The 137,617-nt window shown below is 42.5% G+C and overlaps 4 protein-coding genes across 4 annotated transcripts; 2 read left to right on the top strand and 2 right to left on the bottom strand.

Annotated features, from left to right (window-relative positions):
• The first annotated feature begins 5,399 nt into the window (after positions 1 to 5,399).
• myl7 (myosin, light chain 7, regulatory) lies at positions 5,400 to 15,217 on the top strand. Its single transcript, XM_052040805.1, has 6 exons — positions 5,400 to 5,498; positions 7,613 to 7,688; positions 7,922 to 8,026; positions 8,667 to 8,745; positions 14,309 to 14,357; positions 15,113 to 15,217. Exons 1-6 carry the CDS (start codon positions 5,463 to 5,465, stop codon positions 15,215 to 15,217), a joined length of 450 nt encoding a protein of 149 aa, XP_051896765.1. The 5' UTR covers positions 5,400 to 5,462.
• Positions 15,218 to 28,835: 13,618 nt separating this feature from the next.
• pold2 (polymerase (DNA directed), delta 2, regulatory subunit) lies at positions 28,836 to 43,185 on the top strand. Its single transcript, XM_052040843.1, has 10 exons — positions 28,836 to 29,318; positions 31,685 to 31,806; positions 36,053 to 36,176; positions 38,256 to 38,370; positions 39,043 to 39,241; positions 39,849 to 39,929; positions 40,134 to 40,291; positions 40,498 to 40,625; positions 40,902 to 41,003; positions 42,182 to 43,185. The coding sequence occupies exons 1-10, from the start codon at positions 29,093 to 29,095 to the stop codon at positions 42,337 to 42,339; spliced, it is 1,413 nt and encodes a 470-aa protein (XP_051896803.1). The 5' UTR covers positions 28,836 to 29,092; the 3' UTR covers positions 42,340 to 43,185.
• A 979-nt stretch (positions 43,186 to 44,164) lies between these two features.
• On the bottom strand, positions 44,165 to 98,262 carry aebp1b (AE binding protein 1b). Its single transcript, XM_052040757.1, has 19 exons — positions 98,256 to 98,262; positions 97,086 to 97,169; positions 94,326 to 94,436; positions 93,495 to 93,563; positions 91,381 to 91,461; positions 90,264 to 90,338; positions 84,691 to 84,762; positions 75,389 to 75,498; positions 63,662 to 63,813; positions 61,479 to 61,563; positions 60,409 to 60,553; positions 59,560 to 59,639; positions 58,539 to 58,662; positions 57,852 to 58,048; positions 57,112 to 57,285; positions 50,758 to 51,109; positions 49,197 to 49,336; positions 47,092 to 47,191; positions 44,165 to 46,254 (listed from the first exon to the last, which is right to left on the bottom strand). The coding sequence occupies exons 1-19, from the start codon at positions 98,260 to 98,262 to the stop codon at positions 45,953 to 45,955; spliced, it is 2,460 nt and encodes an 819-aa protein (XP_051896717.1). The 3' UTR covers positions 44,165 to 45,952.
• LOC127584175 (balbiani ring protein 1-like) lies at positions 98,259 to 118,625 on the bottom strand. The gene is made up of 5 exons (XM_052040756.1): positions 118,618 to 118,625; positions 118,376 to 118,522; positions 115,208 to 115,602; positions 101,345 to 101,404; positions 98,259 to 98,362 (listed from the first exon to the last, which is right to left on the bottom strand). Exons 1-5 carry the CDS (start codon positions 118,623 to 118,625, stop codon positions 98,259 to 98,261), a joined length of 714 nt encoding a protein of 237 aa, XP_051896716.1.
• Positions 118,626 to 137,617: the final 18,992 nt, after the last annotated feature.

Genomic DNA, 137,617 nt, shown 5'->3' with positions numbered 1-137,617 from the left:
GTTCTCTGGCAGACTAATTGACAGTGAATAATTCCCATTAACTGTCAACTCCATGATCATTTTATCATGAAAATTACAAAGGTAAACTAGGTGGATATTACTCGGTCCTTTATGTCATCAGTTCTTGTCTCTCTAATCAGTGCTCAGTGTTTTACAGCACTAATTAAGGATATTAATCCTATAGGATTGAATTGGTTCTTCCTGATTATTTCACTGTTCCTTTCACAAATCTATGAAAACATGCAATGCTAGTTGTGGTACATCAGCATATCGGGCTAGAGGGATTCAAAAGTATAGCAGTGTAAAGAAATACTTTACAATAAATGTTTTTAAGGACAAATCTTACCACAAATATGCTATTGTGAATTTGACTTTTCAAAGTAACTTTTAAGTTATTTATATAAACAAGAGGGTAGAATTACAGGTTTACAAAACAATGGCACAGTATCTTTAATATAAACCTTAACAAACAACACCTTTATCTTGTGTTTTTATTGTAGCAAAATGTCCCAAGTAGTTCCATGGCAAAATTTGACACTGAGGCATGTAAATAGGTAATACGGTCATGAACAAAAAACTTGATCGTGTTTAGGTAGCAATTCCAGTGCTTAGAGTCTTGACAGTGAATGTTCAGTGGTGGGACAATTAAGAGAAAGAGTGCAACTATCTCAGGAATTGTAGTGCTGAATGATATGGAAAGATTTTAAAATCAAGATGTTGCTTAACAGGGAGCCAGTATGGTCAGCAAACCAAGAAGGGAAGGCTGAATGGGACTTGCTGCAAGAGCAGTAGAGTTTTGGATGACTTCAAATGTATGGATCAATGGAGAATAATCAAATCGAGAACTAACAAAGGCATAGATGGGGGTTTCAGCACTAGATACACCGAGGCAGGACACATCAGATTTCAGCATGTTGAAATAGGTAGTGCTTGTAATTCTGCAAGTATGTGGTCCGAAACTCTTCTCAACGAAATGTGACAACAGGGTTCAGACAGTCTCATTCTCTTCCACACAGATTCCTGGAAGAGAAATGGATTTGGGAGTTAGAGAAAGGAGTCTGTGTTAGGGACTTCTGTAGTCTTCTGTCGTCCCTATATTTGATGAAATAAATTCTGCTAATCTAGTATTGAATGTCAAAGGAGCCAAACTGTTTTGAGACAGTGGAGGAGTTGGTGTTGAGGTGGAGCCAGTTGTCACCAGCCTACTTAGAGAAATAGATGCTGTATTTTTAGATGATGTTGCCCTTTGCCCAGTCTGTAGAGAAGTGGAGAACATTGGGTTGTTTGGAGGAGGAAAGAAGAGAAGCAAATACAAGTGATTCACCCTGGCTACAACTGGATGTGTAAAAGTGGAACCCAATGAGTGTGTTCCCACTCGGCTGTGGTAGAAAGATGGTGTAGTCAAAGGTGTTAAATGCTACAGTCAGTTTAAGGATGATAGAGAGGGATTACTTTTGTCACATTCACATTGGAAGAATGGCATTTGTGATTCTGGTGAATTATTTTGGTATGTGGCAGACCTGGGATCCAGATTGGAGGAATTAAAGATTTAGGATGCAATATTTCACTTGAGGATCCTGGAAAGGAAAAGGAGATGGAAGGACCTGTAGTTTGAAAAGAAGATTTAGCATCTTATCAGAAAAGTAATATATTTAATGAGGCAGCACTGCGCCATCTAAATAATATTCTTAAAACCTGAAGCAGAGCTTGATCTCACAAAACTTGTGAACTAGAAGGAGCTGGATCAAAACTGGAGGCAGTCTGAAGCAGCAACTACATTGTACAATGCTAATTCATCAACATGAAAGATGTCGAATACAGCTCAGATATACCAGTGGTACAGACAACTGGTTTTTCGGTGGTTTAACTTGGATGCCAATGAAATGAGATCCCAGTAAATCAAGTCATCCATGTAAATAGTACACTAAGTTGATAATGTTGACTTAAAGGTTTAATGTTACTCTGGAATGTCCAGCCCTCTTTACACTATCTGAACTGTAGAGGAGGAATTTGTTTTATCACAGTCCTGTGACAGTCAGATACTGGGTTGTGTATTTCCTTGTAAGGTCTCTGTCCATCAGTGTGTGTCCATTTTTAGGAACAAAGAGATAAAGAGTACTATATAGGACAAATATGATCTGGCACAAGCACTTGTATTCAACATCAGCTACGTAAAATGGTAAGTGATAAAATATTTTGTCTGCTCCGTATCTCCTTTAATCCATAGCGTTCTTGCTTTATTGCAAATGGTCAAGCTCAAACATGGTTAAAACATTTGCAAGAGATGCCTTAATACCATGTATTTTTGCTTTCCTTGATAATTTATTCCACTTTTTGCATCAAATACTTACACAACTGTGCAACTCTCAGTCTTTAACAGATTAAATGATCTTCACTGAAGCAAGGTAAAATATTAATCAAAATTTAGAACCCTTGATGAAATCTGTTTGTATTTTTTTACTCTGAAATACTGGATTATTCCATACTTTCTTAAAGAATATCGAAGGTATGAAGGAATCACTATTTATTAGTCTGGGTGGTATGAAAAATTGCAAGGAAAATTAAAAAAGTTGGATGAACAATGGTATTGAATCATGCAAGAAGATTTTAAAATAAAAAGACATATTACTTAGAACATGTTTTTTTAACGACCCTAAGACAGACTACCAGTACCTGCTCTATTGTTCTTTTTATTATACATTTGCAGGATGTGAATGACTAATATTTTTGGTTAGCTCTAATATGTAACAATTTTTACATTGAAAGATTAGAAAATTTGAAGTCAGTACTGCAAATACATTTATAAATACTTAAGAGTAAATAACAGGAAAAGGTAATGGACTTTCTCTCATATTTACATTTTAGTAGACAAAAAGTATCTTTTAAATGGTGAAAGATTGGAAGGCGTTGGTGTTCAGAGGGACCTGGATGCCCTTGTTCACAAATCCCTGAAAATGAAAAGATGGCTTTATTGGAAGAGGAATTGAGTACAAGAGCAGAGCATTTTTCTCCATGTTTATGGAGGCTTGTATCTGGAATATTTGTATATCAGTCTGGTCTCTCTACCTAAGGAAGGATATATTTGCGATAGAGGTAGTGCAGACAAGATTCACTGATTCGTTCCTGGGATGGCATTTGTCATACAAGAAATGATAAAGTAAGTTAGGTCTGTAACTCCCTGAGTTTAGAAGAAGAAAAGGTAATCTCATTAAAATGTACAAAATTCTTACAATGCTTGACGGTAGATGCAATGTTGAAATTTCCCTGGGCTGGGGTGTCTAGAAACAGAGTTAATAGTCTCAAGATAAGGTTGGCCATTAGAGACACAGATGAAAAGAAATTTTAGCCATCTTTGGCATTCACTACACAAGGAGGCTCGGTAGTTCAGTACATTCAAAATAGAAATCAATTGATTGCTAAGGGAATAACATATTGAGTTAGTGCTAGAAAGTGACACTCAAGTAAAAGATCAGACATAACCTCATTGAATGGCAAAGTTAACAAGAGGGGGGCAAATGGTCTTCTCCTGGTTCCTTCTCTTATTACAGTGAATTTTCTTTCATACTGGGCTCATTTGTACATGGAAATGATAAAAATCTCTTTCATTAATCATTATTAATTATGCTTAGCAGCAGTTCCTTCAAGTCTGCAAGAAAATGTGCAGTTACTGTGTCCTGTTAGTGACAGCTTTCCTCTATACATGGAAAACATTCCATTAATATAATTCATGTTATTAAACTTGCTCTGTTATTTAATCGCTTTGTGGTTTAATTATTTATCCATTTGATGGCGTTGCTCCAATCTAAGTTTTATACCACCTGGAACCCTATTTCTGAAACTCTGATCTCCTCAAATCTTGACCTCTTGTACACACCAAATTTTAGTTGCTCCATCATTAGTTAGAACATACAACAGTACAGCACAGTATGAGCCTTTCAGCCCACGATGTTTTGTTGACCAATCTAAACCTTATCCACATTCTATCTATGCCCCTCTCCACTTCACCTGCCATAACCTCTATTTTCCTTTCATCAATGTGCCATGTCTTGTCATGCCTTAAGTTTCCTGGGCTTTAAATCCCTTCCTAGTCTCTCTACCTTTCTCTCTCCTCAAAGAGGCTGCTTGAAACTTATTTGTTAATGAAGTTCCATGGCTCAATGATGAATTTTCTTTGATAACTCTCCTTTGATAATTTTGGCATGTTTTACAATGTCAAGAGTACTGGAAAAATACAAGTTGTTGTTGAAAGCTGGATTATCATACAGTAGAGTGCTATATATTTACCTTAAAAGTTTAAAAATTATTACTTATAAGCATTTTTCACATTAGAGTTCTGAACTTACTTGGTAGTTTTAAGATATTGCAATATATGTCCTACTCTTTCAACTGGCTTTCATGCAATGTTAAGAGCATTTTTCCACTCAGATGAATAGAATGTGAGAAACAGATGGAAAGTACTTTTTTTTTTAGAAACTCCAATGGAGATAAATTTTCCAAAAAAATGCTAGAATATTAAATAGCTGTTTGTCCCAGGGTATTGGTTGAAATTGGACTTGAGAGCATCATCAATCTCCAGTGCTGCTAAAGCTGTGTGTAATCTTATTAAATAGAGAACCAGCTGCAATTTACAGAAAAGACAAGAACAAGCTGGCACTGAGTTGTATGACAGTGAGTTGCAGATATTGACAATGTTGTACAGCAGTTTGTTGACAACAAAACTAAATTGGAATTGATATGATAGATTTTAATGTAGTTCTTATGCAACATACAATGGAAAAAAAAGCAGATTTATACACAATGAAGAGGAATCTATCAGCTAAAGAAATTAGATTATCAATCTTTTATTGAAAGTAATCAATAAATGTGAATTGGGTAACAACAAAGTTCATCAAACACAAAATATATTGTGAAAGATTTTGAATAAAGGTTGAAAAACATTTATTCTCTCATCATGTCACAGCTGAGGACATTATATATATTAGAATAAGAACATGATGGTTCTAGAACTGCTATGGAAGTGTTGGGTGTGGGAATGCTGGCGATGTTGTCTACAGAAGATAGCAGACCAAAGTCTTATAGAATGGTGGAGAAAGGTGGACTCTGTGATCCTGCAGACTGTGTTTTAGAACTTGGATGAGCCAGGTGGCAGTTTCTTGTTCCAAGTTTTCTTTAAAATGAATCAATGATAGATTAACAAGATGGAACTGATTTTAATCTTTTATCAACAATCTTATTTTTAAAAATAATTTATTCCTTTTTTTCTTTACATAAAGCAGTGAGATTCACAATAATTTATATTATTTTTGACTTACAAAGTGAGTGCTGCGATGAAGGTGTAACAGAAGTTATGGTTTGATATTCTGTCCCATTGCCCTGCCTCTTTCTATTGGTAGGCAAGCAGGAAAGCAGCTAGGAAAGGTTCAACCAAACATACCCAACGGAATTCATCCAACGTCTTCTCCATGTTTGAACAATCTCAAATTCAGGAGTTTAAAGAGGTGAGAAGTCCACATACTGAATCAGATCTTACAGTTCCCCTTACCCAATTTCCTTCTCCCTTTTTGATTGTTCTTGTGCCTCCTTGATATCTGTTTTGATACCTATCTGCATATTTTCTTTAATTTTCACTCATACGATCAGAAAATGGTAAGCATGCACAGTAAACTGCTTGGAATAATTTTGGCTTTAGACAACAGTACAAAACACATAATATTGATCTAACCATCTCTTAGTACTTGTCTTCATTGAAATAAAATCAGGAGAGTTATTTAATGGGTATCTAGAAATGTGGCTTTCTTCAGAACAGAGACTGAGATAGGATTTAATTATGATGTCTACAAGAGGCCCAGGTGAAGTGAATAGGAAGGAGGAAGTAGATTTAAAACAAATGCCAGCAGAATTTTTGTTTGTGCATTCATGTGATCTGGTCAACGCTGGCCAGACTTGCATTTACTGTCAATCCCCAATTGCCCTAAAGGGGATAATGGTACGCTGCTGTTTTGAACCGGTAGAGTCATGGAGTCATATAGCATAAGAACAGGCCCTTTAGCCCTACTGGTCCATGCCAACCAAGATGCTCATCTAAGCTAGTCCCATTTGCCCACATTTGGCCCATACTCCTCTAAACCTTTCCTATCCATGTACCTGTCCGAGTGTCTTTTAAATGTTCTTAACGTACCTGCCTCAACCATGAGCAGCTTGTTCCATATACGGAACATCCTGAGCGTGAAAAAGTTGCCCCTCAATTTCCCATTAATTCCCACCCCTCTCACTTTAAACCTGTGCCCTCTAAGTTCTTGATTCCCCAAACCTGGGAAAAAGACTGTCTGCATTCACACATAAAGCCCTAGCCTGCTCAACCTCTCTCTAATTCAGACCTTCAAGTTCTGGCAAAATCCTCATAAATCTTTTCTGCACTCTTTCTAGCTTAATGGCATCTTTTCTATAGCAGGGTGCCCAAAACTGAACACAATATTCCAAATGCACCAACGTTTTGTACAACAGCAACATAACATCTCAACTTCTATACTCAATGCCCTGACTGATGAAGGCCAGCATGCCAAAAGCTTCTTCACCACTGTACCTATCTCTGACACCACTTTTAGGGAACTATGTACTTGTACTCCTAGGTCCTTCTGTTCTACAACACTCCCCAGGGCCCTACCTTTTACTGTGAAAGTCCTACCCTGATTTGTCTTCCCAAAATGCAACACCTCGCACTTATCCCAATTAAACTCCATTTGCCTTCTGGTGTTTTTAGGTAGGTAGCTTCAGGATTTAGACCCAGCAATGATGAAGCAGTGATGATATGTTTCCAAGTCAGAATGATGCACAGTTAGCAGGGTTCCCATGTAATTGCTGCCTTTGTCTTTCTTGGTAGTAGAGGTTGGGAACCCTTTATTTAAATATGTTAATGACAATCTGAATACCTTAGATTTTACCCCTCTTCCACTTCCCCTTGTGGATGGCTTGGTTTCCTGAGGGGTTAGCTGCTAGTTGGAATAAGAAACTGTGTACTGCTTGTGGGTCAGGAAGGGCAGGTGGGCTTTTCTCTCATCTGCAAGGCCATTAACCATCCACTGTTGAAATAACAATGATCCATTTTCCTAACAATGTCCTCTGTGGGACAAAGAGTGCTTTCATCTTCTCCCTCATATTCTCCCCATCAATTCAATGGATCACAGCTTTGTGATCTTTTTGCACACCCCTCCAACTCATCCACAAGTGATCATTCCTCGTCCCCAATTTATCAGGCCTCTCCTATCAAATACCTTAGCCCAGCCTCTGCCTCCCATTCTCCCTTCTTCTCTCGCTGCCTCTGGTCTGCTCCCTGACAGACAAACACCCTCCCAATATGGCTGGCTGCACCCATGAAATGCATTCAGTAAATGAAAATCATATTCCCATTCTTCCTGGTAACCTGGTTCCCTGTTCCTTTCCCATGCTGGGACCATTCTTTCAGTAAGCATTGGGTAATATGGAACAGTTTCTCTAAGGAGAATTGGTTTCAGAGGCTGTATTAAGAAATATTCACCATGAGTGACCAGTAACATCAAACTTCACAGACAATACCAATGAAGTCATTGATTACATCTCTTTCATAAATTAACAGGCATTTGGCTGCATTGATCAGAACCGTGATGGGATCATTAGTAAACAGGATCTGAAAGAGACCTTCATGCAGTTGGGTAAGTGAGTACATCAGTGATTTCTCCACTGACTGGCTATCCAGTAGTTTCAGAATCACAGCATTTACATGTCAGATTTCTCCTGGAAATGGAAAGATTGGTTTTAGATTGTACCATGTAACTGACACTGTTATTTGCTCTCTACAAAGCAGTTTCATAAAGGAGAAACATTCATTTAAAAATATTTAAATATGCAAATGATATAATATTAACATGAATGGATATATTTGTAGGTAAGGTAAATATAACGGATGAAGAACTGGATAATATGTTGAAGGAGGGAAAAGGGCCAATGAACTTCACAGTGTTTCTCAGTCTCTTTGGAGAAAAACTGAATGGTAAGGCAACATTTGACCATCCATCAGCATCATTTACACCCATAATAGATCATAATTATAAGAGCCACCTTGTCATAATACTTGGAAGGATTTCTTACTGCTTGTTTTGTTACTGCTTGCATAGCCTTGTTAGTGATGGAGGCCTTGCTGTCCTCAGTTGATAGCACTCTTGCCTCTGAGTCAGAAAGCTGCCAATTAAGTCCCATACAAGAGGCTTAAGTGCAAACCCTGGGTAGGCTCTCCTATGCAATACTGAATGAGTGAGGCAAAGATCTTCAGATCTCAAGTGAATGCAAAGGACCCTATATTGTTATTGTGAAGAACAGCAGGCAAGTTCTAACCTGTACCGTGACCGATATTTGTCTCTTAAGCAACATCACCAAAATAGACTGTGGGTACCATCACAGTCTATTCATGGGAGCCTATTGTGTGTAAATTGACTGCTATATTTGCCAGATTACAGCAGTGTGACTGCACTTCAAAAATATTTTAATTGGCTGCAAGTGCATGGAATGTCCAAAGAGCCATAAATAGAAGTCTATTTTTTTGGCAAGCAGTGTCTTACAGTGACTCCATCTGTTCTAACCCAAGCACTGTGCTTACAAGTGCAATCAATTAAATGCTCACTTTATTCCTACAGGCACTGACCCAGAAGAAACCATTTTGAATGCTTTCAAACTATTCGACCCTCAAGGTACAGGGAATGTCAACAAGGACGAGTGAGTACTAGTCATCAAGACCATGAGCTAAAATAAAAGTCACCCAAAAGCTTTGCCTGAGGAACTGACTTCAGTGTTTTAACTTTTTCCTGTGGCACTTGAGAACTGACAATCAGAATTTTTTTTACACAGGATATTTATCCCTAAATTTGTCACTGCAGTTGCTTATTTTTTGTTGGCTATGTTCCTAGCGATATTTTTGAAGGCTTTCTCTCAGCTTTCCTCTCAGATTCATGCAGAAGCATTATCCTAGTTGGGTCTCCAGCCCTCCAAGAATAATTGACAGTCTGTCACATCTGAGAGAAGCTACAATCAGGGGATGGTGGTACAGAGATGGGTACTTGCAAATTGGGGGAATGGGGACTTAGCAAACAGAGGGAATATGAGTTTAGGAAAACTGGGAAATAAGGGATCAGGGGCTTGGAAAAATGAGGAACTTATTTGGTTAAAAAGTGAAATATTTACCAGTGGTTGGCAAATGGGAAACTAAGGATCCAATGCAAAGGATTCTCACTAGAACTAAATTTGTATAAGGCAGCACAAGGTCTTCAAGCCACATTATTGAAGTACAGACTAATAGCTGGAACTTTGATTAGGGAAATTGCAATTGCATCATTTTTTTAGGCTTAATGGTATGGAATTTTGGGCACATTTTGCAGTATTTGCACACAATTCCTGGTGAAATCTCGCTCAATGGGAAATCATACAAGGTACCTGTGGAGTAATTCACCCTAAAGCCAATGTCATTTCCCTGTTCTGTTCTGTGCACATAGTAATATTATCAATGTGCACAGTGCATTTCATTTGCTTAAGGGCAAATATTGGATCGAAGAGTTAAGATTTCTGATGTATTATTAGCTCATAGTACAGAAAAAGAGTACATAGAGTCATAGAGCCATAGAGTTATACAGCACGGAAACAGGCCCTTCAGCCCAACTCATTGCCTCTCAGTCCCCTTTTAAATCTTTCACCTTATATCTATGCCCTTTAATTTTTAGTTCCCTTTCCCTGGGAAAAAGGCTCCCTGTGTTCACCCTAACTATGCCTCTCATGATTTTATACACCACTGTAAGGTCACCTCTCAGTCTCCTATGCTCCAAGGAATGAAGTCCTAGCCTGACTAACCTCTCCCTATAATTCAGGCCCTTGAGTCCTGGCAGCATCCTCATAAATCTTCTCTGCACTCTTTCCAGTTTAATGATGTCTTTCCTATAACAGGGTGACCAAAACTGTACACAGTTCTACCAAATGCAGTCTCACCAATATCTTGTACAACTGCAACATAACATCCCAATTCCTATACTCAGTGCCCTGACTGATGAAGACCAGTGTGCCAAACACCTTCTTCACCACCATGTTTACCTGTGACGCCGCTTTCAGCGAACTATGTACTTCTACTCCTAGGTCCCTCAGTTCCATAACGCTCCCCAGGGCCCTGCCTTTCACTGTATAAATCCTATCTTGGTTTGACTTCCCAAAATGGAACACTTCACACTTATCCGAGTTGAAAGCCATTTGCCATTCCTCAGCCCACATAACTAGCTGATCAAGATCCCCCTGTAATTTTTGATAACCTTTTCACTGTCTATAATATCACCTATTTTCTTATCTTTCACAAACTTACTAACTATGCCTCGTACATTCTCATCCAAATCATTTACATAAATAATGAACAACAAAGGTCCCAGCACTGACCCCCAAGGCACACCACTAGTCACAGGCCTCCAGTCCAAGAAACAACCTTCAACCATCACTTTCTGCTTCCTATTGTCGAGCCGATTATGAATCCAATTAGCCATCACTTCCTGTATTCCATGTGATCTAACTTCCCTGACTAGCCTGCCATATGGGACCTTGTCAAAGGCCTTGCTGAAGTCCATAAAGACAACGTCCACTGCCCCACCCTCATCTAGCCTCTTGGTTTTACCTCTTTGAAAAACTCTAATAGATTCGTCAGACACAATTTCCCACACCGTGCTCACTATTCCTAATTAGACCTTGTCTATCCAAACGTTGATAGATCCTGTCCCTCAGAATTCCCTCCAGTAACTTACCCACCACTGATGTCACACTCACCAGCCTGTATTTCCTCAGCTTGTCTTTGCTGATCTTCCTAAGCAATGGTAAAACATTAGCCATCCTTCAGTAGCCACCTTCCAGAATTTCACCTGTGGCTAAAGATGAACCAAGTATCTCTGCAAGGGCTTCTGCAATTTCTTCCCTAGCTTCCCACAAGGTCCGAGGATGCACTCGATCAGGCCCTGGGGATTTATCCACCTTAATGCGCTTTAAGGCTGCCAATACCTCCTCCGTGGTAATTCGTATGTGGTCCAAGCCATTTCCCTCATTTCTTTAGCATCATTTTCTCCACAGTCAAAAATGATGAGAAATATTCATTAAAAATCTCACCCATCTCCTGTGACTCCACACATAGACAGTGCTACGTACCAGCAACAAAAGAAACACACTGAGTCATGTATAAGTGTTAGAAACTATTTTATTAATAACTACTTATGATAATAAGAAAAATAAAAGTAAAAATGTTAGAATGTTAGAAGTAAAAATGTTCGATCTTAAACATTAACCCCAAAAACTAAACTCGAAGTGTGTGTGTGGCAAATTCCCAAACTCCAAGTCCAAGAATAGTTCTCAAAGTTCAGTCCAGCAAGCCGTAAGGTGAAACGTGAGCAAAGGCTTTTGAAAAACCACTGTTGACTGAAGAGAAAATGCAGAGAGAAAATAGAGACATTACGAAATCCAAATGTTCCACAACAAAACTCATACAACAGCTCAGTGTCTACTCAGCAGTGACTACTCCACTGCTTTGTTCCGAAGTATCTGCCACACCAAAAAGCATTCGAGACGTGGCTGTCCACACAAATACCTGTTTCCCACTACAGGTTAACGACAAAGTGGACTCCACTAGGTTATTCCAAAAATCCATACGTGGATTGTAGTGACAGACACAGTTATTGTGTTTCATCCATCAATACAGAGACCAGCAGGCAGTGTCTCTCTTTCTCCTCTCTCTCCTTTCTGACTCTGACAAAACCAAAACGTCAGCATGTTGTTATCTCCTGTTGTTGTCGTAATAATGCCACACACACACACACACACACACACACACACACTACTGAACTATGTCTTAAAGGGACATTCACCAAATAGTAACCTAATCCGTAACACCAGCCATGCTGATCTTTAAGAGGACCTATTCTCTCCCTAGCCATCCTTTTATTCTTAATATGCCTGTAGAATCTCTTGGGATTTTCCTTTACCCTGCCTGTCAGATCAATCTCATACTCTCTCTTTGCCGTCCTAATTTCCCTTAAGTGTACTCCTACTCTTCTTATAGTCATCAAGGGTTTTGCTTGTTCTCGATTGCCTAAACCCAATGTATGCCTCCTTCTTTTTCCTGGCCAGAGCCTCAATATCTCTTGTAAACCAGGGTTCCCTAAACCTGCCAGCCATGCCCTTCACCCAAGCAGGAGCATGCTGCCTCTGGACTCTTGATATCACACTTTTAAAAGCCTCTTACTTGGCAATCATTCCTTTAACAGCAATCCGTCTCACCTAATTGACCTCTGCAAGATCCAATCTAATGTCTCCAAACAATTGTCCTTGCCCCAGTTTAGGACCTTAACCTGTGGACCCATCCTGTCTTCCTCCATAACTATTTTAAAACCAATAGAACCAAAGTGCTCCCTGACTAACACTTCAGTTACTTGGAGACACAAGAGACTGCAGATGCTGGAATCTGAAGCAGCAAACGATCTGCTCGAAGAACTCAGCGGTTCAAACAGCATCTGTGGGAGTAAAGGAAATGTTGACATTTTGGGTCGAAACCTGCATCAGGACCTGTCAGATGCTGCTTGACCTGCTGAGTTCTTCCTGCAGGTTGTTTGTTACTTCAGTCACTTGCCCAACCTCATTCCCTTAAAGGAGGTCCAGTATTGCACCCTGTCTAGTAGGGCCCTCTATATATTGATTAAGGAAACTTTCTTGGACACATTTAACAAATTCCACTCTGTCCAAGTCCTTTGCACTATGGGTGGCCCAGTCAATATTAGGGAAGTTAAAATCTCCCACTAATTCTACTCTATTATTCTTAAAACTATCTGAAATCTCTCTACATATCTGCTCCTCTAATTCCACTGACTGTTGGGGGGGGCCTATAATAGTCTCTTCAAAGTGATCATCCCCTTCTTGTTTCTAAGACAAGACCTTTTCCCAAGACATCTCACTGAAAAGAATGCAAAACAATGTGAAATTAAAGGATGTCCTAAGACATAGTTTTATATTTGATGAAACAGTGACAATTTCAACTGAATTTTATTTTAATTAAAATATTATCTACTTGTGGCGTGGGGTGATATCATGGCCCAGGTCACCCCTGGTTTTTTCATCCCCTCCAGGCTCATCCTCAGCCCTATTGCAGCTCCTGGCTCATCCCCAGATCAACCGCAAACCCCATCTCATTGCACCACTGTCCCCCAACCCACCATCACTATTTGATCACTGCACCCAGCGAATTCCCTGGTCCACCTGACTGATCATGACACTTGGCTCAGCTGAGGATTTCCCCCTCCCCTCACCGAGCTGCTCATGGGGCAACATGCAATGCAATTGCTACTGCAATCCTAGCAAGAAGCAGCCTGTATAAAATGTATTTTAGAGGTGTCTATTTTAACCTTAAACCAAGGATCTTTTAACTTTGTCATTTTTTTGGTGAATTCAGGTTTGGCTTTGGAGCTAATCTTTAGCATGCATTTAGCACACTATGTTTGCGCAATCTAATTTTGCGCACAAGACTTCTGAAAAGCAATGGGCTAAATATTTTATCATATGATCAGGCAACGTCCTATCATAAGTTATAGAGTCATGCAGCACAGAAACAGGCCCTTCGCTTGAACTGGTCCATGACGACCAAGATGCCCATCCAAGCTGGTCCCATAGCATCAGTACCTTGCATAGGACTCCATTTGGGCTTAGCAGGAGCCCCCACCATTGACCTGGAAGCGGAAGCTCCAGACCTAGGGAGATTCTGCTCTGTCCATCCAGCAGAGGTTGGCCGTGGAAAAGAATGGTGTTAAAATCAATAGTTCAAACTTTTGCATGATATGTTAAACTGATGCCTGCCTGCATTTTCAGCAAATTCCCTTGTAATAATTTTTTTAAAAAGAACAAGGGAATTCTGGTATCCTGATCAACAACAGTTACATCAACTCAATTACCTAAAACATCATTGATTGATCTTGTTGGTTATTTGTGAATTATTGCAGTGCACAAGATGTCTTGCACAGTGAAAATTGCCACAACCAGCAATTACTATTTGCTTCATTGGCTTCACATCTGAGATCATGAAATGCACTCTTGAAATAAAAATTGTTTAATCACTGATAAAGAACAAGGATAAGCTGACCAGATCTATTTCAGTTGATCTAATTATGGGGTTTACCGAAAATAAGTTCAAACTGTCAAGTTAACTCCATTAACGATCCAATCTGGCAAGGACATTAAAACTGCACTAAAACCATTTGTATCTTTTTGTTTGCTTTCACAGATTTAAGAGACTGCTGATGACACAAGCCGATAAGTTCAGTGAAGAAGAGGTGGGGTTTCACCACTGAATTATACATCAAGGTTGAATGCTGGGAGTTTCAGACAAGCTTTGTCAGTTACAGTTTGGTTGAGTTAGAATGAAGCCATGGGAGAAATAAACCCTTCAGGGAATAGGGTTGTGTCCCATGAATATTAACATTACAGGGTGTAGGTACCAATGGAGTTGTGTATAAGCTGAAGGACCTTTTAATCAGTGAAACTCATTTCAGGATATGTGGATGGAGATTTACAAACTCTTTGCTTGGGTGACTGGCCCTTCACTGTGTGGTGTGATGGTTGACTTTTCACCTAGTGGACAATGTTTAGGGATAATGTATAATCTCCATCCAGTGAGGAAAATTCTTTAGTGGATGGGTCTCTCAGTGAAAACTGATATTTCAATCTGTGATTCCCTAGGCAGCACCAACACTAACCACTGAAAACCATTTCTTCAATGGGTAATTCTCTAACAAGTTGAAATTGATCTTTCAGTAGACAGTTCTTTAAAAAGTAGGTGCTGACATTGGGGATATTGGTGATCTTGAAATGTTGGGAACTGTGAGATTATTAACATAAAAAGAGATAATGAGATATATTGGAAAGCATGAGGCTTCTGAATCCTGAATTTTTGTTTTATTCTTTCTATATCATTAGAAGCTGAAAAAGAAAGTTTCAGTCCTTAAAGCTTGTCATTTGAGTGTGTCCCTCCCTCTGACCGTTTCTTCTCACTATAATATCTTGTTGTTCCTGCCCCTTTCTCCCACAGGTTCAGCAGATGTTTGCTGTGTCTCCTATCGATGTTGCAGGAAACATTGATTACAAGTCACTCTGTTACATCATCACACATGGAGATGAGAAGGAAGAAGCATAAATCGAAAATAATTTGTGTCTTGCAGGGGACCTGCTGCCATCAATGAAAACATTTAAATATAAAAATATAAGAAATAAAAGCAGTAGTTGACCATTTGGTCCTTTGAGTTGGTTCAACATTCAATAAGATTCTTGTTTTTCTACACCTTTCTGCATTATCCCATTTCTGTTATTATCTAAAAATCAATCTCTATGGCTTATACTCAATGAATGAGCACCCACAAAGGCACAGAATTCCACAGATTCACAACTTTTGAAGAACTTTCTCCTCACTTTGGTCGTAAGTGGCCAACTATTATTCTGAGATTCTGATCACCTTGTTTTAGACACATCAATCAGGGGAAACAGCATCCCAGATGCTGAGAATTTTATGACCTCTTGTTTTTATTACCACAGAATGTAGGCTGAGTCAACTTAATTTTTTCTCATAGTACAATTCTTTTATTCTAGAAAGCAGTCTAGCAAACCTTTGCGGCACTCCTTCTAAAGCAACTAATGTGACCAAACCTCCAATCGGTGCTCCAGATGTGCTCTTACTATGGGCCTGTATAATTATTTTATAAAGGTCTTTCTGTGTATCACGTACAAGGTCCCAAATACATTCTATCAAAAACATTTTCCAATCTGAAACCTTAAAAAAAATTCTTCTTTTCTATTTTCTTAATAGATTACATTCTCCCATATTATTTCATCTGTCATTTAAACTTCTGCAACCTCTTTGCAACTCCCTCATACTTGGCCACCTAACGTTATGTCATTAACAAAGTTAGATATGACGTAGCAATTGCTTCAGGTGGAAGAACCTTTGTCAGATGAAGGATCTTTGTACTGAAGCATTAATTCTGTTCCTCTTTCCACAGATGCTGACATCTGTGTCCTAATACAACAGGCCATGCAATCTCAGAGATGCCTGCTAAGTGTACACAGCATTTCAGATTTTCAGCATCTGCAGTTTTTTCTTGAATTTCATTAGATTCAGTTGCCTTATCTAAATCATTCATTATAAACAGTAGAGCTTTGCAGTAATATACTAGTTATAGCCTTCCAATTTAAGATAATAACTCCAAAGATGGTGACAATAATTCAGCTCTAAATTCTGTGTCTCAATGCAATTTATCCTCCGATGTCCAGCTAAGCACAGTTCCTTGCAACAGAATACCAGGCTGTTCACTGGACTATAAACAACACTAACCAAGTATTTTTCTTGGCACTTTGTCACTTTTCCATTTATCCTAAAGGTGATGATTGCTATTGATTTACATCTTTATAGAACTAGTTTCTCTCTGGTACTTTGCCTAAGTATCCATGATTCCTGAGTCAACCTAGAATGTGAGTGTGAACCAGATTTTCAGTTGCTGGGGGATGAATCTGGCCATTTACACTTGATGGTGATAAAGAGCAGCAACCTGGCTTATTTTCCTATTCATAACTCCATCCCACTACTATTCCTCAGCCCTATTGATGCTGGGGTCTTCCTGTTCCATATGGCACAATAAGCTTACTGAATAAACACTCTGCATCACTGGCCAAGCAGTAATAATTTACACTCAGTAGTTGTTTGAATTACTAATGGGAAAAATGGAAAACACTTTAAGGTCATTTAATAAAAACAATGATGTCACTGTAACTCCACTAGAAATTCAGGAATAAATCAATTCGTCGCAACATTATCTGTCTGATTGTCATTGTAGGTGCAATGTTTTGGCTTGTGTTGGTTGCCTGTGTCCCCCTGTAATCACAATATCAGTGTACTGCTCAATGACACACTCATTACCTAGAAGTATAGCAGAGAAACACACTGTTTGGCATAACTGGTGTTTAGACTGCATTCAAGTAGACATCTTCTGAGGCAGTCACTCGGATCGAGTATGATCAATTTTGTTCGGTCTGAGACAACTAATGAGACCAACGTCGCAAGTGCAGACTCTTCCACAGACGGGGCAAGAGATGCCTTACAGGATTGCAGGTAAGTAGTTGTTAGGTGGTGCACACCTTTCACTGGTAATGCTGGGCTTCTTTGTGTTCTTCATGCAGGGATTTGAGGTTCTCACTACTATCCTGAATGCTCCTCCTTCACTTTGAGTAAGCGTGGGCCAGGGATTCCCAAGAGTCTGTGAGATGCTGCATTTTTTCAAAGAGCTTTGAGCACATCTTTTCCCAAGGACATCTCTTCCTGTGACAGAGTGATTTTTGTTTAGATAGATTTTTGTTGGGCATGCAAATGACAGGACCCGGCCAACAGAGCCAACTCAGTGTAATGAGAACCCCAGTTCTGGGGATGTTGATGTGGAAGAGGGCAGTGGATCACTGATCCTTCCAGTGGATTTGACGCATTTTGTGAAGACAGCCTTGGTGTTGTCCTTCTCATATTTTCAGGTGCCTTTTCTGGGTAGTCCATGTCTCAGAAGCATGAAGGATGGCAGTGATCACTGTTGCCCAGTTGACTATAGGTTTCGCTGCCTGGTTGACAGTGAATGACTTTATCTCAACTAAAAAAACAATCAGGATCGGGAACAGACTGTATCCCTGAGGTTTTAAAAGTCAGTGGTGAAGAGCTTCAGTTAAATATCTACAGTCACACTGTCCACATCTGAGAAGAGGACACACTATGCGATGTCAGAGATGCTGTAATTATGACCATCTTAGAGAAAGAAGAAAAATTTGACTATGGTAACAACAGAAGGGTCTTCTTGCCACAAGGATAGTTATCATTAGGGTGGACCTCAACCAGCTCCTTCCAGGTTCTGAAAGCTACTCTCTGAATTGTGGTGTGGATTCTGACCACCTAGAGGCACTATGAAAAAAACAATTGAGAGCAAGAGAAATGCAGCCAGAAACAATGATTACTCTCCACAAGTTTATCTGCCCACAGAAATTTGTCTCCATCTTACACTTCATGATGGCATGCAAGCCATGATCCTAACCAATGGGTCTACAACAGAGCCAACCTCAAGTGAAAACTGGTGAAATATAAGGCTGTGTCACTGCCCGGACAATTTTTTCTACCTTTCTCACCCTGATGCTGCATCTCACCTCCAACAACCCCCCCCCCCCCCCCCCCCCCCATATAAGTGCAGTTAATCTTCAGAACTGGTTGAAACTATTCAACTTATGGCAACTACACTCAGGAATCACAGTATTCAGCTTTATGCAGGCAAAGCTTGTGCTTGGATGTTGAGCTGCAAGCCAACATCAACTCGTTCACTGAAGCATATGAGAGAATTGCATAAACACTCAAAATCCACCCCCTCCTGAGACAATAAAGGTTCACAACAAGACCCTTGAAATATGAAAATATGGACCACTTCTCATATCTTGGGAGTTACGTCTTAGCAAAAGCAGACAGTGATGAAATTCACCTTTGCCTTCAATGCACCAGCCTTTGGTCGATTGAGGGAAGGGGTGTTTGAAGATCAAGTTCTCAAACCAGGCAAGACCAAGCAATGGTCCAGGTCCCACATTCCCACCATATTCTAATTTCTCTTTATCGCTGTCTCCTACACAGCTTGCCTACCCTATCATTCACACAGTCTCTCAACAATCACCAAGTCTTGCATTCTGCAATTATCCAATTGCTACATAAAAAAGTTCTTCTGTTCTGCCCAACCCCTAATATATTTAATAGTATATTCATCAGCTTACTCCAAACCCCTCAATCTGTTTCTATTCTGTGGCATAATTTTAAACACCTCCACCAAATTAGCCTCTAATCCTCTGTTTTTAAACTTTTTTCTTCATCTTTGTTCATACCAGGCAGCATCCTACCAAATTTGCACATTGCTTTCTTTATTGCCTCTATTTTGTTTCCTAAAACTGTACTGCATTCTCTATCAGCTGTGGTCTAATAGAGTTTCAGTGCTACATTTTAACATTATGTTGGAGAGCCTTTCCCACTAAACTTAATATTCCATTAGTGTCTTTTATATAGGCATTCAGTTGTACAGCACAGAAATGGGCCCTTCTGCCCATGCTGACCTTTTTTGCCCATATACTCTAATCCCATTTGCCTGCATTGTCTGTATCCTTCTGTGCTTTGTCTATTCAAGTGCCTGTTTAAATGTCACTTAAATGCAATGATGGTATCCGATTCCACCACCTCTTCTAGCAGCAAGTTGCAGATGTCAACCACTCTCTGTGTAAAAAAACTTTCCTCTCAAATCCCTCTAAAACTCCATGCTCTCACCTTAAACCTCTAGTTTTTTGATACCCCTACAAGGTAAAAAGATTCTGACAATCTACCCTATCTATGTCTCTTAGAATATTATACTCTTCTATCAGGTAACCTCTCAGCCTCCTTCATCTCAGGGAAAGCAAGCCCAGCCTGTCTAATTTCTCCCCATAACTAAAGCCCTCCAATCCAGGCAACATCCTTGGTGAATCTCCTCTGCACTCTTTCCAGTGCAAGCACATCCTTCCTATACTGGCAACCAGAACTGCACACAGTTCTCCAAATGCAGTCTAACTAGTGTTTTGTAAATTTGCAACAGAATGTCCCAACTTTTACATTCAATGCCCCATCTTATGAAGGCAAGCATGCCATACACCTTCTTCACCACTCTACCTGTATTACCACTTTCAGGGAACTATGGACTTAAACCCCAATGTCTCTCTGTTCATCAACATTGCTTTGCACCCTAGAATTTACTGTACATGTCCTATGCCTATTTGATTTCCTACAATGAATCACTTTGCACTTGTTGGGATTAAATTCCATTTGCCAACAGTCTGCCCAATTTTCCACTTGATCTATATCCTGCTGTAACCTTTCACAAACTTCCTTGATAAACTTTAAAACATTAATCCCCTTTAAATGCTGCTCTTCAACATCTTGTAAATCTAAACTTGAATCCCTCCACATCACCCAGTCCTTCCCATTCAATGTTTAATCTCCACATTGTGTTTGATCAAATTGTATCAGATCTTGTGTGCTGTGGAAGAAGCAGATCGTTGAATTTTTTTCCCATTTTGTGATTTTTTTGCCAAGTTATAAAATGAACACTGGTACTTTTATTTTCCCTTTTACAAGTACCTATGAATAATATACATTAAAAATTGATATCATTCATGATAGATTAATCGAATAAGTTTTGTAGGAAGCTGGGATTTTGTATGGCTCTGGAGGTAGATTGCAGATACTGACGTGTGCTGGTTGCTATTTTCAATTGCCGATGGGTTTTGGTTGTATTATGTGGGTTCCATTGAAAATAAACTCAACATGGAAGATTACTATCCAGATCTGGTTAGGAAGGTTCATCATTGATTGCCAATTAGGAGCTTGAGAGTTCACCAGACCTTTTAACCCAGTCCTACTCCTAACCAAATCTGGTTGCTAATCTACCTGATTGAGATATACTTCATGCTTAACATCATTAACAAAATAGTAGAGATTATAGCTTCTGTTTAACATATCTAGAAACTTGTCTATAGCAGAGAACGGCTCCATTTTCCATCACTAGCGAATCTGGCAGTGTTCAAAAGAGATTATATTAATGCAGTGCATTCACAGCTATAATCACGTAAGAATGGGACCCAGCAGGCAGTGGTGAACTGGGGAAATTGATAGCAAGGGGAAAGGAAATAAACAGCGTAACCATAGGGGAAAAGATTACAATAATGAAGATGAGAGGAAAGATGCAGAAGCCATTATTGTTTTTTTTGTGGGGGAGGTATCAGGGTGAGAGATGGAGATGAATGGCAGCAGAGTACATAGATCATAGAACAGTACAGCACAGGAAAAGCCCTTCAGCCCACAATGTCTGTGCCAACCACTGATGCCAATTTAAACTGCACACCTGCCTATACATGGTCTACATTCCTCCATTTCCTGCCTGTTCACATGCCTGTCTAAATGCATCTTAAATGTTGCTATCATATCTGCTTCCACCACCTCCCCTGGCAGTGTTTTACCACTTTCTGCGTAAAAAAACTTGCTTTGTAAATCTCATTTAAACTTTCTCCCTCACACCTTAAAGTTTTGTCCTCTGGCATTTTACATTCCTATCCTGGGTAAAAGACTCTGATTATCTACCCTACATATGCCTCTTAACTTTTACATACTATATTATTTTACTTCAATAAGGTCACTCCTCAGCCTCTGAACCTTCAGAGAAAATAATCCAGGTTTGTCCGATCTCTCCTTATTGCTCATACTCTCTAATCCAGGCAGTATCCTGATGAACCTCTTCTTCATCCTCTCACATCCTTCCTGTAATGCAGTGACCAGAACTGCACACAATACTCCAAATGTAGCCTAAACAAGTTTTATACGGCTGCAACATGACTTCCCTACTTTTACTCTCAATGCCCCGCTGATGAAGCCAAGTATGCCGTATGCCTTCTTTACTAGGGTTGCCACTTTCAGGAAAGTATGTTCTTGCAGCCCAAGATCCCTCTGCACATCAATGCTGTGAAGGGTCCTGCCATTCACTGTGTACTTTCCTCTTACATTTGATCTTCCAAAGTGCAACATCTCACACTTGTCCAGATTAAATTCCATCTGCCATTTCTCCACCCATATTTCCAACCGGTCTATATTCTGCTATATCCTTTTGACAACTTTCTTTACTATCCACAACTCCACCAATTTTTGTGTCATCTGCAAACTTACTAATCAGCCCACCTACATTTTTGTCCAAATTATTTATATATATATATATATATATATATATATATATATATATACACATACACACACATACACACAGAGGCCTCAGAGGCCTCAGCGCTGATCCCTGTGGAACACCAATGGTCACAGGCCTCCAGTCAGAATGACACGCTTCCACCACTTATCCTCTGTCCCTTACGGTTAAGCCAATTTTGAATCCAATCTACAAAGTCATCGCGCATACTATGTGCCTTAATCTTTTGGATCAATCTACCATGAGGGACCTTGTCGAATGCTTTCCTAAAGTCCACATATAAAACATCAACTGCCCTACTCTTATCAATTATCTTCGTCACCTCCTCAAAAAAATTAAGTTTGTAAGACATGACTTCCCCCGCACAAAACCTTGCTGACTGTTCCTAATAAGTCCATGTTTTTCCAGATGTGAGTAGATCCTATACCTAAGAATCTTCCCCAATAATTTTCCTACCATAGATGTAAGGCCTACCAGCCTATAATTTCCTGGTTGGTCCCTATTGCCCCTCTTAAACAAAGGAACAACACTGACTATTCTCCAGTTCTCTGGGATCTCATCTATGGCTAAAGGTGATACAAAGATCACTGTCAAAGCCCCAGCAATCTCTAAACCATGAGACCCTAGGGACTTATCCACCTCGATGTTCTTCAAGAGACTTAACATCTCCTCCTTCTTGATATCAATATGCCCTAGAATACAGGCATACACCATGCTGTACTTTTTGGTGAATACCGATGCAAAGACGGAGAATGAACTGGGAAGTGAAAGCGGATGACCAATTTTGCTGGGGAAATGTGTCATAGAGTCATAAAGTTCTACAACATGGAAACAGGCCCTTCAACCCAACTCATTCATGCCAACCAAGTTGCCTACCTGAGCTAGTCCCATTTGCCTACGTTTGGCCAAGATCCCTCTAAACCTTTGCCATCCATATACCTATGTAAATGTCTTATAAATGTTGTAATTGTACCTGCCTCTACCACTTCCTCTGGCAGCTCATTACATATACCCACCACCCTCTGTGTAAAAAACTTGCCCCTCGGGTCCCCTTTAAGTTTATCCCCTCTCATCTTAAACCTATGCGCTCTAGTTCTAGATTCCCCTACCCTGAGAAAACAAACCGACCACTCACCTTATCTATGCCCCTCATGATTTTATATACCCCTATAAGGTCACCCCTTAACTTCCTACACTCTAGGAAAAAAAGCCCCAACCTATCCAGTCTCTCCTTATAACTCGAGCCCTCCAGTCCCAATAACATCTGAGTTCCAGTTTAAATTGATAGGTGACAAAGCACCAGCTTGAACTTGAAGTTGTCTTTGTGAATGGATATGATGGTTCTATGTGCTTTGTAATCTGAGTTTAAAAGGAATGGTGTGCCTAGGGTGCTGGGGACTTAAACTGGAGAGAATACTCTTTTCAGGAAGATGATGCTCTATTTATGTCCTCATAATTTACTAATCTCTTTTTTATTTTCCTTTACTATTGTTTTTCTTCCAAGTGAATGCATGCCTTATACTAGTTACAAAAAGCCTTGGTCATATCTCAGGTCTCCTCTTGAACCATACAGCACAAAACAGGCCCTTCAGCCCACCATGTTGTGCCATCCATCAACCCACCCTCACACTATCTAACCCTTTCCTCCCGCATATCCCTCTATCTCACATTCCTCCATGTGCCTATCCAACAAGCTCTTGAACCTGTCCAATGTATCTGCCTCCACCACCACCCCAGGTAGTGCATTCCATGCACCAACCACTCTCTGGGTGAAAAACCTCCCCCTGACATCTCCCATGAACTTCCCACCCATAACCTTAAAGCCATGCCCTTTCGTCTTGAGCATTGGTGCCCCGGGAAGGAGGCGCTGACTGTCTACTCTATCTATTCCTCTCAATATTTTATATACCTCTATCATGTCTCCTCTCATCCTCCTCCTTTCCAGTGAATAAAGCCCTAGCACCTTAAGCCTCTCCTCATATTCCATACGCTCTAATCCAGGCAGCATCTTGGTAAATCTCCACTGCACCCTCTCCAACGCCTCCACATCCTTCCTATAATGCGGCGGCCAAAACTGAACACAGTACTCTAAGCGTGGGCTAACTAGAGTTTTGTAAAGCTGCATCATCACTTCGCGGCTCTTAAACTCAATCCCACGATTTATGAAAGCTAACATCCCATAGGCCTTCTTAACTGCTCTATCCACCTGTGAGGCAACTTTCAGTGAACTGTGAATATGAACCCCCAGATCCCTCTGCTCCTCCACACTGCCAAGTACCTTGCCATTTACCTTGTACTCTGCCCTGAAGTTTGTCCTTCCAAAGTGTACCACCTCACACTTCTCCGGATTGAACTCCATCTGCCACTTGTCAGCCCAGCTCTGCATCCTATCAATATCCCTCTGTAAGTTTCAACAGCCCTCCACACTATCCAGAACACCGCTGATCTTAGTGTCGTCCGCAAACTTACTAACCCAGCCTTCCACCCCCTCATCTAAGTCATCTATAAATATCACAAAAAGTAGAGGTCCCAGAACCGATCCCTGCGGGACACCACTAGTCACTGCCCTCCAATCCGAGGGCACTCCTTCCACCACAACCCTCTGCTTTCTACAGGCAAGCCAATTCTTAATCCACACAGCCAAGCTTCCCTGGATCCCCTGGCCTCTGACCTTCTGAAGAAGCCAACCATGAGGTACCTTATCAAATGCCTTACTAAAATCCATATAGACCAGATCCACTGCACTACCCCCATCAATCTTCCTGGTCACCTCCTCAAAGAACTCTATCAGGCTTGTAAGGCAAGATCTTCCCTTCACAAATCCATGCTGGCTGTCCCTAATCAGTCCATTATTCTCCAGCTGTTCATAGATCCTATCCCTTAGAATCTTTTCTAACAGCTTACCCACCACAGACGTAAGGCTCACCGGTCTGTAATTCCCTGGACTATCCCTACTACCTTTTTTGAACAAGGGGACAACATTCGCCACCCTCCAATCCTCCAGCACCATCCCCGTGGACAACGAGGACTCAAAGATCCTTACCAGCGGTTCAGCAATCTCCTCCTCGCCTCTCGAAGCAGCCTGGGGAAAATCCCCTCAGGCCCTGGAGATTTATCTGTCTTGATATTATTTAACAACTTCAACACATCCTCTCTCTTGATATCTATAATCTCAAGAACATTACCCTTACCAGCACTCCCTTCCACGTCATCAAGACCCCTCTCCTTGGTGAATACCGAAGAGAAGTATTCATTGAGAACTTCTCCCACTTCCACCGCCTCCAGGCACATTCTCCCACCTTTGTCTTTAATCGGACCTACCTTTACCTTAGCCATCCTCCTACCCTTCACGTACGTGAAAAAGGCCTTGGGATTTTCCTTAACCCTACTAGCCAATGCCTTTTCATGTCCCCTTCTAGCTCTCCTCAGCCCTTTCTTAAGATCCTTCCTCGCTATTCTATATTCCTCACGGGCCCTGTCTGAACCTTGCTGCTTATACCTTATGTATGCTACCTTCTTCTCCCTAACTAGTCGTTCAACCTCTCTTGTCACCCACGGCTCCTTCACTCTGCCATTCCTTCTCTGCCTCACCGGGACATATTTATCCCTAACATCCCGCATAAGATCCCTGAACATCAACCACATCTCCATGGTACATTTCCCTTCAAAAAGGACATCCCAATTTACACTCCCAGGTTCTCTCCTTATAGCCTCATAGTTCGTCCTTCCCCAATTAAATATCTTCTTGTCCTCTCTGCACCTGTCCCTGTCCATGACAATTTTAAAGGTTATGGAGCAATGGTCACTGTCCCCCAAATGCTCACCCACCAATAGATCCTTCACCTGTCCTGGTTCATTTCCTAAAACTAGATCTAGCATGGCATTCCCTCTAGTCGGCCTGTCAACATACTGCGTCAGGAATCCCTCCTGGACACATTTAACAAATTCTGTCCCATCTAAACCTTTGGGACTAAGCAGGTTCCAGTCTATATTTGGGAAGCTGAAGTCTCCCATTATAACAACCCTGTTATTTTTGCTTCTCTCCAAACACTGCCTGCCAATCTGCTCCTCTATATCTCTACTGCTACCGGGGGGCCTATAGAATACTCCTAGTAGAGTAACTGCTCCTTTCTTGTTCCTTACTTCCACCCATACAGACTCTAGAGATGATCCTTCTACAACATCCATCCTTTCCACAGCCGTAACAGTGTCCCTGACCAGTATCGCCACACCTCCTCCTCTTCTCCCCCCTTCCCTATCCCTCTTAAAACACCGAAAACCAGGAATATTCAATATCCACTCCTGCCCTGATGCCAGCCACGTCTCAGTAATAGCCACAATATCATAGTCCCCCATACTTATCCAAGCCCTCAGTTCATCTCCCTTAATCCTGACACTTCTTGCATTTAAGTAAACACACTTCAGTCCATCTACTTTACTACTTTTATAGCCTGTATTCTGCTTCTCCTTCCCCAAAGCCTCTCTACCTGTTTGATCTAACTTTTCCCCATCCCCTTCTTCCTCTGACCTACTCCTCCGGTTCCCTTCCCCCTCACAAACTAGTTTAAACCCTCCTGAACCACCCCAGCAAACCTAGCCGCAAGGATATTGGCCCCCTTCTGGTTCGGGTGTAACCCGTCCTCTCTGTACAGGTCCCACCTTCCCAAGAGATCCCAATGATCCAGAAATCTAAAACCCTCCCTCCTGCACCAACTTCTCAGCCACGCATTCATCTGCCACCTCCTCCTGTTCCTGCCTTCACTATCGTGTGTCACCGGCAGCAATCCCGAGATTGCTACCCTTGAGGTCCTATTCCTCAGTCTTCTGCCTAGCTCCCTGAACTCGCTCTTCAGGACCTCATCCCCCTTCCTACCTATGTCGTTGGTGCCAACATGGACCACAACTTCTGGCTGCTCTCCCTCCTGCTCAAGAATCCTGTGGACCCGATCAGTGACATCCTGGACCCTGGCACCTGGGAGGCAACATACCATCCGGGATTCATGCTCACTGCCACAGAACCTCCTATCTGTTTCCCTGACTATCGAGTCCTCTATCACAACCACATGTCTCTTTCCCACCCTTCCTTTCTGAGCAGCAGTACCAGTCCCAGTGCCAGAGGCCTGGTTACTGCAGCTAGGCCCCTGCAGGTCATCCCCCTCAACAGCCTCCAAGGTGGAAAACCTGTTACTGAGGAGAACAGCCTCCAGGGTTCCCTGCTCTGTCTGCCTGCCTGACTTCTTCTTCTTCCTCTTCCCTCCCCTGACAGTCACCATTCTATCTGCATCCTGAACCTCAGATGTACTTGCTCTAAGGGGGGTGACTGCCTCCTGATGGACCATGTCTACATAACTCTCTCCCTCCCTTATGCTGCGCAGTGTTTGTAGCTGTGACCCCAGCTCATCAACTCTGAGCCGAAGTTCATCCAGCCTCAAGCACTTACTGCAGATGTGGCCATCGTGGACCACAGCAAGGTCCACGAGTTCCCACATCAAACAGCTGCAGCATGTGACCATGTCCTCCATCTGACTACCTTGTTTTTTTCCCCTAGTTAATCCCACCTACAAATCAATAATAGACAACAGATAAACCTTACCTTTACCTACTTACCAGCTACTCACCCTCCTTGCCCCTTCACGCCGAAGCCCCTTGAGCCAAAGCCCGACAACTCTGCTCCCTCTCACTCAGCTGCCCGCTCTATAGGCTGTTTGCTTTTTTAAGCTGCCCACGCCACGCCTGCGCAGTCCAGCCCCCACTCGACTAGTTAGAAAAAACTTTTAAAATACTTACTAAAGAAAGTTATAAAAATCTAACCCTTACACTTAAAACCCTAACAAAAACTAACCCTTACACTTAAAACCCTAATAAAAGTTTCGGTATTTTAGGGTGTGTGTCAGTCTTCAGTCAGTTTTGCTTTGGGTTTTGCAGTTACAGTCAGATAAAGTGTGATCTGGATGCTTGAACTATCAGACAGCAGTTTGGTGGGACAAGAATGGACAGCATACCTCAGTCTCAAGTACCACCTGTTTTTTTTCCTTAGAGTCACTGTATCTCAGTTCACATTTACTTGGTGAGACCCAAATCCTCTCACCACTATCACAGACTTGAAAATAAATCCAAAGTGTGTAGCTTTTTTGCCATGGTAAAATAGAAAATCCAAAAAATTATAGGTGTTGTAAATCTAAAAACGGAAAATGCTGAGAGACAAAAAGATACAATGTGGAATTTGTTGCCTGTAAGAATGGTGGAAACAGTCAACCAGGGCTTTCAAAAGGGAATTGGAATGGCCTGTGAGGAAAAATATTCTTAAAACTGTGCAGTGAGAGGGACCTGTTGAGTCCATTGCTCCTCAATGGACGATGGTCTCAATATTCTGTTGCTACAAATAATCTGCGAGAGGAACTCAGTGGGTTAGGACCAGAAACCTGTACAATGCAGGGTTTCGACCCAAAACATCTACAATGCCTTTCCCCCCACAGATGCTGGTCGACCCTATGTTCCTTCAGCAGATTGTTTGTTGCTCCAGGTTGCAGCATCTGCAGTCTCCTGTGCATCCTTCTGTGCTTTACCACTTCTAACATCACTCCAGAGACTTAAGCACAAAACTCTACGTTGACCCTCCCAGTCCAGTACTGAGGGTGTATTGAATTCTCCAAAGTGCCCTTTTCAGATACCCTGTAAGAATGAAATGCCACCAAAAGATCCCACCGCACTATTTTAACCAAACAAAAACAAAGAAGATTTGAAAGGAATTACTCCTGCTGCTCTTCTTTATGCTGATCCCTGAATCACATTATAAAGAGATTACCTGATCTCCACCACATTGTTCTTTGTGCACTATCTAGCTGCCGTCTTTCACACAACCAAGGTGACTGGCAGTATAACCTGCCCGACATCGAAATTTGCCCCTCACAAACATGGCGGATCCCCGGTCCCTTTCGCCTCGCAACGAATGACGGCCGTTCGTCCCACCCCCCCATCCCCGAGGGCAAACACGGCCGTTGGTCACGCACGCGCATCGGTTGGCGGGAACCTGCCGGCGGAGCGCGCGCCTGTTGGCGGGAACCTGCCGGCGGAGCGCGAGCGGAAGTCAGCGCTGTTCGCGAGAGGTTCGTCAACAGAGCCCGAGTGAGCGGGGCTGTGCCGGCTGTCCCCGCGGGAACCGGGCGCCACGGTCGGCTGGAGTGATTCCTGAGGGGACTCGGTGTCCGACAGGCTTCTCCTGCCCTCACGGCCGCACCATGTTTTCCGACCACGCCGCCCGCAGAGACCAGACGCTGCTGTCGGCCCCGGAGCCGGCGCAGCATGGCCCCACGTTTGAGCGGCTGCCTACCTCCTCCTACAGGAACTGCTCGGGATGCTTCACCCTGGGCGAGCGCAGCTTCAACCGGCAGTACGCCAACATCTACGCCACCCGTCTCGAACAGATGCGACCCGCGCTGGCCGACAGGGCCAAGAAGAGATGGGGTGAGAGTGTGTGGGGGCCGCGGGGCAACTGGCGGCGATGGGGTGGGTGGCACATTGGGGGCAGGAATGGGTGGGGAGGATGGGGTAGGACAGACCGGGGTGGTCGGCAGGTTTGGGGTGGAGGAAACACGAGGCTGTTTATGGGGTCGGGGAAGGGATGATGGGGTTCGGGGGGGGGTGCAGTTTGTGGGTACGGGGGGTGTGGACGGGGCGTGGGTGAGGCTGTTGTTGGGCACCGACGCGGCTGTTTGAGTGGATGAAGCAGAGGTGGGTTAGATTGGGGTCTGGAGCTTACTGTGGGAGTTGAAGTTGAGACATAGACCTTTGGCCCAACTCATGCATGCTGACCCAAGTTTCCTGTCTGTGCTGGTCCCATTTGCCTGTGCTTGGTCGATATCCCCCTCAACCTTTCCTATCCATGTACATGTTCAAATGTCTGCTAATGGAACAGTTTATTAGGCTATTTGCTAGGTTGTGTGACATGGGAGGGAATGTTATCCACTAGTTGCTAAGCGAGATGTGCAGAGGGTGGGCTGCAGGCATGTAGTAGCGGTACAATCAGGATATTGTCTGGTATTCTATTTGTAGACTTGTAAATTGTTTGAGCCAGTTACTTTTGTAGTCATCAAGGGCCACAGGGAAGAGGTATGATGGAAGAAGTGTCAGTTATTGGAAGCTCAAAACAGATGGGATTGTCATAAAGATGCCTCCTGAGAGATTTTTTCTCCTTAACCATGGTTTCCACTCAACCATAGTTAACAGTGCCCTTGACCATGTCTCATCTATTTCCTGCATCTATGCTCTCAGCCAATCATTTCCCAACCAGAGCAAGGACAGAGTTCCCTGGTCTCTACATTCCACCGCACCAACCCCTTCATTCAAGGTTGCCCTTCACAAAGTCTGCCAATCTCAGTGAGATGCCATCATCATACACCTCTTCCCTTCCTCTCCCCTTTCAGCATTCCAAAGGAACCGTTCCTTCCCTGGTTTGCCCTTCTATTTCCTCCAACCACTCCTCACAGTAATTTCCCATGCAACTGCCGAAGGTGCAACATTTGTTTTACCTCATCTCTTGCCACCATCCAGAGTCCCAAATAGTCCATCCAGGTGAAGCAGTGATTTACTTGCACTTCCAGGGGAAAAAAATGCAAATTGAATGACCTCTTTACAGAGTACCATCATTCAGTCTGCAAGGGTAGCCCTGAGCTTTCCGTTGCCAGTCACTTTAGCTCTCAATCCCACTTTCACTCTGATCTATCTGTTTGCAGCCTCCTGTACTGTTCCAATGAGGCCCAATGTAAGCTTGAGGAACTGCACACCCTCATGATGCAGCCTCTGAGACTGAATGTAACAATTTCAGTGAACTTGATTTCACTGCTTATGTCAGAACTGGTTAGTTCTGTAATAAACTTTCCATCTGTAATCTAAATTTGGATTTTCTCTCTCCACAGACACCAGGAGAGCAATCCCATTACTGTCTTACCCATCTCTTTATTTTCCTGTACTCCTACAATTTATTCTGTCTCATTCATGCCCATTGATTTCCCTCCCCATCCCCCCCCATCCTTTTTTACATTATCCTATACTAAGGGTAATTTACAGTAGCAAGTTAACCTACCACCATGTTTCTGGGTTGTAGGAGGAAACAACCTGGGTTGTAGGAGAAAAATGAATGTGCGATCTGTGAATTAAACTAGACCAAAGTATCTTATTGGATATTACTATAAAAGTTGATAATTATCCAGTGAATAATAATCCACAAGTGTGGAGTCCACCAATTCAGACTAATTGCCAGACTAATTCAACTGGGCAGTATGTCCAAGGCGCGATGGACACTGTTCTATTCTAAAATTACATATAAGACGATAAGATATAGGAGCAGAATTAGGCCATTCAATCATGGCTGCTTTTTTTTCTCAATCCCATTCTCCTGCCTTCTCTCTGTAGACCTTAACCCCCTTACCAATCAAGAACCTTTCAATCTCTGCCTTAAATACACCCAATGACTTGTCCTCCACAGCCCTTCATGGCAACAGATTCACCCCCCTCTGGCTGAAGAAATTCCTCTTCATCTCAGTTCTAAAGGGGTGTCCTTGTACTGTTCTTGGATCCTAGACTCTCCTACTGATGGAAACATCCTCTCCATGCCCACTCAATCCAGGCCTTTCGGTATACATTTCCTTGAAAGCAAATGTTTAATTGTGAGTTTGCTGGTGATAGTTTCAATATTGATATCCATTTTAAAATGAATGAAAACATTTTAAATTGAGTTCTGTAATGTATAATAAGACCTTTAAAGTAGTACAACCTGAATTTGAAAATGTTGTCAGAGCTGGTGCTGATTGATGCTGTGCTATGTTTTCCAGGAGCTGATGTGGCAGTGAAGAAGTTGTGTGAAATACAGGTCAAGGAGAAATGTTGTGTGATTGGGACTCTCTTCAAAAATATGGAGTTGAAACCTTCCATCTTGCGTGAAATCAGTGAAGAGGTAGGCAGGGGTCAGGATGCAGAGATTATATTAAGTGTTTGACTAATTTTCTTATTGACCATGTGCCTGAAACTTTCCTTATACCCTAGTTGACGGTCATTTGGGGACCTGATTTCCTTGCTCTTCTCCCATTTAAAGGGAGCGTCAAACTGCCTCACACAAAACGTCTGAATTGGAATATGTGGAATCTGTGTCCTATCATTGCTGTGTTCATTAATGATGATCAGTTATACAAATTACTTGAAACTTGGTCCTGTTAACTGTGGTTTCAGAATTTATTCATGATATTTGGTTATTACAAATTTAGATTTGACTTATCTAGGGCAGCATGGTGGCACAGCAAGTGGTGCCTCTGCCTGATCAGTGCCAGACATCCAGGTTCAATCCCAGTTTTGGGAATATGTGGATTTTGCACATTCTCACTGTGACTGTATGGGTTTCCTCCAGGAGCTCCAGTTTCCTCCTGTGTCCCAAGACATGCAGCTTGGTAAGTTATTTGGCCACTAAATTGTCCCTAGTGTGCAGTTGAGTATAGAATCTGGGGTAGTTGATGAGAATGTGGAGGGAAAAAAATGGGATTAAGATAGGGGTAGGGTAAATGGGTGAAAATAAAAAAAAGCATAAAATGCCAGAAGTACTCCACAGGCTGCATCTGTGGGAAGAGAAGTAGCCAATTTTTCAGGTCGAAGACCCTTCAAACTCAGAAGGATTCAAAAGAAGCTTAAGAAGTTGCAGGGATGAGGGGAGGAGGGATATCTTTGATAGAGTAAAACTGGGGTGACCATGGTGATAAACTGTAAAGAAGATTATCTGGTCAATGAGTGAATGGGAGCAGAGTGAGAACACAGACAAAATTTTAAGTGGATAGTTGAAGGTTGGTGCACCCTCAGTGGGCTGAAAGGCCTGTGTATGTGCTGTACCTCTCTCTGACTCTATGAATGCAGAGTTTATTTTTCTTCCTCCAATGAGTTCTGTCTTTTTCTGAGAAATAGCAGATTCAATGTTACTCAACTTTGCCAAATAATAATTTGGCTTAGAACATGAAATAAAAGCAGGATAAGCCATTGGCCCCTCATTCAATAAGTTGACAGCTAATCTTTCATCTCATTGCCTCTTTCCTGCACTAATCCAGCATTCCTTGAATCTCCTAATGTACAAAAATCAATCCCATCTCTGGATTGAATATACTTACTGACTGAGTATCCACAGCCTTCCTGGGGAAAGAATTCAAAACTCACTACCCTCGGGATGAAGAATTTCTTCTCATCTGTTCTGATTGACTGATCCCTTATTTTGAGACTGTGACCCCTGGCTCTGAGGGAGTGAATAAATGAAGTGAGGCCTAGGATCAGCAGTACCTGTGAGATTGACAGCGAATGAGCAGTATAAATAAGAGGCAGGTAACGTGGTGGACAGCCATGCCACAGGTATAGAAAGAAAAGAGGTGGGTTACCACCAGAAAAGACAGTTCGGCAGGACTCCCCTGTGATCATTCCCATTTCTCACAGGTATACTATTTTGGATACTGCTGGGGGGGTGGGGGTGGCCTCTCAGAAGTAAGCAGCATCCGAGTTTGTAGAATGAAGATTGACTTGTGCAGCAGGGGAGGGAAAAGCCAAGGTGAGTAGTAGTAGTGGGGGATGTGTTAGTAAGGGAACAAAACGGGTGCATTTGTGGCTGAGGGTGAGATTCTAGAGTAATACATTGCCTCCCTGATGCCAGGGTCATTGATTTCTCCATTCTGAAGGACAGTGAAAGCCGCAGTAAATCATAGCGCACGTTGGTACTAACGACGTAATGTAGAAAGAGGAATGAGTTTCTGTAAATGAGTTCAGGAAGTTGGGCAGAAAGTTAAAAAGCAGGATCCCTGTGCTAGTGAGGGTAGAAATAGGAGGATGAGACAGATAATTGTGTGACTAAAGAGCTAGTGCAGGATGGAGGGCTTTAAGTATTTGAATCATTGGGATCGCTTCTCAGGTGGGTGGGACCTGTACAAGAAGGAAGATTGCACTTAAACTAGAGGGAGACCAACCCTCTAGGGAGCAAAAAAAAGTTGGAGGCCAAAGGATAGTTGACATTTCAGGTCGAGACCCTGCATCAGCACTGAGTGTAAAGGGGTGTTAGAGGTGAGGGACAGGGGTGAGGGAGGAGCTGGCAAGTGAGAGGTGGGTCCAGGTGAGGAGGGCTTGATGGGCAGATGGAGCCAGGTGGGGGAGGGAAGGGTGGCGATAGTGACAAAGGCTGGGCGGTTTTGAGCAGACAACAAAGGGTTGTAGATTATGGAATCTGATAAGAAAGGAAGGTGATGTGGAACCAGGTAAGGGAGGGATGATGCGCAGATGGGAACAGTATGGGGAAGGGACAGGGGACCCAGTGGGTTGAGTGTGTGGGTGATAGGCAGGTAGGGAAAGGGAAAAACTGGCTAACAGGGAGCTAGTGGATAGAAGGGAATGTGGGAGAGGAACTGGGTAGATCAGAAGGAGAGAGAGAAAGGAACAGAGAGGGTGCAAACTGCCTGAAATTGAAGAATTCAATGTTCATGCTGTTAGGTTATAGACTACCCAGGCGGAATGAGGTGCTGTTCCTCAAGTTTGTGTTTAGCCTCACCTTGGTAGTGGAGGAGGCCAAGGACGGACAGGTCAGTGTGGGAATGGGGAAGGGAGTTAAAATGACTTGAAACTAGGAGCTCCAAATGGCAGTTTAGCTCCTGGTTGCAAGCCTTGTCCATTTAAGTATTTGTCTAAATGCTTCTCAAACATAGTAATTGTACCTGATTCCACCACCACCACTGGCAGCACGTTCTAGATATCAACAACTCTGTATATAAAAACAATTTGCCACTCAGATCCCCTTTAACCTGGTTTTATTTCCTAAGGTAAGGTCAAGTGCACCCCCTTTGCTGGTTGGACTATTTCTGAAAGAACTATATTGGACACACTTAATGAATTCCACCCCACCTAAGCCCCTGACACTAAGGCAATCCCAGACAGTATTGGGAAAGTTAAGATCTCCCATTACCATATCCCTCACAAAATGCTGGAGGAACTTAGCAGGTCAGGCAGCATCTATGGAGGGAAATAAACAGTCGATGTGCTGCCTGACCACCTGTTCCTTCAGTATTTTGTGTGCGTTGCTCCAGATTCCAGCATCTGCAGAATCTCTTGTGACTACGATATCCCTGTTGCTTTTAAACCTTTTTGCAATTTGCTTACATATCTATTCTTATACCTGTTGACTATTTGGACACACATAGTATAAACCCAGCAAAACGATTGCCCCTATCTTAAGTTCCACCCATTTGGCCTTTTTGGGCGATCCCTCTAGGATATCCTCTCTACATACTGCTGTGATGTTATCCCTAATCAGAAGTGTGACTTCCCATCTTTTGCATCCCTCTCTATCACATCTGAAACTTCTATACCTGGAAGATTAAGCTGCCAGTCTTGTCCTTGACTCAACCATGCTTCCATGATTGCACTAATATTGTAATTATATGTGCGGATGGATGCAGCTCATTTGACTTATCTGTGAGGGTCTTTGCATTAAAAATACAGTTGAGTCTACCAGTGCCTCATGCTCCCTAACCTGTCTCTCTCTGCTCTACCCACTGGGCTTGCTTGATTTATCCTCTACATTCGTGTCAATCTCTCCACCTGCCACAATGCTCCTGTTTCCTACCCCCCAGACAAATGAGCTTAAACCCTCCGAAGCAGCATGAGCAAACCTTTGCAAGGATATTGGTTCCCTTCTAATGTGTGTAACCTGTCCGCCTTGTGCAGGTCCCACCTTCCCCAGAAGCGATCGTAATGATCCTACTACCTAAAACTCTCCCTCCTACACTAATCGTTAGCCACACTCATCTGTTCTACCCTCCTATTCTTTTAACACTCACTCACAAGTGGCATAGAGTAATCCTGAGATTACAACGTGAGAGGTCCTGCTTTTTAACCTTCTGCCTATGTCCCTATATTTACCCTGCAGGACCTCATCCCTTTTTCTACTTATGTTGTTAGTACCAATGGGTACCACAACGCTAATCCTCCACCTTCAGAATATGCTGTACCTGCTCCAACACAACCCTGATTCTGGCAACAGACTATTCTGGAGTCTTGCAGTGAACTTAACGGAACTTGAACCCCGGTTCTCCATTCGTAGGCACTTAACAGAGCATATTAATACTCAATGACATTGAATTAGGAGGATTCATAGTTAATCCAAGAATTCTAAATGCAGACTTTTTTTTAAGCATAACCTGTTGCCGCAGCCAGCACGTGCAAAGTACACGGACCAGTTAGATGAGCTGATTCTGGAGGATGAGTTACAGCGCATCAAATTGGAGGGCAAGATTGATATCCAGAAATTTGTTACAGGTATGGCTGCAAACAACATTGGAAGGAGTCTTAATAGAATCGTTCCTCTGTAAATCATCCCTTAATAAATTCCACTGTGGTAATGTGTAGACTTCCATTTAGGCAGATTTGTTTCTTCCTGTAATTTCTGGATATAATTTTTAACTTGTATTAACATACACGATTAATAGCTTCTGCAAATTGGCAGTCTCTGATTTATGGTTTAAATATTTTGTTGCATGTGATTGACATCAATATTGTTGATTCTTAACTGTTCTCTCAAATGGCTTACAATTCGCTCAGTTGCACCAGACTGTTACAACACAACATGGTGAGAGTTGAACCAGATTAACCACCTTACAAGGCAACAACAAACCCAGTCAAATTCGCGCTACACAATTTCTTCACCCAGCCATTGTCACCTTGATAAATACCTCTTCCTTCCCCATCCATGAAGAAGTCAGAAATGGGGACATTCACTAATTATTGAACATTGATCAGTTCTGTTTACAACTCAAGAGTATGGTCCAAGCTGTAGAGCATTTGCTGACATGACAAGTAATGTTTGCTCTATTCATTTGTCACCTCCAACAATACAAGTTCTAACCTCCATTTGATATTCAATGACGCTTTCGTTCTCGTATCAGCCATTATATCCATAAATACTGTGTCTAAAACAGCAGGTTGGTGGCTGGGATTTCTGCACGAGGGACTTGCCTTCTGCCTTCTATCATCTACAAAGCAAATGCCTTGAGTATAATAGACTGCGCTTTACTTGCCTGAAAATGCAGTGCAAGTAGCTCTTTTATCTGGGCCAGTGTAACCACTGTCCATCAATGGTCACATTAACTGCAGTATCTACCATCGGTAAAATGCATTCTAGCAAATTGTAGCATCTTTGAAAATACTTGTAGCATGAATAAAAGCAGGAGTTGCCTATTTGGCTCCATATGTCTACTTTGTTATTCAGTAAAATAAAGGATAATCTTTATCTCGGACCCAATTTCCTATACGTCCCTGTGCCCATTGATTCTCTTAATATCCACAAAGTAAGTCAATTTCTCCTCTGAATGTACTTAGTGACGGAGCCTCCACAGTCTTTTTGGGGAGAGAATTCTGAAGATTTGCTATCCCTTAGGCAATGAAATTTCTTCTCAATTCAGCCCTGAAGGTCCAACCTTTATGATGCCTTGTACTAGACCTGTTCGTCATCACTGCACTTGTAAGAATTTTATGTTTCAGTGAGATCACTTCTTATTCCTCTAAACTTGAGAGTATAAGCCCAGTCAAACGTGTAACCATTACTGACTAGAAAGTCAAGGAAACAGGCACATTAGGATTGTCACTTGGACTCTTACACCATGTTGACTTGGATATATTACTGTTTGTATGTTGTCAGTGGGTCAGCAGCAATGAGGACTGCAATGGTTTGAGAAAGCAGATCGCTGTAATTTTATCAGAGACATTTAGGATAAACATTAAATCCTGCCCTTGCTGTCATATCTGCTTTCCAGGATAGAATTTTGTTAACAAAAGGCAAACATGATAAATTCAGATTAGGGGTATTAGAGCTTTGGAAATTTACATTTTTGTCTTGGCATTCAAAAAATAATTCTTGGAAGTGATATCTTGTCAGAAATGTCATGCAATTATTCAGTAATATTGACAGATTGTATTTATTTGGAAGAACATTAGGAATGAGTGTGTTACAGCTGGTGTAAATCTTTTTTAGTTTGCTGTTGGGAAAACTTAAGTTACTTAGTAGGGCATACATCAAATTAGAAAAGTATCTGGTGTCAAAAATAAATTTAATCGTATAGCTAGATGCCTAGAAGTGTACATATTGTGCTTTAGATGTTTTGATTATCTCTCAACAATTTATCAAATTCTTTCCCAGTTTCTACTTTGTTTTAAACAATTTTGTGGTCATCTGCCATGTTAATCCTGTCAATCAGCAGTAAATTTTAATGCACACAATTCATTTGTGATAATTTGTTTTTGATATTTCTGCCACGATTGTAACTATTCCTATAGTTACCCAAAGTACTGTGGCACCTTCATTAACTTGCATCTAATTTCACCATGTGCCTTGTTTACCAGGGGCAGTTGTTGCATTATTTGGAGCTGAGCAGGATGATGGAAAGTTCAACGTGGAAGACCTTTGTACCTCTGAGATCCCACCACAGCAGCAGATACCACGACCTGATACAGATAGGTGATGAAAATACTTTAATATCATTAATTTGAGAGAAGATTTCTAAATTCTTATGATTGGCACTAGATACTTGACTAATTTGATGTTATTTTACACTGCTAATTGTTTTTTTGTTCTCCAATTATCTTTATTGGTTTTAGAAATTCAAAGCATGCTGACATATGTTTGAGCTATAGGGAGTTGGGGGTTATGGGGAGAAAGTGGAGCTGAGGCCATGAGCAGATCAGCCATGACTTTATTGGATGATGGGCCTGGCTCGGGGCTGAATGACTGAGTCCTACTATTTGTTTTAGATTCTTATGTGGCTAGTTCCTCCAGGAGCTTATCTTTTGCTCCAGATCCCAGTATCTGCAGGCTCTTGTCTCCTTCATATGTGGCTACTTGGCCCAACACTGTTCTATCAACTTTATGTACCCGCATTTTCATATCTTCATTCATTCAGTGCCTCATCCAGATGGCTCATTAGCCCTGTATACAGTCTCTATAATGTCCTTCTGATTAATTTTATCACAACCTGGAGTGAAAAAGTAATGCCTAATGCTCTTTTACTCCTAGTTTGAAGGCTTCATCAAGGTGAACTAATTACTTAATTTCGCTGGTCACTCCCTATTCTTGAAAATTGGAATAGAATTACTTCTATGAATTAATTGTGCCTTATTTGCTATTTTGAAGGTATGTTTTATTAGTCTCGGGCCTTGGCTTGGGTGGAAAGAATGCGGACAGTCTTCTAGGTATGCAGCTTCTTGTTGACATGGTAACAGGACAACTGGGAGATGAGGGCGAGCAGAGTAGTGCTGCAAAAATCTCCCGTGTGATTTTGGCAGGAAATCTTCTCAGTCGAAACACCCAGAATAAAGACACTTTCACCAAGGTAATCAGAACAAATTTGGTCGTGTTCTCCATGTTCTCAGTGAAAAACGAATGTAAGGCATTATTAAGCAAATCTGGCAATCTGCAGTTTGAAAATCAACAATGCAAGCCTTAAAATTTACAAAGCATCTAGCTGAAAGGAGGACTTGCACATTGAGCATTTTAAACAAAGGCTATTCATTTTTCCAGATTCAAGAACCGTGTAAACAAATGAAGTTGGAGTGTTACTATTTCCTATTTGCATTTCTGGAGTTGAAGGATTAATACTCCAATTTTTCCCACAATGCATTATATGTTAAAATAGTCACTAAGAAATGTCGAGGGGGAGAAAAAGCTGGTCCTTTAATTGCTATAACTCCAGGATTGGTAGGAGCAGGGAGAAGAACTTTGAGATGGAATTTTTGGCTGGTTGGTATGGGTTTATTTATTTATCAGGTTGCAATGTTAGCATCCATATTTGAGGTTGGATACTGATTTTTGGGATGTTCGGATTATTCGTATGAAAAGAACAATATTAAAGCATGTGCCGAGCAGGACCAGTCCTTGTACATGATCGTATTTTTAACTTCATGAACTTGTAACGTTCTAATCTGTTATTTGTGACTTAGGCAAAATACCTAACAAAGAAGACACAGGCTGCTAGTGTAGAAGCCATTAAAATGCTGGATGAAATCCTGGTGCAGCTGAGTGTATGTATTTTAATTTTGCTGTTGTCAATATTTGTGTTGAAATCTAATACCGTAGATGAAATGATGGAACTTAAGAGTTTTATTTAAACTGAATGTTGAGTTTGGTTGATCATCACTGTGTTTTCAGTAAGTGCATGTGTGTATTCAAGTTGCTCTAATCATTGATGGACGGATTTATTACTACTTTTATTTTGCTCACTGCAGGCTTCAGTTCCTGTTGATTGCATGCCTGGCGAATTTGATCCAACAAATTACACCTTGCCGCAGCAGCCACTGCACCACTGTATGTTTCCACAAGCTGTTACCTATCCCACAATGCAGCTGGTCACCAACCCTTACCAAGCGGATATCGATGGAGTCAGGTATTGGCAAAGGGGGAAGAGCATGTGTAAGCAACAATAGAAATAAGATTATGTATTGGAGTGGTTTTGGCTAGCATGCCTGTGAAGGGTTAGTGGCATATGAAGTAACAATTTTAATTTGAGGATCATAAACAAAAATGAATTGATTTTCCTTAATATCTTTTGAATTCCATTGCAAAGCCTAAATTTGGAATCCCTATGTTTAGGTTTCTGGGAACAGCAGGACAGAATGTGAATGACATATTCTGCTATAGCAGTATGGAAGATCACCTGGAGATCCTAGAATGGACTTTACGGATTGGCCACTTGAGCCCTACTGCGCCTGACACACTTGGTAAGTATTTAGAGCAACCATAGAGCCTAATACTTCCCACTGCACTTTTGGTCTCCGTGTAGATTTTCCAGCTTTTGCCTTTTTATGAAGGATATTCAGTTTCTAGACTCTGCTGCACTAAAATATAGCATCAGAAGTAAGCTGTAATCTACCTTTTTTTATTTGGGGACAATGTAATTCTGATCTATAAGGGGCTATGTTTTTATTGTTTAATGTTCTGATGTGTTGATACAGTCTTAAAGATTGAAGCATCTCTTTGTGTGTTTATATTTTTAGGGTGTTACCCATTCTACAAAACAGACCCATTCATTATCAAGGAGTGCCCTCATGTTTACTTTTGTGGCAATGCTCCATCATTCAACTCAAAAACCATCAAAGGTGAGGATCACCATTAGTAATGAGCGTATGGCTTTAGAGACATTGTCGTGCAATGGAAGCATAATTTCTCTCTGGGCTGGAATGAAGAGGGATACAGTTGAAAATGTAGTTTTGAAGATACTAAAATAGAAATAATTTTATGCAGGTCTACTACTTTGTCATGTATGCTAATATCTTGTGTTTTCAGTGATGAGATCACAAACAGTATGGAGGAAATTTCTGGAAAATGAAGTTTTGACACAGACTTGGAGAAGAATTCAGGGCAAAAACTTTAATTCTAAAATTGTTCCTCAACCAAATTTTTCCAGTAGGCTGGATAATCTACATAATGATTCTAACTATTGCATAAATGCATATCCAGTGGATTACTTTGAGGACATGTTCAAGTAGTCTGCCAAGAATAGAAACATTCATTTCTTTTTGCATTTGTGTTTCTAAAGCTGGGAGTGGTATGAATGTGATTAATTCAATCTGAAAGTAAAGTTTTGTGCTGGCCCGAAATGTACGATCAGGTTCTGAAGGATATCTATTGAGTAATCTGCAGTCTTCTGTGACAAACATGTATACTCTTGGAGTTGTGACTGAAACAGGAAATGCCGAACATAGCTCGTAGGCTGCAATGATAGGAAAACTATTAAATTGAATTTATTACAATTAATTTTAATAGAAATAGAGCATAGTTGAGTTTGCAAAACATCAGTTTAAGTTCCTGAAAAGAGAGATTTGGCAGTGTAGTATGCAGTTTTATGCAATTTCAAAATATAATAACTCTGAAAGGGACAACAGGAGCGTTGCTGCTATGCTGTACCATTTAGTTTGTAGTTACACATTTCACTTCACTTCATTCTTTGAAATGAAGCAAATAATATGATGGGGTTATGAAGAAATACATTTTCTAAATGTTTATTTTTTTTAAAAAATGAAAATTTGTTGAATGTTGCCTACTCATTGTATTGCGAAACCTCTGAGCAGAAATTCTCTGTACTTTGTGATGGGTATGCTGACAAATCTGGGCACACAAGGAGATGATATTTGAGGTGTAGATGCTCCTGTTAGCACTAGTGATGGGGATTGTCTTTTTTGCTATCACTGGAGTCCCAGACCACTGGAGCCTCCAGGGTATTGCCAGTTTTTCACTTTTTTTTGGAATAATTAAGGAAAATACTGTCTGTCCTCAGGTGTAGAAGGACAACGGTTGCTGTTGATTGCTGTCCCAGAATTTTCTACAACGCAAATGGCCTGTCTGGTGAACCTGCGGACGCTTGAATGTCAACCAATCAGCTTCTCCGCTTTCTCTGCTGAGGAAGACAATGTTGAAATGGACGTCAGTCACTGAATGGACAAATGCTTTCAATTTCTTCTGACTTTTTTCCTTGGAAGTTGCTTCTGTTCCTTTGTCTGATGAAGCACACCCAGTGCAGAATGCTTATGGAGCACTTCAGAGTGAGCAACGCATTATGCTGCATACCTTTTACACGGTTGGTGCTGCTGAAGACGTGATGACATTTTGGAAGAAATTCTTTGACTTCATTTTTGTCTTAAGTCCGTTACTTCTCCTGAAGTATACTGAAATAATATGGAAGAGGGCTGATATTTCAGGTTAAACTCTTAATCTATAAATGGACCTCTTAACCTTGTCTCATTGTTTTGTTTTCATACAAGGTATGATTTTAATAACCAATGAGCAACCTTACTATTTGTGTAGTTAACATGCTGATATTTTCAAACTGTGCCTGAAGAATATGTTCCAGGAGTCATTTTAAGCTATTAGTGGAAGAATGTCAAATTCTGGTAGTAGCTACCAGAATTATTCAATGGTTGTTTTTATTTCTCATTGGGTGGCTGGGCTTTTATACTTTTCTGTTCTGATTTAAAGCACAATACTTCTATACCTGTTCTACCTGAAGTGGTTGAAAAATTGTTGGAAATGCTTAAACTTAAGTACAAGGTGCTGTTAACTTTAGTACAGTGTCTGTTTAGTGGGTGCTAAGTACCTCAAGTGGATTTTTTAAAGAAACTTTTAATGTTGTAAAATATTTGAATTTTTTATCTAGTGTATATAATTGGGGATCATTGTAGTTAGATGCACAGTCATAACAAATTTCATGCTTACTGCTATAAGGCCTAACTTCATCCTGGCGAAGATTTTAAAGAATAAATTAAAATTGCCATTCTATTCAAACCTATCCCTTTTGCTACCCCATTAAATCCACTGTATCACAGGTTATATTATTTCTATTCTGGGGCAGCTCATTTCATTGTGAAGGTGTCATTTGAGGGACTTTAAGATGCCAACACCTACCTGAGTTAGGTTTTAAGGTAATAAATTGTTGGAACTTGGCTAAATTTCTCAGGTTACTGCCAAATAATGAATAAACTTTACTTTCAGTGGGGCATTTGCAACTGTCTACATTTCTGTTGCATAACTGGCATCACAGTATACATTTGGATTTTGGTCAATGTGCGTAATACATTTACTGGATTTTGAGCAATTTGGCATTTACCTGGAATTAGGCTAACACTAATTATGTTCATGTACAGTCCTTTCAGCCCACCCAGTGAGGGGATTATTAAGGTCTTGTTATTAAGGGATGAATTTGAATGCTTATTTTTGGTGATAATTTACATCTGTGTTTTAGTGAAAAATGTATAAAGGCATCATCCAAAAAAGAATCAGTTATGTATATAAGTTGGTAATTAGATGGATGACTAAAAGCTAGTTAGAGTTGGGTTTTGAAGCTTGCATCAAAGCAATGACATTTATTGAAAGAATTCTGGAGTATAGAGCCTTGGCACCTGATGGTGGAACGGTTTAAAAACGACACTCAGGATGCCAGAACTAAGGGAGTACAAGGATTTTGAAGGATACTAGGTCTGGAGGAGGATACACAGGGAGGGTTAAAGCCACGGATGGGTGATTACAAGGATAAGTATTTTAAAATGGAGCTAATGCAGACCAGGAGCCAGTGCAGGTCAGTAAGCACGGGCAATGGGTGAGTGAGATTTAAAGAGAATTTGAAAGCTTAACCCAGTGTTTTAGATGCAAATGATAGATGGTGCATAACTAATTTCTCCTGCTAGCTTCTTGTTTGGGGATATTGATTTAGATGTTTGAAATATTACTGCAGTTTTCAAAATTAAACCAATTAAATAGTCCTTCATTATGTACTCTCTCTTTTTATTCTGTTAAAATATTGGATATATTTTGAAACAAAGGAACTTCTGTGCAGGAAAACCATCTGGCAACTCTTGATACTGCATTTCCTATCTGAACTGTTTTCTATTGCATAACAGGTGCACAAAAAACAATTATAACTGTGATATTAAATACAGATCTCTCCCTCAGAAACTTGCCATTAACCGAAAATCCCACTGAGCTGAGTGGAAGTGCACATCACTCTTAGCATCAAATCAACAAACACTTTCCCAAGAACCTTTTCAATAACCAGTATTGAAAATCTATTGTTAGTGATGGCAAGTTAAAATTGGTTTTGTAATTGAAAGGAAGAAATTCCAAGATATTTACATTCCCATGAACTAAAATGTCTATCTTCGGTCACAGTTATGTCCTTAACTGTATTTTTTATTGTCAATACATTGTAATTCTCCATTCTTGGAAATCTGTTTTGGTGGGATAGGCTAAAACTTGGTTACTTAATTTTTCTGTTTGATCAAAAGTGCATCAGCAATCTTAGCATGATTCAATTAGGAGCTGCAAGTATGACAGTTTGACTTCTGACGCACAACGATAATAAGGGTGGAAAGCGCAAGCGAGTTTTGAATGTTTTTACCAAACCACTGAAATGTCACATGCTTTTGCAGTGGTGAGACTTTGTGGTCATTTTTGTTGTCTGATATGTTAAAGGATTTTTTTTCTGATAGGTCCACATGATAGCTTGATTTATTTCACTGCCTGGCATGTAGAAAATAGACTACCTGGTGGTGGCCTGTGGTCATCTCTCGAATCCTAGTATTGATGCTACAGATACAAGTAGTAACTAATTGAGTATTCGTCAGTAGCCTGAAATATTAGCTCTGATTTTGTGTGTACAGATGCTGCGCGACCTGCAAAACATTTCCAGAATTGTTTCTTTAAATTAAATTTCCAACATCTATAATTCTTTCACTTTCATAGTGAGTAGAATAGAATCTGATGATCAGTTGTTTCTACATCTACTGTAATTGGCAGAAATCAGCTGTAGCATAGCAATGATTAAATATTTAATTTTGCCACTTGTTTAGATGAAATCTGTACCAATCCCTTGGATCCATGAGTTTTAAGTTCTGGTTTCGCATGGTTTGGCAATGCTCTTACAATGTCTGTTCCACAAGCAAATTTAGTATAAATTTCTAAATATGTCATAGCTTTATGTCGAGAAAAGAATTTTGCATACTTGGATAGAATAGGGTTTCTGAAGGTTGTAACTTGGAATATTTATGTCATGGAGCTTAATTTGTGTAAGTAAATAAAGGAAATTGGTGCAGGTTGTAGTTTCACTGTATCGAGTTGGGTATGTATGTTTAGTTTTGTTCTGTTGTTTACAATAATTAGATTGCACAGAAGGTTGGTTTTGGAGACGCATTACCTCTTCATCTTGATGCACCCATGTTAAGCTAGGTCATGAGACTGATTGCAATGTTGCCTAGCTTCAGAAGAATGCATAGTGTTATATTTAAAATACTATGTGACTACTAATAATGCTAATGTTTGAAAGGTCAGCTTTAAGAGAGTGCTACTTTGTCTCCTCACAAAATTAAATCTGCCTGAAACTTGATCTACACACACTGACCGTAAACGATAGCAATTTACAATATCGATAAGACTGTTGCCTGTAACGATTTTTACAGACATCATTATGATTAACAGTCCTTCAGTGACATCATTGCTTCTAAACAAAAAGCCCTTTATTCCCAAATTAAATCCATAAATGTACAATTGAGCGAGTCCTCTACTGTAATGTCCGAGTCTGGTTTTGGTGACCCATCCGTCTTCCTGCATGTACCCGAATTTTTCGGATCTTCTTTACCCTCCTTCCTCGTGACAGGATCACATTGATGGGCTTGCGTCCATATTGTTCCATGATTTCCTGAATTCTGTGCCAGTTGGATTTGCGCAAATTAAAGTTGCACTCTGTTGCCTCATTCTCATATCCTACATGGCACACCCGTGTGCTGGTTGCATAACCCACTGCTTTCACAGTCACTCGATAATCACCAGGGTTCAGTATTCGCCAATAGTCCCCATCAGTTGCTAGAAAAAGAACACAAGTGAAAAAATCTCAGTGGACTGAAGCACACAAGTCAGATAGAATCTATAGAGAGGAATTGTTAACATAATGAAACAGCATCCTGATAAGATTCAATCTAATGTTCATTTCATCAGCTGGAATTTGTTTCATCTAATAATTTCTATTTCCTTAGGTGAAGATGAATCCAAGAGGTTAAATTGTATGACTTTTCAGTTCAAGACTTGAATACTGCTATACAAGATGGGACTATGGTGGATCCGCCTTTCACCTTTATTTCTATAGAGACATCAACAGGCTATTCAACCCCACTAAACCTGTTCTGAGAAGCAATTAAATCATGGGTGATCTCAACTGCTTTTTCTCACTGTTTCTCTCTGTTTTAATATCCTTTCCTAACTTAAAATTGAGATGCATTTGCCAAACCATCCATGTTTTTTGGGGTTTCGGATTTCTGCTACCCTTCATTGAATAAATCCTTCCTGATCTCAATCCTAACTGGTCCAGCTCTAATGTTAAGAATATGTTCTTGGTTCCCTCCCTCCCTCCCTCATCATAACTCTTTCTTAGCATTGGTTATTTTTTTAAGCATCAAATTAATCAGACTCCATTCTTTTGCTGTGTTCTGGTCTAACACTGAAATTGCAACAGTTTTCTGAGACCTTGCTTGCCTTGGTACTTAATTTTTGCATGCTTTTTAAACTTGTTTTCTGGAAGCATTGGTAAGATGATTTGTCTCATCCTTTAAATTTCTTTTAGTCTTAGTGTCCTATACTGTAGGTCATGCACATTGTTTTGGTAAATTGTATCCACTGGAAATAATTTAAGTGGGATTATTTTACCTGTTTTCACATCGTGGTTTATTCCTTCAACTGACACTGTGGCATTGGCAATTGCATTTCCATCCAAATCCCGTACCAGGCCTTTTAATCCACGATGTATCTGAAACAGAATATTATAAGTACAAGGTCTTTGTACCCAATGTACTTTGCAATAACATGATGATATCATTATTAGTCACATGTACATCAAAACAAGTGAAATGCATCTTTTGCGTAGTGTTCTGGGGGCAGCCCGCAGGTGTCATCATGCTTCCGGTGCCAACATAGCATGCCCACAGCTTCCTAACCCATGTCTTTGGAAGATGGGAGGAAACCGGAGCACCCGGAGGAAACCCACACACACGGGGAGAATGTACAGACTCCTAGCAGACAGTGGTCGGAATTGAACCTGGGTCGCTGGCGCTGTAAAGCATTATGCTAACCACTACACTACCGTGCCTGCCCATTCCTGTTTTTAGTGTGTTAGATGCTGTTGCCAAGATCTTAAAACAAGAGAAAAGACTATTTGCTTACCCACAGCAGTGCTATGGATTTATAATTGACACACTGCTTCTATTTCTACTCCACCACTCCCCCCCCCCCATCAGAAATTGATCCAGTACTCCTTTGAATCATCTGGTTAACTATGTAAAAGAATTCTAATAAAAGATAAAGTGGAATAATGGTTTTAATGTGAAATTTCTTTCATTTTATCTTTTGTCTTTTTTTGTGTATATCATAGAAGAATACATGTATATTGCACCTCCCTAATTTAGATGCAACTTTATACCCAATTTATTCTCTCATTGTTTTAAAAATTGTGATTGTTTTCACTGCTCAATCTTTTTACCCAATGTTTGTGTTTTCCCACAAAACCTGCTCACGCCTAGCCAGGCCAGATGGGGTAGATCAAAGGAGCTTATCTACTGAACCCAGAAGGCATCCAGCCAAGCTAGAGGAAGATCTTGATAGCAAGTAGGCCTCGGGGGGCATACCTCAGAGGCACCACTTCCTGAACATCCCAGCAATCTTTGATAAGAAACTTGTGACTTCTCAAGCTAGAAGACTGTTTTAAAAAGTTTTTAAGCATCTCTGAAATCAGGGACTTGGACCCCAAGATCCCTCTGTACGTCAATGCTGTTAAGGGTTATACTATTAACTCTATACTTTCCCGTTACATTTGACCTCCCAAAGAATAAAACCTCGCACTTGCTTGGATTGAGTTCCATCTGCCATTTCTCTGCCCATATCTGTAACTGATCTATATTCTGTTGTATCCTTTGACAGCCCTCTATGCTGTCTACAACTCCACTAACTTGTCTTGCACATCTCCTTTAAACTTTCCCTTCTCACCTTAAATCTATGCCCGCTAGTATTTAACCTTTTCCCCCCTTTTGGGGGGGAGGGGGAGTAGACTTTTATCTACCCTATCTATGCCTTTGATAATTTTATATACTTCTATAAGGTCACTCCTCAGCCTCCAATGCTCCAGCAAAAATGATCCAAGTTTGTTCAACCTCTCCTTATAGCTGATACACTCTAGTCCAGGCAACAGCCTGTTAAAGACACGAAACTGCAGATGCTGAGTATTTTGCTCAACATCCTGCTGAACCTGTTCTGTACCCACTCCAAAGTCTCTACATCCTTCCAATAGTTTGGTGACCAGAACTGTGCACACTACTTCAAATGTGGTCTAACTAAAGTTTTATACAGCTGCAACATGACTTCCAGACTCAATGTCCCAACTGATGAAGGCAAGCATGCCGTATGCTTTCCTTACCACCCAATCCACTTGTGTTGCCACTTTCAGGGAGGGTAGTTTTAGATTATGGGATGATATTGATGAGATGATACAATGGGAGAGCACAGACAGATGAAACCTAATCTTGATAAGTGTGAGGAGGTTCATTTAGGGAAGATTAGCAAGGCTCAATCATGCAAATAAATGAAATAAATGGCTTTATGGAGGATTGAGGAACAGGGACCTTGGTGAACAAGTGGAATCCAGCAATGGAATTCAGTAATACTTAGCAAATGTCATTCAGCACATTTTGGACTTGCGGAAACTCTTATCTTACTGGGAATGACTGAATGTTGCATTTGGCACTGTGTAGTTCTCCCGTTACCTGTTCCATAAAGTGGAGCAGTGCCTCCTGGTTGTCCTCCCATTCCTTTGGCAGCTCAGACTTATGAGGGAACTTGTCACAGCCAACGTAAATGGAGAGTTGGAAGCAGTTGGTGTGCAGATAGCAGAAATCATTCATAGCTGTGGAAAAGAGGACAGTTATCAGGACTAGAGCTCTCACTGTCATAATATAATACTTTCAAAGAGGTTTCATGCTATTGCTAACTAACAGCAGAGCTAAATCTTTGTGATGGAACAGTACCGAATGGAGCAATTATAATAGCATCCATATCAATGCTTTATCTGAATGTGAATTTATCAATTGCACATTAATTCATTATAACTTTTAACCTGTTGACTTTGCAAGTAGAACAACTGATACCCTAAATAGCCTATCAGAGCTTTTACAAAATATTTTCAAAGGTTTTTTTGTTGAGGGAGAGATGCCCTGTGGAATTTTAAGATTTTACTGAATTGTGGTCAGTTTTATACTGTGGGGCTATGTCCACTCAGATTTGGGACTACCAGGCTTATTTATTATAACCACCAGAGGGCGAGCAACACCATTATGTCTCCACCTCAAGAAAATGAAGCACAGGTTTTGGAGGTACGAGGATAGTACTCTTGTAAAGCCACTAAGTCTTTCCATTGCAAGAAACTAGCATTGAAGTAAAACTTTCATCTGAGCTTTGTGGGAGGCAGTTGCAAACTCTTGGCTTCTGCACATCAATTGGATACAGCTCTGAAATACTGATAGTATCTGTTAATGACAACCTAAGTAAGGGCAAAAAAATTATGATTCTATGCAAGTGTAAAAATATGGGGTGATTCTGAAACAGGCAGCTGGACACTTGGTGAAGATGGGTACATTAAAATGTGATAAGATACAAATGAATATCATAAAATCTCCAGCTACAGTTTTTAGAAACTGGACTTGATAAATGGATTTTAGGGTTACTTAAGACAGTTGAATTTTATTGTCCATATTAGTTTAAGTTGAAATTTTCAAGATATTATCGTGCTGTATCACTGTTTTGATCTTCTCATCCACGTGATATGTTCTAGCACTGATGGAACTTACTGATCATTAGATGGTGACAACGTGCAACCTGAGCTGGAAACCCCAATGCATTCCTTTCCTCATGTCCATCTTCTAATACTTCTGCTGAATGTGTTTGTCAGCCTACAACATTCCACAATTCTGACCAAAGTTGGCAACTTCTCATTGAGTATGTGGCATGGATATAAACATTTTCAGCATAGTGCATTGAAAGTTGTGACCTGCTGTGGTCTTAAACAATAAATGAAACTTTAAAAGCTTGTGGAATGAGTGTTTTGCTCATCAGATTAGAAATGAAAAAAATAATAAATTAATGTCCCTTCTCTTTATTTATAGTGAGAGTTTAAACTACATGGACTAGATAGATACAAAATTTCTCCCTTCACTTTCTAGTCTTACCTGTCCTTGGAAGAATGATTATTATCTCAAGAGTGCTTAATTTCCAGAACCAAAACTCTCCTCTGGTGCCCTTATTTTGCTGTAGGGTCACAATTATACTTACTGCCAACAGATGGACGCCATGCTCCACCATTGATGATTCCAAAGCCTTTAGTAAAATCGTCAGTGTGGCATTTGCCTTGGTATGTTTCAACCATCCCAAGATGTGCAGAAGCATAAGAGGTGGCTAGCCACTGGAATACTGCGTCATCTGGTGTATCCATGTAATTGAGGTTTTCACTTTCCTCGTAATCATCTAACATTTGTGCTCTTCGCATCATCTCTTCCCTTTCCTCTTCGGGTCTTGCCATGTTGAATGGAAACGTCACCACTTGTTCACCTCCAAGGATGTTGGCTCCAAGCACGAAAGGGATTTTTTCTAACCATGCTATAATAGCACGTGTTTCCATAGCAACCTGAGTAAAATGCAAAAACATCTGAGAAAGAGTTTATCTCAAATGGTATGTACTGCAGTGATGTGGAAATGAAACTCATTCTTTAGTCATGTTAATTCCCTTTTATGTTCTGCAGTCCTTGTGGTTATTAATTTTCTGAGCCTCTGTTGTTTCTATTGCATATAAAGAAAATACTCAAAACTAAAAGGCAGGTAAGGTAGCAACTGCAGAAAGAGAAATAACAGATCAGCAACCTTTCATAAGAACTTGAAAACGAGTTCTGATTATACTGAAAACTCTTATAAAAAGCAAGTGCAAAAGCAGGAGGGAGATGGAAGGATGAACAAAAGGGAAGAGCCATCGATTGGCAGAGCTTTTCAAAAAGGAATGGAAATGAGACTTGAATAAAAGATGAAGTAACTGCAACAACAGACTTGCTGTCAGAAAACCTGGGATCATTGTTGCCCATTATACTTGATGGGGTTGAGAGAACCATTGTGCTGAAGCTGATGGAAAATGTGCCAAACAATCCAGAGAATATTGGCATGGAAGGTGGGACTGGCACAATATCTGCTTCTGAAAAGCAAGTGCTGGGAGGGGAGGACTGTGGGGAAATTGGATGATCCTGGCAAGATAGAAGGAGATCCTCGAGGATTGGCATATGGGAAATTTAAGTATGGGATGAGGAAGGAGTAGAATACACAGAATACTGCTGGATTAGTGAATATTTGAGTACTTTGACATTATACAGATTTCCAGCATTTGCAGGATTTTGGTTTTGTATTCAAGTTCCCCACTGGAGCCCACCCAAACCAGCCTTTAATTCTCCTATCCCAACTGACTATTCCTTCATCAGCTAGACAGACCAGTCCATACTCTGTGTCCATCCAAACCAGACCACCATTCTTTGAACACATGCATCCCTTTGCTGTCGTACTGATCACACTGAATGAGCCATCAAGCCAGTCTGAACCAGCCCGTCACTCCTCGGGCTATTCCTGTTTTACTTCCTCTGCCTACTCAAACGCTCCCAAACACAGTCAGCCTGCTGCTGCTTTCCTCAGGCTACTCTGAGAACTGAGAGCTTGGATAAATACATGGAACTATGATATTCTGGCTCTTGCAGAGACTTGGCTGTCACCAGGGCATGAATGGATACTGAATATTCCCAGATTTCAGTGTTTTAAAAGGGATGGTTTGGGGGTGGGGGGGGGAGAGAGAAGAGGAGGAGGGATGGCGTTACTGGTCAGGGATACTATTACAGCTGCAGAAAGGGTGGATAATGTAGCAGGATCCTCTCTAGAATCACTGTGGGTGGAAGTTAGGAACAAGAAAGGAGCAGTTACTTTACTGGGAGTATTCTATAGGCCCCCCGGTAGCAGCAGGGATACTGAGGAGCAGATTGGGAGGCAGATTTTTGGAAAGGTGCAAAAATAACAGGGTTGTTATCATGGGAGACTTCGACTTCCCAAATATTGATTGGCACCTGCTTAGTACCAAAGGTTCAGACAGGGCAGAGTTTGTTGTGTCCAGGACGGATTCCTTTCACAGTATGTTGACAGGCCGACAAGAGGGAATGCCATATTAGGTCTAGTATTAGGTAATGAACCAGATCAGGTGACAGATCTCTCAGTGGGTGAGCATTTGGGGGACAGTGACCACCGTTCCCTAACATTTAGCATTGTTATGGACAGGGATAGGAGCAAAGAGGACAGGAAAATATTTAATTGGGGAAAGGAAAATTATGAGGCTACAAGGCTAGAACTTGCGAGTGTGAATTGGGATGACATTTTTGAAGGGAAATGTACTATAGCGATGTGGTCGTTGTTCGGGGATCTCTTGCAGGATGTTAGGGATAAATTTGTCCAGTGAGGCAGAGAAGGAATGGCAGGGTGAAGGAACCATGGGTGACAAGAGAGGTGGAACATCTAGTTAGGAGGAAGAAGGCAGCATACATAAGGTTTAGGCAGCAAGGATCAGATAGGTCTCTTGAGGAATATAGGGCAGCAAGGAAGGAACTTAAGAAGGGGCTGAGGAGAGCAAGAAGGGGACATGAAAAGGCCTTGGCGAGTAGGGTTAAGGAAAATCCCAAGGCTTTTTTCACTTATGTGAAGAGCAGAAGGATGACGGGAGTAAAGGTCGGACCGATTAGGGATAAAGGTGGGAAGATGTGCCTGGAAGCTGTGGAAGTGGGTGAGGTCCTCAATGAGTACTCCTCTTCAGTATTCACCAAGGAGAGGGGCCTTGATGACGCTGAGGACAGTGTTGGTAAGGTTAATGTTCTAGAGCATGTTGATATCAAGAGAGAGGATGTATTGGAGCTGTTAGAAAATATTAGGACAGAGAAGTCCCCAGGGCCTGACAGAATATTCCCCAGGCTGCTCTGCAAGGTGAGGGAGGAGATTGCTGAACCGTTGGCTAGGATCTTTGAGTCCTCGTTGTCCATGGGAATGGTACCAGAGGACTGGAGGGTGGCAAATGTTGTCCCCTTATTCAAAAAAGGTAGTAGGGATAGTCCAGGGAATTACAGACCAGTGAGCCTTACGTCTGTGCTGGGCAAGCTGTTGGAAAGGATTCTTAAAGATAGGATCTATGTGCATTTAGAGAATCATGATCTGATCAGGGACAGCCAGCATGGCTTTGTGAAGGGCAGATCATGTCTCACAAGCCCGATAGGGTTCTTTGAGGCGGTGACCAGACATATTGATGAGGGTAGTGCAGTAGATGTGGTCTACGTGGATTTTAGTAAGGCATTTGACAAGGTTCCACATAGTAGGCTTCTTCAGAAGGCCAGAGGGCATGGGATCCAGGGAAGCTTGGCCATGTGGATTCAGAATTGGCTTGCCTGTAGAAAGCAGAGGGTTGTGGTGGAGGGAGTGCATTCAGACTGGAGGGCTGTGACTAGTGGTGTCCCACAAGGATGGGTTCTGGGACCTCTGGTTTTCATGATTTTTATTAATGACTTGGATGAGGAGGTAGAAGGGTGGGTTGGCAAGTTTGCAGACGAGCCAAAGGTTGGTGGTGTGGATAGTGTGGAGGATTGTCAAAGATTGCAGGGGGACATTGATAGGATGCAGAGCTGGGCTGAGAAGTGGCAGATGGAGTTCAATCTGGAGAAGTGTGAGGTGGTACGCTTTGGAAGGACAAACTCCAGGGCGGAGTACAAAGTTAATGGCAGGATTCTTGGTAGTATGGAGGAGCAGAGGGATCTGGGGGTCCGTATCCACAGATCCCTGAAAGTTGCCTCACAGGTGGATAGGGTAGTTAAGAAAGCTTATGGGGTGTTAGCTTTCATAAGTCGGAGGATCGAGTTTAAGAGCCGCAAGGCAATGATGCAGCTCTATAAAACTATGGTTAGACCACATTTGGAGTACTGTATCCAGTTCTGGTCGCCTCATTTATTGGAAGGATGTGGAAGTGTTGGTAAGGGTGCAGAGGAGATTTACCAGGATGCTGCCTGGTTTAGAGAGTATGGATTATGAGGAGAGACTAAGGGAGCTAGGGCTTTACTCTCTGGAGAGAAGGAGGATGAGGGGAGACATGATAGAGGTGTACAAAATATTAAGAGGAATAGATAGAGTGGACAGCCAGCGCCTCTTTCCCAGGGCACCGATGATCAATAAAAGAGGGCATGGCTTTAAAGTAATGGGTGGGAAGTTCAAGGGAGATATCAGAGGAAGGTTTTTTACCCACAAAGTGGTTGGGGCATGGAATGTGCTGCCTGGGGCAGTGTTGGAGGCAGGTACATTGGTCAAATTCAAGAGATTACTGGATAAGCGTATGGAGGAATTTAAAATAGAGGGATATGTGGGAGGAAGGGGTTAGATAGTCTTAGCCGTGGTTTAAAGGTCGGCACAACATTGTGGGTCGAAGGGCCTGTATTGTGCTGTACTGTTCTATGATCTATAAGATCAGTGCTTTAATTTTATTTAACAAAGTCTTGTGTGGCACATTGGAAATGTGGCATGCCTATTGAAAGTCCAAATCAACTGGTTCACCTTTATCTATTCTACCATATACAATCTCAAAAAAAAAACCTAACAAATTTGCCAAATATTGGCAGGGCACATAAAATAGTAATAAGACTGGTCAGAATTTGCCAATTCTGGCCAGTCCTATTACTATTTTATGTGCCCTGCAATCACTTCCTTAATAATGAACTCCAGCGTTTTCTCTACTAAGGATTTCAAGCTAACTTGTCTGTGGTTCCCTTTTTTCTTTCTCCCCCCTTTCTTAAATAATGGGATTAAATTTGCTATCTTCTTATCTGTGGGAAATGTTCTAGAATCTAAAATGTTAGAAGATGACAACTGGTGTTTTAGCTGTCTCTACAACCACCTCCTTCAAACCCTTGGGGTGCAGACCCTCAGGACCTGGATTTATCAATTTTGGTCTCTAATTTCTCCAGTACAAGATTTTTTACTAATGCTGATTTCTTTCATCTCTTTATTCACATTAGGCTTATTCTCTACCATTTCCTGGAGGTTTTGTTTGTGTTCTCTGTGAAGATGGACACAAAATATTTATTTAATATTTCTACCATTATTCCCCATCATAATTTATTCTGTCTCAATCTATAAGGAACAATGTTAACTTCAGCTAATCTTTTCCTTTTTACATATCTATATAAGATTTTACTGTCTTTTTTTAAAACTCATTTCACTACTCCCATGTTCTACTTCCCCTTTCCTTATCAATGCCTTGGTTTCTTTTTAATGCCCAAGCCTGCTCTGTCATTCAATAAGACCACAAGTAATCTTTTACCCAGAAGCCATATTCCTGCTCTAACTCCATGTTCCTTAGTTTTGAAAATTGTCAATCTGTCTTCAATGTGCTCAGTGACTGAGCTTCTGCACCCTTGTGGTGGAGATAACTCCAAAGGTACACTATCCTTTAGTTGAAGAAATTTCTTCTCATCTCAATGTTGATTGTCAGTCCTTTATAGTTTGAGAATCTAGCTCCCGGTTCCAGACAGTCCTGGTAGGGAAAATATCATCCCTGCATTTACCATGAGAAGTCCTGTAAGAATTTTGCAAGATTCAATGTAATCACTTCTTATTCTTAAAAATTCCCGCAAATCTGGTCCAGTCTGTTTAATCTTGCCCTCATAGGTTGAACCCCTCCTGTCACATTTCCCGTCCCAGGAACCAGTCTACTGGGAACCTTCTTTCTAGCTTGTACTTCCTTGTTTGAATTCCTCAAGGCAAGCAGGGATTCTTGTCTCTGGGTGAGGAGATGAGCCTCACATGTGGGTCTCTGATCATGAATAAAGGTGCTATGCTGAAGTAGAAGTCTAACGACTATAAGTTTCTTCACAAAAGCCCAGTAAACATAATACCACTGAATACAGAGTCAATGGGAGAGCTTCCCCTGGCCAAACAAGAAATAAGAGAGGAGGAGGAGGAGGAGGAAGCAAGCTTGAATTTATGGAAGGACTTTCATAGATGTTGAATCACAGGGAAATGCAGTAACAATTGTGCTGTGCACAGCAAGATCCTAAAAGCAGCAAAAGAAATGAATGACTACTTGTCTTTTGGTGATGTTGGGTGAATAACGAATATTGGATATTGAATAAGAACTTGATTTTTCTTTCCCTAAACGAAAGATACCCCTGAGGTAGTTGTGGTCTAGACACTGTTCATCTTTTTTCAATTCACGTGGACACAGACCCTTCAATCTATTACTTTCACATACTCTTTCCTTCAATTGGTTGTGATGGTATAGTTAAGAAATGACACTTATAAATGGATTCCCTCCTACCCTAGTCTGCCCCCTTACTTTTCATTGAACTTGTGCTACATTCTATTTGTTTGAGATGGACGTTGTTATGTTGATGCTATAGAACAGAAGTGAAAATGCTTTTCTGGTACTAATAAAGGGCTATCAACGTTAAACTGTCATCTGGTATTCCCAGATATTTTGCAAATATTTTTCTCTTTATCCAAGTCATTAGTTGAATTAAGGATTCTGAAGAACAGCCCCATTCATAACAAACTTTCTGTGTGTAATAGCTGCTTGCTCACCGCCTCTTCTTCTGATTGGTATTCCTCTGGTATAGGAAGGTGGTGATTGGCAACTCTTTGAGGTCCTCTTTTGTCCTTCGCAGCCCATATGGACGTCAGTTCTGGAAAGTTGTCACTGAGGTCAAATCCTTCTTCTGTCCAGTATCCCAGTGCCCAACTGCTTAGTTCTGATCCCTGAGGGGGAATTAAAGCAACTTAGCTCTCTCCAGCTTTTTTCCTTGACAGTTGGTCTTGCACCAGAATCAAATCTTTTTTACTCACAGTTTTATTCACTGATGATCCTGCCTTATTCAAGAGTGCAACAAATTGACATTAACTTTATAACCTTACTTAAAAAGAAATGAAAATAACATACTGTCTGCTTCTCAGGCCAAAGTGTGAAGATGGGGAATTCTACAACGATTCTATTCAACACAATGCCAGATTTAAACTTGTGATAATGTTACTAGATACAAAGAGAGAAAAAAAAGTTCCATTTCACCAACCTCATCTTTACGCACCGTTCCCTTAGTACACAACTAATGTGTCAAAGCACAGTGCTGATACCTTCATGCACGATAACTAACGTTACTGACTTACATTGATGTCACGCACAACAAGGTTAATGTTTACTGCCACGGAAACAAATCTAATGTTGAACAGTGCATACTTAATCAATCAATAGTATATTTCCCTGCTCATCATTGGGCCTCTTGGCCAAAGTAAAGACTCTTGGACTATATTTCCAATTGGGTGCTCACTATTTCATAAGCCAGTTCGTAACCATCTGGATTGAGAGAGGGTACAAGGTGTATCCTTGTGCTATCGATTAATCGTGTGATCCGGGGGTTTCCGTAGATGTATTCCTTACACAGGAATTGCATTAGAAGCAGTAGTAACTCCCGCCCTAGGACCTCGTTCCCATGCATTCCAGCAGTGTAATGAAATTCCGGCTCCCCTGCAAAACAACAAATGTTCACAGTTAGATGCAAGTACTAGGACAGTAGTACAGTGTTAAAATGGTGACTAGTTTCAGAGGCCTGATAACAACTGTGACCAAAAGAATCGTTGCCTTCCTCACAAGGCTCACTTAATCAAGCTGGCTGTGTGAGGGAATTAAAGTTTCCTTCTGGCCCCTCTGTGCATGATGATAACATATCCCGAGCATTAGTTCCAAGAGCAACAACAGATCTCAAATGGCTACACCTATGTGAATCAATCCATCCAATTGTTGGAGGGTGACTATGATAGTAATGACAAGTCTAATCTGGCTCTCATATATTGTTCACAGGTTTCACTTTCTCAGAAGAGTGATCATTTAGAACCCAGGTATAATTGGAAGCTAACCATGTGTTGGTGTAGATACCAGTAGTAATCATCCATAAATGATTACTGCAACATGAACAAGCAATAATTATCAATTTAATTTTTATTTGAGGGACCATTACCAGGTTCATGCTCTCCTGGATTATCTGACAATTCCATGGCATAGATCTTCAATCCTTGGGAACTTTTTCCGATGTTATAAATCCGGGTAATGTTTGGGCACTGCTCGTTCACAACCTTCATCAGCTAGCAGATCATTAAAAGAAAACATATTAAATATTTCTCTTATTAAAATGAAATGATTACATGCACAAAAAGGTATAGGTCAATATGAATGTTATAGAAATTGAATGAATAAAGTGTTACTTTATCCATTCCTTCTGTCGAAGCTATTACTATCAATGCACAAAATGCTGTGTTAGACGGACTTGCCCTATGTTATAAATTTACATTAAATTTTAAATTTTATTTACAGCGTGGTAACAGGCCCTTCCAGCCCAAAGAGTCCTCACTGCCCATTTTAAACCCCCAAATTAACCTACCCGTACGTCTTTTAGAATGTGGGAGGAAACCGGAGCACCCGGAGGAAACCCACGCAGACACAGGAGAACGTACAAACTCCTTACAGACAGCGACGGGAATTGAACCCCGATCGCTGGCGCTGTAATAGCGTCACACTAACCGCTACGCTACCGTGTCGCCCCATGTATACCGTGTATACCATGGGCAATTTGCCACTTCAATCCATTCATTTATATGCTACCTTAATTTCCATATATGGACATTTTTCTTGCTTTTTTGGCTTGAGCTGTGGAAACAACAATCATTTTCTACAACACAGCCCAATTATTGTCTAAAACAACCTGACTTGGAAGGATTACATGGTTAGGCACACCAGTTGAGGGAGTAACATTGATGTTGGCTGACGGCACCAAAGGGATGGGCTGAAATGTGAGGAGGAATGCAAGAGGTGATTGGAAGAGGGACAGGTGACAGTGTGTGACGAAAGATTGTCAGAAGTAATGCCTCAGAAATTCTTATGTAGGTGACTGACCACCATTGCAAATGGTCTCTTGCTCTCTATGAGCAGGAGATTCACAGCACACGACCAACATATAATATCCAGAATAAGTTTAGCCTTACCTGACGCATGTCCTTGTAGTTGTGATGCCTGAAGTCAAGTCCCTCTCCTGTCACTTCATTTGACTCATACTGATTGTGGGCTGTGAGATGGATTTGACAATTTTAAGGTTAGTGGGTGACACAGTGTTCCAGAAGTTAGTGTTTCCCTGCTCCAGCATCCCAGGTTTGAGCCTGACATCCTCCCGTGACCACGTGGATTTCCCCGGATGTTCTGGTTCCCTCCCATGTCCCAAAGATGTTCTGGTGGATTCTGCTGTAAATGACCTTTTATTGCAGGTAAATGACAAAAATGGGCACGTGAGAAGGAGCAAGTTGCAGGGTTACAGGGAAATAAGGGGGGGCATGGACTGATGGGATTGATCTGCTGGAAGCTGGCTTGGACTCAGTGGGCTGAATGGTCTTCCATGTCATAATAAGCATATTGTGATTAGGTAATGTTTACAAAATTAGGGAAGGTTCTGAGAGGCCAAGTAGTGAATGATTATTTTACTGGTTAGTGGATCACTAATCTACAGGTAGAGATTGATTATTATTACACAGAAAAGGAGGAAGTTAGAAGAAAATCATTACAGTTTTTTCAGACCATGGAACACTTTACTGCAAATAGGTACTGAGGCAGGCATTATTCAATGGATTTGTATGTCTTTCAAAAGAAAAAACTGTGCTGTACTGTTCTATGTTCTAAAAACAACAATGATACCAAGTGATATTTTCTGAATACTTAGATTCTATTAGAATATATTTTATTGCACAGAGATATACGCTGTCACTTTTCTGTAATTATTACACTGCACACATTATGTTGCAGAGGGACTGATTTTCTTTTCTTGCAAGTGAGAAAATTCTTACCTGACACTGGACAGGCGAGCACCTCCATTCTCATGCATAGGCTTCCATTCCAGCTCTGTGGATTTATTCGGATGAAACGAGCAACAACAGTTTCTGGGAATTCACTCAGAACTGGTGTATCTGTGTCCACATTTCCAAAAAAAAGCTGTAGGAATGGGGAGGATATCTGTTAATTGCCTTCTCTGTCTAGTCACTGCTATCATTATCTATATCGATTTTCTTTTTGTATTGAAAAACCTGAATAATTAATTGCTCGTGTATTCAACTTTCCAGTTGTGATTTTAATAATGATCAGCTGAAGGTCTACTAGACCTTGGACACAAGTGCACACGGGCTCAGAGATACACCTCGGGATGTCATATTCCATTCAGAAACTCTAAGATCTAGGATAAGATTTTTCCACAATGGGACCAATAGAGAGGCCTATTTTTTATTTGTTGGGCTGGTCAGCTGTGGGAGTCTTGTTCATCCTTTGTTCTTCTTGGGTGAGGTTAGTTACTCAACCCATTTTAGGGATTGATGTCTTTATGGCCTTGTTCTACATGAGGCAGAGCCTTTAGAGAGCCTGGTAAACTTATTTACCTTTTGAACCCATAAAACCACACGAGTCTGAAGGGAGGTTGTGTTACGTAGATAGGATAATTATCTGAAAGTATTAAACAACCATGAACCAACTACATATATCATGGATCTGTCAAGTTTTGTGATATATAACCAATTAAATCAGTTGCTTTATGTGGCAAATGGCCAATTACATCTGATGTTTGTGTGAAACACTGCCCATAACATCTTTCCACTTCTAAATACATATATAACTGTTAATTTGTCTGATGTATAGCCAGTAGTATATCTAGGTGCATGGTACCCATACACTATGCTCAACTCTGATCTAGGTAGACCCATTAGTGTGATTCATGTGCTTGATGTCTATTTGATATGCTTAACACATACCTAATCATGCATATGCTAAATGTCCAGCACATCCATTAGTGTGTGATGATGTACCCACTCACATCAATGAGTGTGTGATACATAGTTCAATTATATCTATCATCATGTAAGAGACATACCCAATCGTAATATCCATCTGTGTACGTCATCCATGTACGGCTGTCATTGCTGAACTGCACGTAGTATGTGTTCACCCAATCATTGCTATCAATGAAGAGAACTGGTTGTTAGTTTCAAGACCTTTGTATAAACAGTGGACGCTATCAGACTTTCACCAGCAGATGTTGGCACTAACATGGCTTGCTTATAATTTGACTGTTAGGCATTTTTGAAGAATACTCAAATGATGACTAAGGATTAAACATTTTTTAAAAACTAAGAAATCGGGATATAAATGCCAAAAGCACAGAACTATTCAAGGTTTAAAAGAAGATGAGTTAATCAGGAAGTTGTGATTAGGTTAGCTCAGGCCTGGGTCTTAAAATTCTGGCACTTGTAAGAAGATTGCAGCAGATATGGATATGAGATCCTCGTGAATGGAGCTGAGGAAACATTCTGATGAGATTTGCATTTGGCGGTACAGAAAAGGGGAAACCATGTAGGATGGTATATATTTACCGCTTGGGAACAGCAGGGAAAGTTGTATTGGCAAAGCAGAAAGTAGCAACTGGGATGAGGAACAAAAATGATGGAATGTGGTGGAGAATGACGAACTGCCAGTTGAACAACACCACTTTCTCTTGTCACAAGAGTGTAATAAACATGTCAATAGCTCTGTAAGTACGGAGCCTTGGACTTTCTTATACAAGAATAACTGAATGTAAAAGAAGGGTCAGGAGTAAAAACTGGCATTATTACCAAAGGAATAAAAAATGTTGTGAGTTCACATGATTAGGAGGGTTAGGGATAAATGTCGTCAGATGAAAAGGAATGAAAATCAAAAAACTGAAGGTGCTGGAAATCTCAGTTGAAAACAGATGCTGCCCAATCTGAATGTTTCCAGCATTTTCTGTTTTTATTATGCAAAAATGAATATAAATATTAATTTTGTTCTTAGAATATGGACGATGCTATCAATAACATGTTTATTTCATTCCTTTAAAATGGCAGTGACGGGCTTTGTCTGTGAATTACTGCTGTAGTTATGTTAATGAGGCTCCCACAACCGTGTTAATTAGGAACATTGACCAAGTGGCAATAAAAATATACACAAATATGTACATACGAGGATTCTGCATGACTTGGAAACCAATTCAGATGTATTAATAATAAGTTTGTAATACTGCTCTAGTCTTTCTTAGTGGTAGACATGACAGAAGAGATGTAATAGCTGACGATTAGACATGAACGGTATGAAAAACTACAAATGTGTTAAAACAACAGAATGTTTTTTTTCTTTTAAAGATAATTGACAAGAATTAGCTGTGAAATGGCTACTGCAAGGGATTTAGAGATTGTGAGCTTCAAGACCATAAAACAGAAAGGGAACCAATTAACTTAAAATTAAATGTAAAAGTGGGATAGAATTGGATGATGTAAAGGTGACTTGATATGAGTTAGCAATCTACTAATGGTGAGGACAGTGCTGAAGGCACTGATCGAGGAAGGAACTGAGGAATGATTAACCACTGTATCATGTAACAGAAACCTGGATGGTTATGAGCAGAACTGAGTGAAAGTCATATGATGGCAATTTGTTCATAACTGGAAGATGTCCAAATATGAGTAAAAAAATTCCAAACTGCTGAAACACACATAAATATCATAGTCAAGAAAGTAACCAGCAGAATTCCTATGCCTGTAATGATAGATTAGGTCAGAACTTTAAAGGTGATGGGGAAGCAATGCCTTTTCCTCCCCATGGTATCACATATTATTCTCAAGATAAATTTTCTTGAGAATAACATATCCTCAAGACTATATAATTCCAAACCACGTATTCTCTTCCTTCTTGATTATTCCTTCTCCTTGGAAATGTTCTTATGTTTATCCTGTTTCAAAGAAAAGTCATCACATATACCTTTAAAGCTACAGTGTATTGTCCTAAGCACTGACTAAAGTCATGGAATCTATTTTAACTTCTCCAATTAACAACCTACTTCATGACTTTCAGTATGTCTCTTCAATGGCAATTTTCTTGTCTACTCTTGTGTAGTTTAGAAGACAATTCCCTGTATAAACTACATGTTAAGACTCAGTAACATTTTGTTTCACCTAACCATAAATGTAACATTCATTAGAGCTGAAAAGCAGTGAGACAACAAACCAAGTCATTAACAAACAGAGCCACTTATCAACGTACTGGAGCAGTGAATCCCGGCCCTGGGTGATAACTCCACTGAATTCAACCAGTTTTCGGGCATCAACTTCAATCCATTGTGATTGGTCGTCCACTTGAGCACACCAGGCCCCATCGTAATAGTCCTCCTCCTCCTCCTCATTTTCAGTACCTGCCTGGGAAATGGTAGAAGGAAATTCAATTACAGCACTATTCCTTTAAGACTGATTTTCCTTTTTTACCCTTTGATTGGCCATTCAGAATTAATAAGATTAGTTGTATTTTATAAAAGCACAATAGAAGGTCCTAGGTTTGGCTCCTTGTTGGTATTATAATCTCTGTTGACGTTGCATGGATTAGAGCTGGGATATAAATCAGCTTTCTTGCATCTGATTGGTAACTAGTGACCTCAAGCTATGGAATGAGCTCTCCCTATCATGCTGAGATAATCATTGCCCTCTCTGCAGAGCATTACCAGTCCAGTGCTAATCCCAGTGAGCATAACCAGCACGCAGACCATCTGCTATGGAAACAGGATTTCTTACCACGCTTCATAGTTGTGAGATTTTCTGATGTGCTATACCACAAGAAAAAGAAATACTCCTTTAAGATTATTTGCCTTTTTAAACCTAGGGCAGGTGACAGCACTGGGAAGACAAATAGGGAGAAATTATTTTCAGCAATTAGCACTTTCTCAAGCACTCATCAAATACGTATACCCCATATGGGGTAAAGTCACAGATAGTGTAAATGATTTGAGTGTAGGAGACGGAGGGTTGATCTCACAGTGGTAAATAAAATCATGAGGAGCATCAATAAGGTTTTTTTCCCCAGAGTTGGGGAATCAAAAACCAGGGGACATAGTTTTCAGGTTAGAGGTGAAATGTCTAATAAGAACCTGAGGGGCAACTTTTTTTCCACAGCGGGTGGTAGATACGTGGAACCAGCTGCCAGAGGGAGTGGGTGAGGCAGGTACATGAGATACATTTAAGAAGTATGTGGACAGGTATATGGATGACAAGAGTTTAGAGGGATATGGGCCAAGTGCTGGGAAGTGGGATCAGCTTTTGGTTGGCATGGACACGTATGGGCCGAGAGGCCTTTTTCCTTGCTGTACAACTCTATGACTCGGTGATAGTGAGTTGGGTGAAAGCTTTCTCTATGTCCTTGAAATAAGGAAAGATTTTTATCCTTATAATGGCATAGATTATGGAGTTATAGGATACATAGGTTTAATTGGTGAGTGACAAAAGCAGACTATTGCCAGTAGTTGGGGGTTGTGGATAAAGGACCATGCACGTGATTTAACGTGTTTTTAAGGAAGTTCAGGGGGATTAATATTTGAATAGGAGGACAAAAGAAAAGGATTGTTGGGATTACATAGAACATAGAACAATACAGCACAATACAGGCCCTTCGGCCCACAATGTTGTGCCGAGCTGTAAACCTCGCCTAAGGCTATCTAACCCCTTCCTCCCACATATCCCTCTATTTTAAATTCCTCCATATGCTTATCTAGTAATCTCTTGAATTTGACCAATGTACCTGCCTCCACCACCGCCCCAGGCAGCGCATTCCATGCCCCAACCACTCCCTGGATAAAAAACCTTCCTCTGATATCTCCCTTGAACTTCCCAACCATTACTTTAAAGCCATGCCCTCTTGTATTGAGCATTGGTGCCCTGGGAAAATGCTCACTGTCCACTCTATCTATTCCTCTTAATATTTTGTACACCTCTATCATGTCTCCTCTCATCCTCCTTCTCTCCAAACAGTAAAGCCTTAGCTCCCTTAGTCTCTCCTCTTAATGCATACTCTCTAAACCAGGCAGCATCCTTTTGGGGAAGATTTGGGGAAGTGATAGGTTAGCTTACCCTCATGAATGGCAAATGGCAGCAATGATCGGTAGGACTGAAAAGCCCAACAGTACCATGTAACATTAGTCACCAAAGTACCTGCAGTGATCTACAGCTGACAGTTTCCAGTAGTTCAGGGGCCAAGGTAATACTTCAGTTTGATCCTTCGGAACAGTTCTCCAACCTACAGACCTGGTCCTAAGTTTATCTTTGTTATTTCAGTTTAAGGATGTTCCTTCTGTTGCTTTGACTGTAGAATGTGAAAATTGTAAAGCAAAATATTCATAGATGGATTTTTAGATGCTAAACCATTAATTCCCAACTGATGTGGGCCTTGGAGTTCAAACAGTTTGATGGAACTAATCACAGTGTCTAGGAAAGTTAAAATAAAAAAGCTCCAAAATAAAAGTTTGTTGGATTTCTGTGAGACAAGTTCTTTCAGAAATAAATGTTTTCTCCAGGACTATGAAGATTACTCCCTAAATAGCTTTTCTTTCTGCCAAATGTCAGGTTGCCTTTGTCATATCAATACACAACCAACTAATCCATAGTTAGCAACATAAAAACTTCAGAGTTGTTCTCGGGAGGATATCATAGCGGTACTAAACCAAGCACAAGAATGTCATTTTTTTTATCTGACTGAGACTCATATGGTCATGGTTATAGAACTGTGTTGCATTGAATCATACTGAGTACATCAGAGAATGATATATGAGGGTTCATGTATACATCAGATCTGGGCTGCGGGAGTAGGATATTTCAGAGAGTGTTAAACTGAGGATCTGGATGTATGAGGGAGGACATATTACAGAATATTACAATATTCTGTAACATATGCTGCAATAAGAAGTCATAGAGAAAAGCATTTGAAGTATAATAAAAAACAGAAATCACTGGAAATACTTAGCAGATTAGGCAGCATCTGTGCTGGGAGATAGAGAGTTTATGTTCTCGTTCATCAAAACTGTTGAAAGGCAGTTCAGTTGTCTCGAAATATCTATGGGGAATCAAACTTGTTGAACAACCAAACTGTGGCTGGGATTTAAAAAGCTGAAGGATATTGTATGTGTTTGAACCAAAATAAATTTCTTAATTTTAAAATTATTACAGTATTTATGCTGCTTTGTTTCAAATAGTTATCAAGTTTCACACTGTTGATAGATGAATATTAGTTTGTTAAAAAAAAGTAATCATCAGATTAAATCCAGAATTTCTGCCTAAACTGAGGGGGAGTTTTATTATTCCTGTAAAATGACATTGATACATTATACATACATCTCTGGATTTAATTTCTTTTTTTAGCTATTTAGCTTTTTCTTAGCTACTTGTGCAGACACCCAATACTGCATTTGACACGAAATGATAGGGGAGTCCATCAATTTACAAAATAGATTGTAAATGTACTTTGTAATGTCACTTCTCAGTTGGTTATAAAATAATGGGAAAACATGGAGCTCATTTTTCTTAAGCTTTGATCTCATCATGGGATATCTTGAGGATATTTGCATGGAGTAATAAACTGTTTTTGTCATGTAGCTTTAAAATGAAGCCAGGAGATTTCCCAGCCCTGATGTTGTGATGGATCAGAAAATTTGTGTTATGTTATAGTCTGTTTCCTCAATACTAAGGAAGTATGACTGTATGTAATAATAAAACTAAGTTTATATTTTAGTCTGTTCCTCCACTACATGCACCCATGGAGGAATATTTTCCCCCCAATATTCCTACCATGGCACGGTAGCATAGCGGTTAGTGTAACACTATTGCAGCGCCAGCAACCTGGGTTCAATTCCCGCCGCTGTCTGTGAGGAGTCTGTACGTTCTCCCCGTGTCTGCGTGGGTTTCCTCCGGGTGCTCCAGGTTCCTCCCACATTCCAAAGACATACGGGTTAGGAGCTGTGGGCGTGCTATGTTGGCGCCGGAAGAGTGGCGACACTTGCGGGCTGCCCCCAGCACATTCTCAGTAACGCAATAAGATGCATTTCACTGTGTGTTTTGATGTACATGTGACTAATAAATAAACATCTTTCTTATCTCATCTATTTTCACTCATTAATGCTCACTGTGTTGGCTCTGTACCCTGGTGGATTACATTACAAGCAAGCCTATCAGGATTTGGACTTTGCCTTTTCACACTGACATGTAACACCTTGATGATATTGAGCTTGCCACAGTAAAACTTGATATAACTATATTAGACCAATATTGGACTCTCTGCTGAAAGTCACTTTCATTCACTGTCCCTGAGATATCAAGCAGAAATTATTTACTCTACTTTGTTGGCATCAGCTAATTTCTGGAAAAGTCAAAATGTGTTTTGAATTAAAATTGTCCCAGGGAGCCAAAGATACTGCTTTCTAGAATAAGTCAGCAGATGGGCAATGTGACAAAATGATGACATCTGTGCTTAAAAGGCAAAAAATAACATTCTAGCCTTTCTTTGTAAAACAATTTTCTATCTAGAGTTTACCATTCCCAGTCTCCACTGCTGAAACCGTCCCTGGGCTGAGGCAAAGAAAACCCAAGAGCATTAAAGCACAAGAACACAAAAAAATAGGAGCAGGAGTAGGCTATGAGGCCCTACAAACGTGCCCCACCATTCAACATAATCGTGGCTGATCTATGCTGGCCTCAACTCCTCTTCTGTGTCATTTCTCCACACCCCTCTCTCTATTCCTTGATCTATCAAATATTTATCCATCTCTTTAAACACTTTTAATGATCCGTCCTCCGCCATCGCCAGGGCAGAGGACTCCAGAGATTCACCACCTTCCGTGAGAAGAAATTTTTCACACAGCAGTTTTAAATGACCAATATCTTATTCTGTAGCTACATTCCCTTGTTTGAGACTCCCCCATCCCAAGCGTCCAACATTAACCCTGTCAAGCCCTCTTAGGATCTTGTATATTTGAATAGGGTCACCCTGAAAGTCTTTAGTCTCTGTTGGTACAACAGCGCCCTTATCCCTGTAATTAGCCTGGTGAATCTCCTTTGTACAGCCTCCAACGTTACTGTATCTTTTTTCAGTTAAAGGAACCAGAACTGTGCACAGTACTCCAGGTGAGGTCTCACCAACACCCTGCACAATTGCAACAAAACCTCCCTATTCTTACACTCCAACCCCTTTTGCAATGAAGGCCAAAATGCAATTTGCCTTCTTAACTATTTGTTGAACCTGCCTGCTGATGTTTAGTGATTCATGCACTAGAACACTGAGGTCCCTCTGTACTTCACTTGCCTGCAGTCTCTCTCCATTCAGATAGTAACCTGCCTTTTGATTCCTGTTACCGAAGTGCACGACCTCACACTTCCCCACATTCAACTCCATTTGCCAGTCTTTTCCACATCCCATTGCAGAATCACATTATCCTTATCACAACACGCCCTTCCACCTACTTCCCTATGACTGGCAAATTTAGAAGCCTTACAGTTCCTTCCTCCAGGTCATTAATGTAGATAGTGAACAACTGCAGATGATCCCTGGGTTACTCCACCAGTTATCACCTTCCAGTCTGAAAGGGGCCCATTTATTCCAACACTATGGGACAGCCGATTTTCAGTCCATTCAAACACACTTCCTCTGACAATTGATGCACCAACCTCTTACATGGCACTTTGCCAAATGCCTTTTGGAAATATAAATACGCTCTATCTACAGCGTCCCCGCTGTCAACTCTCCCTGTTACATCCTCAAAGAATTCAAGCAAATTTGTCAAACGTGATTTACCTTTTATAGAACCATGTTGACTAGATTTAAATATATTCAGCTTTTGTAATTGATCAGCTGTTTCCTTTTTGATTATTAACTCTTGCCTCTTGCCAATAATAAGCTGTTAAACTAACTGGCCTGTAGTTCCCTGCCTTCTGCCTTTCTCCTTTCTTGAAGAAGGGAGTCACAGTGGGTTTATCCATCTTCTGGTGTCCTCCTGGAGTTTAGTGAGTTACCATAGAACCATAGAACAGTACAGCACAATACAGGCTCTTCGGCCCACCATGTTGTGCCGACCTTCAAACCACTCCTAAGACTATCTAACCCCTTCCTCCCACATATACCTTTATCTTAACTTCCTCCATATGCTTATCTAACAATCTCTTGAACTTAACCAACGTATCAGCCTCCACCACCACCCCAGGCAGCGCATTCCATGCACCAACCACTCTCTGGGTGAAAAACCTCCCTCTGACATCTCCCTTGAACTTCCCATGCCATGCCCTCTTGTATTGAGCATTGGTGCCCTAGGAAAGAGGCGCTGGCTGTCCACCCTATCTATTCCTCTTAATATTTTGTATACGTCTATTATCCTCCTTCTCTCCAATAAGTAAAGCCCTAGCTCCCTTAGTCTCTCCTCATAATCCATACTCTCTAATCCAGGCAGTATACTGGTAAATCTCCTTTGCACGCTCTCCAACGCCTCCACATCCTTCCTATAATGAGGTGACCAGAACTGGACACAACACTCTAAGTGTGGTCTAACCAGAGTTTTGTAAAGCTGCATCACTACTTCGTGGCTCTTAAACTCAATCCCATGATTTATGAAAGCTAACATCCCATAAACTTTCTTAACTACCCTATCCACCCGTGAGGCAACTTTCAGTGATCTGTGGATATGAACCCCCAGATCCCTCTGCTCCTCCACATGACCCAGAATCCTGCCATTAACCTTGTACTCCACCTTGGAGTTTGTCCTTCCAAAGTGTACCACCTCACACTTCTCCGGATTGAACTCCATCTGCCACTTGTCAGCCCAGCTCTGCATCCTATCAATATCCCTCTGTAAGCTTCGACAGCCCTCCACACTATCCACAACACCACCGATCTTTGTGTCATCTGCAAACTCGCTAACCCACCCTTCCACCCCCTCATCTAAGTCATTAATAAATATCACAAAAAATAGAGGTCCCAGAACCGATCCCTGTGGGACACCACTAGTCACTGCCCTCCAATCCGAATGCAGTCCCTCCACCACAACCCTCTGCTTTCTACAGGCAAGCCAATTCTGAATCCACATGGCCGAGCCTCCCTGGATCCTTGGCCTCTGACCTTCTGAAGAAGCCTACCATGTGGAACCTTATCAAACGCCTTACTAAAATCCATGCAGACCACATCTACTGCACTACCCTCATCAATCTTCCTGGTCACCTCCTCAAAGAACCCTATCAGGCTTGTGAGGCAAGATCTTCCCTTCACAAAGCCATGCTGGCTGTCCCTAATTAGTCCATGATTCTCTAAATGCTCATAGATCCTATCTCTTAAAATCCTTTCTAACAGCTTGCCCAGCACAGACGTAAGGCTCACTGGTCTGTAATTCCCTGGACTATCCCTACTACATTTTTTGAATAAGGGGACAACATTTGCCACCCTCCAATCCTCCAGAACCATTCCCGTGGACAACGAGGACTCAAAGATCCTAGCCAACGGTTCAGCGATCTCCTCCCTTGCCTCGTGAAGCAGCCTGGGGAATATTCTGTCAGGCCCCGGGGACTTATCTGTCCTAATATTTTCTAACAGCTCCAATACATCCTCTCTCTTGATATCAACATGCTCTAGAACATTAACCTTACCAACACTGTCCTCAGCGTCATCAAGACCCCTCTCCTTGGTGAATACTGAAGAGAAGTATTTTGATACCAAAAATTTTAACCAATGGGTCCACAATCTCTGCAGCCACTTCCGTTAAACCCCTAGTGTGCAGTCCATCGGGTCGTGGCAACTTAGCTGCCTTTAGCCCCCTGAGTTTCTCCAATACTTTATCCCTTGTAATTGGGATTTTTGTAATTTTTACCATGTTATTTGAAATTAGACCACCTGATATCTTAGAATATTAGCAATATCTTACATGGTGAAGACTGATGCAAAAAATGTATCTAACATATCTTTAATTTATTAAAGATTTAACATATATTCAACATTTATTAACTCACCAGCCTTGTTCTCTGGCGGCCCCACCTTTACCTTAGCCGCCCTCTTCCTATTTGACTGTGCACAGAAACCTTTACTATCTGTTTTTATGCCACATGCAAGTTTTCCCTCAATTAATTTTCTCCTTTCTTATGAGCTTTTAAGTCGTCTGCTGCTGGATCCTTAAAACTTCCCAGTCCTCTGGTCTGCCACTAACCCTGGCCACTCTGTATACCCCAGTCTTTACCTCCTTTATTAACCACTGATTGTGCCTTTCTCGTGGAATCCCACTTTTTGACTGGGATAAACTCTTGCTGAGCATTATACACCAGCTGTTTGAATATTTGCCACTGTTCCTTGACTGACCCGTCTCTGAGATTGTTTACCCAGTCCACCTTAGGCAACTCCCCCTCAGACCATTATAACCTGTCCTTGTTTAAATTGAAGACACTGGTCATGGGCTTAAGATGTTCGTCCTCAAACTGCATTTGGAATTCTGCCAAATTGTGGCCACTACCTCCTGGGGGATCTTTAATCACCAGGCCCCTTATTAATCCTTCCTCATTACATAACACCAGACCTAAAATAGCCCGTTCTCAGGTAGGTTCCATAACAAACTACTCTAAAAAGCAATCCCTGATGCATTCCACAAACTCTTCTACATTTGTTCCATCCAATCAATATGTGGGATAAAATCCCCCATGATAATTGCAGTTCCCTTCAAACATGCCCCTTCCCATTTATGCTCTGACCCACCGGGAGGTCACATTTTGAGGGTCTACAGACGACTCCCACACGTGTCTTCCTTCCCCTCTATTCATGGTTTCAACCCAAACTGATCCCACATCACTGACCACTGCCTTTACATCACGACTCAGCACTGCTCTGGTACCTACCCTAATTAACAGCACCACCCCACCTCCCTCACCCTCTGGCCTGCTCTTTGGGAACACTGCATAACCTGGAATATTGAGCACCCAGTCCTGGTCACCCTGGAACCACGTTTCTGTACCGTACTTACATGTTGTTATCTGTGTTAGTAACTCATCTACCTTGTGGAAGATGCTACATGCATTCAAATAAAGACCATTACGCTTTCATTTTTTTTACAGTTATTTACAACTCTGGATTTGGTCTGTTTTGCATCTTTTCACTTACGTCTCTTGCCCTCGCCTATCACACAGTGATGGTCAGTTTCCCCCTCACTATCCCATGCCACTGCTCCCTCATTTTCTCCTGGTTTACTAAACTTTCTGTTCTTGGAGCCTTCCCTGCTCCTGCTCATTAGCAGATGTAACACAGGGACTACTATTGGACCAATCATACGTTTTTCTCCTTTATATTATGCAAAACAAAACAAAATGAGGCAGAATCTTATTTTGAGCAGTCATCCAAAATAGAACGTATGCCACTGAGGTCCCATTATGTGTTCCCTCAGGCAAAGGTGTCATCTGTACTGTACATGAACATCATGAGTTCTATGGTTCACCAACGAGATACTGCATTTTTTTTGTATTTACATGTCTGCTTCACTTCCAATGATAAAATTTTTAAAAATACAGATGCTGAATATCTGAAATAGAAGCAGAGAATGCACTCAATGCACTCTGTACTCAAAGCACTCAAGGCTCAATGCACTCTGTACTAACTCAACGTAACTGCACTGTGTAATGAATTGACCTGTACGATCGGTATGCAAGACAAGCTTTTCATTGTACCTCGGTACAAGTGACGATAATAAACCAATACCAATAGAAAGGTCAGGTCACATCTATGGGAGAGGAACAGAGTTAATGTTTTAGGTTGAAGTTCCTTTGTCAGAACTGAGAAAGAGAGAGAAACATGATATAACAGGTGAGACCAGGGTTGTCTTGGAGATAAGTTGTTTCCAGGTCATCTGGTTGATGGGTTAATAGAGGAGTTGGAGAGAAAGAGAACATGAACCAAAGCTTTGAAATGAGGGCAGTTAGAGAGCAAAAACAAAGAAATGCAAGAGGCGCCAAACACAGGGCTGTAGGACATGCCCAGTGGGTCAGGTTGTGCTGATGGAGAGCCAGTAACACAGGGCTGTAGGACATGTCCAGCAGGTCAGGTTGTGCAGATGGAGAGCCAGTAACACAGGGCTGTAGGACATGTCCAGCAGGTCAGGTTGTGCTGATGGAGAGCCAGTAACACAGGGCTGTAGGACATGTCCAGCAGGTCAGGTTGTGCTGATGGAGAGCCAGCAACACAGGGCTGTAGAGCATGCCCAATGGGTCGGGTTGTGCTGATGAAGAGCCAATAACACAGGGCTGTAGGACATGCCAAGCAGGTCAGGTTGTGCTGATGGAGAGCCAGTAACACAGGTGGATGACCTCCAGCAGAACTAGCAAAACATTTATTTATTAGATATAGTTCTTGGAGGTAAATGAATCAGTGATATGGGGAGAAACAGGAGCAGGGTACTGAATTTAGATGATCAGTCCTGATCACGTAACATGGTGTACTAGGCTGAAAGACTGACTGGCTTACTCCTGCTCCCATTCCTTTGGTTTCCACGTCTGAAAACAGTGTTACCTGAAACTGTAGAATTCAATATTGAGTCCGGAAGGCTGCAATGTGCCCAGATGGAGGATAAGGTGCTGTAGCCGAAGCTTACATTATACCTCCTTACAACAGTATAGAAGGCCACAGACAGATAGGAGGGACTGGGATGGAGAATTAAAGTGGTAGCAACAGAAAACTTGGAGTTGCCCCAGTGGGTTGAACGCAGTTGCTGCAGACAAAGCGGTCACCCAATCTGCACTTCTTTTCTCCGGTGGTGAGAAGACCACAGAGTGAAAAACGAATGCAGTGCATCAGAGTGCAAGTGAATCACTGCTTCACCTGGAAGCTCTGGCTGGGTCCCTGGATGATGGTAAGGGGAGAGCTGAACAGATAGTGTTGCACCTCCTGAGGTTGCATTGGAAAGTGTAGCAAGAAGAGGAGTGGTTGGTGGGAATTAAAAAGCGGACCACAGAGTCACAACGGGAATGGAACCTTCGCAATGCTGAAAGGAAAGGGGAGGGCAAGATGTTTCTGGTGTTCTGGTGAAAATTGCAAAAGCTGTCCCATTTATTGTGGAGGCTTGTGGGGTAGAAGGTGAGGACCAGGGGACCTCTACTTTTGTTTTGTTCAGAAGGAAAGGGGGTGAGATTGGAGGGACAGGAAACAGATGTGATGCGCTGGATGACCGTTAACCAGGATAGAAGGGAAGTCACGGTTCAGGAAGAAGGAAGACATCTGAGGTACTTCTGTGGAAAGTCTCAATGGAGCAAATACACTGGAGATGGAGGAACTGGGAGCTTCCAATGTCTGAAGTAAAACCTTTAGCACATGTGGAATTGGGAGGAGACAGTATGTCATACCGACTGCACTTACATTTTGGAATAGGAACTTATTAGGGATATTTCTACTTCAGATTTTCCAAATCGGAGTTGATGATACCTTCAAACCTTGCCCAATTGCTAACGATGCTCTGAGCATATTCCTCTGACACTTTTCATCCTGGATGAGCAAGCCTTTGTGCATGGGAACCCTGTGAATACTGCCTACAATGCAGCCTGAGAGCTTTCTAAGCAACACTGAGGTAATTACTTGAATGCCATTAGGTAATGAGTGATGATACGTCTTTGTTGGAGCAAATAGCCCTTGGGTTGTTTAGTTCTTGGGTGCTTTGTCAAGATGTATTTCTGTAGCTAACTTCTGGACTTGGTTCGTTTTTTTTCTGTATTATGCTACATTCTTACAAACAGAAATAATACTTTTAATGGCAATAACACAGAATTCCAGTTGTGTCATAAAAATGTAGGAAAATAGGCCTTCCGCCCCCTCAAGTCTGCCCTGCTGTTCAAAATGAACATGGCTAATCTGCCTCAGATGTCAACGCCTTTTCTGTACTAGTTCCCCAGAGCCTGAACTCTCCAATCTTTCCAAAACTTTAAAGCAGTTCTTTGCTACAAGCTGGAATCTGCTTACCTGCATATTAAGTCGAACACGGTGAGGGCCAAGTCCATGTCGAAGGAAAGAAGATGCTAGTAATTGATCATCAGCTACTTTGTGGGACTCAAGACCCAGAGGAGGACATTCTAAAAAAAGAGAAATATAGGCAACTGATGAACTCAAATTGGGAAAATCCGACTTTAACTGACTGTATACGATTCATACACAATAGAAGTCACTGCTCGGTATGGTCTATAGAATGTTGTCATTTCTCTCAATTAATCTTCTGCTGATCTGCCCTGGCATTACAATCATTATAAAATATTCTTAAATATAAGCTTTTATGGTCATAAGAGAAATTTTTGGTTTATTGGGCAATAGTCCACAACCCAGTTTCGTTACATTCAATGTTAGATTTGCAGTTTGCAGTTTGGGGATGTTCTTGAGTGCAAATCCTTCACCAGAGACCTCTGCACAAATGTCTCTCCTGTGGAGAACCAAGGATGTGTCACACTGTCAGAAGTACCTTCTTTTAGATAAAACATTTAACATGAGGAGCTGCCTGTCCTCTCGGGTGGATGTAACAGTTCTCTGGGAATATTACAAAGAAGTTCACAAAGTTACCTCCAGTAATTAGCCCTCACCCAGTATTAGTAAAACGATTTATATGGACCTTATCACATTGCTGTTTGTAGGCAGACTCACTGTCACATATCCTACACTATAACAGTACTACATTTCAAAAGTGTATGATTAACAGTGAAGTGCTTTGAGATGTAAAAGGCACTATATAAATGCAAATCCTTTTTACTTTTCCTGTCAAATTGTGCCAGTAGCTATATGTACCTTCTCTGTCAGGATAGATTAACCTAAATATGCTTGGTCTATCATGATGGGCTTGCTGCTGCATATGCCTTGTCTGTTGGGACATATAGCTGCTTTGTCAGGACCTGTGAATACCTGCACGTATCTTCATTGTCAGGGCACCTCAGTACCTACATTTATCTGCTTTGCCAAGACAGGCTCATAGTTGCATTCAGCTGCTCAACCAGGCCAGGCTAGTACTGGCACAGACAAGCTCTGTCGGGACAGACTGGTACCTGGATACTCAGTTAGGACCAGCCAATACCTGCATGAATCTGACCTCCCAGTAGTGATTACCACCTGCATACATCTGCTCTTCAGGACAACTGGTAGCTGTATATACTCATTCCCTTTTGGTGATCCAGGAGCCACTCACAAGTCTTTGGCAGTAAATCACTATTACAGAGTGTTCAGGACATGCAGATGAATAATTTCAAAAGGTTTAAAATCAAACTTGATATGAGTAAAGTCAACACGGAAAAGTCGAATATATCTGAATATAATTTCATGTTAGTCATTAGAGTTAAGAAATGCCTATGAATGAATTACATTAAAATGTTGTTTACTCATGCTAAGTCTAACTCATCAGTAATTAACAAATATGCTTCAAATTCTTTCTGTAACTAATCAGCGCAGTCTCCAGAATGCCGCATCTGTTGGTCAGATATATTGATCTTGAAACTATACAAACACAATCTTCTTGGTCAATCAACCACTGCAAAGATCATCTAGTAGGATGCAAAGATTAAAAACAAGAAACTGGAAACAAATTTGGCGATAGAGCACAAGAATGATTTAGCATCAAAACTGTGGCAGTGGAGCACCAAACTGCTACTCAAGGTAATAACTACAGCTACGGAACCAATGCTGCTTTTCGGGGGCAATAACTGTAGCAATGGAGCATAAGGCTACTATTCAAGGTAATATCTAGCAACACAAGACTGCATTATCTCAGGGATAAAGCATCCACAAGTGACGTACTATCACTGGAGTGTGACACCGCAAAAGGACATTAGAATAGATGACACAGAGCTTGGTTAGCAGGGAACTAAACAGCTTTTCAGTGGGTGTAACTGGTGAAAAGTGTCTTGATTGTTTTTTAGATGGCTTGATGGTTTTCTGAGTATGCTCTTCATTGATTCCAGGAGTGAAAGTTCCCTTCAGCAGCAGAATCAGAGACCCATTAGTCATTCACTCGATGAGGACTAATGTACCCTCAATGGATGTTTGGTCCTGCATATCATTGGACAGAATTTTACAACAATGACTTTGCCTTTTTTTTTGATAAAACATTGCTCTTGAGATCAGTTACAGCTGTTCTGATCCCAGTACTGAGATCAGAGTGCACATTTATTTTTTTTCCATATTTGGTGATCTTTTGTAATTTTTTCAAGTCACAAATTCAGATCACATTCATTAAAGAACCTACATGCACATGTTGCAAATCACAGTTAGTGCTTTAACACAAAGGCTATCGTTTTGTTTGAAATTTCAAGATGCTTTAAGTTGAACAGAAGTATACGTAAAGCCATACATAATATGTCCTGCTTATACAGAAACAAAGCAAGTTATGTAAATGCAGGATAATGTACAACTACATAAAATTTAAAACCCTAAAATAGTTAATTCTATGTGGCTGTAATCCACAGCAACATCCACTTCTAGCAGATTTTCAGTTTCACAGTTGAATGATATGATCCCTCCAGGATGCACGTGAAATATTTGGTTGTAGCCAAACGCAGCACGTGGCAGGAAAGAAAACGCAGAGACCGGCGGCAGGACTGGAGCACACTTTACTGACTGAAACAAAGTGCGCGCGCTCGCCGAAGTAACCGAGAGCCTCTCCGGCGGATGTGACATGCGGTCCCCGCCGGAAGGCCCGCCCCACGGTTAGCCCGCGTCGCAGTTAGTTCGCGTCGCGCTCCCGCGCATGCGCCCGCCGATGGCGGTTCGAGTCCTGCGGGTCCGGGCTGCTATATGGTTATAATTTACACTTTCAACCGCTACCGCCCTGAGCCAACATCCAGACATTACCAGGCCCACTGAATTGCTGGCACAGTGGCTTAGCAGTTAATGCAGCTGCCTCTTTGCTCCAGCAATCCTGGTTTGATCTGAACCTCGGGCGCTGTCTATGTTGGGTTTACAGTTCTCCCCTGTTACTGCATGGATTTCCACTGGGTGCTCCGGGTTCCTCTCACATCCCAAAGGTGTACTGGTTGGTTATTAGGGCACTCTAAATTACTTCTCAATGTAGGTACATGGCAAAATAATCAAAGGGGAATCGATGGGCATGCGTCAGAGTATAAAGATGGAGACACAAGAGACTGCCGATGCTGGAATCTGGAGCAACAAACAAACTGCTGGAGGAACTCAGCGGGTCAGGCAGCATCTGGGGAGGGAGATGGAACAGTTGGCGTTGTGGGTCGAGACCCTTCATCTGGACTGGAGGGGTATAGGGAAACAAGAAAAGGGTGATCAGGACTGCTGAGATCGCTCGGTGGCAGCCGTCATGGATCTGTTGGGCCAAATGGCCTCTTTTGGTGTCGTAATAAGTAAGGTTTTCTGCCACAGTATCAGCCTGTAGCAGCAGAAGAGTTAAAATCCACAGTAATACATCCAGGCACTTCTCGTTGGCACATCTGCACTACATTACTTTAGCCTGGACTTGAGATTGAAGTTGTGTGGAGTGGGGGGGGGGGGGGGGGTGTGGTGGTGGAAGATCAATTGAGAGGGTGACTTAGAGCCAGCAACAACACAACAGCTTCCAAACCCTCAATAAGTATTGACTTTGGGAGAGAGTAATATCACAGCAGTGTTTATGAACGAAAGCAGAGCAGAGCTGGCAGAGGAAATCATAAACATCAAAACCCTCAGAGAATACAAACCTAGGATGTATGAACTGTACGAATAGACTGCTGCTTTACCAACTGCTCAACAGCAATTTTCAAGGAAAAGATTTATAATTCTGGAGTTTTAATCTTCACTCGGACTCCATGGTAGATTTCTCAGCTGAGACATTGAAACAGCAACTAACTGTCTGTTCAGTGGCCTGAACTTTCCTTGATAAACCCATGCCTACCTTGTGCAGCTCCCCTTCAGTGCATGGTCTTACAATTCAAAATCCCACAGAAGTGCTTTGATAGCTGGTGAAGCTGCATGTGGGCTGTAAACTAGCAAAGAGCTTTAATTTTTGCTAATGTGTCTGATATTCAGAAACATTCAACTACATTCTGAAACTATTAAAATTTAAACATAGTTTCTACATTTTTAGACATACTAAAAACAAATAAAAGATATAAAAGCACCAGAAAACAACTAAAAAAAATAATTCAACTCACTGAATTGAAAAGAATTGATGTAGCAACCAGAATTTTGGACTATTGATCCAGAGACACAAGTTCAAATCCAACCATGGTAGCTCAAGTAATTAAAGAAAATATGAAATTAAAAATTTGGTGTCAGTCTCAAAACAAGGAATCTCCAAAAAGAGATTCAGGGAAGGAGATGTCCCGTTGTTAGCCAGTTGGACATATATGTAACTTCAGAGCCACCAATGTGATTGGCTCTAACTGCCAATCCAATTCAGCAGCAGTTAGACATGGGCAGATCATGTTGGCAGTGGCATCCGCGTTCTATGATCAAATAAGTAAAAGCAAATATAAATTATTTGAAACTTACCCCCTTCCCTTCCCTTCCCTTCCCTTCCCTTCCCTTCCCTCAATTCCCTCAATTCCCTGTGTGACTGATGGAAAACAGCAAGAAATGTTGGCTGCAATGTCCAGAGCAATAGGAACAGCAGCATCTGACTGTGTGGAAACTCAGGACTTCTAAATTACTGCGTGTATGTACACGAGTCCCAAACTACACAACATTACAGAGGTAAGAGTTGTCTTTTGAGCCAAAAGTTTGGGGCTGTGTCTGCACTGCTTCTTTACAACGTGATAAATACTGTATGTGATAAGCACTTCTGAGATTCATAACGTCTCAAGAGAATGGAGATTGAGACATTTTGTCCAGAACCCAAACCGCTGAAACAGTTGGTTGAAAAGTAATTTTCTCATTTTGAAATAATATTTTGGTAGTTTTTAATAACTAGTAGCCACAGAAATAGTTGGTACTCATCCAATGACAGATTCTAGCCCTTCCACATTAAGTTCCAACTGATAATTGGCCACAGCATAGTTCTGTTGCTCCTAAATTTTGTTCCTTATTACTGGAATTTCTATGACAGGATGTATCTGTAGTGTGAAACATGTTACGGTTGTTATTGAGACTTGGAGTTTCTCTGTTCAAGTTGTCTGTTGTGGGGACTGTTACAATCACCAAGCATGTGGCAGCCACGCACACTGGCTTCATGGAAATCCTCAAAAATCGTCCAAATCGACCTAAGTTCCAGCTCCCCAAGAAACCAATGCAACATCCAGGCAATCCCGAATAAAGTGCATCAGGCAGATAATTTTCAATCGTATCTGGCAAGTTCTCAGAAATCAATTAGATATTGCAAAGAATTGAGAAATATGAATGTGACAGATACAGGGGAATAATGGTCAGACTCTTCCTCCTCCTGCAGAAAGGGCTTTATATAAATGTTGTACATGGATGGTAAAACAAACGAAAACAAGATATATTTTCTCTTTACAGCATTCTTATGTTCTCCTCTGATACCACCAACATAATTTGGAATGACATTACAAAGATTATTGTTGGACCTTTAATTAAAAAATAATTAAATGAGATAGAACACATTCCCATTGAAATAGTGGGCAAAGTAGTCTAATATGAATTCATTTGGCTTCATCTGCAAAAAATTTGAGTTGTAATTTCTTGTTTATATCCAACTGGAAAAAGTTTCCTTTTTTTTGCAATTTCGGTTACAAAAAGCCTCGTCATGAGATTCAAAAGACAGGCGTTTGCCATTAAATTGATGCATTTGTGATAAATAACAGGAAAGACTGAACTCATCCTAACATCTGGATAACAAAGGCACCTACATCAGACTACAGCTCTGCCTTCAGTACCACAATTCCAAACATACTCATCTCCAAACTCGAGACCTAGGACTCTGCAACTGGATCTTTGACTTCCTGACCAACAGACCGCAATCAGTAAGGATAGGCAGCAATACCTCCATGATTATCCTTAACACTGGTGCCCTGCAAGGTTGCATCCTCTACCCCCTACTTTACTCCCTATATACTCATGACTATGTGGCCAAATTCTGCTCTAATTCCATTTGCAAGTTTGCAGATGACACCACCATAGTGGGCCATATCTCAAACAACATCGAGACGGAGTACAGGAAGGAGATGCCAAACCTTGTGGCATGCTGTCAAGAGGAGAACCATGCCCCCAGTATTAGCAAAACAAAGGAGCTAGTCATTGACTTCATGTGTGTGGAGTATCTGTGTCAGTGGTGCTGAGGTGGAAATATCACCAACAATTTGTCCTGGTCCAGCCACGTGAACACTGTGGCCAAGAAGGCACACTAGTGCCTCTACTTCCTCAGAAGGCAAAGGAAGTTCAGCACATCCCAGATGACGCTTACCAATTTTTACAGATGAACCATAGAAAGGGTGGATTGGGGTGGATCACGGCTCAGAACGGCAACTGCTCTGCCCAAGACCGCAAGAAACTGCAGAGAGTTGTGAACGCAGCCCAGTTCGTCACACAAACCAGCCTCCCCTCCATTGACTCCGTCTACACTCCCTGCTGCCTCGGGAAAGCAGCCGACATAATCAAAGACCCCTCCCACCCCAGTCATTTTCTCTTCTCCCCCCTCCCATCGGGCAGAAGATACAAAAACTTGAGAACGTGAACCACCAAGGACAGCTTTTATCCCGTTGTTAAACAGACCCTTGAACAGACCTCTCGTACACGCAAAGATGAGCTCTCGATCTCCCAACCTACCTCATCGTGGCCCTTGCACTTCATTTGTCTACCTGCACTGCACTTTCTCTGTAACTGTAACACCATATCCTGCATTCTGTTTCCCTTTTCACTACCTCAGTTTACTTACAGTACCTATGGAATGATCTGTCTGGATGGCACACAAACAAAAGCTTTTCACTGTATCTCAGTACATGTGACAATAATAAAGCAATTCCAGTTCCAATTCCTCCTGGAACCCCTTCCCAAAGCCTGTAAGGGGAGATAAAAAAACTGATTTATATACAAGATAAAGCTCAGTTTAACCCAAACACCATAGAACCATACAGCACAAAACAGGCCCTTCGGCCCACCATGTTGTGCCGTCCATCAAACCACCTCACACTATCTAACCCTTTCCTCCCGCTGTAGAGAACGTGGAATAGAAACAGAATTAAGCTGCTCAGCCTGTGATCACACTGATCTTACAACTCAACTCCATTTACCTGTTTCACTTCCACATCATCTTATCCCCAACAACCCACACAATCTGTACAAAAGCAAAATACTGCAGATGCTGGAAACCTGAAATAAAACAAAAGGTCTGCTGGAAACATTCAGCAAATGGGGCAGCATCCGGGAGAGAGAAACAGTTAACATATCAGGTCAATGACCTGTCATCAGATTCTCAACTCCTCTTGCTCTTGATGGCTTTTCCACAGTGGTCAGTGGGAGCAATGGTGATGAGGGGAGAGGGAGGGTTTGGAGATCCCATTGTACGGTCTGGATCCCTGGGTCTGGAGGAAGCACATCAGCTCCTCTTGGCCCAGAAGTATTGCTGAAAAAGCACACTGCAAGGAATCAAAATAATGTTCCTAAGTTTTCAGAGTTTTGAGAAACCCAGACACCTGCAATTAAAACAAAATGACTGTTAAAGTGAAGGCAAGCCTCATTATAATATTTAAAAGACCAACCTAGCTGCACATTTGTCCTTCTGCCCGTACTGAAGCTGAGGTGGGTAGGTTTGAGTACTTTGGTTGCTGATCATTTTATTTATTAACCAACCTGCAGATATTGTGAGTTATTATTCAGCTCTTGGTCTCCATTTTAGGAGAATCACATTGTTGCAGTGTGTAGTATGACTTCAAACAATTTTCTCAAACTGCAAAACCAATTCATCTGACCAACAGTGATAAATGAATCAATCAACACCAGATCCTGGGCACTTTACAGTGCCAACATCTTTCTCTGTACATTCCATGAAAATATCATATTTATTTTTGAACCGTTGTGTAGGATTTTAATTTAAATAGCTGGTGCCCAGTAGGAAGCCAAGCCTTTAGGATTAATGAGGATTTCAACCCAGAGTTCTGTTTCAACTCTCCAGCTTTTGAGCTCAATCGACAGGCTTTGCGTCTGAATTAAAAGACTATGGGCTTGGGTCCAGGGTTTTGTCTCATAATCTAAACCAGTCTAGTACCAAGGGAAAGCTGTGCTATTGCAGATCCTGCTATAAAGATGAAACATCAAGCTGAAAGGATAACTACATATTTGGATTATGTTAAATATGCCTCAGTACGATGAAGAGAGTGGAAATTTCCACAGATGTCGTGACCAATATTTCTCCCAACCAAATGATCAAAAGCACATCTTGGTCATGTTTCTGGGTATTATTGATACAGACCAGCTCCATATTTTTGCTTACATGGCCCACACAGTTAGAAATTTGTTGTGCAAAAGGCTTTGAATCATTGGTATGTCATGTAATAAATTGCAGTCTTCAGATTATTAGCGTCACATTTAAATGTTCTTGTTGGTATTCTATTCCTTCCTGTGGGGACAAGTACATCATCTCTACCTGTTACCTTTACACAGTGGTACAAGCGAGGTGGAAATACTGTATGGAAAGAGCTAGCAAGACTCTGCGGTGTGATGTCTTGCCACTCCTTATACCACTTGCCACATGAAAGTTCTGGTACAATTCATAAACTAAAAGGATGCCTCAGCTTCAGTATAATTACTCATTTATTGCACAGCATAAGTGTTGAGCTACTTCCAAGACGGGATGGCAGATCATAAACTAAACTCATCATCATACCACACAGCTGGTCATGAGAGTCTTTAAGCCACAAGGGAAATTTAGTAACTCTAGAAATATTCACATTGTTTGATAATTCCAGCAAAACCCACAATATACGTCACACAACACGATGAGATTAACATAAGGGATCAATATAGCCCCATGAGTAACCCATTTCCAGCTTACCCTAAACCAATGCCATGATATGACGATGTGTGCAAGTGCCCTTTGGATCATCTGAGGCAATGGATAGGGAGAAGGGTAGAGTTGGTAACAAGTACTGTGTTGGAGTACACTGGACATTGTCCTGTGGCTCAAATGGACAATTGACCTGATGCACAGAAGGCCAGAGTTGCCGGGGCCTTTCTGTTCCTATATTCCTCTTGAATATGAGGTGTTCTACTTTCAAGAGATGTAAGAGATGCTCATACTGTGTTAGGGGTCTGTTGAGAGAGAGCTGTTGATGGTACTTAACTTGTAGTTCTAAACTGAACAGACACAATGTGATCTGCTGTATCCACCTACTCACCTTTACCAAGTGGAGGCAGATATTCATCTGGATCTGTTTCTTCTGGAATCTTCTTAGGTTTTTTAGGTTTTGCTGCAAAGTATAAAACAGGATGTCACTGCAACCATTCCTCTCAGACACTCCTGATCTGCTGAGCTATGTGCAGTACTTTTTGCAGCCACTTGAATTGTCTGAATTCTTGTTCCAAAGTCTCCGGTCCATATCCCACCATGAAGTCCAAGTATCCAGTACCTGGCACAAAATACCTGTACACCTTTTCTTTCTATTTTTAACTCCTTTCTGAAGGCACAGCTTTGTGATGAGGCAGGATTTCACCGAAGTAGTTTGAGCCTTGGTGAATGTGGCAGTTAAATTAATGGAGAACAAAACCTAGCCTGAGTTTATCTTCACTTGATGGGGTTTCCAGAAGAAATTAATGAAAAACAATCAGAAATGAAAACTTGAGCCGATATCAATCATTTGCAACCCAGAGTTTCATACTTCTGCCACACTTTCCACAAAGAAATATTTCTGAAACTCCGTCCTGAACAGGCTGGCTCTGATTTTAAGTGGGTGAAACCGCGGCAATGATAACAGGCTGATTCTGGCTGAGTCACAGTTTACTGTTGTTCTTAACTTGGAAACATAGTGCACACGAAGGTCATCACGGTGGCAATAATTTGCTGAGATGCTCCCACCGCTCTTTGAAAGCTTTTAACCATTACAAACAGCCATTTCTCTCCTCAGACCCTCAGTAAATTCACTCATTCTGGAGTAACCCCACACTTCCTACTCCTATCTAAAGTTGCCTCTGTCACATCTATGAATTCACCTTCCTGCCTTCTTTTCTCCGTATATCTCAACATGTTCTCCTGAACAGGCAGCTGATATTTTACCCCATGTTGGTTTTCTAACTTCACTTCTGATCATCTTGACAGGGAATCATCCTCATTTACATCGCACCTATCTGTTTGCTTTTATCTTTGCACATCCATCCTTTAGCCCACCCTCTCGGCAGTAATGAAGATTCTGGCCCAAATGAGATACTTCCCATTGGGATCAAGTCTTGTGCGTTACCAGGTGATGTTTTCCCTGCTTGACATTAGTTTCTTGTTCTCTCTTACCTTCCTTTTACTTGAAAATGTTCTCATGGTCTGCCTGTCGCAAAGAAAGTTGTCTATCACCTGCCAGCTCTTGCTCCTCCCCTTCCCCCCACCTTTTTATACCGGCTTATCTCCCCTCTTTTTTTCCAGTCCTGATGAAGGGTCTTGACCCAAAACATCGACTGTCCATTTCCCTCCATAGATGCTGCCTGACCCGCTGAGTTCCTCCAGCATTTTGTGTGATGCTTTGTCAACATCTTTGATAAGACTTGACCCTATACAGCTCTAAGAAATTCCCATCATGTGGCTATATTCAGGTAGCTGCAATTCATCGTTCATCTTCTGATTCTTTTCACAACTAACTTGTTCTACCAGCTCTCCTCTTTACCAGACGATCCCTTTTGCCCACACGAGTTCTCTTCCACGCGGCAGTTATTTCAGTTCTATACCTTGCCCTCTCTCCTTTAAATTCCTCCTTAAAACCCAATTGTTTGATCGATCTTGGTCACCTACCCTAGTATCTCCTCATGTGGCTCAGTGTCAGATTGGTGATGGTGAAGAGCTTTGGGTTGCTTTTGATGTATTAAAGGTGCTATATAAATGCAAGTAGTTGTTGTCAATAGTAACCATCCTTAATGGCAGAATATTGGCATTGATGATATTGGCAATGAGGTTGGATTGAAATAATGTCAGGAAACGCTCAGTTTCAGGTCTTTCAACTAAAGTGCAAAGTTTTGAGATGAATGTATCTTAATTCAGAATCAGAATCAGAATCAGGTTTATTATCACTGACGTATGTCATGAAATTTGTTGTTTTGCGGCAGCAGTACAGTGCAAGACATAAAAATTACTATAAGTTACAAAAATAAATAGTGCAGAAGAGGAATAACGAGGTAGTGTTCATGGGTTCATGGACTGTTCAGAAATCTGATGGCGGAGGGGAAGAAGCTGTTCCTAAAACAGTGAGTGTGGGTCTTCAGGCTCCTGTACCTCCTCCCTGATGGTAGTAATGAGAAGAGGCCATGTCCCAGAAGTTGTGGAGAGAAGAAAATGGTAGGAGAAAATATCTCTGATAGCATTTAAGTGGATGTGCAAGGTGAAAGAGGGTAGTGATAGGATGGTATATCCAGAGCAAGTACAAATGGGAGAAGGGAAAAAACACCTTGGATTCTGGAAATCTGAAATAAAACAGAAAATGCTGGAAGTGCTCATTACCTGAAAATTCTGAACTGAATGTTGAGGCCGAAACTCTGTACTATGTCAAATTAGAAGATGAGATGCTGTTGAAATAAAATCGTCTCAAACACTGGAACAAGGGCACCCCAGCAGGAATTGGTGTATGGGGGGTAGCACTATAACAGATACCACAGTGGTGTTTAAGTGGCTGTTGGACAGACACATGAGTATGCGGCGAGTGGAGGGATACGGATCATGTGTAGGCAGAAGAGATTTAGTTTAATTCAGCATGATGTTTGGCCCAGACATTGTGGGCTGAAGGGCCTGTTCCTGCGCTGTACTGTTCTATGTTCTATGTTCTATTATGAGAAGGGAACTTACAGACAACTGTATACGGCATGCAGCATAAAACTTAGAAGGGAGCAACAGTTGCAGACTTCACTTTACCTCTCCCTGCCCTGTCCACAGTTCCATTATTGTTCATAATTACATGATTGCTCCAGGATATTTGACTGTTGCTATTCATACACACACTTTATTTTGGATCAGGAGTTATTTTTCTATTAATTCCCCAACGATTACTGCAAGTCATACACCTCATCTGCAGGCACACAGCCAGACCTCCATCAAAGCTACACGGGCCCAGCAACTGGACTGTGCATCAGAGGAGCGAATTCTCCTTGCTTCCTTTATTTTCACTCATGTTCATTTGTGTACTGATTTCTTTACACTGGATGTAGCTAACAGACAAAGCCAGTACCGTCGTTTTGTTACATGTTTATGCACCATTACAATCTAGGTTGCAAAAGGATCTTTTAAGCTGTATTATTCAATGGAAGTATTTCTAGAAACATTTCTCCTCATTATAATTTTGAATTCTTTGATTACTTCTTTTGCGAAAGGACTTAGACCCAAGGAGGCCAGCAAGCCAAAATAATCCTGTTTGAGAATTGGTAATTACGATGGGAAGATGGGTGTTTCTCTGAAACCCAAGTGTTTGGGAAATGGGACACCGTACCATGCTTTTGAAAATATTTTGCTAGCTCCGTGAAGATGGCTTTAAAAAATTAGGACAAAGATATAAAACGGGAATTGAGTAATAAGATAGTCCAAGGGAACGAATTGGTGTTCAAAAAGATCATTTAAATTGAGACCGGCAGTCACCAAAACCACCCAATGTATTCTTTGTTTTTGTAATAGTAGACAAATAAAAGGGGCACTAACTGCAGCAAATATCACATATCTTACTTGTCTTGGTGTATGCTTTGCCCATCAGGATTAGAACAATTTATGAAATGAACCAAATGTTATTGTGGCTAATGCTAATTTGGTCAACCTTCAGAAAAGGTCATTGGTACACAAGGCTGGTTCGCATCTCAGATCCTGTTCCCCCGTGGGACAAATGGAGACAAGCACTCTCAAGAGCAGACAGCCAAAACACTGAAGGGACTGTTAAATCATTTAGATATCTCTAGCACCCCTGAACTTAGTTCTGGCTAGTTAGAACATAGAACAATTACGGCACAATTCAGGCCCTTCGGCCCACAAAGCTGTGCTGAACATGTCCCTACCCTAGAAATTACTAGGCTTACCCATAGCCCTCTATTTTACTCAGCTCCATATACCGATCTAACAGTCTCTTGAAAGACCCTGTCGTATCAGCCTCCACCACCGTTCCGGCAGCCCATTCCACACACTCACCACTCTCTGAGTAAAAAACTTACCCTTGACATCTCCTATATATCTACTCCCCAGCACCTTAAACCTATGTCCTCTTGTGGCCACCAATTCAGCCCTGGGGAAAAGCCTCTGACTATCTACCCTATCAATACCCTTCATCATCTTATACACCTCTATCAGGTCTCCCCTCATCCTCCGTCTCTCCAAGGAGAAAAGGCCGAGTTCCCTCAACCTGCTTTCATGAGGCATGCTCCGCATCCCAGGCAGCATCCTTGTAGATCTCCTCTGCACCCTCTCTATGGCTTCAACATTAAAGCTGGAGACCGACAAACTGAGTGATGGAATAAAACACAGAATGCTAGAAATAGTCAGGCAGCATCTGTGGAAAGGGAAACAGAGGTAACATTTCAGGTCAAAGATCCTTTGTCAGAACTGCTGAGTGTTTCCAGCATTTTGTTTTTATTTCAAGTTCCCAACATCTGTAGTTGTTTTTGGTTTTCAAGTGCTTAGAGCTGGCTTTGAACTTTTGAGTCATGGCAAATATATTTATGTGGAAAAACAATCTGTGCATTTGTCAGCCTGAAAATATACGAGATATAGATGCCAAATTCTTTTTCTTTCAATATAACTTCAGAAGATTTTAATTGCTGCACTTGAGGCTAGTCAACTTAGAAGCCAGCAGAGAGAATAAACTAAGCTCCAATGTATAAAGGCATACATTTAAGGTGAGAGGGGGTAAGTTCAAAGGAGATGTGCCAGGCAAGTTTCTTTACCCACAGAGTGGTGGGTGCCTGGAATGTGTTGCCAGGGGTGGTGGTGGAGGCAGATACGATAGAGGCTTTTAACAGCCTCTTAGAAAGGCACATGAATGTGCAGAGAATGGAGGGAGATGGACATTGTGTAGGCAGAAGGGATTAGTTTAGTTGGACATTTAATTAGTTTGGCACAACATCGTGGTCCGAAGGGCCTGTTCCTGTGCTGGATTGTTTGTTCCATGTTCTATAATTTTGCCTTATATCGTTCAAGTTGTTGTTGTGAAGTCTGGTGTACAGGAGTGGTGGGCAAGTATCAACCATGTTGCTAATCCTGATGTTGCTCTTGGACTTTCAGTGAAAATTGGAGAAATCAGAAAAATCATTTTATATTGTCAGAGTGTCTGAAATCTCAGAGGTCAGGAAATGAAATGGAATTTCATCATTTAATGATCTTTGTCATTTGACACACTTCAGAATCTCATCAAACAATGTCATTACACATAAACATCCCTATCAGGGGTCACAGTGGTGGGTAACTAGACCAGTAACCCAGAGGCCTGGGCACAGTCCAGATACCCAAGTTCAACTTTAGTCCTGGCAGCTGTGGTATTTAAATTTGGTTAAAAAATAACAAGTCATCAGTAATGATGGCTACACTCATAATGAGGGCTATAAAAACTACCAAACTGTCATAAGAACCCATCGAATTCACTATTCCTTCAGGGGAGTAAATCTGCTGTTCTTACTTGGTATGCTCTTATTGTGAGTCCAGATTCACAGTCCTCTGAAGTGTCCTGACAAGCAATTCTGTTCTGGGTATTAAATCCTGGCCTTGCCAATGAACAAATCAAAGATGCTCTCTGCATTAGCAAATACCTACATTCTTTCCGAGGCTTTTCCTCCCAGGCATCTTCATAGTCGTACGTTCCATCAGGTTTGGGTTCTATTGGTGGTACTGAAAAACACACAGAATTCAGCTTTGCTAATTTCATCGAGACTTAGAAGCACAAACCCAGGTGCCCAACTGATGCAGCCCAGGCAGTGTGTTCCAGTATCTTTCTTTGCTGTTCACAGATCTGCAGGTTGCCCTTTAGAATGGAACTGCTATCTTCTCACCTCAAGGAGAGTCACCACCATTCCATTCTGTCCTGTTTCCAACCAAAACCAGCTAATGTGTTCTTTATTTTTGATAAGTATACGTAATCAAAATTTAGACTGAATGCAGCAATGCCTCTCATTATGGTGTATATTTTCTTGTTAACAAAAATAATATAACTTCTGCCTTGAGAATGATTAGTGCAGCACATGCACAGGATCTGGTCCAGATCAGAAACAAGCCTCAGGCTGAGCGAGACCTGTCCTTGAACTTCTCTGGAAGGGTAAACGTATTTATGTAGAAATATAGTCAATGTAATTGAGAGCCAGTGAGTGGCTGTTCATCTAACTTAGAGGGGTGCAGTTGTCCAATGTTTTATGTTTTAGTATCCCTACAAAAGACGTTGAGTGAAATATCCGAGTCTGGTGATTTCAAGAGGCCAGCAGAGATATTGGCTAGATCTGACTTGGCATACTGTATTTATTCATTTTCCGGGAGCTGGTTCTTGTTGGCAAGACCAGCATTCATTGCCTATGAGATGGTGGTGTTGAGCAGTGTTGAAATGCTGCAGACCTTCTGATGAAGGTACTCCCACTCTGCTGTTGGTAGGGGAGCTATATCCACGGTGATGAAGGACTGGTGATGTATGGAGGAGAACGTGCATGTGGTGGTGTTTCCATGTGTCTGCTGCCCTTACTCTTCTTGGCTGTAGATGTCAGTCAGAATACGATACGAACAAAAAACATTTTATACCATCAGCATGGCATAAAGTTCTGAGAAGTCAAGGAAATGAAATGGAATTTCTCACTTAACAACCTGTATCATGTGATACAACCCAGACCCAAATAAAGGGATATTATCACAAAAATTAACAGTGCAAACTGTCATAGAAAATACCTACATGTTTCTCCGTACCAAGGTTTCTCATCCCATATATCTCCATAGTCATACGTCTCATCAGGAGTGGTCTCCTCGGGTGGTACTGAAAAACAGATATTCCATCACAAAGTATCCCATTGTCCAGCATCCCCAACACTCAGGCCCCAATCACACTCAATTGGCTTCAGTGGAGTCACAGAGTCCCAAAATAGGAACTCTATTCCAAGCTCTGCTACAGCACGTGGAAAAGATTCAATCATGTTCTCAAAGCCTCGTTGGAAAAAGCCCAGCTCCTTAACGTGCCCATTGACTCCTGGAGTTCCCAGGCACATTAAAAGCATAGTGTGAGTGTTCAGGCTGGTACTGAGAACCTCGAGCCAATTCGTTGGGAACAAACCTGTGCCCTCTAGTTTTAGACTCCCTTACTCTGGGAAACAGACTGTGACCATTCACCTTATCTCTGCCCCTCGTGATTGTATAAACCTCTATAAGGTCACCCCTCAGCCTCCTTCGCTCCAGGGAAAACAGTCCCAGCCTATCCAGTCTCTGCGGCACAGTAGCGTAGCGGTTAGCACGACGTTATTACAGCGCCAGCAATCAGGGTTCGATTCCCGTCGCTGTGTGTAAGGAGTTTGTACGTTCTCCTGTGTCTGCGTGGGTTTCCTCCGGGTGCTCCGGTTTCCTCCCACATTACAAAGATGTACATGTAGGTTAATTTGGGTTTAAAATGGTCAGCGCAGACTCGTTGGGCCGGAAGGGCCTGTTACCACGCTGTAAATAAAATTTTAAAAAATATTAAAACAGAAGCCCAGTGTAAATGGTGGATGGAGCTCATCACCTCACAAACTACCCCACCAGCCTGTCCATCAAGGATCTCTTGTCCCATCAGTAGGAGAGTCTGGAGCTTTCACATTAGCCCCCATTGGCCACCTTATTGAGTGGAAGCAAGGCATCCTTGATCCTGGTGGAGAGCCTTAGAAAAGAAGAGCCGAATGTACTAGTGGTATAATAGGAGGTGCTCACTGACACATGGACTGTAGTCTCAGGTCATGCCATTCACAGCTCTGGCACACAGCACTGGGAATGGGAATGTTACGTTGATCACCTCTCCATTCACTTCTGATTGTCTCAGTTTCAATTAAAATTGAGTGAATTTATGTGGCTGCTCAGTCTGTCCATGGTGACCACCCCAGGAGTTTCTGGTCAATGTCTGTATTGTACGATCTGTATTTGTCTTGAGAGGCAGAGCAGAAAGAAAGCTCTTGGTTCTTGTAATGCCTGAAATATCAGAACAAGATGTTGGTGAGACTGCACTGGGAATATTGTGAGCAGTTCTGGTCGTCTGGGTATAGGAAGGACGTCATTCAGCTGGAGAGGATGCAGGAAAGATTCACAAATATGTTGCCGGGACTGGAGGGCTTGAGTTATCAGGTGAGACTGGACAGGCTGGGACTGTTTTCCCTGGAGCGAAGGAGGCTGACGGGTGACCTTATAGAGGTTTATACAATCACGAGAGGCAGAGATAAGGTGGACGTTCACAGTCTTTTCCCCAGAGAAAGGGAGTCTAAAACTAGAGGGCACAGGTTTAAGGTGAGAGGGGAAAGATTTAAAGGGGACTCGAGGGGCAACATTTTCACACAGAGGGTGGTGCGTAGATGGAATGAGCCGCCAGGGGAAGCTAGAGGAAAGTACAATTACAAAGGTTCAAAGACATTTTGACAGGTATGTGGCTAGGAAAGGTCTACAGGGAATATGGACCAAATGTGGGCTAGTGAGACTAGCTCAAGTAGACAACTTGGTCGGCGCAGATGGGTTGAACCAAAGGGCCTGTTTCTGTGCTGGATAACTCTATGACTAACTGTGATGTGGCAGCAACTGTGTTGCTACCACAAGTACTTCTTGAATGTTGAGTATTTCCAACATTTTCCATTTTATTTTCTTTCTCAAGTATTCTGTTATATTTCCAGTGAGAATTGACCAATCAGAAAAAAAAAATCATGCTATCAGTGTATCATTAAATTCCAAGAAGTCAAGGAAGTGAAATGCAATTTCTCATTTAGCAACTTGTGATGCAGATTCTCATAAAAGAGAATAATCATAAAGGTAGCAGGACAAACTGTCATAGAGAATACCTACGTGTTTCTCCTTCCTCCCATATATCTCCATAGTCGTACGTTTCATCAGGTTTGGTCTCTTTGGGTTGTACTGAAAAACATACAGTCCATTATGTAGTGCCCCACTGTTCAATATCCCCAACACTGAGGCCCTATTTACACTCAAACAGCTCTGACGAACAGGCTAGACACCAGAATCCTGTAATAGACTCTCCAGTCCAAGCTTTGCAAGAGCATGGAAAAGACTCAAAAATGTTCTCAAGCCTCCTTGGAGAAGTCTCTGCTCTGCAACATCCCCATTGACTACTGGGAATCCTCAGCCCATGACTATTGTGGGGAATGAGCATCCAAGATGGCATTGAAACCATTGGCTCCATTCATTGGGAATAAACAGGGGCCCAGTGTAAATGGTGGATGGACACCCTCACCTCACAAACTACACATCAGCCTGTCCCATCAAGGATCTCTTGCCCCACCAGTAGGAGAGTCTGGAGGTTCCACAGTAGCCTCATTGGCCACCTCAGAACTGGAGTGGAAACATTCATTGCTTCCTTGAGTGCAGAGTACAGGTTGCTGCAGCCCCGGTATCAAAGAAACCTCAGTTACGCAGAATGAGGTAGTGCATTATATTTCCGAGTAACAACTGGAGTAAAGAATTTAGAATGGGCAGTCATGTGAATTTGTTTCACTTTCCAGATTCCCATGTCAGGTTAATCGTCCACGTGCATCCATGGAGTTTCTATAGCAGCTTTCAATCACCTGTGTAAAGGTGATGTGATGAGGTTTATTTTGCCTTTATCATTAATGAAGCAGCATTAGAACAAATGGGCAGCCAGAGAACTGCAGCACTCACGTTCCCCATGTTCATCTGGCTCAACTTCTTCAATCTCCAACTCAAACTCTAGTTCCTTCTCAAGGGTACCATAATGTTTCTTTGGTTTCTCATCTGGCTTGCTCCATCCGTCTGTAACACAGAGGAAAACTTGGGAAGAATAATCCTTGCACTTCACTACATTTAACTTTCTCACATGCTAATTTTCAGACCTTGTGATAAATAGTCTTATTTGTTACGTACTTAAGTAAAAGAGACCACATTACTGCAAAACAAGAACATTATTTATATTATAAATATACTAGAAATCAAATAGGAATATTTCAAATGTAAGAATTTTGAACTTCAACAGAGTGCCTGCTATTGAACTTCACATCTCCTGGTGAGATAAAGGCATAGAATTGAGTGGTTGCTTGGATGAACACTGTCCTTCCATATACTTTCTCTGGGACTCACTCAACCAGTAGATTAGTGGAAAAGCATCCACTTTTTCTCAGTTTGCCTGGTAACTTAGGGCACTAAAAGAACTGGTTAGTTCCCTGGAACACCGGTGTTGGCAGAAGATTGTAGTTAATATTCCAGTTTAGAAACCAGCCAAAATGTAGGCTGACACTAGACTGAAGGATTTGGGAATTCTTCCAGTGTCCAAGCCAACATTTATCTCTCAACCAAGATATGAAACAGTAAATTTGGTCAGTTAATTTTTTGGTATTTATGGGAATTTCTACCTGCAGGCTGCCCGCTGCTTTTCCGACATTGCAATGGTGAATTACTTGAAATGACTTTAAAGCACTTTGGAATGATACCTATGGATGGCACTGTACAAATGCAAGTCTTTCTATTGGTTTCTTCTAAGGTGCTAGCAAGAGTTCAGTCGATGGCTTCCATGCCTCTTGAGTCAGAAGTTTATGTATTCAAGCCACACTTCAGAGATTTGTCAAAAAACATAAGCTGCCTCTCCCATAAAGTAGTGAGGGTTTGCTCTCCCGTCAGAGGTTTTTCCTTCAAACAGGACAACCTGAGGACATCTGTTTTCACTGGTGAAGGTAAAAGGTCCTGTGGGACTGTTCTGAAGAAGACCAAGGAAGTTCTCCCTGGTCTCACAGAATCATCAAGTGGAATCATAGAAAATCTATGGTCCTTTTGGTCCACTGAGCCCAAGGTGGCTTTTTGAAAGAGCAAGTCCAGTTAGTTCCATTCCTCAGCTCCTTCCCCACAGTTCTACCTTTTTGTTTTCATTTTGAATCTCCTTTCTCTGCTTTTTCAGGCAGTGGATTTTCCCAATCACCCTAAATCTGTGCCTCCGGTTCTCATCTCTTCCATGCATGTGAGTCATTTCTCTTCATTTATTTTGTCCAGACCATTCATGATCAAATATCTCCTCTCAACCTTTTCTCTTGAAAGAGGATAACCTCAGCAGTTCCAATCCATCCAAAGAACTAACTCTTCCATATCGTCCCAAGGCCCACACATCCTTTCTAATGTGTGGGATGCAAAACTGGACACAATTACTCCATTTGTGGCTGCAGTATTTATAGAAGTATTTTTGTTCTGTCTGCCTCTGTGTATTGAGCTTTCAAACCAACATGACTTTTTAGCTGCCTTTTCAAATTGCTCAGCCAACTTTCAAAATTTTCAAATTCTGCCCCCTGTTCCTGCAACACCTTTGGAATTGTCCCCTTAGAAGTTAAGTTTAAAGTTTTGTGGGTCAATCCTTATCATGCAATCAACATCATAAATACAGATTATCTCACACCCTATTGCTGTTTGTGGGATCTATCTATGTGAAAAATTGGATTTTCTGTTACAACAATGGGCAGAGTAATTGGATGTAAAATGCTTTGAGGTATCCGGTGATTTGGCATTCAACCCAATTACTATTGGTATATCGAATTGTTTCTGTTTGCACAGGGCTTGAGAATTTAGAGCACACAGGGATGCTGTTTGACTGCTTATCACGTTTTTAATAGGAACTGTCTAACCCCACTTCTCATCCCCTTTCAGAACACTTCTAAATATTTAACCAATTCCTTTTAAATTATGTTATGATCTATCTCAATAGCCACTTGTGCTCTGTTCTAGTGGTAGAGTAGGCTAAGCCTACTCTCTTTTGTTACTGATCCTCCAATCAATGGAAACAACTTTTCACTATTTACCATCCAAACCATTCATAATTAAGAAAACCTGCTTTAAGTTCACTTTGACTATTTCTGTTTCAGCAGAAAGTGTCCCGTTGGTTCTGCCTGTTCTTTTAATTCTTTGTTATGGTTTTTAATTAAAATAAAATCAAAGTGGTTCATTTCAATTAAAATATGTAATGCTGTATCCATCTTCTAAGAACCCAGAGGACATATATATGCGAAGCAGGACTTTGAAACTGGAGTGAGCTGGTAGGTTGAATGTCTAAAGTTTCATCGAAAGATTGCTTTTGTTTGATTTAACAATCAAATTGTTAAAGAATAACAATATTATTTTCTGAATACCTGATACTGGGACACAGAGGATGATTTATCCCACAGGAAACTCTCTTCAGCTTGTATAACAGTGTTGGCTGATGTTCAGACTATAAATTGTACTAGTTTGGCAACATCTCTTCCTGTCGTTTTTTTCTTAGCCCTGTGTTTAACCCCTTCCAAATGAATTATTATTGCCATGTCTGTGTCTACATAGATAGCAATAGATATTTTATCCATTGCCATGAGAACTCAGTATAATGGGAGCAAATCTATCTAGCTAGTAGCTCAGCACTTTCTCTGCAGAGAAAAAATGTTGTAAACACACATTCATCCACGTCTTCATCTATTCCATAATCGTAATTCCCTCCATATGACTCCGTTGGAAATTCTGAGGGCTCTGTAGGTTTGCCTGTAAAGAGAATAAAAATGAAAATTCAGTACTTTATGTCCACAGATAGAATTAACCCCTGTGCAGAGAGCACAGCAAGGTCCCCTCACATGAATCAAATAATTGCAGAAATAGAGTTGTACAGCTCAGAAGAAGGCTGTTTGGCCCATTGCGACTAAGCTCGCATTTCAAAAATTGGTACTATTCACTTCCCTATACACCCACCTCCCCCCCCCACCCCTCCCCCACCATTCCGCCATTTCTCTATGGCCTTATAAATGTTTCCATGTTTGTTTATATCATTATAGGCTGGATCGTAGACTCTTGGCAGGGACTTCCAAATGCCAAGTTAATGATAAGAATATTCCTTTGAGCTCACACTAGACATCAGCTTGAATTTATTATCGACTGATTCTTATTAACCCTTTCCTTTCAGTTCTTGTTCTGAATTTATTGAGCAATGCTGGATTCAGTAGCCACATCTTGCTCATTTCGGAAATCTTTGGGGGTGAAACTTAATGTTGGTGGGATACAACCACGTGGCAGCAAATTACTTACTTGTTATGTACTCTCCCCTATTTCCTTTTGGTGTATATGGGGTTAATGAGATGCAGTTGCTTGTTTTGCCCTCCTACCAAAGCTGAATTTCACCCCTCTGGTTTTTACACTCCAATTTATGCAAAGTTCCAAAATGTCTTAGTTTTCATTGGCTTCTTCCCATTATCCAGAAATCTTACCCTATTTCCATGTCTGTTTTTGCAGTGGTAAGTACATGAACAAAGGGGAAAATGGGAAAAAAAACACTTTCTCAGCCATCGAATCTAACCTCTATTCAGAGGGTGCTCCAGCTTTCTATTGCCATACTGGGTGGTGGGAAAGGAATTGATGTCCTTCCTTTTCCATGGACACTGGAGAGGTCAACCATAAAGTGAAGAGAAGCTGAGGAACCAGTGCTCTTAGCTATGTGGCAATGGAACCTCCCAAGTTCCTTGGAACAGTGAAGCACTGCGGCGCCTGGGTCCAACAGGGAGACACCAAACACCCTCTCCTACTGGTATTTTCATAACCTTTCTGATCTGAGCAATAGGTACGATGCAATGAACCTACCCATCATCTCCTCTCGGTCGTTTCCTTTGTCACGGTGTAGTATTCTTTAAGAGGACGTGAAGTGAATGGCTTGTTGGGGGATTCAGTTGGCCACAGGTCATAATCAACTGGAAAGAAAAACTCTTTAGTTATTTTTCAATGCATTCTGCCTTAAAAGTATCTTCACCTTTGAAATATTTAAATAGTTTAGTTACTGAAATCGCCCTGCTCCCCAGGTAAACACCAGGATCCCAGTTTAGAATATGCATTTTCTTGACACTTTCAGTTGTAGTTTGTCCAATAACTCGTGGCTTTCACTGGTGAATTACTGGCCCATCTGTTTCCTTCCCCCCCATGAGTCTCCAATGCTTCCTCCTTGCCTGCTGGAAACTCAGTTTCAGGTCTATCTGCAGGTTCTCAGTCTGGATACTACATCTGCATTAAATTGTATTTTATATATACATGAGTAACCAAAGGATTACATAGACAGTGTTGAAACTTGTTCCAACCTTAATTTAAATCCAGCTTTACAATGATAGCTTGCTTCCCTTTCCTCAATGGTTATGTTGATGGGATTAGGTATTAATTTCACTGTGAAATTGGACTGAAAATCCACGGTAGTTTATGTGTGACATTTAAATTTAGTGTTTGGGAGATGCCTGTAAGAAACCTAATAAAATGTGGATATTAGATCTACTTTACCTCAATTCTCTGCTGTTAAGGGCCACCTTAACATTTACTCCCTGCACTGTGGGCACATAGTAACAAACTGGGGCTTTTTCAACAGCTGTTCCCAAACCTAAGGCTTCTAACACTAGAAGGTCAAGGGCAGCAAACCCATGGGAACGTTACCACCTAGAAGCTCCCTTCCAAGTTTCACATCACTCTGACTTTGTAACTATATCACTTTTCCTTCTTCCCGAGGAGATCAAACCCACAGCTCAGTGGGAGTACCTTCACCCACTGCTCACCGTTTTCTTCTCGACTAATTAGAAATGGGCAATGAATACTGGACTTGCAAGTGATTCCTAGATCATGCAAAAGAAAAAAGAACGTAGAAACTGAGAAACATCTGGCATAAATGCCATTAACGCTGGCAATGGAATATCTTCATCAAATAATTGTATGAGGTAGATTTACAACTCTCCATATTTGCTGTAATGGAAATTTGCATTGCTATACAATGACACTGTGACATAAGGCATTTTCCTACACCAGGGGAATTAACTCTTTGGCTGCTAGCAGCTCTGTTGAATTCCAGCTGCTCTGGTCTGCTTGATTTTTATCACACCCACAGTGATGCTGTAGTCTTATTGCTGTAACATTAACCTTACATGGAATAATCAGATGGCTGGACTTCAGATAACTTGACAGTACATGTCGGCTCAACGTGCCTCTCCCCAGCAGATGCCAAAAGTTAAGCCGACAACTCTGACTGTATTGATTCCCGATTAAGCAATGCCTTTTAAAATTCTTATCCTTACTTTCAAATTCTACATGGCTTTGTTCCTCACTATTGCTGTAACTTTGTCCAGACCGACAGTCTCCAGAAACCTTGGAGCTTTTCCAATCCTGGCCTCCAGATCACTATTAGCAGACAGGCCTTCAGCTCTTAAGACTTTGCTCTACAATTTCCTAATGTCCCTGCTTCTCTTTCTTCCCCCTTTAAGTCAATTCTTGACATTTACCTCTTTGATCATCTGATTACACATCAGTTTGCATGATATGGTGTTACGTCTTTATTTGATAACACTGCTGGGACATTCCTTGATGTTGTTTACACTAAAGGTACCACATAAGTACAAGATGTTGATTCTGAACATTAGGTGAGGCAATAATGCCCACTGTAGTCACACACACTGCCCACTGTAGTCACATAAACTGCCCGCTAGTCACATAAACAGCCCACTGCAGTCACACACACTGCCCACTGCAGTCACACACGCTGCCCACTTTAGTCACATAAGCTGCCCACTAGTAACATAAACAGCCCACTACAGTCACACACACTGCCCACTGTAGTCACATAAACTGCCCACTAGTCACATAAACTGCCCGCTACAGTCACACACACAGCCTGCTACAGTCACACACACAGCCTGCCACAGTCACACACACTGCCCGCTGCAGTCACACACACTGTCCGCTACAGTCGCACACACTGCCCACTACAGTCACATAAACGCCTGCACTTGCTGTCTTGTTGATTTGAGGAGAGACGGGAACCCCAAAGGCTGCCAACAGGTAGCACCTGAAGTGTAGTTTTCTGACAGCAAACACAGAACAACTGTTGCTTTGTGAATTAATGTTCACAATGCCAAACCAAGTCACAGCAAGGGATTAATGTAACAGACCTCATGTGTGTTTTACTCAGAAAGGGGACCAGGTAGTGCTGACAGAAGCCTGCTCTTGGACACTTCAGATGTACCCTGGCAGTCTTTGGGTTAGTGCTGGATCTATACTGAAACTTTAATCTCATAAATTTCTATTTACAACACAAAGTCTGGCCATTCAGCCCAACGGGTCCTTACAGACACCTATGACCCTTCTTTCTCTAACCCCATTGACAAAGTCCTTCCTCCTTCACAAGGTATTTAGGCCATTCAGACCTTGTGCCTTTCCCACCAAGGTAAGATCATGGCTGACGCTTTTACCTCAGTGTTGTTCCTGCATGAACCCCACACCCCTGGGTGCCCAGTGTCATCGTATCAGTGTATCAATGAACCTGTGCCACATACCTCAACCACCCCACATAACAGTGAGTTTCCTATTCAGACAACTGGGTAAGCAACCTTCTCCTGAATTCCCTTCTGGATTTGTTTGTGACCACCTTGTGATAATGGAGCCTAATTCTGGTCCTACAGTCAGTAGTCATCTTCTCATGTCTGACATGCCAAACTCCTTCGTAACCATGAAGTCCTCAATCAGGTCATCACTTTTCCAATAAAACTTGGCCCAATCTGCTCACTGCTATTAGTTCTGGTGTCATTCTGAAAGAACTCAAGCACCTTTTTATCCCTTTCTTTTATAACAGAGGACAGATCATTGAGGTCTGAGTAACCACCTCCCATGGTAAATTACATCTCTCCTTTCATCCTGAATATACTCACAATTTTCCAAGCCTGTGACAACTTCTTCTTCAATTTCTGTTGCAGGTACAGTTGTAATTTCTGGTAATCAAAATAATGAAAAATTAAAAATTTATGCATAACTTGTACTCTTCCTTAGATTCAAATTCATATATAAATGTGATAGGTCCATCACTTGCATAAGTCGGAACCATAACTTTAAGGTGTTTGGTGCTGAAGTGATTACCTGCCCTCACTGCCTCAACCTACATCCGATCTAAGTTCTCTTTCTCCATTTGTCAGCAATAGTGAACCTCGAACGAAAATAACATTTACAAATCTGAGATTAAGACTAGTAAAAAAAAACTGCCAACAGGATTCAAGTGATCCCTGGACACCAGGAAGAGGTAGGCAGAGTGGGAACCTTGGTCAGAAACATTCTTTTTTGTTCAGGTGAAGACAGTCTGATGTGCATTCTCAAAACCTATTGTTATAGTAGTTCTCCTTGCTGCTGGCATATCATTTGTCTTCACTGCCTGTTTTAGTTTTTGATTAAATTTTAAGAGCAAGGAGAAAGGAATGACAATTTAACAAAAACTATAGGTTCGACAGGCTTGTTTTCCCTGGAGTGAAGGAGGCTAATGGAGTATATAAAATGATCAGAGGCAGAGATAGGGTGGGTAGTAAGAGTTGTTCTCCCATGGTTGGGGTATCAAAAACAAGAGGGCATGGGTTTAAAGTGAATTTTAAGGGGGATTTGAGGGGAAAGTTTTTTTTACCCAGAGAGTGTTGGAATCAGATACAATCACTACATTTAAGAGACATTTACACGGGCACTTAAATAAGCAAGCTTACAGATCTAAGAGAAGATAAGATATAAGATACCTTTATCAGTCACATGTACATCGAAACACACAGTGAAATGCACCTTTTGCGTAGACTGTTCTGGGGACAGCCCGCAAGTGTCGCCACGCTTCCGGCCCCAACATAGCATGCCCACAACTTTCTAACCCGTACGTCTTTGGAATGTGGGAGGAAACCGGAGCACCCGGAGGAAACCCACGCAGACACGGGGAGAACGTACAAACTCCTTACAGACAATGGCAGGAATTGAACCCAGGTGGCTGGCACTGTAACAGCATCACACTAACTGCTACACTACTGTGCCTGCCCTGTGCAGGCAAATGGGATTGGTGTAGATGGGCTAAAGGATTGGCATGGACTGAGTGAGCAGAAAGGTCTGTCTCTGTGCTGTACCACTTTATGACTCTTGAAATCTGCTTGGTTTGGCACTAAGATCTGACTCTGGCCAATCTGAATCTAAGGACATAATTGTTTTGATATCTGGGCTGACCTGACCATGACCTCCAGAATCCCGATCCAGCCTGGGCTACACACACAGCACGCTTCCACTTGACCAGAATTGCAGAGTCCCTGTGTGGCCACTGCTGGCGTGTAATGGTGCATTAACTTATAGTGCATTCATTTATAGAGTCCTGAGGATTAGTAAATTTATTTATAATGAGCCCAAGGACATGATTTTCCAAAGCCAACTCAATATGTGTCATCAGATCCCATTGGGTACAGCTCAAGTACATTCACCAATTATAGAACATAGAGCACAGAACAGGCCCTTCGGCCCACAATGTTGTGCTGACATAGCTATCCCCTCCTACCTACAGAATGCCCATTTCCCTCCATTTTCCTCTCATTCATGTGCCCATCCAAGCTCCTCTTAAAAGCCCCCAATGAATTTGCCTCCACCACCCTATCAGGCAACACATTCCAGGCATCCACCACTCTCTCAGTAAAAAACATACCCCTCACGTCTGTTCTGAACCTACCCCCCTCACCTTAAGTGCATACCCCTCTGGTATTGGATCACTCAATAATGGGAAAAAGATATTGCTTGTCCACCCTATCTATGCCCCTCATAATTTTATACACTTCCAACAGATCACCCCTCAGCCTCCACCGCTCCAGAGAAAAGAGCCCAAGTTTGTCCAACCTCTCCTGATAGCACATGCCCTCTAATCCAGGCAGCATCCTAGTAAAACTCCTCTGCACCCTCTCTAAAGCCTCGACGTCTTATAGTGAGGTGACCAGAATTGCACGCAATACTCTAAATGTGGCCTAACCAGATTTCTATAGAACCACAGAACCATAGAACCATACAGCACAAAACAGGCCCTTTGGCCCACCATGTTGTGCCGTCCATCAGACCACCCTCACACTACCTAACCCCTTCCTCCCACATATCCCTCTATCTCACACTCCTCCATATGCCTATCCAACAAGCTCTTGAACCTGTTCAATGTATCTGCCTCCACCACCACCCCAGGCAGTGCATTCCATGCACCAACCACTCTCTGGGTGAAAAACCTCCCCCTGACATCTCCCCTGAACCTCCCACCCATAACCTTAAAGCCATGCCCTCTCGTCTTGAGCATTGGTGCCCTGGGAAGGGCAATATTCCTCTCAATATTTTATATACCTCTATCATGTCTCCTCTCATCCTCCTCCTTTCCAGTGAATAAAGCCCTAGCACCTTAAGCCTCTCCTCATATTCAATACTCTCTAATCCAGGCAGCATCCTGGTAAATCTCCTCTGCACCCTCTCCAATGCCTCCACATCCTTCCTATAATGAGGCGGCCAGAACTGAACACAGTACTCTAAGTGTGGTCTAACTAGAGTTTTGAAAAGCTGCAGATAACCCTGCATCATAACCCTGCATTATACCCCTGTGTCTGAGGACAACAAAACTTCCATAATAATTTTCAGTTAGCTCAAAGCAGCAGTAACGTGCATCAATATTGTTAGAAATTTTAAAAAAAATTGGAAACTACCATCAAAGAGCATCTATGGAGAGGGAAACTGGGTGGATGCCTCAGGTAGATCCCTGGTTTTTCTCTCTGCACAGATGTCACCTGACTTGCTTCAAACTTACATTATTTTCTCTCTTTATTTCAGATTTATAACAGTTGCCACATTATGCTTCTGAGCAAGTAAATCAAGACTTTCCAGAATAGTGAATCAAAGCTGGCTGAGACTACAAAGCTGGGTGGGCAGACAAGGTGTGAGGAGGATGAAAAGAGGTTGCAGAGAGATATACATCGGTTAAATGAAAGGGCGGTTAAAAAATAACGTGGAGAAACGTGAAGTTAGCAGCTTGGTAAGGAGACAGGCAAACTGAATTACTTTAAAACTAAATCTCATTACTCACTGACTCCCCATAGCCATGAAAATATTCTTTTTTTCCACCTATTTATCTTTTGTAGGGACTGCGTGATTTTGTATTTAGAGGAATTCACAGAAAAGTTAACTTCCGCGCATAGCAAATAAATAATAAAGAAAGGTGGTCTGGATATTACTGATAAATGCCAGAATACCCGGGACCTCACATGTAGCTAATTGCAGATGTCCTGATCTCACCGATGGACGGTTGGTGGTGTATCTTTAACTACACTCCTCCACATTCTATAAACTCCAACAGCAGAGAAATGACTGACTGAATAATTGTACAGATAAGCTCCCTATCTGCCTTCTAATTCTGTGCCAAGGAGAAGGAGACACATCTGGGAAGATAATTATGAGCAGCTACAGGAGCACTTCATTTCTTGGATGCAGACTTGGTTAATAATTTCCCCTTTTGGACAGTCCTCTGGAGGTTATGATTTTAACAACTTGCTTATTCATTCTTTGTTTTGGAATGCAACTTAGTTAATGGTTTCTCCGTTCCAACTTGCTCTCTGGTGGATTTTTCTGCCTGCCTCCTTATGGATTTCCCACTTTTAATTTGCTACTTTGATTTTTCAATTCCTGTTTGAACATATCTCCTTTTCTGGAGATGGTTTTGCAGTGACGTTGGTTAATCATTTCCCGCCTTCTCTCATTGATGATTTTCCCTCAGTGTTGGTCAATGACTTCCCTACTTCAGATTTGTTTAATGATTGGTCCTGGAGGCCAAGGTGATGCCATTTTCACCAATAGGGTCACTAAGGTAGGTCTTCTGCACCCAGGTAAGGCAGAATATGGGCAGCTGGGGCAGGTGACAGTCCTGAAGCATTCATGCCATTCCATTAGCCTTTATTACAAAGATGTTGGAATATCACAGTAAAGAGGTCTTGGTCTGTTTATATTAAGCCACACCTAGGGCTCTGTACAAATTGGTCTCCTCAAAAACTGACATTTTTCTCTTTGAATGAATGCCACACAGGGCCACCATATAGATCAAGCAGCAAATAACTGCGGATCTTGGAAATCCAAAATAAGAATACACGTTATCAGTACACAACAGGTAGGGCAGCATCGGTGGAGAGAAATACAGAGTTACAGTTTCAACATTTCCAACATTCTCTCCACAGCCTAACCAGGCGAGTATTTCTTTGAGAGTCTGAACAATCTTCTGCCCGAAATGTTAGTGACCTGATTTAAAGATTTCAACCTGAAGTGCTTTTGTTAAAAAGAAACTCAAGCCTGAATTTCAATCATGTGGACATGTGGATGCAATGAATCATGAATACTGTGGAGTATAATTTAAAAATATTAAATCGTGTTGCCGGGATTTGAGTTATAAGGAGAGACTGGATAGGCTTTGACTGTTTTCCCTGAAGTGAAGGAGGCTGAGAAGTCACCCTAGAGAAGTTTATAAATTCATGAGGGGCATGGAAAAGGTGGATCGTCACTGTCTTTTTCCCAGGGTAGGGGAGTCTAAAACTAGAAGGCACAGGTTTAAGGTGAGAGGGAAAAGATTTAAAGGGGACTTGAGGGGCAACCTTTTCACACAGAGGGTGGTGGGTATGTAGAACAATCTGCCAGAGGTGAGCGTAATTACAATATTTAAAAGATATTTGGATAGGAAAGGTTTAGAGGGATACAGGTCAAATACAGGCAAATGGAACTCGCTCAGGAAGGCACCTTGGTCAGCATGGACGAGTTGGGCTGAAGGGCTTGTTTCTATGCTGTGTGACTCATTGCAATTGCCAACATGCAGCGATTTGGTGAGTACACCAGGTTTATGTGCTCTGCAGATGGATGACTCCCTGCTGACTTGGAAAACTAACAGGCACAACGTGTACACTGCAACGCCTTTTGTATCCCGACCAGCACAAGGAGTGGAGATGTCAGTGTGATGCTGCAATTCATCAGAGGGCAGGATGTAAGTGAAAGCAGAACGATGCAGCGTGACCTTAGACATGCTGTGGGGCCGTGAGGGGGAAGAGCAAACAAAGGCAAGAAAATGTCAACTCAGTGGGAGCTGAAATTCGACAAAATATTACTCTGTGTCAGAACAAGACTTGAGAGGAAAGAATTTAGAAACATAGAAAGGATAAAGATATGAATGACTGATGACGCTGAGTGAACCAGACAAGAGGAGAGGTCTTGCTAATTTTGGCGAACGGCAATCACGTTCTTCTCCTTTCCGCACATGGCTCCAGTAGCCTGCACTGTGTGACAGGGAGTTGGAAATATTACTTTATGCCTAATTTCAAACCATACCATAATACATTTTCACTCAACCAACTGAGAAATGACCCTTTGAGGACTCTGCCTCCGGATTTTCACAGTGAGGCTAATGGACTTGGAGGGTAGGGCACCGTTTTCTGCTGCCTGCCGTGCTTCATGAGCAGACGTCACAAGGGCAAGGCAATGGTCATAGAGTCATAGAGAAATAGAACCCAGAAACAGGACCTTCTGCCCACTGAGTCTGTGCCAACCATCAAACACCCATTTAGGCCAATCCTTCATTAATCCCATATTCTCATCAACTTCCCCCCACCCCCCCCTCAGATTCTGCCACTCACTTACACGTGGGGGCAATGTACAAAGGCCAATTAACTTATCAGTCTGCATGTCTTTGGGAAGTGGGAGGAATGGGAAGGTCCAGGAAGTATTGAGGAACACAGGGAGCTCTGTGTACAACTCCAAACATCCTTGAAGGTGGCAGCGTAGGTAGATAACATGGTTAAGAAGGAATATGGGATACTGGTCTTTGTTGGTTGGGGCTGTGAATACAAGAACAAGGAACTTTATAAAACGTTGGTCAGACCTCAGCGGGAGCACTGCCTGCAGTTCTGGTCACCACACTACAGGAAGGATGTGATGGTGCTGGAGAGGTTGCGGAGGGGATTCACCAGGATGTCGCTTGGGATGGAGTGTTTTTCTTATGAGGAGAGGCTGGGTCTGTTCTCCCTGAAGCAGAAGTTAAGACGGGACATGGTTGAGGTGTATAAAATTAGGAAGGGACAGTGGAGATTGCAGGAAGCTCTTCCCCATATCAGATATGAATAACACTAGAGGATGCAGATTGAGGGTGAGGGGGAAGAGATTTAGAGGGGATCTCAGGGGGACCTTCACCCAGAGAGTGGTGAGGAGTGGAACACACTGCCAGTGGTGGAAGCTGAGTCACGGACAGCATTTAAGAGGTATCTAGATGAGTACTTGAATCACCAAGGCATAGAAGCCACAGGACAAGTGCTGGGAAATGGGGATTATGTGGACGGGTGCCAGCTGGCTGGCATGAACATGGTGGGTTGAATGGCCTGTTTCTCATGCTGTATAATTCTATAATCAGAGCACCTGGAGGAAACCCCCAGGGTCACATGGAGCATGTCGAAGCTCTACACTGACAGCACCTGAGGTTTGGATTGAACCCAGGTCTGTGGTGCTGCAACCTGTGACACTGCCCCACCCTGGTGCGAAGAGTTTATCCAGAGATATTGTTATCTTCTTCTGAGGCTGTCCCTTGGGATTGAGGGTGACTTGTTTCCATACCTGTTCTGAGGATGAATTCTTTGAAAACAGAGCAACCTTTGCACACCAGTCCATACGTTGTCCTGACTGAGTGAGCTCCCTGTCGAGGGCTAAGACCCCACACACACACAAACATGTGCCCATGTGTATGTGTGTATGCACAGTCACACAATGCATGTGCTCATTGCCCGCCACATCCCACCCCACAAACACACACACACACACACACACACACACACACACACACACACAATCACACACACACACACAAAATCACACAGACACACAATCACACACAATCAGACACACACACACACAATCACACACACACACACACACAATCACACACACACACACACACACACACAAAATCACACAGACACACAATCACACACAATCAGACACACCACACACACAATCACACACACACACACAATCACACACACACAACCACACACACACACACACACAATCACACACACACACACACACAAAATCACACAGACACACAATCACACACAATCAGACACACACACACAATCACACACACACACACACACACACAATCACACACACACACACACACACAAAATCACACAGACACACAATCACACACAATCAGACACACACACACACACACAATCACACACACACACACACACACACACAATCACACACACACACACACACACACACACGCACACAGAATCACACACACAGGCGCACACACAGACACACACCACACACAGACACACACACAGAATGTGATCCCCACCCCACATTGACCCTCCTTCCTCCAATTACCTCCTTCAGTCTCTCTTCCCTTGGTTCCCCTACTTCTGCTCCCTCCTCTTCTCATGCCTCCTTTCCTCTTAGACCCTTGAGAGTGCAATTGCACCAAAGATCTTTATACAACTTGGTCACAGACCTCTATAGTAACACTTCCACGGTGGTCGAAGTGGGTGCCAAGAAAACAGGAAGATCACCATTCAGAGAGGGGTGAAAACAAGGTGATCCCTCTCTCCAATCCTTTTTAACATCGCGATGGATCCTCTTATCAGCACTTTGGAACATCGGGGCCAAGGGGTTGAAATTATCACCCCGAATGGAAGATCGCGCTGTACAGCGCTGGCCTTTGCTGACGATGTGGCGATTCTGAGCGGGTCATACGAGGGTATGGTCAAAAATATGGAAATCTTAAAGGAGTTCTGTGACGGTACTGGGTTGAACATTAATATGAAAAAGACCAAAGGTTTCCACTGTCTATGTGCACGGAAGACCTTCTTATATAACTCCAAGAAGCAATGGGAGTTTGGAAAAGACGCACTAATGTATATACCACCTGGCGACATCGAGAAGTATCTTGGTGCCAAGATTGACCCGTGGAGCGGGATATTGAAAGAAAATCTGTCTACCAAACTCGAGGCTTGGTTTAAGAGTTTGAGAGGTGCAAAGCTCAAGCCAATGCAGAAGATCATACTGCTTTGGACATATATGATTCCGAGACTATATTATCACCTGACTTTAACGGAAGCATCACAGAACACACTGGTGGAGTTGGATGGAGCCATCAAGAAGACCATCAAAGAAATTTTACACCTTCCGATGGATACAACAGACGGCATATTATATGCCAAGACCAGAGATGGTGGACTTTGCATCCCTAAACTCCAGATCCAGATTCCCATCATGATAATTAGAAACCGACAATCACTTGAGGAGTCCGTAGACCCACTCATTAAACATTTGTTTGAGTGGGTCGGCGAGGAGAACTCTGCCACGATAGAACACCTGAAGTCACTGGATGCATTGCAGAATGTCATTGTACAGGACGCACTTGCAACGATTGACACCAACGTCAGTGGGAGTCAAGAGGTGGAAATTGACCTACAGAGTGAAGACCGTCCACCCAAATTTGAAATTGACTGGCGGTCGGCAGAATTTAACAGATGGACGACTCAGAAGTGTCAAGATCTGGGCGTTAAGGAGTTTAAAGACGATGCCATCTCGAATGCGTGGTTAAAAGATCAGAGAACGTGGAAAGGTTACCAGGTTGTGAACGCACTTTTACTAAGAAGCGGTCAATACCCAACTCGATGCACTCGGAATCGGGGCACACAAGACGCGGTGAAAACCTGCCGAAGATGTGGTTTAGCATATGAGACCATTGCGCACATCTCCGGAAGATGCTACGCAGTTAAAGAGGCGCTTTCACTCCCAATTGCTCTTCTCTCTCTAATTCCCACTCAACCCCCCACCCCCCCCCCCCCCCCCACCCCACCACCACCACCCTGGGTGTACATTTAATTCTACTTTTTATGTAACATTTAACCTAAAGGCAGCAGCAGAGAGGCAGAGCAGTTAGTGCTGCAGCTCACAGCTCCAGCAATGTACATTTTACTCTACAGCACAACATATTTGAAGGCACTTTATCAGCTGTAAATCCTAAAGTCATGAAAGGTGATTTCATTGTAAATTAACATGGTATTTTTTTCTTAATCTGGCTGCAGGATTTCACACAGCGGTAGGTACTGAGTTATAGTATTAAAAATCGCAGTGAAGAATGAACCCATGCAGTTCGCTGGCCCAGTAAATAAAGGCGACCCTCTCTTCTGTCTTTCTCTAAAGACAGTGCCTTCTGCTGAGGGATGTTTCCGTAACAGGGTGGCAGTGAGGGGAAAGAATTGGAAAGGGGCGGGGGAAAGCTGAAGAAAGTTGGGGATCAGGGTGGGGGATGCAAGGATGGGGCGCCCATGGGAAAGATTGAGGCCAAGGTTTAATGAGGATCCCCTGACCATGTTGCCCACCACCAACCCCCCCCCCCCCCCACCCCGTAGCTGAAAATCCTGTGACACGTTGTGAAGAATGTGAGGGATGGTCACTGGGAAAATACTGAGAGCATCCGACTACTGTGGGACCATTCCTCAGCAAGTGGCAGTACCTCCAGAAAAGGACAGAGACGAGAGACAATCCCTTATTTGTTGGGTTGGCTAAATATATTGTATGGTTAATTGCAATATTTAACATTTTAACTTAAGAGTATCATAGCGTGAAAACTGCAATTTAGGAAAAATAAGTTTGTTGCATTTCACTGTGTGTTTTGATGTACATGTGACTAATAAAGAAATCTTACCTTCAGGATTTTATAGCTAAAGGACTTAAATAGTTGAGTTAAATGTGTAATCTTTGTGTTTATTTACAGTTTTAGACTATAGTTATTGCTGTTGGGTTAAGATGCCTTAAATGTGGTTTGATTGACCGATAGGTGACCGTCCTCACTAAAGCAACGATTCACTACTCCGTCAGAGCTTTTATCATAAAATTGACCATTCTAGATAAAGATTTGATTTCTGGAACATTCTGGACTTGTTGACAGGTGAATGAAGTGGAAGGTTACAATTTGTATTGCTCCATTGTTAAGCATGATCAGGGACAGAGGAGAAGTTTCTTTAACTAGTCTGCATGAACTGTCAGTGACAGTGGTATTGACCAAGAGGCAGCACTTTAATGGGACTTCAAATGTGAGACTAGTAGATGATGCTATCTCATTGGAAAATGTGGCACTGAATCCTATAATCACCGTCTCACCTGCACTTACTTAAAAAGCCCATCAGATCCATGGCGACTCCCAGCAGAGCACTCACCTCAGTCCCATTCCCCTCTGCTTATTCTCCTGTAGCCTGATGATTTACACATACTCGTTAACACCTCTTTCATTCTTTTTCCCTCCTACCTACATTAAGGGTGATTTAATGCAGTAAATTAATTAACCGGCATGTCTTTGGGATGTAGGGAGAAACTGGAGCACATGGGAGAAATCCACACGGTCACAGAGAGAATGTACGAACTTCACACGGACAAAACCCAAAGTCAGGATGGTACTTGGGTTGCTGGAGCTGTGAGCTGCAGCACTAACTGCTGTGCCTCTCCTGCTGCCTTTAGGTGCATTTCAAACACGAGTAGAGGCTCTACAAATAGCCAGCCATTATTGGCTGCCACTTTCCTACCTACGTCTAAGGGAAAACATTCCTGCACCTTACTGCACAGATGTGGTCAAGGTCAGTGTGACAAAAACCTTCCAACTCAGGTCTCTTCTTCCTGCAGGGACACAAAGATACTGGGAGCAGTTCCACTTACTGCAAAATGGTTCACAGCTTTTAACTCTAGAGTTACCTCTCTCAAGAAAAGGGTGTGAGAAACAAAGTACTCGGCTCATGATGTGCCTTCCGAAAATTTTGAACTTGATAGATCCGTTCATAATGCCCATCACACTCAGAGCAGATGTTCTGTGTGTTATTGACATCATACTGATGTTGTTGATATCGTACAGTGATGTTATCCAGGTGTTGTAGATAATGCACGGTGATATCATCCTGGTGTTGTTTAGAGGAGATTCACCAGGATGTTGCCTGGGATGGAATGTTTCAGTTATGAGGAGAGACTGAGTCTGTTTTCCTTGGGGTGGAGAAGGCTAAGAGGGTATTACATGACTGAGGTATATACAGTTCTGTGGGAGATAGATAGAGTAGACTGCAGGAAACGTTTCCCATTATCAGAGGTAGATAAAACTAGAGAACATAGGTTTAGGGTAAGGGGGAAGAGATTTAGTGGAGGACCATTTTCACCCAGAGAGTGGCGAGTACCTGGAATATACGAGAGAAACAAAGGACCGCAGATGCTGGAATCTAGATGGAAAAACACGAAGATGCTGGAGGAACTCAGCAGGCCAGGCAGCATCCGTGGAGGAAAGCAGGCGGTCAACGTTTCGGGTCAGGACCCTTCTTCAGGACTGAAGATAGGAAAAGGGGAAGCCCAATATATAGGAGGGAAAAGCAGAGCAGTGATAGGTGGACAAAAGAGGGAGCTGGGGTGGGCACAGGGTGGTGATAGGTAGATGCAGGGAAGAGCTAGTGATAGGCAGGTGCGGGGGAGGAGGGGAGAGCAGATCCATCGGGGGATGGGTCACAGGTACGGAGGCCGGCAGCGTGGGGGGAGGGGAGGAGAGGAAAAGGAGAGAGAGAAAAAAGCAAAGAGAGAAAAAGAGGGATAGGCTGGGAGAGGGAAGAATAGAAAAGAAGATGCAAGGTGTGTGGGGAAGGGGTGTGGGGATTACTTAAAGTGGGAGAATTCAATGTTCATGCCGTTAGGCTGCAAGGTTCCAAGACGGAAAATGAGGTGCCGTTCCTCCAGTTTGCGCTTGGAATTCTCCTGGCAGTGGAGGAGGCCGAGGACTGACATATCCGTGATAGTGTGGGAGGGGGAGTTGAGGTGACTGGCAACGGGGAGATGCAGGTCGCGGTTACGGACAGAGCGCAGGCGTTCTGCGAAACGGTCACCTTGTCTGCGTTTGGTCTCACCAACGCAGAGGAGGCCACACTTGGAGCACCGAATGCAGCAGATGATATTAAGGGAGGTGCAGATGAATCTCTGCCTCACCTAAAAGGACTGTTTGGGTCCCTGGGTGGAGGTGAAGGAGGTGGTGTAGGAGCAGGTGTTGTACCTATGGCGGGGCAGTGGAAAGTCCCCGGGGTGGGAGCGGGATGGATGGAGAGGGAAGAGTGAACTAGGGAGTGGCGGAAGGAGTGGCCCCCGCGAAAGCTGTGCCTGACAGGGGGGGTGGAAGCAGCGTTGTTGAGGGTATTTCAGAGTCATCAAGGTGGCCCTTGAATCACCTGGGCAGAGAAGCCTATGGTACGTGCTGGAAGATGGGTTAGTGCAGAAAGGTGCCCACTGGTCGGTGTGGATGTGGTGAACGGAATAACCTGTTCCCATGCTGTATGACTCTATGACTATGATATCATCCAGATGTTGTTGATATTATACACGTATTATCCAGATATTGTTGATATCATATGATGATAGCATCCGGGTGTTCTTGATATCGTATAGTGATAATATCCAGATGTTGTTGATATCATGTAGTGATCAACACGAAAGAGGAATCCCCAAAGAGTGAAACAGTTTAAAAGGCAACTTTTTCAGCAGGATATATTTTGGAAACTGCTGTAAAACAAAAGTAACTTGCTTATTCTTCCTTTTCCCTTCTTATAGGTTTGGGATACAGTGGCAAAGTTATTGAAGTAGAGCCATCTCCCTACTTAATGAAGAAAGAGTAGCAGGAAAACTCCAGAAAGCTGAAGCTGTGCCAAATGAAGTATCGTGTTACAGAACCCTATATCCCAGCTGCTTTACAGTTTACTTAAACCTTCAAACAGCCTCAAAAAGCTCTCCAAATTGTATATAATTTAACTGACGCCACTACTGACAGATGCTGCTGGTTCTTTGTCACTTGTGGCACTGAAGTGGTTTTGTAGTTCAGTACCTGGCCAATATCCAATCTTCAACCAAGAGCGTCGAACAGATTATTTGGTCATTATCGCATTATAGTTTAAGAGACTGTGCTGTGTCTGCCACATTTCCTACATTACAACAGTGACTACACCTTACAGGTGTTTCATCATCTGCAGAGAGATCTGGGATGGTCTCAGATTGTGACAGGTGCTGTATAAAAATAAGCCTTTCTTTTATTCTAACTTTGTGTATTTTTTTTCATAACTGTAGATGACTGACCAAAAACAATATGATGCTTCTGCAATCTGTAATTAATTGTTTCCTTAAAATGTACGTGGTTTTCTATTGCCAGAATTGTTTGGGTTCTTCATGGAGCAAAAAAAGGGATTTCAGGAAACAATCTATTTTATCTTTTGACATTAATTGACCACAGAAATGTTTACAAAGAAACAGAAGGGGATTCTAAGAATTATTGTTTGACAGCCTCTAATATTCCCATTATTTTTTCTTGCAGTTTCTTCCTCAGTAAAATGGTGACTGCCAGTCAAACAATTTGGGAGCTCGGTCATCAGATTATTTTTAAAAAATTGCTTTATTTTCAATTCAGAGAATTAATTTTTGCTGGCGTTCAATTTTTGTGAACAGGAAAATAACAGAGAAAGCAAAAGAGGTGTATCCCACTGATCAGCCCTCTTTGACGAACAATCACCCTGGGTCAACAGGTGGAGGTACAGAAACGTAGGTGGCTACATTACAACAGCTGAGCACCTGCCGGGTTAGAACCCTCTCTGTGTTAACCACAATGGAAGAGATACTCAAGCTGGCACATTTTCATTGTGAGTGGGCTGTTGTATACATACCCCTGTATTCTCCCTCTGGTCGAGGCTTCTCTTCCTGCAGAGGGTCCTTGGCATCGTCAGGTTTGCGCACTGGTCTCTTGGGTTTCTTTTCTTTCTCAGATTTTGGTGCCTTTCCTTTGGGTTTTTTGTCATTTTTGGGTTTTGAGTTTTTCTCTTTGGGTTTTTTCTCTTTCTTGGGCTTTGGAGCCTTCTCTTTTGGTTTCTTCTCTTTTTTTGGTTGGGCGCCTTTGTTTTTGGCTTTTTTTCTTTCTTGGCCTTCTTGGGTGTTGCCGTCGGCTTTGGCATTTCCTTGTGCACTGCTGGAGGCAGACTGTCTACTTCCTCGCGTTTCCTTCTTGTTCCTGGAATAGTTCCTTCTGGTCTTTCCCCTCCTCGTATCAATTTCTTGGATCTCACTGTTGAAAGGAAGTTTCGTCATTAATGTCAATGGAGTAGATGAAGCAAACAAATAGGTAAACTGGGGGGGGGGGAGGTGGGCGGGAAAGATTGGTGAATAATCGTTTGCACCACAGAAAGCACCCTATCCGGATGCATCACAGCTTGGTACGGCAACTGCTCTGCCTATGACCGCAAGAAACGGCAGAGAGTTGTGGACACAGCTCAGCACACCACAGAAACCAACCTCCCCTCCGTGGACTCTGTCTACACTACTCACTGCCTCGGTAAAACAGCCGACATAATCAAAGACCCCACCCACCCTGGACATTCTCGCTTCTCCGCCCTCCTTTCAGGCAGAAGAATCAAAAGGCTGAAAGCACCAGGCTCAAGGACAACTTCTATCCTGCTGTTATAAGACTATTGAATGGTTCCCTAGTACGACAAGATGGACTCTTGACCTCAGTCTACCTCATTGAGGTCTTGCAGTTTACTGTCTACCTGCACTGCACTTTCTCTGCAACTGTAACACTTTATTCTGCATTCTGTTGTTTTCCCTCAACACACTGTTGTAACAAAATGATCTGTATGGGTGGCATGCAAAACAATGTTTTTCACTGTACCTCAGTACATGTGACAGTAATAAACCAATTTACCAATTTGTTTCCAAAGCAAAACAATAGAAGAATACTTAATGGAAATATGTGGACCAGCTGAGTTACAGTAAATAAGGTCATCTTTTAAGAGAGAATGAAGGTATAACTAAGATGCATTTTTTAAAAAAGAGGATTGTGGTAATGAGTATAGGAATTCAAATGATAAACATAAAGTTTTGAATAATTATCAATCAGGGAACATCACTGAAAAATAGAGATGGAATTCAAAGTTCAAAAGTTGTTGTGTCCTGACTCTGTGTATCCCAGAATGTTAAGGTGCTTTGTATCCGTACGGAGAATTCACACATATTTTATCATTAATTTCCTGTATTTGAAAAATCTGTAGAGATCAATCTCCTTTCCCATTTAACAAAAATGGATTTACTTTAAGTTTTTTTCCATGTGTAGATATGATGTTGGTACTTCATTTCCTCCTTCCCAAGCAGGCTTCTGTACCAAGTGTTCAGAAATCACACCAGATCACAACCAGGATGGGTGAAAGAGGCTCCCCAGCCCACTTTCCTCATCCTCCTAGAATATTAGGATAACGGAACGTAAGAGAATGAAGGGTGACCTTCTAAAAGTGTTTAAAGTTGTGAGAGGCATGGATAAGGTGGATGGTAACAGTCTTTTCTCCAGGGTAGGGGAGTCCAAAACTAGGGGGCATAGGTTTAGGGTGAGAGGGGAGAGATTTAAAAGGGACCTGAGGGGCAACTTTTTCCACACAGAGGGCGGTGAGTATATGGAACGAGCTGCCAGAGGAAGTGGGTGAGGCAGGTATGACAGGATCATTTAAGAAGCACTTGGATAGGTACATGGAGGGGCAGGGCTTGGAGGGATATGGGCCGAATGCAGGAAATTGGGAGTAGATGGGTGGGCACGGTGGTCAGAATGGACTGGTTGGGCAGAAGGGCCTGTATCCGTGCTGCATTGTTCCATGACTCTATCACTCTGTTAATACAATTTTCTTCCCCACACAAATACTTCTTAAATTAATGCAAATTCTTTCCCAGTCAGGTCTTACTTTAGATTCTTCCCAGTTATTCAGCTACAAGGTGACTTTTCATTGTAAAACAAACAGCTTTATTTGTAAATCCCAGTTCTCTTTCTTATCCCACCAGGGATGCCTTGATGACACCGTCCCACCTGGGTTAAGAGGAATAGTAAATGGGATTTTCATTTTTAAAAAAGCAGAATACAACGAGCAGTTTAGAACATCGTAAGAACATAACAATCGCACACCAGAAACAGGAAGAAACCGCAGCACTGGGAAAAGTTAACGTTCTGTAAAGTGTTCAAAAATCAAGACCTCAAATTCAGCAGAAAGCTCATGATCTACGAGGCAGTAGGAATCCCTCCTGTGCAGACATGGACTGCCTACAGCAGGCATTTCAAAGCACCGGAGAGCCACTGCCAATGCTTGTTCCTCAAAATCCTCCCGCAGTATCGGCGAACTAACCTCAGCTTTATCTCCCAGGCCACACTGTTCACCTGCTCAGTACCCGATTCCTGAAACAGGTACTCTGCTCTGATCTCTAACTCAGTGACCAGCATTAACCCTTCAAGCTCTGAGAACAATGTAACATCCTCACTGATTACTGGGAGCCCCAACCCCTGACTGCTTAACATTGAGAAGTCTCCACTGACACTCAGCGCCCCAAATCTCTTTGTTGGGAACATCTGACCGGCCAGTGAAAAGGGGGGAACGGAGCACATAACTTCCCAAAGCAGCCGTCTCCCCACATTAACCCCTTCAGCTGCCTCAGGACCCACAGAACCCAGTGGAAACAAGTCACCCTTGACTCCGAGGGACCTGCCTGAGAAGGAGTTGGACAAGGATTAGAGGCAGTCTGGAGTTTAAACGTTAACTTAGCAAACTATTTATTTCTGCCCAAGGGGTTTGGCCCTGAAACATTAACTCCCTTTTCTCTTCCCACAGATGCTGCCTGACCTGCTGAGTGTTCCCAGCATCTTCTGTTCTGACTTCAGATTCTCTGCAGGTTTTTGGATTTTATTTCATGTTTGGGATAACGTGGGACAGTGTAAGGAACATTCCCAGGATATTACTGGGCATCCTATCCCGGTCAGGGCTGGTCGGAGAACCCCTGATGGCCACTTAAATGAAAGAACCACTTACCGGGAAGTGTTCTCGGCACCGGCCGGCCGGCTCCCGACGGTCCCACTCCCACCTCTGTGTCCGGGGCCGGGAGGACGTGTGGACGGAGCCGGGAGGCTGCAGCCTGCTCTTCGGTGCCCGGGGTGAGCCTGGCCTGGGCTCGGGGGTCTTCAGTGGCGAGGTGGACGTGCAGGGAGCGGGCGAAGTCGGCGTGGTTCACCGCCAGGAGCAGCGTGAAGACGGCCAGAGGGAGAGCGGCGCACCGTGTCATCTCGGCCCGGGGCAAAGCCGTCAACCACGGGGTGACAGAGAGCCGGGAACCCACCGGATCCCGGGCTAACCCAGCAGTGGCAAACAAAAGACTGGGCAGACCCGAGCCAACCTCCCTCAACCCAAGGTCAACTCAACCCCAGTCAGAGACAACTGGATGCACTCAAGCTAGAGAAAAAGAAAGTTTTATCAACTTCTTGCCACGTTGTAGACCCCTTTACAAAAACATTCGGTGGCTGAAGGGTTAATTTCCAGCGGCAGTGGACACAATGAACCGGTTGGATGGAGCGGAGAGATGAGAGACGCCGGACAGCTCTGCCCCGTGCCCCGGCCGCCTCTCCCCTTCGCCTGCCCGCCCGGGGTTGGAAGCTGCAACGAAAAAGGGGTGGAAATAAAAAGCTCCCCTCCCTCCCTCCCTCCCTCCCTCCGCGTACACACTCCGCCTGAGTTGGAGTAAGAGGGGAAAAAAAACTTGGCGCCGAGCCCTTTCACTCAACAGCCAACATAAATCAAGGAAGAGATTAAATTGGGAAAAGCAGCAAGTGAGTCATTTGCACACATCCCCGGGACCAGACCACACGGTGGGGAGTTAATCCTTCAAGAGAGATGGTAGGTCTGTGTGACCGCTGACAAAAACATTGTAAACACCAAGCATTCCTTCCTGCCCGTGAACGCTGCCAGCGAGAGCCACTTCTCTACTTGTTCCATAGAAAAGCCTCCTCTCTGTAAGGAGTTTCTCTTGAGACATTGAATCTCCTGTGTCTGCCGGCCTGGCATCATGTTTCCTCCGGGGAATGGTCCTCTGGTTTCCCTGAATGGTGAGGGAGCCTCCCCTCCTGAAATGTAAAGGGATGGGGGAATGAGTCCATGACTACATCTGTAGGGCTTGCCGCTGCCGGGGGCTGCTCCTGTAGGAGAACCCTCACCTCCTGTGAGCCAGAGAGCCTTTATACACGCCAGGGTCAGGGGTTGAACAGACACTGTTAACACGAATAAGGAAGGTTCAATGGGAACCTTCAATGGGATTTGGGCCAAATGCGGCAAATGGCACTCCTCAGACGGGCAACTTGGCTGCCGTGGGCCTGTGTCCTTGCTGCCTGATTCCCTGTTAAATATAATTCCCACTGGTGGGAAGTTATCCTCACCTCGTGTCAAGGCCAGCATGGAATCGTTGAAAACTTACCATACAGAAGGAGGACATTTGGCCCATCATATCTGTGCTAGTCTAATAAGAGCTTCCTTGCCCAATCCCACCTTTCAGCACTTGGTGTCTGACCCCGCAGGTCATAGACCTTCAGGTATTTTTTATATTCATGTTAGGGACGTGGGCTTCGCAGGCTGAGCCAGCAGTTCATTGCCCGTCCCTAGTTACCCTGAGAAGGTGGCGGTGAGCTGCCTTCTCGAACCGCTGCAGTCCCTGAGGTGTGGGTGCAGTTGTTCAAGAAGGCAGCTCACGATGCTGTTGGGGAGGGAGCTCCAGGATTGTGGCCCAGCAACGGTGAAGGAATGGCGATATATCTCCAAGTCAGGATGCGGTGTGGCTTGGAGGGCAACTTCCAGGGGGTGGTTTTCCCCATGCTGTTCCTGCCCTTGTCCTTCTGGCTGGTAGACGTGGTGGGTCTGGAAGGTGCTGTCTGAGGAGCCTTGGTGAGTTGCTGCAGTGCGTCCTGTAGATGGTCCACACTGCCGCCTCTGTGTGCAGCTGGTGGAGTGAGTGGGGATGGGGTACCTACCAAGTGAGCTGTTGTGTCCCATATGGCGTCGAGTTTCTTGGGTGTTGTTGAAGCTGCCCTCAGCCAGGCACTGTGTAAATGTGATGAGGGTTTTCTGCCTCCCATCATCATGTCAGGCTCTGAATTCCACCCTCAGCTCCCGTCTAAATTTGGTGTTGGTTTATTATTGTCACTGGTACCGAGGTACAGTGAAAAGCTTGTCTTACAAACCGATTGTACAGGTCAATTCATTACACAGTGCAGTTACATTGGGTTAGTACAGGGTGCATTGATGTAGTACAGGTAAAAACAATAACAGTACAGAGTAAAGTGTCACAGCTACAAAGAAAGTGCAGGGCAATAAGGTGCAAGTTCACAACAAGGTAGATCGTGAGGTCGTAGTCCATCTCATTTTATGAGGGAACCGTTCAATCGCCTAAACTCTCTGTCCCCTCTGTTGAGGGAAATAGGTCCGTCCCATTTTTTCTTTCAGATCCCTCAAAAAGTTATACAACTTCATCAAGTCTTTCCCTAACCCTCCACTTCCGTTCCAAAGAAAATATCCCCAGTTATCCAATCTTTCCTCATCTCTAGAAATTTAGAGTCATTGCAACATCTTTGTAAATCTTCTCTGCACCCTTTCCAGTGAAATCACAACTTTCCTGTAATGTGGTGATTAGAAGTGTACACCTGGAGACTCCTGACTTGTCTATCAGAAAGTACCAGCACTGGTTTGATGAGAATAACTAACACAAGGTATTCCTGATTAAAATCCCCACTGTGCCTCAAACAGAAAACCCATGACCTAAGGAATGAGTTGTGGGTGGAAGTAAAGTACAGAAAGACCAATAACAATCACACGCACAGATTATTCATCTCTGTCAAAGCCATCTAAGGCCCAGACACACAACGGCCCCTCCCACTCAGAGCCAAGAATGGAGGTGACCTTATCAAGGTCAGGGAGGCAAACACAGCCTGCTGGGAGGAACACGTAGAAGAACTCTTCAACTCTGACCCTGTTCTTGATGCGAGCACACTTTACTCTTATCGCACAGCAAGTTTTCCGGTCCAACCTTGCTGCCATCCCTGATTGACAACGTTGAAAAGGCCAAAAAAACAACGAGCAAAGAGCAAATACTGTCCCTACCGAAGTTCTCAAACGTGTCAGAGAGACACTTCAGTCAGAAATTCATAACCTCACCCCCAAATTTGCAAAATAGAGAAGTCTCGGAGATGGTGTTGTTGTGAACATCTTTAAGGAAGAAGAAAAATCCAGTTGCAGTGATGGCTGAGGGACACTCCTGCTGTCCACCACAGGATAAAAGGACCCTGGTGGACCTCCACCAGTATCCTCAACTGCCTCCTTCCAGAGGTTGAAGAGCTGTTCCCTAAATCATAGTGCGAACCCTCTCCATCTGCAGTCACAATGGACGCAATGGGAGGGAGTCCCAACAACCATTATATATGGAAGCCCTTGACTCCATCAAGTAAGAGTGAGAGGAGCATCATTCTCGAATTTGACAGCTTAGAAGTTTAGCTCCATCTTATGTCTGCTTCATGCAAGTTGTGACCCTAACCAATGGTTCCACAACAGTCTCAGCAGAGACTGGTGTCAAGCAAGGCTGTGCCATCACCCCAACACTTTTCTCCATCCTTGTTCATCACAGTGATGGTCCTCCCCTCCACTTCCTCCAAACTTCAGAGTGGCAGTTTGGAACTTTCACTGTACAAAATTATGTAACGTAGGATATGAACTACACTTTTCAGGAATATTATTCATACTTGTAATGCAGGCATCGCTGGTAAGACATTCACAATTGTTGAGGCTTGGCAGTGGAGCAGTAGGCAGTGACGACAAGTACCGAGGAAGGATATATGGCTGTATTAGCGAGTCTTGGTAAGAATGTGATAAAAGAGCTGGAGGGCAGTGGAAACCACAGAGGGGGAGCAGTGAGCGAGAGTCTCCCAGAACTCCTTTTAGAGAAAGGAGGAAAACTTCTTCAAAGTTGGCATACCTTGAAGAGACTAGTACTACTCCACTCAACTGCTGATCTCTGCCTACTTTGGAAAATATGGTGGTGGGACTTTCTTTTGTAGACCCTGTGGTGAAGGTGGGAACAAAAACAGAAAATGTCAGAAACAGAGAAAGTGAGTCAACTTTTCAGGTCAATGATCCATCATCTCAGCTGCTGACTGTTTCTGACAGTTTCTTGCTTCAGATTTCCAGGATCTGCAGCTTTCTACTTCAGTGCGGTGAAGGTTCTCCAGCGATGGTGTAACTCAGGACTTTGATCCTGTGCCGAATAAACAATACCAAATGGGGAAGGCGTGTGACTTGGGGGGCGCTTTGAGATACAGCGTCTCATTGCTGGGGCTTCCTAAACACCTCCTAAATGTGGTGTCACATCAACTCATGGGCCCACATTGGGGGCCACAGTCCAACATTCATCTAGCCTCATTCACAAAGACTTTGGGCCGTCCACCCAAGTGCTGTCAGAAAACGTCTGGACTGTCTGCACGTTGCTAGGCTGCTCCTGCTTCCTTGTTATTCTGCGTTATTCCCCAGGAGCTGGTGGAAAGGATCACTTCCCTCCCTGCCAATGTCTTGTGGCTGCAGTTAAAGGTGCTCATCACTAGCCCTTGCTACCTTGCATTCCTGTGAGCCCTCACCCCTTCCCTTTCCCCTCCCCTGCCCTGACAACCTGCCCATCACCTCCCTCCCATTCCTCACCTCCTTCCCTTTATTCCATGGTCTACTGTCCTCTCCTACCGGATTCCTTCTTCTTCAGTCATTCCCCTCCTCCACCGATCACCCCTCAGCTTCTCACATCACTCCCTTTCTTCCCCACTCCCCCACCTACCTACCTTCCCCCTCTCACCTGGACTCACCTCTCCCCTGCCTGCGTGTGCTCCTCCCCCTCCCCCTACCTTCTCATTCTAGCTTCTGCCCTCTTCCTCTCCAGTCCCGATGAAGGGTCTCGGCCCGAAACGTCGACTGTTCATTTCCCTCCATAGATGCTGCCTGACCTGCTGAGTTCCTCCAGCACTTTGTGTGTTGCTCCAGATTCCAGCATCCACAGAATCTCTTGTGTCTCCCTTGCAGTCTGTTAGATAACACGTTCTCCCAGGAGGAGGAAGCGAAGATCTACCTACCCGATCGCCTGGGCAGCAAGAAACCCAGAGAGAGAAAGAGAGACAGACATCACATAGACTGACAGAGGAAGAGACAGACAGAGGGAGAGAGAGAGAAAGAGAGTGAGGAGGCAGAGGAAAAGGGTGTACTTCACTGCCTCTCCCTCCTGTCCATTAGTTGGGAGCCCAGATCCTCAGAGATTGTCAGGAATTGTCAAGAGCAGTGCCTTGAGAGTCTCCGTGGAGGCAAGTCGTCAGCAGCCACTCCCGGTAACACTCAGTGCAGTCAGAAAGTTTTGCTTCAAGTATCATTTCTTCCCCATTGCTGCTCCTCGCATTTTATCCTGTCGTATCCATGATCTGCTGTGGCTTTTATTGTCACATCTGTAATAAAATGTAATACCCTCAGCATGTTGTCTTTGTAAATAAATGATGACTTTAATGCATTACTGGCAGGTCTCCAATAACATTGTTCGTGGTACATCAGAGGAATAACCTTTCAAATAACCAAATGTTCATAGATGAAGAGTTACAGTTACTGAATAAGTCAAACTATGTTTCTATTACATGGTATTCTGAGAAGTTGATGTGTGTTTGGAAATTGAGTTCCTTGACTCTGTCCAATTTAATATATGTCGGCCCTCCTGTTGGTCTCTCTCAAAGCTGAACCCCCATCCTGGTTTGTTAAACATGTTTAGAAAAACTTTGTACTTTTACCTTGAATAGTATTTATGAGAAGTAAAATCTCCCAGTATTATTGGCTAGGTTTCTGATTAAGAAAGGTTACAGAATAAGAATGATGTTTGATACCACCCTAGTGGACTGTCTCTCAAATAACGATGAGCTGGAGTACAGGAAGGAGATAGAGAGCTTAGTGACATGATGGCATGACAACAACCTTCAATATCAGCAAAACAAGGAGCTGGTCATTGACTTCAGGTAGGGGGGGGGGTGATGAACAAGCTCCTGTTTACATCAATGGTGCTGAGGTCAAGAGGGTTGAGAGCTTCAAGTTCCCAGGAGTGAACATCACCAATCACCTGTCCTGGTCCAACCATGTAGATGCCATGGCCAAGAAAGCTCACCAGTGCCTCTACTTCCTCAGGAGACTAAAGAAATTTGGCGTGTCCCCTCTGACCCTCACCAGTTTTTATAGATGCACTATAGAAAGCATCCTATCCAGATGCATCATGGCTTGGTATGGCAAATGTTCTGCCCTTGACCGCAAGAAAGTGCAGAGAGTTGTGAACACAGCTCAGAGCATCACAGAAACCAGCCTCCCCTGCATGGACTCTGTCTATACTTCTCACTGCCTCGGTAAAACAGCCAGCATAATCAAAGACCCCACCCACCCCGGACATTCTCTCTTTTCCCTCTGCCATCGGGCAGAAGATATAAAAACCTGAAAGCACATACCACCAAGCTCAAGGACAGCTTCTATCACACTGTTATAAGACTATTGAACGGTTCCCTAGTATGTTAAGATGGACTCTTGACCTCACAATCTACCTTGTTATGACCTTGCACCTTATTGTCTACCTGCACTGCACTTTCTTTGCAGGTGTTACACTGTTATTGTTTTACCTTGTATTACCTCAATGCGCTGTGTAATGAGTTGATCTGTATGAACAGTATGCAAGACAAGTTTTTCACTGTACCTCGGTGACAATTCCAATACAGAAACAGTAATGTTTATGAATAGCTTCACAGCGGCTGGCAGGTTAAGGTCTTTGTGTACCGGAATTAGATAGAAGAGAAGAATCCATCCTGGTCTCAGCTGGGACAGCTGTTGGGGATGAATTAGGAGGAGACGTTGTCTGTAATGACCCCTGTGGGAAGGTATGCACATCAATGGTTGTCAACTGAAGGTAAGATCAGACTCATCTACGATGTCCTCCATGGTCAAATAGCCGCCAACATGCATGGCATGGATTTATATGGAGAGGGTGGGCAACCTGCACTCAATATGAGCAAATGACCTGAGCCGGTAGGATCCAGCATCCTGCTGGATCACATGGGAGGAATCCAATATTGAGGATATGGTTTATTTAATGCACTGAATCTGTTACAGAGGGTTGCTACAATGGACTATGGACCATGGAATCTGCTCGAGTTGGCGCAGAATTGTCCAAACCAATGCAACAATCAATTCCAAACCTGAAATTTGTAATAGTAACAGTAACAGAAGGAAAAGACAGCTCCTTACTCTCACTTAAAACTCAACATGTATTGCTCCATTTAGATTACGTGAGTTGTAAAAACATTGGGTAATTCCCCTTGCAATCTTTTTCACCCTAGCTCTGGTTTTAATTAGAATCAAACACAGTTGTTTTTATTCAGTTCAAAGAAAACACAACTAATAGATTAGAAATGTTTGATGTAAACCCATGCACAACCTTGATATCCGCAGCAGCCAAAATCTGGCAGAGTATATGGTAGTTCCAGAAGACATACATTTCCAGATATAGCATGAGCTAATGTACAGGAAGACAAAACAATTTCAGCAAGGTTCATGTGGTTTTCATTCAAGTACACAGTTATGTTAATTAAAAACAGAAAATGTTTAAATTTGAAGCAAGGCGTTAGCTTAACATGTTTGCAAGAAGATTAGTCTATGGGAATATGGGAAATGGCTTTCTGATGGATTGTTAATAAATGTGTGAAATCATGCTTGCACACATCACTGTCAACAGTACTGTTATACCTGCATTTCTAAAAATAGACACACAAGTTGTTAACTGACCATGCACTGTCTGTCTCTGGGCTAAATGAGACTTGGTGTGTGTTTTTGATTAGTATTTAATCTGTTATTATTTAGTAGAACCAGTGTATGTGTATTTTGGGAAGCAGAATAATAAGATTTGACTTTGCATTCCCTGAATATTTGGAAAATAGAGCCAATAGGAAATTGAGTCAACCTGACCAAAAGAGTACTAGGTCCAGTTCCCGGTTTGTGTTGGTAGTGAAGTGATACATTTGACATCTGCACACCTTGAATTAGCCAAAGAAGATTCAGGTTGCCAAACTACGATTCCTACTGGAAAGGGTGAAGTTGTAGCCTTCTTAACCTGAAGTCAGTTTGGGGCTCAGTTGTGATTTCTGCTCTGTTCTTGAACAGCCATTAAAGTTTATGGCTCTCTGTTTCTGGCTTTAAAGACCGGCTCCACTATTGTGGAAATACAGCGATTCAATTGCTTCAGGAATAAATGGAGAAGAAATTGGAAAATCTTTTGGATCAAGAGTTCTAAGCTGCCATCTAATGATAGCACAACAATTGTTGCCCTCTTCATATATTTATTTCTATGATTATGGATGTTACTGACAAGGTGAACATCTATGGTTCCTCCTAAATTGTCCATGAGATGGTGAGCCACCATCGTGAAACACTGTGGTCTTTGCTTCCATTATACTTCAGCACCTCTGAAAATTAAAGTTCTTCGGGACCTCATTCGGTAAAACTACGTTATTCTGTGCGGCACAGATCTCAGCTTCATCAGTCCTGCACATATTTCAACCCACAGTGTGAACTACAGTGTGAACCCACTACTTCTTCTTTGGCGATCCCTTGGGATTGGGAATGACTTCCTTCCACTCTGATTCTCTAGGCTCTGAAGTAACTGATGAGGCTAATGTGGGAGAGTCATGGAGTCGTACACCACAGAAGTGGGTCATTTTGGCCCAACTCAGCCCTCCTGACCGTGATGCCTTTCTATGTTCATCCCATCTGCCTGCATTAGGACTGTATCCCTCTATGCCTTTACTATCCAAGTACCTGTCCAAATGCTTTTTAAATGTTTTAATTGTTTTGTCTCTACCTCAGGCAGCTCGTTCCATGTAACCACCACCCTCTATGTGAAAACTTGCCCCACACGTCTCTTTTAAATTTCTCCTCTCTCAGCTTAAACCTGTGCCCTCTAGTTTTAGACTCCACTACCCTGGGAAAAAGACTCTATCTACCCTATCATAATTTTATAAATCTCTATAAGGTCACCCCTCAGCCTCCTATCTTCCAGTGAGAACAGACACTGTCCAATCTCTCCTTGTAGCTACAGCCCTCCGTTCCCCAGGCAACGTCCTGGTGAATCTCTTCTGCACTCTTTCTAATGCTAACACATCCTTCCTGCAGTGTGGTGACCAGCACTGTACGCAATACTCCAAGTGCAGCCTAACCAGTGTTTTGTACAGTGGCAACATGATGTCCCAACTTTATACCCAATGCCTTGGCTTATGAAGGCAAGACTACCAAATTCCGTCTTAACTCCCCTCTCCACCCGTGTCATCATTTTCAGGGAACTATGAATTTGCACCCCAAGGTGTCTCTGCATATCAGCACTCCACAGGTCCCTGCCATTTACTATATATGTCTTGCCAGCATTTGATGTCCCAAAATGCAAAACCTCGCACTTGTCTGGATTAAATTCTACCTGCCTCTGATCCACCTAACTTCCCAGCTGATCTATGTCCCACTCTATCCTGAGACAACCTTCTTCACTACCTACAACTCCATCAATTTTCATGTCATCTGCGAATGTACTAATCAGACCACCTACATTCTCAAGTCATTTATGTATGTGAGAAACAACAAAGGTCCTACTACCGATCCCTGCGCTACACCACTGGTTATAGGCTTCCAGTCAGGAAAGCAACCTCCAACCACTGCCCTCTGTCTCCTGCCACCAAGCCAGTTTTGTGTCCAGTTAGTCAACACACCTCAGATCACATGTGCTTTAACCTTCTGGACCAGCCTACCGTACAGGACCTTGTCAAAAATCTTGTTAAATTCACGTATATTCTACTGCCTTCATCAACTTTCTTAGTTACCTCTTCAAAAAACTCAATCAGATTTGTGAGACATGATCTCCCCTGCACAAAACCATGCTTCCTAATCTGTCCCCGCCTTTCCAAGTGAACATAGATCCTGACCCTTAGAATTTCTTCCAATAATTTCCCTCCTGCTGACATCAGGCTCACTGACCTGTAGTTACCTGGCTTATCCCAACTGCCTGCAGACTCTACCACTGGTGTGGCAGATTGTAAGGTTTTGTACTTCTTCTGCTGGGCTTCTGTGTACTCCCTCTCATCGACTAAAGGTTCTCAGCCATACTGAATGCTCTTCTCCATTGGAGCAGTTCTAGAACAGGGAATTCCCAGAAGTCGTGTGGTGATGTTGCAGTTTTTCAAGGAGTCTTTGAGAAACCCTTGAACCTTTTCCTCAGTTCACCTGATACTCCCTCCTTGTGACAGAGCTTGGAAGAGAATCACTATTCTGTCTGTTGTTGGGCTTGCTAGCAATGTGGCCTGCCCACCAGCGGTGTCTGCTGGGGGTGTTGGTGGGTTGGAGGTGCTGGTGGAGACACTAATGTTGGTTCACTTATTCTTCTAGAGGATTTGAAGGATTTTCCAGAGACAACATTGGTGGTATGTCTCCAGTATTTGAGATACCTGCTGTAGGTAGTTTCATGTCTCAGGAGCATATAGAAGGGCAGAGATACCTCCGGCTCAGTAGACCAGGAGCTTTCTACAACGTTTGAAGACTTCAACACCCTTTTCCTCTATTGGTCAAACGCTGTGCTGGCAAATGCAGATGATTATGAATTTCATAATCAATGTCTACCTTTGATGTGAGGTGGCTCCTGAGAGATGGGAAGTGGTCCATGATCCCTAGGGTATCACCGAGAATGTTATTGTGAGAAGTTGATGTTGGAGGTAGGGACAGGTTGACAGGAGTCCTTTGCTCTGTGGACGTTGAGTGTAAGGCCCATCCTTTTGCACGTTTCAGTAAACAACTTGCTAATGTGTTGGAGCTTGGCCTCCAAACACAATCAAATATAGTACCATCTGCATACTGCAGCTGCGCTACGAAGTTTGGGGTGACCTTGGTTCTGGTGTGGAAACAATGTAAGTTGAATGGTTTCCCATTTAGTCCTGTAGATTAGTTCCATTCCGGGTGGAACCTGTTGGAGGTGAGGTGGAGCACAGCACTGAGGAAAGTTGGAAAGGTTGTTGTGTTATTGCTCTGGACTGAGTTCGGATCTGTTGGGGTCTTTGGTTATGATCAACATAAGGAGAAGACAAATTTCTGCAGTCAGCCAAATTTGAGGAAGGTTCTTCATGGCTCCTCTCTGCTGCCAGAGTCAAAGGCCTGGTGCAGTTCACTGCGTTTCTCTTAGAGTTGTTGTGTGGTGAAGAACACGTCCACAACGCCACTGGGTGGGCAGAATCCATGCCACAATTTGGGAAACAATTCTCCAGCTACTGGGATGAAGTCCCTAGAGTCATAGAGCCATACAGTGTGGAAACAGGCTCTTCGGCCCAACTCATCCATGCTGACCAAGGTGTCTTCCTGAGCTAGTCCCATTTGCCAGCATTTGGCACACATCCTTCTAATCCTTTCCTATCCATGTACCACTCCAAATATCTTTTAAACATTGTAATTGTACCCGCCTCGACCACTTCCTCTGGCCAAGTCCATTGGTCCACGTACCCACCCTGGTGAGGACTTTCCCTGAGATGGGCAGCAGAAAGATCCCTCTATAGCTACTGCGTCGGATATGTCTGCTTTCTGGAAGATGATCATGATTACGATGTGCCTCAGGTTCCCCGTTCATCCTCCTCTTCCCAGCTGTGGACAATGAGGTTGTGGATTTGAGACTGAAGTTCCTTACCACCTAGTTTTACAGCAACAGCAGTGACACCATCTGCTCCTGAAGCCTTGTTGTTTTCACTTGGCCTTTCGACTTGGACTGTGTGTCTCTAAGCTTTCTCAGAATGAGAGTTAGATGTGGTGTAGCACTGTCCAGAAATGCTCTGGCTCATAAACAGGATACATTGACATGAGTAACACGATCAACCTTAGTGTCAGGCCCACGCTTTGCATCCAGAAAATCATCTTTTCAAAAGAAATTGGAAAGCCAGCATTAATTTTACAGTAAAAGGCAAAACATTAGCAGATTCCAGAATTTCGAAATGAAAACAGAAATGTCTGCAAACACTCAACGGTCTGACAATGTTTGTAGAGAGGGGAAGTTTGGGTTAACACTTCAGGGTTCTGATGAATTAGCCATCAATTTGAAATGTTAACAGCCTTGTTCAGCTGTTGCCTGTTGCTGAATGTTTTTTAATAAATTTTGTTTTCATTTATTTCACTTCATGACTTCTATAAGTGATCGTCAATCTAAAGTGGTCACTGTTTAGAGAATGAGTCGTTAGAATTTAGAACCTACTACCATATGATCCATGTAAGTAAGGCAAAAAGAGCTAATGTAATGCTCGCCTTTATATGTAGAGGACAGGGAACAGAAGTTATACTCTAGTCAGATGAAACTCTTCTGTAGGACCACACGCCTTTAGAAAGCTATATTGGCCATAAGGGGAGCACAGTGCAAATTTAGCAGAATAATACCTGGGCTCCAAGTAGGATTGCCAGCAATGTATTTCAAGGTGTATGATGTTCTGTGAGTGGGGCTTGTTGTTGATAGGGTTCCACTGGTTCCCAGAAACACCCAGTGAGGAGATTGCTCTGGTTTGTTTCAGAGGTCCACAGCTTGGCAAGCAGCACTGACGTTAAAGTTTTGGATCTTGTGACTGCCAGACACCCCAGAACAAGTAGTGTCCTGAAGTTGTTGAGCTCACGGCCAGCATAGAGTTACAGAAATGGCCATTCAGCCCACCACGTCCATACTGACCAGTGGGTACCAATCTGTATTCATCCATCCGCTGGCACTTGGTCCGTAGTCCTATGCCCAGGCAATTCAAGTACTTCGCCCAGACACTTCTCAAACTCTTGTTAGCAACTTTGCGTCCAGCAGTCTCTCAGGCAGTGCATTCCAGGTACTCATCACTCTCTGGGTCAAGAAGCTCCCCTCAGATCCCTTCTAAATCTCCTTACCCTTCCCTAAATCTAGGTCCTCTAGTTTATTCACCTCTGATATGGGGAAACGTTTCCTGCAGTCTACCCTATCTATAACCCACCACAACTTTACACACCTCAGTCATGTCCCCTCTTAACCTTTTCTTCTGGGGAGAACAGACCCAGCTTCTCCAGTCTCTCCCCATAACTGAAGCGCTCCATCCCAGGCAGCACCCTGGTGAATCCCTCTGCACCCTCTCCAGCACCATCACATCCTTCCTGCAGTGTGGTGACCAGAACTACACGCAGTCCTCCAGCTGAGGTCTGACAGATGTTTCATAAAGTTGAAGCATCACCTCCCTGCTCTTGTATTCAATGTCCTGACTAATGAAGGCCGGTATCTCATCTGTGATCTTAAACACGTTATCTGCCTGAGCTGCCACTTCAAGGATCGTTGGACAGGTATACCAAAGATACTCCCTAGTCATCCATGGTGTATGCTCTAACCTCACTAGCGCTCCCAAAATGCATCACCTCACATTTATGTGGATTAAACCCCATCTGCCATTTCTCAGCCCATGTCACCAACACATCGATATCACCCTGTAGACCAAGACCACTGTCAACAACGCCACCGATCTTTGTGTCATCTGACACATATTGTGGATCTGTCCAGCTTCTCACCTCCACTGCTAATTCCTCCTTTCTACTGCCCTCTGTTCCTCCTTTTCTCCCTTCCCCACTCCCGCACAACCTCTTTCTGTCTCTTACACTTCCCTCCCTCCTTTGTCCCCCATTCTCTCCTCCCCTCCTCTCCTCCTCTCTCCCCCTGCCCTCCCCCACATCACTCATATTCAATTTGTCCTCCCTTCCCAACTCTGCTCCCTTGCCCTCACCCTCTCTCAGTCTTCCCTTCCACTTTTCCCCCCTTCACATATCAGGAGGTGTGAAGAGGTGACAGGGAAGCTTGGACTGGAGATTGATGCCTGCTGTAAAAGCACGGTGTCAGGTCATTGCATGTTCGGTGACAGTGTTGCACGCTGCTGGAAGCCTCAGTGGTGGCTGAAGCCCGTGTTTTTCTTCTGCTTTCCCTGGAGCACATGAAGGAAAAGATGGCAAACAGGATCGAGGCCAGATGCAGGGGTATAAGATGGATCAGGGCCAGATGTTTGGGTGGGGATATTGGGAAAAATGGAGGCCCGGAGCTAGGGGTTGAGGACATCAGCAGCTCGGGTTGGAGTGGAAAGGCGGTTGAGATGTCCGCCTTGTGGGGAGGTGGTGATGCAGACTGGGGCATCGACCAGGGTGCAGGAGATAAGGAGGTTAGGGATCGGATAGTGGGGGATCACAAGTTATGGGCTTGGGGCATGAGTTGCTATTTGAGGCTGGGGAGAGAAGTCAGTACAGTTACAGGGAAGAGAGGTTTAAAGAATAGAAAATACAGAGGTAATGTACTGACCTGAATTTAAATCTAGGTTAGCCCAGGGTGCCCGTTGACCCGTGTGGCTCCTGCCTAGAAGCACCCAGCCAAATTTCTGCAGTGATGCAAGGTGACCTGGAAATGTTTATTATTGTACTTCATTCTGGGAAAAGTATGTTTTCAATTCGCATAGCGCCTGAAATAAACAGCGCTACTTAATTGAATTTCCAAGTCAATGGGTTTCAAAATGCAGTAGATTCGCAGGAAGTGACCAGGGATAAGAGAGGTGATGAGTGACACAGATGTGACAAACCTGGGAGAAAGTTAGTTTCTGCAAAGTACGGTGATGTGTGTTTGGAAGTGATTTTGGAGGAGGAAGAGAATGTGTGGCGTGGCATTTGCAAAATTGGCTGGAACAAGAGTATTTAGAGTTGTAATCTGATAAAAAGAAGCAAAACCCTGTGGTGCAAACGGAGAGAATCTGAGCTGGAGGTCAGTGGTAGATCACCTGTCAAATTATATTATTCATCTTATCATTTGTCTAGGAAACAGTAAAATGTTGATGTCTCCCCAAACACAGGAGCAGGACTGACCTTCACAGAATATAAGAATCTGCCACAAAAAAGAAATTAAATATTTTTGTTAATCAGATGAAGAAGTTCTGACATGTGTTGTTGTATCACTGCCTGGTACGGAGGCTCCAATGCACAGGATCGCAAGGGGGCTGCAGAGGGGTTGTAGACTCAGCCAGCTCCAACACAGGCACAACCCTCCCCACCATCGAGGACATCTTCAAGAGGTGATACTTCAAGAAGGTGGCATCCATCATTAAGGACCCTCACTACCCTCTTCTCGTTACTACCACGGGGAGGAGGTACAGGAGCCTGAAGACCCACACTCAACAACTCAGGAACAGCTTCTTCTCCTCTGCCATCAGATTTCTGAATGGTCCATGAACCCATGAACACTACTTGGTTATTCCTTTCTTTGCACTAGTTATTTTTGTAATTTATAGTAATTTTATGTCTTTACATTATACTGCTTGCCATAAAACAGCAGATTTCACATCATATAAGTCAGTGATAATAAATCTGATTCTGATTCTGAAAGAGAAAACAGAGAGGTGACTAATACACAGAGCTACAGTATAGAAGGACAAGATTTAAATTGGTGGGACAAGACAAGACTGCCCTTTTGAAGTGTGGACAGAAACAAATCTTATTAGCCCATCAAAGGGTGTGGAGGAGATGAAGATGTTTACAATGGTAGTTCCTGAGAGACTCAGAACAGAGACACAAGAGACAGCAGATGCTGGAACAGAAAAGTTTTATTTTGAAAAAAAATCTGTATTTGATGAAATCGAGCTACAAAATGAGTTCAGAGAGCAGCTTGAAAACAGCATAAATATTGCAGAGAACGTAGTCTCCCCTTTGCTGAAAGCTATTTACTCTGTTCAAAACAAGATCTTGCAGTCTGATTATTATTTTTATTAACTGCCTTTGTCTGTTTGGATACCTTCCGTTTTATTGAGCATTCAGAGATTCCTAGCTCCTGGATGATATTCACAGCACCCACACGATGGACTCCGCTGTAGAATCAAGGACAAACCCCAAGCAGTGGTTGACTGATCAAATAGAGGTGTTGTGGTAACAACTCTGTCAGCAGGAAAATAATCAGTTAAACTGCTCTATTTTTAAAAATATAGGTTGTAGTTGTTATATTATTGTTGCTTAAATGTATGGGCTTAAACCCAATAATATGTGGAATTTTGTGCAAAATTCTATCGATTCCCTCAGGCCATAGATTGTGAAGATTATTCATGCTAATTATGCCTGCCAAACTCTGAGAAATACTTCCTGTTTACTGCAATCTATGGCTTTAGAGGAAATTGGAAAGATCTCTTGGTTCTTTGCCTCAAAATTTGGAAAAGATCACAAGTCAGAAATCGTTTACAGGCATGTTAGAGCTGTCCAGCACAGGGTCCTTTTCCAGCAGCAATAATCTGTCACAAATAAGGCCCAAGGTGTTGTGCGTAACAGAACAAGGCCTTGGTTGGGCGCATAATTGAGGACAAAGGTTTTTCATTCCAATTATGGAGCAAGTTGTTTGGATAATGATTGGGCAGGGAGACGGTCAGGATTGTCAGAGAGATCAAAAAGTAGAAGAAAACAAAGGTAAAAGAGATAGTAGGCCTCAAGGTTGGGCCATCTGGTGAATAACTGGGCGGGAGAAGAGCACTAGGGTGGGAAATCATTTGGAGACAGTTGTCTGTAATGGGGAGAAATGGACGGATGATGGTGTGGGGTTGGGGGAGGTGAAGGAACTGATTGGTGTTGAAAGGTATTTGACATAATGCTCATGGGAGTCAGAAGATAGAAACCCACTCCTATAAGCCAGTGATTATATTATGAGGGTAAAGTTTCTGTTTAAGGTGCAGTCAGGAATCTGGACCTAAATTGTTTTCAAGAGCAATGTTAGGATTCAAGTTTTCAAGTTCCTGTTCGAACACATTGAGTAATCCCAAATGTATAATTCACCTGCCCAACAGAGCAGCTTTTCAGGATATAGTTGTTTCTTTCCCCTTGCAATGAAAATATTCTGTGATAGATTTAAAATTGGTGCAGTTTTATTAAAAAGCTAGAAATAATTCTACAATTAAAATGCACAGTTTTACTAATGGTGTCCAGCTAGTAATCTTAATTCTACTTTAAAAACAACTTTCATAAAACTATATGTACGATTTATTAGTTTTACTGGTGTACACTTGTCTGTTTCTTAGTATATTAAATATCTTCTTGTATTATAAAATCTAAAAGATGTTTGTTAGTGCCTTTGCACCTAGACAACCACTGCAGATAGGCACCCCCTCCAAAGGTCACAAAGCAGAACAGTTACTGGAAACTCTCCCTGCTGATTAGTTTGATCTGGGACCAGGTCGGTGTGGAAGAAACGCAAAAGATTGCAGAAACACTGTTAGCAGAAGGAAAAATGTGTTTGAAATTCCTTGAATTTTTGTGTTTGTTGAATGAACTTTGGATGAATTAACCAGCACAACCTAATGGAAACTCTACCTCATGAACTCTAAGTGTTGGGTTGACATCCAGCAGTTAATTATGTTTAGACATAGTGAACACTGGTAGCGTTCCATCTCTGGTCAAATCGCCTCTGTGAGTGAAGACTGGATCTCTGGCTCTGAATAAGAGGAGGTACTCAATGCCTTAGTGGGCTTAAAGGTGGATAAATCCCCAGGGCCAGATGAGATTTATCGCAGGCTGTTATGGGAGGCAAGGAAAAAAAAATAGCTACAACTCTGGCAGAGATATTTAAATCTTGTTGGACACAAATGAGGTACCACATGACTCAGAAGGGCAGGAGGGAAAAGCCTGGTAATTACAGACCTGTGAGCCTAACATCAGTGGTAGGAAAGCTTTCAGAAAAAAATTCTGAGGAACAGGATTAATAATCACTGACGACTCCCTTATCAAAGCTGAATAAAACCAGAGGGCATAGATTTAGGGTAAAGGGTAAGAGATTTAGAGGGGATCTGAGGGGGACTTTTTTCACCCAGGGAGTGGCGAGTACCTGTTATGCGCTGCCTGAGAGACTGGTGGAAACATTTAGAGGTGTCTTTGGCATTGAAAGCGACGCACCAAGAGCTGGAAGATGGGAATAATGCTGGCTGGTGTGACGTGGTGGCTGAATGGCCTGTTTCCCTGCTGTATGACTCAATGGCTCTTAATACTGAACTGATGTAGAGATTTAATGGATAAGGACACATTCCCTCATTATAAAGAATTAATGGGGCTTTAGTTTTAGTTGTAGTCCACATAGAAGAGGGTAAAAACTGTGAAAAAGGCAATGGGAAACTCCCTCGGGAAGAACAGAACAGAGAAAACAAAGGTGACCTTCTGTCCGTACACCATTGTCTAACACCAACCCCCACCCAATCATTTTTCATGAATAAAAGCTGCTGTGTTTTTTCAAACCAGTATACTTACTCATCATCACAGAAGGGGAACAGATCAGCCCAAGTTATGACAGACATTCCAGTCTCTATACTGATTCAGCTAACCTTGCACTAGTAAATTCTTTCCCAAATGTTACCATTGAGCAAGTGGAAATCAGAAACCACACGGCATCCTCCTACATAACACATGTTGTATTCATCCTTGCAAGGCTGGCCTGCTATTAGATTTTCAGCACCAAGCATTGTGTTCCGGGTACTTCACCCACAAGGTCCCCTTCAGATCCCCTCTAAATCTCTTCCCTCCTTACCTTAAATCTATGCCCTCTAGTTTTATTCAACTCCGATAAGGGGAAAAAGTTTCCTGCAATCTCCCTCATCACTTTATATGTCTAGTAGGGAGGCTCCAATGCGCAGGATCAAAAGAGGCTGCAGAGGGTTGCAGACTCAGCCAGCTCCATCACGGACACAACCCTCCCTGCTGTCGAGGGAGGGCAGTGCCTCAAGAAGGCGGCATCCATCAGCAAAGACCCTCACCACCCGGGACATACCCTCTTCTCATTACTACCATCAGGGAGGAGTACAGGAGCCTGAAGACCCACACTCAATGATTTAGGAACAGCTTCTTCCCCTCTGCCATCAGATTTCTGAATGGTCCATGAAACGCATGAACACTACCTTGTTATTCCTCTTTTGCACCATTTATTTATTTTTGTAACTTATAGTAAGTTTTATGCCTTGCATTGTACTGCTGCCACAAAACAACACATTTCTTGACATATGTCATTGGTAATAAACCTGATTCTGATTCTGATACCTCAATCATGTCCCCTCTTAACCTCCTCCACTTCATGGAGAACAGACCCAACCTCTCCAGTCTCTCCTCATAACAGAACCATTCATCCCAGGCAACATC

This window comes from Pristis pectinata, chromosome 29 (genome assembly GCF_009764475.1).
Source record: "Pristis pectinata isolate sPriPec2 chromosome 29, sPriPec2.1.pri, whole genome shotgun sequence".
Classification (NCBI taxonomy): domain Eukaryota; kingdom Metazoa; phylum Chordata; class Chondrichthyes; order Rhinopristiformes; family Pristidae; genus Pristis; species Pristis pectinata.
This window is presented reverse-complemented; position numbering and strand designations above follow the sequence as displayed.

Excerpts from the sequence above, each read along its gene's own strand:
- aebp1b (XM_052040757.1), bottom strand. Across the intron at positions 94,437-97,085 it reads AGATGAAGACGTGGATGAAT|ACGGATGGAGCAAGCCAGAT; the intron begins GTGTGTTTACAA and ends TCTGTGTTACAG. Across the intron at positions 75,499-84,690 it reads TCTGCCTCCACTTGGTAAAG|AATGTCCTCCTCTGGGTCTT; the intron begins GTGAGTAGGTGG and ends CTCTTTTTTTAG.
- myl7 (XM_052040805.1), top strand. The coding sequence starts at position 5,463 with ATGTTTGAACAATCTCAAATTCAGGAGTTTAAAGAG. Across the intron at positions 5,499-7,612 it reads AAATTCAGGAGTTTAAAGAG|GCATTTGGCTGCATTGATCA; the intron begins GTGAGAAGTCCA and ends ATAAATTAACAG. Across the intron at positions 7,689-7,921 it reads AGAGACCTTCATGCAGTTGG|GTAAGGTAAATATAACGGAT; the intron begins GTAAGTGAGTAC and ends ATATATTTGTAG.
- pold2 (XM_052040843.1), top strand. The coding sequence starts at position 29,093 with ATGTTTTCCGACCACGCCGCCCGCAGAGACCAGACGCTGCTGTCGGCC. Across the intron at positions 31,807-36,052 it reads TGCGTGAAATCAGTGAAGAG|CATAACCTGTTGCCGCAGCC; the intron begins GTAGGCAGGGGT and ends CTTTTTTTTAAG. Across the intron at positions 38,371-39,042 it reads CCACGACCTGATACAGATAG|GTATGTTTTATTAGTCTCGG; the intron begins GTGATGAAAATA and ends GCTATTTTGAAG.
- LOC127584175 (XM_052040756.1), bottom strand. Across the intron at positions 115,603-118,375 it reads GGTGCCGAGAACACTTCCCG|TGAGATCCAAGAAATTGATA; the intron begins GTAAGTGGTTCT and ends TCCTTTCAACAG. Across the intron at positions 98,363-101,344 it reads TGTCACAGGCTTGGAAAATT|TTGATTATGACCTGTGGCCA; the intron begins GTGAGTATATTC and ends TTTTCTTTCCAG.